We start from the raw sequence: 144,179 nt of genomic DNA, 5'->3' as shown, positions 1-144,179 counted from the left end.
CACCAGGATATCGCCTAACCAACGAACAAAAACACAAATCGACCACGTCCTCATCGACGATTCTTCTCGGACATACGGAACATCCGCACGTACCGCGGTGCGGACATCCACTCGGACCACTACCTGGTGGGTGCAAGCATGCACTCAAAACTGTCGATGACGTACCAACGACGACGGAGCCGGCTCCCACCGCCGTTCAACACCGAGCGGCTGCAGGACACGGCTGCGGCTCAGCATTACGTGCAGCAGCTGGAAGCGAGCCTGCCAACGGAGGAGGAACTCGGCGCTGCCTCGCTCAACGATGGATGGAGCAGAATTTGCTCGGCCAACGGCAGTGCCGCTGAAGCCGCGCTAGGTAGTACTGTCCGAGTTGGAAAGCAGCGCTGGTTCGACGAGGAGTGCCAGCGGCTACTTGACGAGAAGAAAGCAGCTTATGCGGTGAAGCTGAGAGCCGCAACTGATGAGAACGTGGCCAGATACAAACAAGCGCTGAAACAGCAGAGAACGGTCTTCAAGCTCAAGAAGCGCCAGCTGGAAGATCGCGCCGAAATGGAGTAGCTGTTCCGGCAGAACGAGACGCGAAAGTTCTACGAGAAGGTTAACCGGTCCCGCAAAGGCTATGCGCCGCAAGCCAACACTTGTCGGGACGCCGAGGGAAACCTTCTTATGGACAAAGGCGAGGTGTTGAACAGGTGGCAGCAGTTCTTCAACGAGCACCTCAACGGCGATGTAGCGCATGGAGACGGCTTTGAAACCCAACTTGGACCGCCCGCTGCTGACCAACAGTTCCCGGCCCCTGATCTGGAGACGGTGAAGAAGGAGATCAGGCAGCTGATGAACAACAGGGCCGCCGGTAAAGATCGGTTACCCGGTGAGCTCTTCAAATATGGAGGAGAGCAGTTGGCGAGGGCGATCCACTTGGTGATTTCTAAGATCTGGAGGGAGGAGAAACTACCAGAAGAATGGATGGATGGTGTCGTGTGTCCCATCTACAAAAAGGGTATAAGCTGGACTGCGGCAACTACCGCGGCATCACGTTTATCAACGCGGCCTATAAAATCCTCTCCTAGATCCTCTGCCGTCTGCTGACACCGTACGCACGGAGGTTAGTGGGCCCGTATCAAGCGGGGTTTACTGGCGCTCGGGCCATCACGGACCAAATTTTCTCGCTCCGGCAGATCCTCGAGAAATGCCGTGAGTACAACGTGCCCACACATCACATCTTCATCGATTTCAAGGCAGCTTACGATACAGTCGACCGCAAACAGCTATGGCAGATCATGCACGAGAACGGATTTCCGGACAAACTGACTCGGCTGATCAAGGCTACCTTGGATCGTGTGATGTGTCACGTGCGAGTGGCAGGGGAGTTAGCGGACCCCTTCCAATCGCATCAAGGGTTACGACAAGGTGACGGCTTATCCAATGCGCTGTTTAACATCGGACTTGAGGGAGTTGTGCGAAGAGCGGGCATAGATACGAGAGGCACGATTTGCAACAGGACAGTCCATCTTCTTGCTTATGCGGACGACATTGACATTATAGCGAGAGACCTAGAGACGGTGAAAAGGGTTTACACCGCCTTAAAGATGCAAGCAAGACGAATTGGATTGGCCATCAATACGACGAAAACAAAGTACATGAAAGGGAGGGGCTCAAAGGACGTTGACCCCCCAAGACTCACCCCTTTAGCTGTGGATGGCGATGTGCTGGAGGAGGTGAGCGAATTCGTGTACTTGGGATCGCTGGTAACGGCCGACAACGACACCAACTTAGAGATCCGGACTTGTATCCACTCCGCGAATCGCGCCTACTTTGGATTACGGAAAACCTTGACATCTGATCGAGTGCAACGCGCCACGAAGCTGACCCTAAACAAGACACTGATTAGACCGGTTGCCCTCTATGGCCATGAGACCTGGACGCTGCGGCAAGAGGACGAACGAGCCCTTGGAGTTTTCGAACGGAAGGTGCTGCGAACGATCTACGGTGGAGTACGTACAGCTCAGAACGAGTGGCGAAGGCGCATTAACCACGAACTGCACGCGCTGCTGGGAGAACCGATCATCGTCACACTGGCGAGAATCGGGAGGCTCAGGTGGGCCGGCCATGTCGCGAGGATGGACGAAGACCATCCTGTCAGGATGCTCTTTAACCGCGCGCGACCGGATGGCGGCACAGGCCGACGAGCAGGAGCACAGCGTGCACGATGGGGAAATCAGATCGAGGCGGACCTAAGAAAGATCTGCAACCTAGGAGACTGGCGAGCTGCAGCTCAGAACCGAGCAACATGGAACAACCTTCTTGATACAGCACGGGCACCGCGTATGGTGTTCTAAGCTGATTGGTATGGATGTATGCTTATCTCAGTCCCGGGTATTAGGTGGTGATAGCCCTCGCGCTGCTTCCAACAACCCGTTTCAGAATGACAGAGCTCCTTGCGGTCCAATTCCGAGGTCGCTGGGCATTGTTCGGCCCCGCCTAAACATAGAAGCTAAAGAGGTTTCGGGGAGGCCGGAATAAAACACGCGGTTTACTTAGCGGATAGAAAAATAGCGTGTAATCTCTTTGAACTTTGTCACAGACTGGTAGCGGAAGTGCAGCTGTCAAACAGCAGCAGCCCGCGTGTGCCCAGTGGGCTTGAGCGTCGTAGGGGCGAACAGAGTGCGGTGGTTGCCAACTTATCACCCCTGCTCAATCACAGCACGTCTCCTCCAATCCCAGCTTGGCGCGAAGATCCTTGAAGACAGCTGCCGGTAGACCTTTGGTCATGATGTCCGCTTGTTGCTCCGCCGAGCGCACGAACTTGATCTCGATCGTCCTCTGCTGCACCAGCTCCCGCAGGAAGTGGAACTTGGTGTCCACGTGCTTCAGGCGTTTGCAGTCTCGAGAATCCTCGGCAATCCTGATCGTGGACTGGTTGTCCTCGAACATCGGTACGGGACCGTCCACTGGCTTGCCCAGATCGTCCAGCACGCGTATCATCCACAGAGTGTGGCACGCCGCCGTGCAGAGTGCCGCGAGCTCCGCCTCCGTCGACGACAGAGACACCGTCTGCTGCTTCCTCGTCAACCAGCCGACAGTACATCCGAACAGCTTCACCACGCAGCCCGTGATCGAACGACGATCGGTAGTGTCGTTCACCCAGTCCGCGTCGCTGTACACTTCCAGCAGTGGAGGGTTCTCCACGGCCTTGTACACCAGACCGACGTCCAGTGTCCCCTTGATGTACCGCAGCATCCGCTTCAGATGGACCCAGTGTTCGTCCGTCGGACAAGACTGGAATTGACTGAAGTAGTTCACGGCCGCAGCGAGATCCGGTCTTGTTGTGAGGGACGCGTACGTCAGACAACCGACCAGCTCACGGTAGGGCTTCGACGTTCTCTGCTTCTCCTCTCCTTTCACCAGCCTCAGCCGGTGCTCCATCGGTGTCGAGATCGGCTTGCAGTCGTCCATCCGGAAACGCTTCAGGAGGCCATCGAAGTAGTCGCGCTGACTGATCTTCAGAACTCCTTTCAGCTTGTCACGTTTAAAACGCATTCCTAGGAACTGCTTGATCTCACCTTCGTCCGTCATCTCGAACTCCTCGGTTAGCTTCTGCTTGACCGCCTCCAGCACTTTCAACGACGTTCCGGCCAGGAGGATGTCGTCGACGTAAAGTACCAGGACTAGCTTCTTGTCTCCAGCTCCTCGGGTGTAGAGACACATGTCGTTGGCGCTCCGGACGAATCCGAGTTTGCTGATGAAGCCATGGAATCGGTCGTTCCACGCCCGGGACGCTTGCTTCAACCCGTAGATTGAACGGTTCAGCTTGCAGACCAGGCCATTCCCCTGCTGAAACTCTTCCGGCTGGGTCATGTAGATCTCTTCAGCTAACTCACCGTTCAGGAACGCGGTTTTCACGTCCATCTGGTGCACGAACATCCGATTCTCGTTGGCCAGCGCCAACACCGCCCGCAGCGTGTCCAACTTCGCCACCGGAGAGTAGGTCTCGGTGTAGTCAAACCCAGGCTTCTGCGTGAAGCCTCTGGCGACCAGTCTCGCCTTGAACCGGTCCGGTTTCTCAGCGTCACCCCGCTTCACCTTGAACACCCACTTGCAGGTAACGGTTTTGCGTCCTGCAGGCAACTTCACCAGCGTCCAGGCGTTGTTGCGCTTCATGGAGTTCATCTCGTCTTGCATCGCAGCTTTCCACTCGTGCCAATCGTCCCGCTTTTTCAGCTCAGGGACCGAACTCGGGATGTCCTCGATGAAGTTCATCGCGTTGAGTGCAAAACTGGCGTACTCAACCTCGAAATCCTTGTGCCAAGCGGGAGGGTTCTTCGGTCTTTGAGGTCGGCCGCTGCCATCAGCTTCCTCAGCTTCGGGTTCATCGGCAGCACTGCTGAACTCGTCTTCCGAAGTCTCGTCTCCATCGTCGGCACAGCTCGCGTCATCGACGCAGCTCTCTTCATCGGATTCAAGTGGCACAAACTGCGAGTCGGGTTGCGCTACCTGCTGCTGCTCCGCGACGGACTCCACGAAGTCCACGTCGCGCGCCGTGATGATCGTCCGTTTCTTGGGGTCCCAGACTCGATACCCGTTGTGTGAGTACCCGACGAGCGTTCCTTTCCACGCCTTGTCGTCCAGTTTTCGGCGCAACTCCTTCGGGACGTGGACGAACACATCGCTGCCAAAAACACGAATGTTCGATACGTCCGGCTTCTTGGACTCCCACAACTCGTACGGCGTTTTCTTCATCTCGAGAGCAGCGGTCGGGCTTCGGTTCGTCAGGTAGGCCGCCGTCAGCATGGCTTCCCCCCAGAACTTCTTGTCGACGCCAGCATCAGCAAGCATCGCCCGCGCCTTCTCGACTAGCGTCCGGTTCATGCGCTCGCTCAACGGGTTCATCTCCGGCGTGTAGGGGACAGTAGGCTCCATCCGGATCCCCTTTTTCTTGCAGAACCCCTCGAAACGCTTGTTCCGGTACTCGCCGCCGTTGTCGCACTTCAGCCGAGAGATCGGCCGCTCGAACTTCGCCGTCACCAAGGCCTCGTACTCCTCGAAACACTCCATGACCTCGTCCTTCGAGCGAATCAGGTACACCATCACGAAATGGGTCCAGTCGTCGATGAACGTCACAAAATATTTCATCCCGTCGAGTCCCTCCGGCGATACGGGACCACACACGTCGGTGTGTACCAATTCGAGCACTCGCGAAGATCGACGACCTTCACGCGGTGGGTGAGGCTTCCGCGTTTGCTTGCCGACAACGCACGATTCACACACGACGGTATCGTCAGTCCCGGCGGTACTGAGGTCGAGTCCGGATACCATTTCCTTCTGCACCAGACACTTGAGGCTTTGCTCGTTCAAATGTCCAAAACGACGGTGCCAGAGCACGAACCCCTTCCGCACGCGACCGCACGTCAACAACGAAGAATCGTCCGTACCGTGCCGAGCCAGAAAGTTCATTTCGTACAGCTTGTTCTGCACAGTAGCACACGCGACGATTTCGGAACCACTGTACACTGTCGCTTTCCCGTCTTCGAACACGACGCGCATCCCGGCTTGTTCAACGCGCAGCACCGAAAACAAATTGCAACGCAACTTCGGCACGTACAACGCGTCTTTGATCGTACAGTTCACTCTCTTACCGTCCACGACCGCAACCACCTTCACCGTGCCGGAGTGCTCCGCCTGGATCGTTTCACCGTCCTTGGCCACCGCGATCTCGATTGGCTTCTTCAGACGATGCAGCTCACAGAACAGCTCCTTGTCCCGCACTAGATGGTCCGTCGCACCGGAATCGATGAACCAGCGCGTCCGCGCCTGCTGGGGGTTCGCCTCGCTCACGAAGCAAACTTCCATCCGGTTGCTGCCGGAATCCGCCACGTTCGCCTTCGACTTCTTCTTGCTCTGCTGCGGCTTCTTCTTCTCGGGACAGTCGGCCACCCGGTGGCCCTCCTTGTTGCAGCCGAAACACTTTTGCTTCTTCTGCGGCTTCGCCACGTGAAACGCAGCATCGCTCTGGGACGGGGTGGGCGATTCGATGCCCTTCTTCGTCTCTTCGTCCAAGAGCCGGTTCTTGACGAAATCGAGCTTGAGGTCCTCCTGCGACATGGTTTCCAGCGCCGTCACAGCACCGGAGAACGCCGATCCCAACGAGATAAACAGGTGGCAAATCACGTCGATCTCCTCTAGCTTCGCGCCGGCGGACCGATACTCCCGGATCAACTTCTCGAACTGCAAGAAGTGCTGCTGCAGCTTTCCCCCATCGTAGCGCATCGTCACGATCTGCCGTTGGATCCGCATCCGGCTCGCGACGCTCTTCCGCGCGTGGATGTTGTGCAGCTTGTCCCAGATGTCCTTCGGGGACATGTCCTCCTCCAGGTGATCCATCTGCGCATCGCTGATCCGCGCCATCAACTGCGAACGGCAGTGACGGTCCTTCTTGATGCGCTTTTCCAGCAGCTTCATCCGGGCCGTCTTTTCCTCCGGCTTTTCTCCCGCTTTCTCCTTCAGTTCTGTCACGTCACGCACACTCGTCCGCACACACTCCAAGAGCTCGTGCTCCTCCAGGAATGCTAGCATGCGGAGCCGCCACGGGTTGAAGTTGGACTCGTCCAACATCGGCACCTGCACCGGAGCGGGTTTTGCGTCCGTCATGACGCCCGACGATTCCGCGCACTTTTCCGTTTGACCGAAACGCGACTTGGGCCCACAACCTAAAGAGGTTTCGGGGAGGCCGGAATAAAACACGCGGTTTACTTAGCGGATAGAAAAATAGCGTGTAATCTCTTTGAACTTTGTCACAGACTGGTAGCGGAAGTGCAGCTGTCAAACAGCAGCAGCCCGCGTGTGCCCAGTGGGCTTGAGCGTCGTAGGGGCGAACAGAGTGCGGTGGTTGCCAACTTATCAGAAGCAAGCATCTGAAGGAAACTCGATCTATATTTAGACTTCCAATTCCGTCAGGCAAGTCAGGGATCAGCGCGTATTTAATATGAGAAGATAACATATTTCTACACTACGGATCATTTCACTGCTAGAGATTATACCTTCTGATGGCCGACTGCTTAGTGTCCCTGACCACCAATCCAAAGTCGTGAGTTCGAATCCCACCTGATTCATTTTCGTTTTTTTGTTCATATTCAAAGTTCAAATTCCTGATTCCAAATTTCAAAGGTACCGACCGGGATTTGATCCCTGAGCCTTCTGCTTGTGAGGCAGAAGCCGTAACCATTAAGCCACGGAGCCGGTTTATATTTGACCAATATTTAACCTCCACTAAAAAAAATCGAACCAAATTTACCAGATTTCTAGCATTCTTTGAAATTACCTCAAATTCCGAGCTGGAAACCCAGAAATGACCGAAAGTAAATCTTTTCTTTGTAAAATTTGTCATGAAAATACAGCAACACATTGCCCGGATACGAATTTGAATATTGAGCAATTCCAGCTCAAATCAGGATTTTTTCTGGTACTTTTGTACCCGACCCTTTCCGATTTTAATGAAACTTTGTAGACATGTTATCCTAGGCCTATATAAGCCATTTTTGTGTATATGGAGCCAATAGTACTCGAAAATAACATTTGAGAAGGGCGTAAGGTATTTAAATATTTTTGTATTTTGTAATTTAAAAATTACTGTATTTCGAAGCCGTTGCGTCGTATCAAAAAGTGGTCAAAGACAAACTTGTAGGAAATTGGACGGGTTTTCTGAAAAAATACACTGAAACAAAAATACTCGCCACATCTATGAGATTTTTTGATTTTTATGTTTAAAAATAAAATTTAAAGGTGATGTCACGATTTTTTTTCGTTCAAAATTTTTGAGGGAATAGCCTAAAATGTTACCAAAAGACTGATGAAAAATGCAGTCTCTCCTAAAAAAATACAAAAATCATTTACTAAAACTGTTTTTTTGAAAAGTGGTCTAAACGTCAAAATATTTGAAAACCGGCAGTGGGAATCGATTCTGCAGACAATTTTACATAAAAGTCTCCATATAGACCATTTTCCTATCTCAAATCCTTGGGAAGATACAGCGGTTTTAAAAATAAAAATGTTGAAAAAACGTTTTTTTTTTGTGATTTTTGACAATTTCTATATGACAGACTTAGTTTTTCAGTCTCGAAAATATTTTTACCGGAAAGCTCGTCCAATTTCCCATAAGATTGTCTTTGACCACTTTTCAATTGGATGTATGGGCTTACAGATATAAGCTTTATTACATTGCTAATAACTGAAAATAGAATATTTTTTTCAGTGTGGTAGAAACCAGGATAGGATTGCTTACGTAAATATAAAAACGATATAAATCAAAAAGCTGTCAAAGGCAATCTTATGGGAAATTGGACGAGCTTTCCGGTAAAAATATTTTCGAGACTGAAAAACCAAGTCTGTCATATAGAAATTGTCAAAAATGATTTAACATGTAATGGTGTAATGTGGCAGAGGATTGAAAAAATAATTTTCTGAACCTATTGGGTAATAAACAGCTTATCAATTAAATAATCCATGTTTTGCATTGTTTAATGCTCAAATTCGTATCCGGGCAATGTGTTGCTGTATTTTCATGACAAATTTTACAAAGAAAAGATTTACTTTCTGTCGTTTCGGGGTTTCCAGCTCGGATTTTGAGATAATTTCAAAGAAAGCTAGAAATCTGGTAAATTTGGTTCGATTTTTTTTAGTGGAGGTCAAATATTGGTCAAATATATAGTTGGTTAGAGTCTCCAAGGCATATTCATAAGGAATTTGAGCAATACCAACATGAATGCACCGATTTTCTGTGACTTTTTTGAACTAATATCCCATAAAATCGAAAAATAATCTTCAAAAAAAAAGTTGCTCAAGACCCCCCGACAAAATATTTCGCCGGACCCCGCAAAATGTCGGGAAAGAGCCCTTCTTTCACGATGTCAAATATCAGACATACCGAATTTTTTATCTTTGAGGTCTCGAAAAAATACACCGTGATGATCTTGATTGGACATAACAGGAGCTGACGTTTTGCATTTGAATTTTCAATGGGATTTAACCCGTAAAAAGACATTTATTTTCTCAAAAATGACCACAAAGGCAACACAAAGGCGTTTATGTTCAACATCCTTGAGTTGTAGTCCAGATCTTTGCGCAAGTTTTGGTATGTTAAATATCAAAGTTTTGAGCACTGTGGCGATACTGACCTTCAAAGTTTGGCATTTTAAGTTGACCCCAAAGATCTGGCCTACACGCCACGCCAGTGATGTTGAAAGTAAAGGCATTGGTGGCCAAAATGCCTCAAAAATTTACATTTTAAAAAGAATGTTTTTTACGCTTTGAATCCCTTTGAAAATTCAAATGCAAAACGCCAGCTCCTAATATGTCCAACAAAGCTCATATTTGGGAATTGGGCTCAAAACGCTCACCGGAACAAGCCACTAAATGTCCACCAATAGGTAATTTTTATCATATTCTAATGAAAATAAATGTATCCGCGAGAATTCTGACTCGAGCCTCGACTCGATCTGGGCTCGATTGAGGCTCGAGCCAAAATTCTCACTGTGTATTTATGCCATGGTCTGATATGGTTTATTTCTCAAATTCCAGGTATTATTCTATTCTGCCAAACTTCTCTCTACTTATGTGCTATGGTAAGGATAATGTTATTAATTTATTTTTTCCAATTTATATGATAATTATCGTACACGATCGTGCTGTTTCAATTTAGTACCAATATTATTAAGTTTTATTATACATAGCGATAAAAATTACACGCTACGAATAAATCGTGTAATTTTCCGTCAAATAAGATGCACATATTGTACGATCAGTTCCTAACCGGACAATGACCGTGAGAAGATGCCAGAAAATCCAGCTGCCAACTAAATCCACAATAACTGGAGCGTCAAATAAGATTCAATGTTTTTTTTTATTATAAACTTATTTTTATTAGGTCCTCTTAGGTGCTACGACCAGGTTGGGACCGAGGATCGATCAATCAACACACATCAAATAGAACTCCTTACATCCCATACTTGGAGATCACGTAACCGACGAGGGTTACTTGGTCCAAACGGGTCTTGCCAGGTCTTAAACCTGCCGATGTACTCGGAGAAAATGCCCCACAGCTCAGCCGAACTGTAGAGCACCTCCCCGGCTTCCTCCTCCGTGGCTCCACCGTCTCGGGAGTCACCTTGACTGCTTCCTGCAAGTTAAGGGTCGAATTTCCGTCCGGAACTGCGCCCGGCTGCGGAGGGAACTTCGCCGACGAGAACACCGGAACTGCTGAACTCTACTTCGCCTCCGGATGAAGTCCGCACGCTTGGGGCAGCTGCGGTCCGTGGCTTCGTGGGCTCCAGAGCAGTTGGCACACCGCTTCGGCTTTGCTTCTTGGACTTTGCACTCGTCTGTCTTGTGGGGACCCCCACAGTTGTTGCACCTCCCCTTGAGGTGGCAGTTCCTGATCCCATGACCCAGCTGCAAGCAGTTCCTGCACTGGGTCACGTTCGGCCGCTTGTTCCGGTAGGCCTCCCACCGGATGGGAAATGCTGTCAAGAGCTTGATTTCACTCAGCTCCTTGAGGTTGGTGTACCCCTTGGGGAACGTAACAATGTTCGGGGTTTCCGCCGATGAGGCGAACTCTCCTTTTCTCTTGATGGCATGCACCTCTGAGATACACAGCATTTTGATCCCAAACGGAGTCAGCTTGTAACTTGGCTTGGTTGTGTACGACAACATTACACTCCTCAGCTTGCCGAAGCTCATATTTTTTACCACCAGAGGTGGCCACTGGCACCGGTGGGACGCTTCCTTTCCCGGCTGGGTTACCATTGTTGTTGTTGTTGTTATTCTCCACCAGCGGGCTAAACTTGTTATTGTTGAGGAGCTGTTCCTCGTTGCCATTTCTGACGTCGGCTCCGTCGTCACTTGTCTTCTTCCGCTTCCGCGTGCCGCCAACGGGAAGAAACTCGTCGTCGGAGGAGTCTTCCACCTCCATCCACAGACACTTTGCGCGCAGCAACAACAGAAGAAAAACGCGTCCACCACGTTGAGCTGTCAAAGGGAAGATTCAATGTTACGTCATTTGTAAAATTACACGATCCAAACGATCGTGGTCGTGTAAAATAACACGCAATGCAATGTAGGTTGAAAAAAACCTATTGGTAATGATAAACTCTTATTGGCTGAAATAAAACATTGTTGTTTTGAATTATTTTGATTATTTTTATTGCAGGTCATTATTCATTCGCACTCAAAACATTGTGTACATTGATTATCAGTTTAAATCCACTTGTATTGTCTATTCGATTTTTCACCAGAAACCTCGCTGCTTTGACGATAAAAAAAATATATCCTCTTCCGGCATTCAATTAGCATTTGTTCAGGTGTGTTGGACCGTGTGTCCGAGCGGGATATCTGTGATATTAAGCACTGGTTTATGATAACACGTTCACTTTAGTTTCAACTACTTTTTATTTAGTTTTGACTGACTGACACAAGCACAATCCCATGCACAAGACTATTGACTGCACAACACAAGAAGCTCTGACTATCGAGAAATTAAAAGTGAGAGTGTGTGCGTGCAACATGGAGTTAAACTTTTCGAAGTGCCATGGGAACCTTCACAGCAACTGCACAGAAAGTTTAACTCCATGTTGCACACACTCTCACTTTTAATTTCTCGATTGACTGCACAACACAAGAAGCAAGAAGCTCTGGTCGTTAAATACTTAGATCACTGAACTGTGATCTACCAGTGTCCTACGTCGCGGTCGAAAAATGTTATACAAAACATCAGGTGTCAAGCGTTACCGCTACCTGAATGTTTTGTATAACACAACGCGTGTGCTAGACCATTTACCGTTGTCGTGAACTTGACATTGTTCGTGACAAACAATAACTGTAGTCTATGTGTAGTAGGTAAGCGACTTAGGGTCGCTACACAGGTCACACTACTGGCTAATGACCAAGCTTCCCTGCACCGTGCGGTACACGCGGTTCACATGTACCTCGGTTTTGCTTTGCGCCTGCTTTGTTCGGTTTACACCCGTACCCGACTCTCTCGAGCCGAGGGTATTTTGGTTCAACGTACCAGCGCACCACGACAATCTCGGCTCGTCGCCTCGGTTGTTTGTCTGGCACTCACCCGAGGCATGAACCCAGCGTATGTACCAAGGTGCTTCACTCGGTACGAGCCGAGGTACGTGCCGTGGTGAAGGCCAACTCGCTGCATATTATCCGCGCACCACCAAACCGAAGTGCGCATCACAAAAACAAAAATGTAGCGTTAGCGTGTACATCAGCCTGTGGCGCAACAGCTTTGACAGGTTGCGCTCGTATTTTGATTTTTGTCTGCTTGCATAATACTCGCCCGCTCTCTACAGCGCCGACCGACCACTCAGCCAACTCAGCTTCCGAACAGTTTTTCCAACGGTGCACAAAAAAGGGGCTCCTGGATTAAGAAGGGTAAAATTAGATCTGGATCACCCACTCTGCTTGATCGCACACTTACGTTGCGTCCGTGTGGATCATAAGATCTATTTCATGTGTTTTCCTCATCACTTTGAATAGTTCAAGACAGTGGGACAAATTCATGAGCAAAACACTTGAAAAGCTTGAGCCAGCCAAATGAAAATAACATGTCAAAAAATACCAAAAAGTCAATCGCTCAAACACTTGGATTCGATAGTGGTTTGGATTGATGTTGAAACACAAACCAATTAGATCTATAATGTGGCTTTATTAAATCATTCATGTGTTTGGGCACTTGAATAAAAAGTGTGCCGTATTTTCAGTGCGGTTTTTGCTCCGCGGAAATTGGATCCGTTATCGGAGTGGATTTCTCGGGGGAGTCCTCGACGACCTACGAAGCGTTTCAGAGCTGCGAGAAAAGTCTCTGTACTCATATCTGAAACGATTTCCAAATGTACGGCTCGAGTGACCATAAAAACAAACACCGAGATGTAAGCTTTTACGATCTTGGGCTTGTATCGACCTTCCTTGACATATACTGGACCTGCGTAATCCACACCTGTGACCTCGAACGGCAGAGCTTGGTTGACACGATATGCAGGCAGATTTCCCACCAACTGACTTGCGACCTTCGGGCGAGCCTGAAAACACGTGACGCAACGATGAGTGATTCTGCGAACTGACGACCTTCCGTCGATCGGCCAAAATCTTGTCCTCGAAGCAGCGATCAGACTCTTGGGACCTGCATGCAAATTTTCTTCATGGTAAGCGCGAATCAAAAGGTCAACTACAGGGTGTTTCGGCAAAATATAAGGGTGTTTGGAGTGAAACAACAGCGAGGATTGCCGAAGCCGACCTCCAACTCTCAAGATACCGTCCTGGTAAAACAGGTGCAAACCTGCAATCTTCTTGCACGGTTCGTCATTCTGAACATGGTGGATTTCGTTATTGAGTGCTTCGTGCTGGACTATCTGTACGATCAGTACCAGCGAAGCGTGCAACTCAGGAATCGTTGGGTGGATCATGAACACTCGACAAGACGGATCTTTTTGACGACAATTTTGGATGAAACGCTGCACGTATGCCATCACACGCTGCAGCTTTCTGAACGAACTGAACTTGGTAAACACCGGAAGCTGGTTTTCATTGAACACAGGGGTTGCAATGATCGGATCAAGTTTCAACTCGGGGAGTTCATCATCGGGAATTTCCGGGGGGGATTTCCTCATCGTAAACTTCGATTCTCAGGAAGAATGGGCCTTCCCAGAACTCGGACTTTGACATGAGAGCCTCGGGAAGCATGCCTCTGGAAACAATATCGGCCGGGTTGTCCTTTGACCTGACATATTTCCAGATAAACCCTGCGGTGAGCTCAAGAATCTTGGCAACTCTGTTCCGGACGAACACATCGAGCTTCGCCAAGGACTTCTTAAGCCACGCGAGGACAACCTGACTGTCAGTCCAAAGTACGACTTGGGTTACCTTAAACTTGACAGTCTCGAGAACTCTAACCATCATGCGAGCCAACAGTTCACACGCTATCAACTCTTTGCGGTGAATGTTGAGATCTTTCTTGGGCGAACAAACTCTGGATTTGCTGCAGAGGAGGCGAAGTTGAGCTCTACCGTCAGACAAGATGCATCGGACGTAAATGTTTACACCGAAAGCAACAACGGAAGCGTCGGAAAATCCATGAAGCTCAATCGCGACAGTTGACGGGCTGATAACATAGCGTGGAATCCGAATTTCACTAACCTTGGGGAGGGCTCTACGGAAACACAACCACGACGCCAGAAGATCTCCTTCGACCTTGGCGTCCCATGGCAACTTAATCAACCACAACTTCTGCATGTAAAGCTTCGCAACAACAATCACGGGGGATAGAAATCCGATGGGATCGAACAACCTACCGATTTCGGAGAAAATACTTCGCTTGGTGAATTCGGTGACATCTTACGGAAGACGCACCACGAACATAAATTCGTCAGACTGGGGACACCATGTCAGACCCAGTGCCTTGTCGACCTCGTTTTCTTGATCGAGGCAAACAAGTTTCCCGCGATCAGTTTCGGGAACACTACTCAACACTTCCAATTCGAGCTCCATTTGTGGTCACGAAAACCTCCAGATTCGACAGTCGACAGTCGAGAACAGAACACTGATGAAGTCTGCAAGTAATAGACGAAATACGTATCTGTCAAGATATTAAAAATATATAGTGGAATTAAAAGGAACAACTCGTCTCTTTGTATTCATAATAACAATCATCACGAACCACATTGGCTGCTAGAGGAAACTCATCTCATTCATCCTGACACAACTGAACTAGACATCTGGTCGAGAGGAACGGGGCAGCTGCTGTACCGTAAGTTACCGTCTGTAACTCCAGCACGCGGACCGGCTTTGAAGAGTCACTTCTCCACAGAATTCGCTGGAACCTCGTCTGAGACGAGTCGATAAGCACTTGTCGATAATTTTTTTCAATATCGGCAGTGAATGCAATGGGGTGTTTACGAAATCTGAGGAGAATACTGAACAAATCACTTTGGACTGGATTTCCAACGCGGAGGACCTCGTTGAGCGACTTCGCCGTAGAACCTTGCTTGGCCGACGCGTCGAACACTACTCGCAGTTTCGTGGTCGAGCTCGTCGGCCTCAGGACGGCGTGGTGGGGCATGTAGTACCGATGCTGGTCTACATCTTTGGACTCATCGACCTCACGACAATGACCAAGGGTTTCATACTCATCAATGAACTTAGCATACTGCTGCTTCAGACTTGGTTCTCTGTTAAGACGGCGCTCCAACAGCAGGAACCGACGAAGAGCGAGCGAACGGTTGTCTGGCAACTGCACCGGACTTAGTATAACATCGATGTCATTAATTATTTAGAAACATAATATAGTTGTTAGAGATAAACTTTGATCTTTAAATTACTTTAATATCACATCATATGCGCCAATCCTTACCGCTCGGCGGCGCACAACCCTGTCACATCTTCTCGAAACGGCAATCTAACAACAAATTGACCTGACGGTAAACGACAATGCGTTTCCACGAACAACTTCTCACATTCATCAATATACACCCAATCGGCGGTCGCATGATTGTGATACATGGCGGCATGAAAGTATATCAGAATCTGCATGAAATCTGTCCTCATGCATTTTGATATAGGGTTATGACATTTTTGCCCGTTACCGACAATTATCGACATTACCGACGGCTGATTGATTGTATTGCAGAAAAGAATCTTGACAGAACGAGGATTGAACCATGAACTAGGTTGCTGAGCCGACACGCTACCACCGCGCCATGGACGCTTGATGAATTGAGAGGGACAGAGCGCGAACATAATGTTCTCTCTGGAGTGTTGCTCGGGGATGCGCCAGCATCAGGCCCGTATCCAGGATTCTTCAATGGGGGGTGTTTTCCCCAATAGGGCGTTAGGGGTGTATGTGTGTGGTAGGAAGGGCGTATACAGTCAACATAGGCGTTTATTTCAGTGCCATATGTTAACGCAGTTGACAAACCTTCCTTGGGCGCTGATTTTTGATACAAAATGATGAATTGTGGTGGAATTGGTTATGGCTAGTAAAAAAATAATTTAAAGTTTTTGTCCCTTGGCTAAAATTCAAACATTTTTTGCCAAAACGTGATATTTGCTTTATATATTGTAACAGTAATGTTAAAAAATAATCTAAACATCTAAACGCACATAAGAGCGTCTGGTGCTTGGTTCGTGGCATAATCGGATCTGGACAGAACTGAAGCTCACGGGTTAGCTAGTGCACAGTTATTTGTAATCAAAACTTTATTGCTCTTGGTTTCTGTCGGTTTATTGAACTGTACTGGACGGTAATTAGACGAGAAAACTGTATCTTTCTACATCTTGAGCTGTATTTCAGAACAGGACGGTTCTGTTCTGTCTGATCTGTTCTGTACTGTGTCTCGCGGAGCAATTGCCACTTCTAGAGGAGATTCTTGTGACCAAAGCTGGTAGTTCTAGCGGGAAATAAATACAAATGACTCTATTCAGCTGTAGTACACACACAATATTCAATTCCCTTAATCGTGAATTCTGTTCAAGAATGTTAGAACCGCGGAGGAATTTATTCATGAGTTTGGTGCATTTAAACTACTAACATGAATATATTTATTCGTGGTTCTCACATTCATGAACAATTTTCACGATTTCGGGAATTGATTTTTTTTTGTGTTCACAGATTGATCCCCCGAAACAAAATCAATTTTTAGAGGAAATCAACACAATTTGGTTATTACCGTTTTATGGATTTTTTTTTATTTTTCAAAAACGTCATAAGGTTATTGTTCGTATTTTAAGGAACAAGTTTGCCGAAGACAACATCGAGTTACATTTACATCGAGTTCGAGAAAATTTTTGACGATTTTGAAAAAAAAAACCAAATTTACGAATTCATAAACATAGAGTTACCGGATATGCTTACAAGATTTGTATCAGTGTTATTTATAACATTTTTCTCGCAATTTTTTTAATAATATTAAATTTTGGAAACTTATGATTGCAAAACGACTGGACAGGTGTATTGAACATGTTAAAACTGTGGCCTGTAATTTCATTTTTTTTAACTTTTTTATTTTTTTGCTCCCCTTGACTTTTGTCAGAGTCGAGGGACATAAACTTAAAAAAACAACGGCCTAAGTTAAAATAAAAATCGCAGGTGATACTTGGCACCATGAAAAGAGGTTTATTCTCAAAACTTTTCGAGGTTGAAATATTTCGTCGAGGAGTTTAATGCATCTTTTTATTTTGAAGATTGTTTTAATTATAAATGATAACTCTTCAGAAAAGTCGCTAAAAGTCGATGGATTTATTTACATATCAATCCAAAAAACATCTAAATCATTTGAAATTAAATCACATGTAAGTTGAAAAAAATGCTTGAAACAGTTTTCAATTGGGTACTAAAGCCCTTTGTCAATTTTTATGTACAACGGTAAAAAACACCATTAAAAACCATTTCTGATCACTTTTTTTCATTTTAATGCAAAAAATTTCTATGACAAGACAACATTTTTTCGATGGATCAACTATGGTTCCCTTGGAACGAGCTGTCAAGTAGGAGCTTTTCTGTCAAGAAGGACCGCGAGGTTCATTTTTCAAAATTGATTTAAAAATCCATTTTAAACTCTTTGTGGTCATACAAAGGGTCATTGTACTCAGAAAAATAAGCTTTATCGCTGCAAACAATAATATCAGCAATCTAAGCTTCATTTTAGGACCCAATTGCTTAAAATGCTCAATGCACCAATCGAAGATCTGTAGACATCATTCAATTCAGCGTCCAACGAAGCTGTCGGCCATCATTGCTAGTACCAACCACTAGTGTCTTCCTTTTCCTAAGTGTTTGAGTACGGCACGGAGCGACGGCGCCGGATTCCCATATTTACACTTAGAATTTTAGAGCGCCCGCCGCGGGATTCGAACCTGCAACCTCTGGATTGTGAGTCCAGTGCGCGGTCCGATTGATCCACATGGGCGGGACGCAATTCAGCGTCCAACTTCTTTTAATAATAACAGTCGAGTTTTGCTCTATTAATTTTTGTTTCAAAGACATGCTCAATAAAAAAAGAGGTTTTTTTGGAAAATTGACGAAAATCGCAAAACTTTGGGGCGGTGCCGTGTTTTAATAGATCAATAGCCCCACTAAATTTGAGCATAATTTGAAAAATTCGATTTCGAATTTATTGATTTTCGTTTACAGTTGAGGCTAAATGCCCCTAATTTTGAACACCAATAGAACGTTCTCAAACCTAATTTACCAACATTTTAGCTTTTTTTTTTAAATAAATTGATTGATTCGTCCGTACAGGTTTCCATAGAAACTTCGAAGCTGCCCATACAAAGGCTTAGGGGCATTTTACGCGGCACACCACTCGAAATCGATTTTGCTGAATTTGAATTGAGAATTGAAATTTTCTCTTGGCGTTAACTACCGTCAGTGGGGGTGACATTGGGTCTGGGGGGTGAGATTGGGTCAAAGTGATTTTTTACGGATTTTACCATTTCTCAGATTCTTTTCAATGAAACTGAATTCTGTTAAAAGGGTTGTGTAGGGGACATCTTAAGATGACTTCGCTGAAAAAAATTCGTTCCTAGAACATATCCTGTTATTTTGGCAGATGTCTAAAGTTGGGGTACGTTTTTGGCCAAAAATGACCTCTCGAAAAATCATTTTTCTAATATTTTTGTTAGAATCGCTCGAAAACTACCCAAGTGTTTGAAAATCTCCACTTCAAACATTGTAGCGTGTCAATACGATTCCCTCGAACAAGAAACGCTGTTGGATGACTTGTTTTTACCATATCTTTGTATTTCAGCATCATTTTAGTTTCATTTGACCCAATGTCACCCCCTCTAAGGGGTGAGATTGGGTCAATTTTCAAACAATTGGCATTTAAGGTAGTGTTCATCAAAATCGACCATATATTGGGAAAATGTTAGTAAACTATCTAAGAACATATCTGAGCAGTTCTCTAGGATTTCGGTCATTCGATTTTTTTTGTATTTTTTAATCCGACTGAAACTTTTTTGGTGCCTTCGGTATGCCCAAAGAAGCCATTTTGCATCATTAGTTTGTCCATATAATTTTCCATACAAATTCGGCAGCTGTCCATACAAAAATGATGTATGAAAATTCAAAAATCTGTATCTTTTGAAGGAATTTTTTGATCGATTTGGTGTCTTCGGCAAAGTTGTAGGTATGGATACGGACTACACTGGAAAAAAATAATACACGGTAAAAAAAATTTGGTGATTTTTTTATTTAACTTTTTATCACTAAAACTTGATTTACAAAAAACACTATTTTTAATTTTTTTTATTTTTTGATATGTTTTAGAAGGCACAAAATGCCAACTTTTCAGAAATTTCCAGGTTGTGCAAAAAATCACTGACCGAGTTATGAATTTTTTAATCAATACTGATTTTTTCAAAAAATCGAAATTTTGGTCGTAAAAATTTTTCAACTTCATTTTTCGATGTAAAATCAAATTTGCAATCAAAAAGTACTTTACTGAAATTTTGATAAAGTGCACCGTTTTCAAGTTATAGCCATATTTAAGTGACTTTTTTGAAAATAGTCGCAGTTTTTCATTTTTTTAAATTAGTGCACATGTTTGCCCAGTTTTGAAAAAAATATTTTTGAAAAGCTGAGAAAATTCTCTATATTTTGCTTATTTGGACTTTGTTGATACGACCTTTAGTTGCTGAGATATTGCAATGCAAAGGTTTAAAAACAGGAAAATTGATGTTTTCTAAGTTTCACCCAAACAACCCACCATTTTCTATCGTCAATATCTCAGCAACTAATGGTCCGATTTTCAATGTTAATATATGAAACATTTGTGAAATTTTCCGATCTCTTCGAAAAAAATATATAAAAATATATAAAAATAAAAAATATCACAAAGGCCAAACATTCAATATTACGCCCTTTTAAAATGTTTGTCTTGATTTGAAAATTCCAAAAATATTTTTTTCGAAAAGATCGGAAAATTTCACAATTGTTTCATATATTAACATTGAAAATCGGACCATTAGTTGCTGAGATATTGACGATAGAAAATGGTGGGTTGTTTGGGTGAAGCTTAGAAAACATCAATTTTCCTGTTTTTAAACCTTTGCATTGCAATATCTCAGCAACTAAAGGTCGTATCAACATAGTCCGAATAAGCAAAATATAGAGAATTTTCTCAGCTTTTCAAAATATTTTTTCAAAACTGGGCAAACATGTGCACTAATTTAAAAATGAAAAACTGCGACTATTTTCAAAAAGTCACTTAAATATGGCTATAACTTGAAAACGGTGCACTTTATCAAAATTTTAGTAAAGTACTTTTGATTGCAAATTTGATTTTACATCGAAAAATGAAGTTGAAAATTTTACGACCAAAATTTCGATTTTTGAAAAATCAGTATTGATTAAAAATTCATAACTCGGTCAGTGATTTTTGCACAACCTGGAAATTTCTGAAAAGTTGGCATTTTATGTCTTCTAAAACATATCAAAAATAAAAAAATTAAAAATAGTGTTTTTTGTAAATCAAGTTTTAGTGATAAAAGTTAAATAAAAAATCACCAAATTTTTTTACCGTGTATTATTTTTCCAGTGTAGTCCGTATCCATACCTACAACTTTGCCGAAGACACCAAATCGATCAAAAATTCCTTCAAAAGATACAGATTTTTGAATTTTCATACATCATTTTTGTATGGACAGCTGCCGAATTTGTATGGAAAATTATATGGACAAACTAATGATGCAAAATGGCTTCTTTGGGCATACCGAAGGCACCAAAAAAGTTTCAGCCGGATTAAAAAATACAAAAATTAAAATTGAAGAAAAAAGACCGATTTCGTAGAGAATTGCTCATCTACGTTAAAAGATTTTCGATGTTATTTAAATTGTTTTTGTTATTAAGAAATTTCGAGAGGTGTTTCGTTTTTTGACCCATAGTCACCCCCACTGACGGTATCTAAGTTTTTTTTTCAATAATTTTTGATAAGGGTGTTTCTAGTTAGAGTTTAGTTATTCTCTGGGCGTCAACGATAATAGTTTTTTCAAAATTATTCTATGAGGGTTTGTTTATTAAGAGTTAATTTTTGATTTGGGCGTCAGCGTTCAAAGTTTTTTATGAAGGCGTATTTAGTGAGAGTTGAATTTTTTTGCTTGGCGTCAACGATCAATGTCGTTTTTTAAATATTTTTATGAGGGCGTATTTAGTGAGAGTTGAATTTTTTTTCTTGGCGTCAGCGATCAATATCGTTTTTTAAATATTTTTATGAGGGCGTATTTAGTAAGAGTTGAGTTTTTTTATTGGCTTCAACGATCAAAGTTTTTTTTTAAATATTTTTATGAGGGCGTATTTAGTAAGAGCTGAATTTTTTTCTTGGCGTCAGCGATCAAAGTTTTTTTAAAATATTTTTATGAGGGCGTATTTAGTGAGAGTTGAGTTTTTTTTCTTGGCGTCAGCGATCAATGTCATTTTTTAAATATTTTTATGAGGGCGTATTTAGTGAGAGTTGAGTTTTTTTATTGGCTTCAACGATCAAAGTTTTTTTTTAAATATTTTTATGAGGGCGTATTTAGTAAGAGCTGAATTTTTTTCTTGGCGTCAGCGATCAAAGTTTTTTTTAAATATTTTTATGAGGGCGTATTTAGTGAGAGTTCAGTTATTTTCTTGGCTTCAACGATCAAAGTTTTTTTTTAAAATATTTTTTATGAGGGCGTATTTAGTGAGAGTTGAGTTTTTTTTCTTGGCGTCAGCGATCAATGTCATTTTTTAAATATTTTTATGAGGGCGTATTTAGTGAGAGTTGAGTTTTTTTATTGGCTTCAACGATCAAAGTTTCTTTTAAATATTTTTATGAGGGCGTATTTAGAAAGAGCTGATTTTTTTTCTTGGCGTCAGCGATCAAAGTTTTTTTTTTAATATTTTTATGAGGGCGTATTTAGTGAGAGTTGAATTTTTTGCTTGGCGTCAACGATCAATGTCGTTTTTTAAATATTTTTATGAGGGCGTATTTAGTGAGAGTTGAATTTTTTTTCTTGGCGTCAGCGATCAATATCGTTTTTTAAATATTTTTATGAGGGCGTATTTAGTAAGAGTTGAGTTTTTTTATTGGCTTCAACGATCAAAGTTTTTTTTAAATATTTTTATGAGGGCGTATTTATTAAGAGTTGAGTTTTTTTCTTGGCGTCAACGATCAATGTCGTTTTTTAAATATTTTTATGAGGGCGTATTTAGTAAGAGTTGAGTTTTTTTTTGGTTCAACGATCAAAGATTTTTTAAAATATTTTTATGAGGACGTATTTAGTAAGAGCTGGGTTTTTTTTCATGGCGTCAACGATCAAAGTTTTTTTTAAATATTTTTATGAGGGCGTATTTAGTAAGAGTTGAGTTTTTTTCTTGGCGTCAGCGATCAAAGTTTTTTTTAATATTTTTATGAGGGCGTATTTAGTGAGAGTTGATTTTTTTTTTCTTGGCGTCAACGATCAATGTCGTTTTTTAAATATTTTTATGAGGGCGTATTTAGTGAGAGTTGAATTTTTTTGCTTGGCGTCAACGATCAATGTCGTTTTTTAAATATTTTTATGAGGGCGTATTTAGTGAGATTTGATTTTTTTTGCTTAGCGTCAACGATCAATGTCGTTTTTTAAATATTTTTATGAGGGCGTATTTAGTAAGAGTTGAGTTATTTTCTTGGCTTCAACGATCAAAGTTTTTTTTTAAATATTTTTATGAGGGCGTATTTAAAGAGAGTTGAGTTTTTTTTCTTGGCGTCAACGATCAATGTCGATCTTTTAATATTTTTATGAGGGTGTGTTTAGTAAGAGTTGAGTTTTTTTTATTGGCTTCAACGATCAAAGTTTTTTTTTAAATATTTTTATGAGGGCGTATTTAGTAAGAGCTGATTTTTTTTTCTTGGCGTCAGCGATCAAAGTTTTTTTTTTAATATTTTTATGAGAGCGTATTTAGTGAGAGTTGAGTTTTTTTTTATTGGCTTCAACGATCAAAGTTTCTTTTAAATATTTTTATGAGGGCGTATTTAGAAAGAGCTGATTTTTTTTCTTGGCGTCAGCGATCAAAGTTTTTTTTATATTTTTATGAGGGCGTATTTAGTGAGAGTTGAATTTTTTTGCTTGGCGTCAACGATCAATGTCGTTTTTTAAATATTTTTATGAGGGCGTATTTAGAGAGAGTTGAGTTATTTTCTTGGCTTTAACGATCAAAGTTTTTTTTTAAATATTTTTATGAGGGCGTATTTAGTGAGAGTTGAGTTTTTTTTCTTGGCGTCAGCGATCAAAGTTTTTTTTAAAATATTTTTATGAGGGCATATTTAGTGAGAGTTGAATTTTTTTTCTTGGCGTCAACGATCAATGTCGTTTTTTAAATATTTTTATGAGGGCGTATTTAGTGAGAGTTGACTTATTTTCTTGGCTTCAACGATCAAAGTTTTTTTTTAATATTTTTTATGAGGGCGTATTTAGTGAGAGTTGAGTTTTTTTTCTTGGCGTCAGCGATCAATATCGTTTTTTAAATATTTTTATGAGGGCGTATTTAGTGAGAGCTGAGTTTTTTTTATTGGCTTCAACGATCAAAGTTTCTTTAAATATTTTTATGAGGGCGTTTTTAGAAAGAGCTGATTTTTTTTCTTGGCGTCAGCGATCAAAGTTTTTTTTTAATATTTTTATGAGGGCGTATTTAGCGAGAGTTGAATTTTTTTGCTTAGCGTCAACGATCAATGTCGTTTTTTAAATATTTTTATGAGGGCGTATTTAGTGAGAGTTGAGTTTTTTTTCTTGGCGTCAGCGATCAAAGTTTTTTTTAAATATTTTTATGAGGGCGTATTTAAAGAGAGTTGAGTTTTTTTTCTTGGCGTCAACGATCAATGTCGTTCTTTTAATATTTTTATGAGGGCGTGTTTAGTAAGAGTTGAGTTTTTTTTATTGGCTTCAACGATCAAAGTTTTTTTTAAATATTTTTATGAGGGCGTATCTAGTGAAAGTTGAGTTTTTCTATGGGAATTAGCGATCAAAGTCCTTTTTAAACATGTTTATGATGGCGTATCTAGTGATAGTGATGTTTTTCTTTAAGTGTTAGTTTTGTAGAAGGCTTCATCCATCTACATCACTTTTTTTTAATGTCTATAATTTTCTATGAGGGCGTATCTAGAGTCTAGATGTGGATGATCAAAAAAAATGGCGGCCCTTCGGGCCGTGTTTTTTTGGGGCGTTAGGGGTGTAAGCCATTTTTTCCATGGGGGGTGTTGAACACCCATAACACTCCCCTTAGATACGGCCCTGGCCAGCATTATATGTGTTGGTGAGAACTGCAGATCGCGGACATGTTTACACGCGGGCAAAATTGAGCTATGAGCTTGCTGCAAAAACTGTTATAAAATGTAACATTTTCTGTAGCAAATCAACTGTTGCAGATTTTGAGCTATATATTGTAACCGTTGGTCACAATCCTTAACGAATTCATGCTTCGCTTCAGTATTTTTATTACACATTCACCACACTTGACAGTTGGAAAGGGGTGAAGCGTGCCGCTGTAAGTGAAGCCGATGTCCATCTATTTCCCGATGGGGCAGCATGGCAGCGCCCATGCGACAGAGCGGGAAAATGGATGGGGAAATCCTGGACTTGGGATCAACAATAAAAGCGCCGATCTGGGGAGAATCGGCCTCTTTTAATCTACAGGCGTCCGAGTGGACAGTTCGCGCTCGTTGGAGTGAAGGTTGCCAATTGCCTTCACGCGGAAGTGCGGGACCAGGAGGTTCCATGAGCGCGCGTTCACCCGGATTGGTCGGCCTAGGCAGTGTAAGTCGCGTCGCGCTCTGCCTACGTCTAATCGTCGTAGGACCACCCCGTCGTCTGGCGCCTCCCCGCGCCATAACCGTAAAGGACGACAACCCTCAGGCCGCTGGCCTTCATCGTCAAGGAGGGACCCCTCTCGGCACGCTCGAATCGGTGGACTCCGGAGCGTGCCGATTCGTCAAGGAGGGAAGACGCCTGCCCGATCGAAGCCAGCAACGCCCGCTGGTCGTCCAGAACAACATCCGGCAAAGGAGTCCGGAGAAGAACCGCTGCACCGGCGACGAAGACCGGATCAAGCATCCTGTCGCAGACGCAACCGTCAGCCAGCAATCGACCCCCCCCCCCCCAGTGGGACCGACGCCGCAGAGTGGAGCTGGAGCTCCTCTGCCGGCCCGTAACATCGCCGGAGCGCGATCATCGGCTGAGCTTGTAACGGTACGTTAGCCCCCAACAACCCACACTAAACACACCCACACCCACACTTACAGAAACAATAATAAAGTGCTGCAAGTGAAAATTGAATCCGTCGTGTTTTTCTGTTCGATCCCCATCTCCCTTGAATCACCTAGTAGTTTGCCGACCCTGGGATTACCCAAGTCGAGTCTCGTGCTTACGCTGGCCAAGCCATTAGTTTCAATATTTCCTTTGGGTGTATGAGGGTGGGGGCGTTGGATCGGCAAGATCCTCGACCTCCCAAAACATGGAAATCGTTTGATTCAGCACATCCAACGAAGCGTTGTTCGCGATGTGTGAATGGTTCACAGAATTCTCAATTTCTCCGGAAAATAACCAGCCGAAATTAGTTTCGCGCAACTCTGGCAGACCGTCTGCCAGGTGCAGCTGTGCTGACTTAAGGGGTTACATACATGTAGAAAATCACAAAATTTCATATTACAGAAAATTTATTGAATCCACTAAAAAGATGATTTTCAATCACTCCTGAAAGTTTCATGATATATGATTAAACTAAGTTAGAGACGATTTTAAGCTCAACATTTTGCCGTGCGCAAAGCGGACTGTCAAACTTTCTGAGCGTTTTTCTCGAAACACCGAGTTGATTTACGGGTGCCACGATATCTCGAGATGGGATGGACCAAATTGGCTGAAATTCGGAGTGAAGACTCTGGAGACATGTCCCTTGTGCATGACGAAGCCCGATTTTGAAATCTTGCTTTTTAAAAAAATACAAAAATCAAAAACTGTTGATTTTTTATATGAAAAACATAAAAATATTTTTATCTTTTTTAACAAATAAGTTTTTCGAAAATCGGCCTTCGTCATGCACACAGGACCGGTTTAACGAGTCTCCACCAAAATTTTGAGCCGATTCGGTCAAGGCAGTGCTAAGATATCGTGGCACCCGTTTTTTGAAACTGCTATCTTCAAATAGCTATATCTCGGCAATGATACAACCAAATGTCTTCTAATTTGTTTTGATAATAGATAAAAATGAATATTTTAATGCCTTGAAAACAGATTATAAATAAAATTAATCGTGAGCTCACACCTCACCTTTGACTTTTTTTCGATTTACATGTATGTAACCTCTTAAGCAGGCTGAAAAACATGGGGCACCAATCAACATATCAATTCTCTCGGGGACATTGAACTCTGGATCCGCAAGTTGAATTCCTACCGGGATCGGCCAGGATGAAACATTAATCTTCGACCCGGGAATGATTTCAGTCACTTTTGGAACCACCAGACATGTGATACTGGCGGCGAAGGCCGAGTATCTCGAATGAACGGTAACCCTGACTTTTTTCCTAGCATACATCTTTGACCCACCTACACCAGCGATCGGAACGTACATCGACTCACGAGGGGCCTTCAACTTGTCGGCTATCCTCTTGGAGAGAAAGTTCACTTGCGAGCCACTATCAAGAAGCGCACGGCAAGGAACGGGATCTCCATCGTTCTCGATCATGACGAGAGCCGTCAGCAATATCACAGTTTTCAAACTCTGAGAATGGTTGGATGAACATGAAGAGTTGAGAGGGGTTTGCTGCTGCAGGTTCTGACTCAGTGTAGTGGACGGGGGAATGTTAGGAGATTGAGACTGGGGTGTTGTGGGGTTCATTACTTGGAGGCTTGGGGTTGGTCTTAAGCTTTGAGCTTTGGAGAAAGAGTCGTTATGGAGCAAGGTGTGATGATTCTTGTGGCAAGTCTGACATTTCAGGTTGCTGGAGCAACTAGAAAGTCGATGACCAGCTCGGAGGCAGTCAAAACATACCTTCAACTCACTAACTTTGGCATTGCGCTCCGGAACTGTCATCGCCAGCAACTGCGAACATTCAAAGTGACGGTGATCCGCCCCACAAACCAGACATGACTTGGCGACCTTTGCAGATGTGGCAGTATGGAATTTTGGGGTTGGTTTGGGGCAAAATGGCTTGGTGGCGCTTTGCTCCTTTGCTGAGCTCAAGACGCGCGAATTTTGGGAACGTTCAAGGACATGGCACTCGGTTTTCAGAAATTGCAATGTTTGGTTAAAGTCTGGGAACTCACCTTGTTTCTGCGTCCTTTCCCACTGCTGTCTAGTACTATCATCTAAGCACCTTACCACTAGCTTGTTAATGATAAGTCTTGACAGCCTGTCGACGATGAGTCCTTGGTGCTGCAATCCGACGACGTGGCGATCACAGGCTTTGGTGAGCGCCTGCAAGTCCTTGTGGCTTCCCTTGGTGATTGGCTTGAGCTGCAACAATCCATCGATGTGCGCCCAAGTAACCAATCAGCACTAAATAAAGTCACTGTTCAGCACTAACAGCGCATTTACACCTGCGGATAAAAGCTAAAATTTTTTGACATCTGCACTAAAAGCGCTTTTACAGCAGATTTGCAGCTGGTTTTGGACTTTATATTTCTATTTTACAGCTGGGCTCCTACTGTTGTTGTTCCACCCCTGCAAAATGTCAGTAAAAAAAATTGAGAGGCAAAAATATTGTGGTCTCTTTCCATCTCTCTCCCCTGCTCCTCTCAATTCTATTTTTGGGTTGTTTGCTACTTTGCCGACTCAGCTGACTGAGCGGGGAAGTTGAATTATTTGCTTGAACTCGCGGTGCCGATGTGATGCTGGATGTTGATGATGTTCGATGAATCCTGAGACCTTGTCCTCACGGCCATTCATGCAATTTGAACGGAACCCGTTCTGCGTTCGTTCTCATTCTTCTAAATGAACTGAACCCCCAGCGCAGGAGCCATTGGTTTGCGTTCCAAAAACAGAACGTCACTTTTTCGTGCCGTTCTCTTCAATGTTTGGAACGCGTTCTGTGAACCGCCCGTAGCCAGAGGCTCTCCATGGTGACTGTTTAACTTGAATTGACCTTCAGTCGATTGATTTCCACAGAGCTTGGTAGATCGGTGATAACATGCAAGTTCAGTGTTCAGAGGAAGCGAGTTTGAATCTCATTTATTTTTACATACAAGTTTTTTTTTTCTTTTGTGTGACGTTGGGTACCCACTTTTGGACGCCGATAGAAATGACATTTCATACAATTCAAGAAAAACCCAGCTGGGAAGGCTACACAGAAAAAAATATGTAAATTTACACAGCATGTAATTACTGTTTCTTGTGTAAACTCACTCAATGTAATGTTGAAATATGATGTAAAGAGTAAAAAGTCATGGAAATTACTCCAATGTAAATCTAAATCTAATGTAAATCATGAATCTAATGGAAACGTTGAGCATGGAAACTCAAATCTGATGAATTTCTACCAGTGTTCGGCTGCCTGTAAATTCCTATTTAATGTAAATCATATATCCAATGTATTTCTGCCAAACGTTGACTTCAAAACTACCCGAACTAAAAATAGTTATATTTGGTTCTCTTTCTATCGCTCTCATATTTCGCTGGCCCACTGCCTGTGTCTCGACCTGAGCAAGTTGATGATTTAGCCGCTCGTTCATAAAATGCGAAGATGGCTCAGTCGGCAGCGGGTAGCAGCAGTAACACCAAACATCCTACCCGTCGTCTGTTCGATTCCAGTTCAGCGTTATTCCACATGGCCGTCGACGAGAAAGCGTCCCCTACCTGTGGAACAACTTTTTAAAATCATAATTTCCTTTTGCTGCCCGCTTCACTCATTTTAAAATAGAACATAGGCCACACCCTTTTCCTACTGCAATCCAAGTCGAGCTTCTCATTTCCATTGGCCAATCAGAATTAGTTGATTTGAACTAATGTAAATTCCAAAAGTAATGTAAATTCCAAAACTAATGTAAATTTTCAAAACTAATGTAAATTTCCAATGAATATAATGTAAATTTCCAATGAATCTAATGTAAATATACATCATTTATCAAGATACCTTTTGGTACATGATAAATAATGTAAATTTACAGAAATATTTTTTTCTGTGTAGGGAGATCAAAATGATACGGGTCAAAGACAAAAATGTATCTGAATGCACCTCCAACTAAAAGGTAGTCGAAACCTTATTGTCATTGCAATTTAAAAACTTTTCCAAGTTGAAAAGCTTCAGGAAAAAAAGGGATTCGAACTAACTACCTCTGATTACTAAACCAAATTGATACCACTAAGCTGGCAGGGCTGACATGTAAAGCAGGGGTGACCAAAGTAAGGCCCGCGGGCCAAACGTGGCCCGCGAGGTCATTTTTTGTGGCCCGCGGACCCATTTTGGATGATCATGTAAAATGGCCCTTTAAGGTGAAGCCGTTGATCATTTTCAAAGATAATTGATCATCACTCTAAAATGCACTGTATTGAATTAAATTTTAGGAAATTCTGCACCAAAATGAATCAGCATGTGCCGGTTGTTGCCTTCTTGAAGCCACTGAAGGAACTTTCGATCTAAATCAAATGTGTTTCAAAATTTATATAATGTTGTGCTACAATCACTGGCGTCCTAGTTGGCAATCATTGATTAATGACGATTTCCATAACTTTGCAAGGATAATCGTTACCAAAAGGAATCAGCATGTGTAGGGCACTATTCTAAACAACTTGTAGAAGGAATTTCGTCAAAATATTGATAGGGACGCAAAATTTATATTATTGAACGAAAAATCATGGCAATGATGGAATTCTTCACGTTAAATGATTTTATAATTCCTGGAAATTAAGGTTACGTTTATGCCTATTTTAACACGTTCCGTAACTGGTTTAAATGTGGTTAAAAAGAGTAAATTATGTCAAAATTTTCATCAAACATTTATTGAAATTTTATTAAAATTGGGTACTAAAGCCCTACGTCAATTTTTATGTACAACGGTAAAAAACACGATCAAAAACCATTTCAAACAGCCGGACCCTAAGCTGACAGTTTTCGTGAGTTGCGCGTATTCACCGACAGATGGCCAGTGGGCCTCGTCGGATCCGCCCATTAATTACGCAACTCAAAATTTGCATGGGAAAATTTTTTTCGTGATGGCTTTCGCGGCACGCTCCTTTCAACTGTTCTAGACTAATATTTGGACGAGGCGTATCTTTAAACAAGTTTTTTACAAAAATGATTCCAAACTGCTTATTTTGTCGTTTTAAACCGAAACAAGGCAAACATTTTTTTTTATTAAAACTATTCGCCATTTTCAAAAATTTGTCTAGATAATATCAAAGGTCGCCATCTTAGGCCCACTGGGCCCACAAAAAGAGGTACGCTCAGTTTGTATGGGAGCTGTCAACATGCTCTCGGGCTGATTTCAAATCCCTTTTTTCAATTTTAATGCAAAAAAAAAAATGTCAAGACAACATTTTTTCGATGGATCAACTATGGTTCCCATGAAACGAGGTGTCAAGTAGGAACTTTTCTGTCAAGAAGGACCGCGAGGTTAAATTTTCCAAATTGATTTAAAAATCCATTTTAAACTCTTTGTGGTCGTACAAAGGGTCATTGTACTCAGAAAAATAAGCTTTATCGCTGTAAACAACAATATCAGCAATCTAAGCTTCATTTTAAGACCCAATTGGAGCAATAATTTTTGAAAAATCCTTAAGCAAAATTTTTAAAATAAAGATTGCACAAAATTTAAATCAAAATACACACTTTTACAAAGTTTGTGTCATCCCTTCTGAAATATATTTAAAAAATTAATTTAAAAAAATCAATTTAAATACAACTTTAAAAATAACATTATATTGGTGAAATCACGATTTCAACAATCGTGATTTCACCAATATATGAAAGATTTTTTGATTTTTATAAAAAAAATCCAATTGATTGGAGGCTTTTTTGTACAAAACTGTTTATTTTTTTTGTTTTCTAATATTTTGTTTTTAGTTTTTATTGATTTAAATTTAAAAATATTTTTTTTCTCATATGGCACGCAAGCTCATGTGAGCTTCAAATTTGGCCCGCCATTCAAAAACTTTGAGCACCCCTGATGTAAAGGGATGATTAGAAGTCAATTAAGTTTAGCTAGTCTACTTCGGTCTCATCAATGGAAAATGTTGAAGTTCAGAACTGGGTTCTCCATTCGTTTCAAAAAAGCCTACTGAACGAACGTTTCTTAGAGACGAGCGTTCGTTCTCGGAGCTGTTATTTTTCGTGTTGCTGTGTGAACTTGAACGAACGTAGAACCCGTTCAAAAGCATGACTGCTCACGGCCAAATGAGGTATGGAAGTCCAGGTTTGTTTTCAGAGCTACATAAGCAGTTTTGTTGTTAAGTTAAATGCACAAATCCTATGTAAAAGGAGCATATTCCAATCGACCATGCCACTAGGAACTTTCTCTATATTTTTCAAAACACATTTTTTTTGCGGATTCAGGATGAATTTATTATGATTTGAAAGCAATCATTCCACAGGCTCTCTTAACTTACTAAACCGTTTAATTTCATATTATTCACCGCACCGATCAGCCGTGTGTTGGAAGTTCCTCGGGAAATGCCCATGTTGGGCGTTCGAAGCCGGTTGTTGCTTTCGCGCAATGAAATCTCCGCATAAATTTGCCATTTTTCCTCCGTAACCGTAATTTCATGTCAGCTGGAGGTTACTGCAAAGGTCGTAGAAGTTTTTTTGACAAAGAACTTTGTCCTAAGGGCTCTATTCTGGTGAGGTGTCAATCCAGAAAAACGAAAAATGTCGCGCGTTACGAAAATGTTGCATGCTTGGTACTGAAGAAGAGGTCTGCGACGCAACAAGGCATTGTTGCGTCACCATTTCGAGCCAATATAAACCCCGCTCGATCAGCCCAAGGAAATCATTCTATCGCTGGACGCCGAGGAGTGAACAACAACCTGGACCTGGAAGCAGATGGCCTGGAGGCCCAGAAGCAATTGGCCGAAAAGCAGCTGGCCTGGAACAAGGAGCAGCCCAAGCGGAGACAGGCCAGCCGGAATATTCTGGCCACAAGACCCGGAGTGGCCAGAACCCTCAGGGGTGTTCCGATGGAAGGCCATACGAGACTGGACAATAGGGGTATCAAACTTCTTGGATTTTGATACTGGTGATGAAAATGGACATTTTGACAGTATTGGCAACAACCTGGAGTGGCCGGTGCCCTCAGGAGGTTCTCCCGGGAGGACATTAACAGAACCATACGATTTTGGGCAATATGGGTATCAAACTTCTTGGTTTTCAATACTGGTAATGAAAATGGCCATTTTGACAGTATTGGCCACAACCTGGAGTGGCCGGTGCCCTCAGGGAGGTTCTCCCGGAAGGACATTTACCGAACCATACGATTTTGGGCAATATTGGTATCAAAATTCATGTTTTTCAATACTGGTAATGAAAATGACCATTTTGACAGTAATGGCCACAACCTGGAGTGGCCGGTGCCCTCAGGGAGGTTCTCTCGGGAGGACATTTACCGAACCATACGATTTTTGGCAATATGGGTATCAAAATTCATGAGTTTTAATACTGGAAATGATAATGGCCATTTTGACAGTGTAGGCCACAACCTGGAGTGGCCGGTGCCCTCAGGGAGGTTCTCTCGGGAGGACATTTACCGAACCATACGATTTTTGGCAATATGGGTATCAAAATTCATGGGTTTTAATACTGGAAATGATAATGGCCATTTTGACAGTGTAGGCCACAACCTGGAGTGGCTGGTGCCCTCAGGGAGGTTCTCCCGGGAGGACATTTACCGAACCATATGATTTTGAGCAATTGTTCAAGGCTCAACTGCGATCGTTGACGATGACGATGGAATGAAAATCGTTGGCAAAAATGCTGCCTTCACGACTCCACGGCAAAACAAAACAGCCAATCAGAGAGCGGAAAGATTTTTTGCGTGGGTCAAAGCCCGCGCTTGCTTGTTCAAGGCCGATTGACCGTTGACACTTGCAAGCGAAAATTGTTAATATTCGTAAGTTTTTTTAAAATGAAAATTTTGGGGGAAGTATTTAAATTAAATTAAACGCCAAGCGTCAAAAGCTTTAAAAATGCACCAGAAGCAGTGCATGAATCATTTGAAACAATAACTCTTTCGTGAATTTTTCGTTGGCGCTGAAAAGCGCAATTTTGTTAAATTGCAGCAGAAGTTGATTCTTGTGGCCATCTTCTCGAGCGTCCATCCAAGCAGGCCTTGTTTTTCTCCTTCAACGTCGTTTTGGCAGCAATTTCACGCACACGCTGGCGTGTTTCTTCTTCTCGGAGCTCGCTCTTGATTTCCTCCAGTCGTTGATTTTTTTCCGCTGCTGCTGTTGCTGCTGCTGCTGCTACGATGTTGTCGGTTCGAACGATGACGATGGAATGAAAATCGTCAGCAAAAATGCTGCCTTCACGACTCCACGGCAAAACAAAACAGCCAATCAGAGAGCGGAAAGATTTTTTGCGTGGGTCAAAGCACGCGCTTGCTTGTTTTAAGGCCAACTGCGATCGTTTGACGTTTGACACTTGCTAGAGAAAATTGTTAATATTCGTAAGTTTTTTTTTAAATGAAAATTTAGTTTTTCTCCTTCAACGTCATCTTGGCAGCAATCTCACGCACACGCTGGCGTGTTTCTTCTTCTCGGAGCTCACTCTTGATTTCCTTCAGTCGTTGTTTTTTCCGCTGCTGCTTCTTCTGCTGCTGCTATGGTGTTGTCGGTTCGAACGATTACGATGGAATGAAAATCGTTGGCAAAAATGCTGCCTTCACGACTTCTTATCCCCACCACTGCATCAAAAAGCGAATGACGTAGGAATGGGATAACCGGCGCAAAGGGGCGGGGCATCCGTCACCATTCTAAGCCAATATAACCCCGCTCGGTCAACCCTGGGAAATCATTCTATCGTTGGACGCCGAGGAGTAAACAACAACCTGGACCTGGAAGCAGATGGCCTGGAGGCCCAGAAGCAGTTGGCCGAAAAGCAGCTAGCCCGGAGCTAGGAGCATACCAAGCGGAGGCAGGCCAGCCAGAATAATTGAGAGCCACCGGAATATTCTGGCCACAAGATCCGGAGTGGCCAGATTCCTCAGGGGTGTTCCGATGGAAGGCCATACGAGACTGGACAACATGGGTATCAAACTTCTTGGATTTTGATACTGGTGATGAAAATGGCCAATTTGACAATATTGGCTACAACCTGGAGTGGCCGGTGCCCTCAGGGAGGTTGTCCCGGGTGGACATTTAACGAACTAAACGATTTTGGGCAATATGGGTATCAAAATTCATGATTTTCAATACTGGTAATGCAAATGGCCATTTTGACAGTATTGGCCACAACCTGGAGTGGCCGGTGCCGGTCAGGGAGGTTCTCCCGGGAGGACATTTACCGAACCATACGATTTTGGGCAATATTGGTATCAAATTTCATGGTTTTTGATATTGGTAATGAAAATGGCAATTTAGAAAAAGTTAACCAAAAGCTGCAGTGGCCGGTGCCCTAAAGGACAGTTTTCCCGGGAAGACATCTATTGAACCAACGAGTTTTGGCAATATGGGTATCACAACTCATGGTTTACAATACTGGCCATTTCGAAAAAGGTGGCAACAATTTGGAGAGGCCGCTACCTGATGATTGTTCCGATTGGGGGACAAACATCGAATTATAGAGATATCATGGTTTTTTAATACGGAGCTTAAAGAAAAATTAAACGAAAATATAAATCCAATAATGTTTTGATTTTATCTGACGCATAATTCAACAAAATTGCTTAATTTTAAAAGCTTTTCTGCTAAGTTCTTTGTCATACTGGTCATGTGTAACATAACCACCTGCACCTTTTTTATCATCAATTTTTTTATCTGAATTTTTCTCCCCGCTCGATTTGTTTTGGTTTAATGGATGAGAGAGCAAGGAATATTTTTGAATCTGCTTGCTGGTGATCTCTCTTTTTCGCTCTTACACGGCAGCTCTATTCCAGCTATTATTAGAGCAGTTGTTTTACAGCTAATTTGCAATCACCGTAGCTGTTTTGTGACTGATTAGCTGGTGAATGCTGTTTAGCAGCTCATTTATGATTTCTTTTAGTGCTAGATGGTTACTTGGGCGTATCCACGATGACACGTTGGTTCTCGAACTGCTCACTGATCTCCTTCGAAACATGCTCGTAGTTGTTGTCTTGAATCATCTTCGCGGTGATCAACCCAGCTGCATCACCGACCAGGGCTTTGTCGAGGTGATGCAGCTTCATGGCGTCGGAATCGCGGGTGCGACCGACGAGGTCTTCGAACATGGCTTTGAACTTTGGCCAGTTCTCCGTCTGCCCGTCGAAGCTCGGTATCGGTGCTCGAAGAGGTTGTTGTTGCACGATCACTTGAGGCGCCACTCCGTTGGCACCGACTTGGATGAGGGCCTGTCCAGCGACCGGTTGGTTGAACAACTCCATCAGCTCTTCGACCAGCACCAGCGTTTCGGTGTGAAGCTGTTCAAACACGTCGAGCACATCATCTTGTTCCTCCTTCTTGTCGTTAGCAACCACTTCGATCACTTCACGATGGCGCAACACGTACTCCTGGTAGTGCGCTTTCAGCTTCTTCTCGTACACTTTCAGCGTCGCCTTGGTTATCCTCTGCGGGTTCTTCTTGGCTTCGTCAAGGGCACTCTTAATTCTCGTCACTTTTCCCTTGACCTGTCCCCGCTGATGAATCAGCGACTTCACTTCATCTGGATCCACGGGCTGCTTCTTTGGCGTGTGTATCACCATTTCGGCGCTCTCACTTCACTTCACTTGTGTCTCAAAGTTTGAGTTCACTTTGCAACCTTTTGCTTGTTGCAACTTTTTGTCCACGGCGTGGACGCACTTTGCCAAATTTTTGTCACACGAGTTTTTGGTTCGCAAAACACTTTGGCTGTGCTTCACTTTGGTCTCTTTAGACCCACTATTCGCTTTTTCCTCGCATCCGCTAAAGGCCACTTTCACACGTTCGGGTTGACGGACCACGTTGACTTCCGGTTGGCGACTCTCGTTGAACGTTTACACAAATCCGGTTTGAAGAACCATGAAGGAGCGCTAGCCCCGGCTCCAGGAGGGCTTTTTGACTGTCCAACCTTTCCACTGTGTTGCGGGGAATTTCGTGGCAGCTATCTTGTGGGCTTTCAACTTAACTCTTCGTTTTTGTCCTAGACGGACGGATTTGCCACTCAAGCGTTCACCAACGACACAACTTTGACTTGTGCAACACAGCTTCAAGGCGACAATCGGCGAGTGGACTGTATACACGACGACTCATTTCCTCCAGTGGACTTCTTTGGCCAGGATGCAAGAAAACAGCTTGTTTAACGATGTTAACTTCTATATTTACAAGCTTAAACTGACTTACGGACTAACAAATTCATTTGGTTTTTAAGCATAAAATTCCGGCCAATTTTGCCGAATCTTCTTTTCATTCTGAAACAAAAATATTCTTATTCTTTAATCTCCTCTCGGGTGCGCAATCCTTTTTCCCTAAACCATGTACACGCCAGGGCCGTATCCAGGATTTTTCAATGGGGAGTGTTTTCCCCCATAGGGCGTTAGGGGTGTATTCATGTGATAGGAAGGGCGTATACAGTCAACAAAGGCGTACCATACAAATTCATTTATTGTCTTCAGATTTCTTTGAAATAACCCAATCGTCTAAGCTGACGGAGTTTTTTTCGTTGTATAATTTGTCATGATAATACAGTAACATACCAACCAACAATTAATTAGTTTCAATGCTCAGTCATATTACAACAAAACATTTTAGAATCATTCACATTGCAGAGAACAGTTTGTAGAGCAAAAAAGGACGATATCGCACAAAAAACATTGATTTGTCCGTACAAGTTTCCATATAAATTTGACAGCTGCTCATACAAACTCAGTACCACGTTTTCGCGGTGACTGAAACGAAAATGAAGACTTCCTCCCCGGTGGGACCAGTTCGAGTTCCTGCCTACAATTTCTTCCGGCACTCTCTCCCCGCCGGACGCGGGCGTGGGTCGAAGGCCTGTGGAGGAGTGGGACTCTATGTACGCCATGGCCTCAAAGCAACAACAGTCATCAAATCTACCCACGACGTCGCATCTCCGATTGCTTCGAGGGTTGAGTATATGGTGGTCCAGATCAAGGTCAACGAGCTGAGTATTGGGGTAGCCGTGCTGTACAACCCGTCGTGTACAAATCCAAACTTCAGCCAGCACTACGAGAAGGTCCTGCTCGACATGCTGGATTTTGGCTTCGACAGGACGTACATAGTCGGAGACATCAACATCAATGTGGCGGCAGGCTCGCCGTCAGTGAATCTAACCGCCCTCCGCCGTATTCACACTGCCTTCAATCTCACAGTTCTCCACACCGGTCCTACTCGAATCACCGATACATCGTCAACCACGATTGACCTTTTGATTACGGATGGTCCCCAGCACATCAAAAAGGCGAAAGCAACGTCGGTCAGCAATATCTCCGATCACGAAGTCGTTTATCTGGTTGCCGACATTCGGGTGCACCACACGTGTCAACGGACGATTCGTGCTCGAAATTTTCGTAACATCGACCAGCTGCAGCTGCAAGCGGACTTCCAGGCCAAGGATCTTCGACGATTTTTTGGGTCGGCGGCCATAAACGAGAAGGCTACGGTGTTGAATTCGGAGCTGACCTCCTTGCTGGACGCGCACGCTCCTGAGCGAACCGTCACCATTCGAGACGAACGGACGCCGTGGATCACCCAGCAGATCAAAGAAGCCGTTGAGTTGAGAAATCTGGCTCTCAAGCTCTACACACGCAACCCGAACAGAACAAGAGGCGACGTCCAGTGGCTTGATTTCGAGCGCAAACGAGACCGCGCGAGCTCTTTAATCTTCGCAGCCAAGACGCGATATGCAGAGCTCAACTTTTCGCACGATCTCCCGGCAAAGAAACTGTGGTCGAATCTGAAGCGAGATGGTATCCACAACTCAACAAAGCAGTGCTCATCGTCAGCAGATATCAGCGCGGACGAGTTGAACAACTTCTTTTCGGACGGTCACCGTCGACTGGGGCCTGCTGCAACCCAACGAAACGCACCAAGAGCACATAATCACAGAACAGCGATTGATCACGGTGCAAATGGGTTCAGTTTTCGCCATACCAGCGTGGAGGAAATCTGCAGGAAGATCTTCGAGATCGACACGAACGCAACCGGAACAGATGGTATCCCTATCTCGTTCCTCAAGATGCTGTGCCCGTTCATTCTGCCAGTACTCTGCCATCTGTTCAACGCCATCATCGACTCTCGGACTTTCCCTGCGCTGTGGAAAACGGCGATCGTGACCCCCATCCCGAAAACGTCCAACCCAGCTCTGCCAAAAGACTACCGCCCTATCAGTGTTCTGCCTACCGTTTCCAAAGTGCTGGAAAAGATCCTGCTCAACCAGGTCACCGAACACTTGGATAACCCCAACAACCGCCTACTAGCGCGCAACCAATCCGGCTACAGAAAAGGCTACGGAACAACAACTGCTTTGGCAAAGGTCACCCACGACATATACGGCAACCTGGACGCGGGTCGCTGCACGGTTATGGTGCTGGTGGATTTTTCGATGGCCTTCAACTGCGTCGACCATCACCTGCTGGCAGTCAAACTCAACCGAGAATTTCAGTTCTCCGGGCCTGCTTGTGAGTTGGTTTCGTCGTTTCTGCGAGGAAGGAAGCAATCGGTCCGACACGGCAGTGTGCTATCTGCGGTGCGAGAGGTTACAGATGGAACTCCCCAGGGGTCCTGTCTAAGCGCACTTCTCTTCAGCCTTTATATTAACAGTTTGCCAGCCTCCCTCAAATGTAAGTACCAGCTCTACGCTGACGACTTGCAAATCTACATTTCGGGGGAAATCGCCGAAGTCGACCGACTGATCGCTGCGATCAACGTGGATTTGGCTACCATTGCAAGTTGGGCTTCACGAAACCACTTGCACCCGAATCCGAAAAAAACGCAAGCTATTATTTTTCGGCGAGCTGTTGAAGTGGTGCCCCGGACGAACATCTTGTTCTGTGGGAAAGTGGTGCCGATCGCAGACAAAGTCACCAACCTTGGGCTGGAAATGGACAGTTGGATGACCTGGGAGCATCAGGTAAACAGCGTCGTGCAAAAATCCTACAACACGCTGAGAACCTTCCGCCGTTTTGCTGGTGTGCTTTCGAGACCAACACGGCGCAAGCTGGTGCAGGCGGTAGTGGTGCCGATTTTCACTTACTGTGACATCGTGTACTATCACGGACTGTCGGTAGCGCTCAAGAACCAACTGCACCGGTGCTACAAGTCCGCAGTACGCTTCGTGTACAACCTGCGACGCCGTGACACTACAGCAGCAGATGTACGGCACACCATCCTCGGACACGACTTGCCTGCGAACTACCACTTCCGGACCTGCTGCTTTATGCGGCGGGGCTGTAACAACGATCTGCCGGAGTACATTCTGGATCACCTTGTCCACGGCCAGCAGCAACGAACGCGATCGCTGATTGTACCGCAGCACACGACGTCAAGTGGGAAAAGTGTGCTAATTGCTGGGATCTCAAGCTGGAACAATCCACCAACAGAAGTTAAGGTCAAACCAACTTTATCAGCATTCAAAAGTTCTTTGAGAAGTCAGTTACAAAACTAGTGTTAATTTGTTTCGTTTATTTTGGATCTAAAGTAATCATCACAACGTCCTTCCTTAACCTGATACTAAGTGTTATACTAACAGGCTATCGTTTCCAATAAAATACAAATTACAAATTAAAAAAAAATTGCTTATGGGTCGCTTCACGTGAAGCGGGGCACTCGAAATCGAAATTTGGCGGAGCTGTTTATACAATCTAAACATGCAAAAATATCGAATTTCATCAAAATCGGACTATCCGTTCGTTTTTAGCACCGTCCCAAAGTTTTACGATTTTTTTTAATTTTTCAAAAAACCTTAGTTTCTGTAACTTCAGGTTCAGCCGAGACCTTCATCTATGCACGGACTCTACAAAAACACCTCAAGGTCGGCACGCTTATCCACACTAACTTTGACGGATACAGGAAAACACTTAAGCTACTAAACGAAATACCACTTTATTTAACTTTTGTGCACACTTTATTGTGGGAGCACTTTTCTCCTACTAACTTTCCTCCTTCTCCTAACCTCAAAACTGTCCCACTTTCTTATTCTATCTGACCTTTTCTTCTGCTTCTTGGGGCCCCACCAGCTCGGCGTCGTCACCTCTGCTCCATCCACCAGCGATCTGGTTTCGACCGTCGGCTTCGGCCGCGGTCTCGAATCTGCATCCTGGTGCTTGGTAGCGGTTCTCGTCGCGCGTTGCGTGGACCCATCCGGTTGTCCTGGGCTCTTCCCGATGTGTTGACGGATCGGGACTTCGGCCGGTGTAGGCGATTGGCCGGAACATTGCCCGTAGTCGAGCGCCAGGACGTCGGTCACTACTTGGGGTTATTGGGTTCCACTTAGAGCGTCCAATTTCCCGGGGTTACCAAATTCCCGGGAAATCCCGGGAATTCCCGGGAAATTTTAAATTTATCGAAAATTGATCTTATCCTGCTTCAAAATTGTATAGAACAACAACTTTTATGTTCAAAATGAATATGGGGTCAATTAATGGCTTGACTGCTTTTGAATATCATACAACTTTATAAAACTATTGAATTTTTTTTAATTTTATATGCTGTCTTTCAACTTCTACCAAATCAATCATTTTTTTTTGAGAAGTATTATTTTTTAAATCAAGGGAAAATGTTTAAGAATAACGATGACTCATAAAGCAAAAAAACAAAAATCATGCAGAAATTATGTTTTTCATGGCAAATAACTTGTTCTAGACCGTAATGTTATCAACAAAACTTATTTTAACGATTTTTAGGCAAATTATGGCTTTTTATCAATTTCACCTGAAATTTATATGTATAATGTATATTGTTAAAAAGCTTATAAACTTAGTAAATTAAATTGCTAAATACAATTTTCAACGCCACTATTTTTCAAATACTAGCATAGCATAGCATAGCATTGGTGTCTACCCGTAGCTGCTACTTCGTTATTGACCAGGACCCCCAAACATTGCTCCGTGGACCACAGATGAAAAGTAGGAACCAATCATCACCCCTTCGCAATTTTCAAAGGTCCCTATCGTGCTGATCAATACCGACGCCGGCCACGACCAGTGGTAAGACACGGGGAAGTGGATGGGAATGTTAGCCGATACTTGAGTGATGGGACCGCCAAATCGACTGCGTCTCCGACAAAGTATCACATGAGTTTTGAGGGGTTAGTAAGATGGGTATGAGGTCAGGATTCACTGTGGTAGGTGATGCGACCATGAGCAATTTGTTTATCGGTTGAAATTTTAAAATCTTAGGCAGCCGGCTGCGGAAAGATACCTATCTAGGGATTTAAATATAGTATTAATTCGACCGCGATTCTCCAGAAATTCTCCGTCGGCGTGCCTTCCGATCAACGGTGATGTAGGAAGGGCTTCATTCATTAAAATTATTTTATATCATAAGCCTTAAAACATATCCGTCGACGTGCCTTCCGATCCTCGATGATATGGAAAGGACTTATTCCAGCAAAACGACTTGCTTGTCTCAAAAAACAAAAATCGGATCGTTTCTATCGAAAACTATATAAAGAGAACAAAAATAAAATACATCGGCCAACGAACGCGCGAACAAAAAATATATGAAAAAAGAAGAAGAAGAAATCCAATCACCCCATGTACACAAATAGCGACACAAAAGAGACGGAAAATAACACGAAAAAAAAAAAAATAGGACTGCGCGTCCACACAGGCACCGCACTACTGATGCCATTATTTAATTATAATGACCAATCACCCCATGCACTCGAACAGCGACACAAAAGAGACGAAAAATAACACGAAAAAACAGGACTGCGCGTCCACACAGGCACCGCACTACTGATGCCATTATTTAATTATAATGACCAATCATCCCATGCACTCGAACAGCGACACAAAAGAGACGGAAAATAACACGAAAAAACAGGACTGCGCGTCCACACAGGCACCGCACTACTGATGCCATTATTTAATTATAATGACCAATCATCCCATGCACTCGAACAGCGACACAAAAGAGACGGAAAATAACACGAAAAAACAGGACTGCGCGTCCACACAGGCACCGCACTACTGATGCCATTATTTAATTATAATGACCAATCATCCCATGCACTCGAACAGCGACACAAAAGAGACGGAAAATAACACGAAAAAACAGGACTGCGCGTCCACACAGGCACCGCACTACTGATGCCATTATTTAATTATAATGACCAATCATCCCATGCACTCGAACAGCGACACAAAAGAGACGGAAAATAACACGAAAAAACAGGACTGCGCGTCCACACAGGCACCGCACTACTGATGCCATTATTTAATTATAATGACCAATCATCCCATGCACTCGAACAGCGACACAAAAGAGACGGAAAATAACACGAAAAAACAGGACTGCGCGTCCACACAGGCACCGCACTACTGATGCCATTATTTAATTATAATGACCAATCACCCCATGCACTCGAACAGCGACACAAAAGAGACGGAAAATAACACGAAAAAACAGGACTGCGCGTCCACACAAGCACCGCACTACTGATGCCATTATTTAATTATACTGACCAATCACCCCATGCACTCGAACAGCGACACAAAAGAGACGGAAAATAACACGAAAAAACAGGACTGCGCGTCCACACAGGCACCGCACTACTGATGCCATTATTTAATTATAATGACCAATCACCCCATGCACTCGAACAGCGACACAAAAGAGACGGAAAATAACACGAAAAAACAGGACTGCGCGTCCACACAGGCACCGCACTACTGATGCCATTATTTAATTATACTGACCAATCACCCCATGCACTCGAACAGCGACACAAAAGAGACGGAAAATAACACGAAAAACAGGACTGCGCGTCCACACAGGCACCGCACTACTGATGCCATTATTTAATTATAATGACCAATCACCCCATGCACTCGAACAGCGACACAAAAGAGACGGAAAATAACACGAAAAAACAGGACTGCGCGTCCACACAAGCACCGCACTACTGATGCCATTATTTAATTATACTGACCAATCACCCCATGCACTCGAACAGCGACACAAAAGAGACGGAAAATAACACGAAAAAACAGGACTGCGCGTCCACACAGGCACCGCACTACTGATGCCATTATTTAATTATAATGACCAATCATCCCATGCACTCGAACAGCGACACAAAAGAGACGGAAAATAACACGAAAAAACAGGACTGCGCGTCCACACAGGCACCGCACTACTGATGCCATTATTTAATTATAATGACCAATCGCCCCATGCACTCGAACAGCGACACAAAAGAGACGGAAAATAACACGAAAAAACAGGACTGCGCGTCCACACAGGCACCGCACTACTGATGCCATTATTTAATTATAATGACCAATCACCCCATGCACTCGAACAGCGACACAAAAGAGACGGAAAATAACACGAAAAAACAGGACTGCGCGTCCACACAGGCACCGCACTACTGATGCCATTATTTAATTATACTGACCAATCACCCCATGCACTCGAACAGCGACACAAAAGAGACGGAAAATAACACGAAAAACAGGACTGCGCGTCCACACAGGCACCGCACTACTGATGCCATTATTTAATTATAATGACCAATCACCCCATGCACTCGAACAGCGACACAAAAGAGACGGAAAATAACACGAAAAAACAGGACTGCGCGTCCACACAAGCACCGCACTACTGATGCCATTATTTAATTATACTGACCAATCACCCCATGCACTCGAACAGCGACACAAAAGAGACGGAAAATAACACGAAAAAACAGGACTGCGCGTCCACACAGGCACCGCACTACTGATGCCATTATTTAATTATACTGACCAATCACCCCATGCACTCGAACAGCGACACAAAAGAGACGGAAAATAACACGAAAAAACAGGACTGCGCGTCCACACAGGCACCGCACTACTGATGCCATTATTTAATTATAATGACCAATCACCCCATGCACTCGAACAGCGACACAAAAGAGACGGAAAATAACACGAAAAAACAGGACTGCGCGTCCACACAAGCACCGCACTACTGATGCCATTATTTAATTATACTGACCAATCACCCCATGCACTCGAACAGCGACACAAAAGAGACGGAAAATAACACGAAAAAACAGGACTGCGCGTCCACACAGGCACCGCACTACTGATGCCATTATTTAATTATACTGACCAATCACCCCATGCACTCGAACAGCGACACAAAAGAGACGGAAAATAACACGAAAAAACAGGACTGCGCGTCCACACAGGCACCGCACTACTGATGCCATTATTTAATTATAATGACCAATCACCCCATGCACTCGAACAGCGACACAAAAGAGACGGAAAATAACACGAAAAACAGGACTGCGCGTCCACACAAGCACCGCACTACTGATGCCATTATTTAATTATACTGACCAATCACCCCATGCACTCGAACAGCGACACAAAAGAGACGGAAAATAACACGAAAAAACAGGACTGCGCGTCCACACAGGCACCGCACTACTGATGCCATTATTTAATTATAATGACCAATCATCCCATGCACTCGAACAGCGACACAAAAGAGACGGAAAATAACACGAAAAAACAGGACTGCGCGTCCACACAGGCACCGCACTACTGATGCCATTATTTAATTATAATGACCAATCGCCCCATGCACTCGAACAGCGACACAAAAGAGACGGAAAATAACACGAAAAAACAGGACTGCGCGTCCACACAGGCACCGCACTACTGATGCCATTATTTAATTATAATGACCAATCACCCCATGCACTCGAACAGCGACACAAAAGAGACGGAAAATAACACGAAAAACAGGACTGCGCGTCCACACAGGCACCGCACTACTGATGCCATTATTTAATTATACTGACCAATCACCCCATGCACTCGAACAGCGACACAAAAGAGACGGAAAATAACACGAAAAAACAGGACTGCGCGTCCACACAGGCACCGCACTACTGATGCCATTATTTAATTATAATGACCAATCACCCCATGCACTCGAACAGCGACACAAAAGAGACGGAAAATAACACGAAAAAACAGGACTGCGCGTCCACACAAGCACCGCACTACTGATGCCATTATTTAATTATACTGACCAATCACCCCATGCACTCGAACAGCGACACAAAAGAGACGGAAAATAACACGAAAAAACAGGACTGCGCGTCCACACAGGCACCTCACTACTGATGCCATTATTTAATTATAATGACCAATCATCCCATGCACTCGAACAGCGACACAAAAGAGACGGAAAATAACACGAAAAAACAGGACTGCGCGTCCACACAAGCACCGCACTACTGATGCCATTATTTAATTATACTGACCAATCACCCCATGCACTCGAACAGCGACACAAAAGAGACGGAAAATAACACGAAAAAACAGGACTGCGCGTCCACACAGGCACCGCACTACTGATGCCATTATTTAATTATACTGACCAATCACCCCATGCACTCGAACAGCGACACAAAAGAGACGGAAAATAACACGAAAAAACAGGACTGCGCGTCCACACAAGCACCGCACTACTGATGCCATTATTTAATTATACTGACCAATCACCCCATGCACTCGAACAGCGACACAAAAGAGACGGAAAATAACACGAAAAAACAGGACTGCGCGTCCACACAAGCACCGCACTACTCGCCACTATTTTTCAAATACTATTGAAAAACATTTTTTTCCTTCCAACAATAGTGCAGTGTGGCCTACCGCAGTACATGTTTTACAAAATAATAATCTTGATACAAGCCATACCAGTAGGAAAAAAAAATACAAAAAAGAATGAAATCCTATCATTTTCACCCCGTTTTACAATAAATTCTTATTAGTTCGATATACGCAGTAGAATAAAATAACTAAAATTAAGTTAGGTTCTCTCATTATTTTTTTTATAAATTTTCAAAAATTGGGACCAAGAAGTAAGGAAAATGTATACTTCCGCCTAAATTTCGGGAATTCCCGGGAAATTTACAAAGGAGAATGGGCAAATTTGGTCCAAGGATGTACACGAACGGGACCAACTTTTTTCGAATGATCTCGCCGAGACATGAAAAAAAGTCTTCTGGACCAACTCTCTAAACCCCGGGGTTCAAAAGTTACAAGTTGTTGAAGTTTGAGCATTTTGGATTAAAATGTACAAAAAAACGTATTTTTGCTATTTCTTAAATCATTCATAAAATCTCTGTTTCATTATAGATTTCGATTTTCTTTACTTCATTCGACGCGTATCAGCAAAAACTATGAGTTCTGATATGTCTTAGCATGATTGAAACATGATTTCTCTTGTTTTTATCCGTTTGAACCGTTTGTGCAAGAGGCATCCCATAGAAACAAGTCGAAACTTCAAGGTTTTGATACCGAATCCGACCCAAACTGCTTCAGTGAGTATGGAAGGCTTCAGTGCAATGTTGTAACAACTTATTGGGATGGTCTGAGTCATCCGAGAACTCCTTGGAGTTAAGACCTGTGATTCTACCGCCGTAACAAGCAAGATGTTGCCGGTTTTTGACCACGGATCATACCCGCATGGCTTCAGTGAGTATGGTAGACTGCTTTGTTAATGTGTTGGGATGTCTTTGGTCATCCTAGGACTCCCTGGAGTTTAGATATTTGGGTCACTGTAACAAGAAAAAGGTCGATGATTTTTAACCGCGCATCATAACCGCAAAGATTCAGTGAGTATGGCAGACTGTATTGCTGTTATGTTGGGATGTTCTGGACCATTCTAGGGAGTCCTTGTAACAGCCGTAGACCTACAGATCATAACTCCAGGGAGTCCTTGGATGACCCAGGACATCCTAACACATTAGCAAAGTAGTCTACCACACTCATTGAAGCTATGCGGGTATGTTCCGTTGTCAAAACTGGTCGACATTTTGCTTGTTACGGTAGTAGACCCACAGATCTTAACTCCAGGGAGTCCTAGGAGAACCCAGGACACTCCAACACATCAGCATAGTAGTCTACCATACTCACTGAAGCCATGCGGGTATGATCAGTGGTCAAAAACCGCCGACATCTTGCTTGTTACGGCGGTAGAATCACCGGTCTTAACTCCAAGCAGTTCTCGGATGACTCAGACCATCCCAATAAGTTGTTACAACATTGCACTGAAGCCTTCCATACTCACTGAAGCAGTTTGGGTCGGATCCGGTATCAAAACCTTGAAGTTTCGACTTGTTTCTATGGGATGCCTCTTGCACAAACGGTTCAAACGGATAAAAACAAGAGAAATCATGTTTCAATCATGCTAAGACATATCAGAACTCATAGTTTTTGCTGATACGCGTCGAATGAAGTAAAGAAAATCGAAATCTATAATGAAACAGAGATTTTATGAATAATACGTTTTTTTGTACATTTTAACCCAAAATGCTCAAACTTCAACAACTTATAACTTTTGAACCCCGGGGTTTAGAGAGTTGGTCCAGAAGACTTTTTTTCATGTCTCGGCGAGATCTTTCGAAAAAAGTTGGTCCCGTTCGTGTACATCCTTGGACCAGCTCCCATACAAATTTGCCCATTCTCCTTTCCCGGGAAACGGGAAATATTATTTATCGGGAAATCCCGGGAATTCCCGGGAATTTTTTTCCCGGGACGGGAAATTGGACGCTCTAGTTCCACTGGTCATCTCCGGGACATCCGGAATGAACCTTACACGGCGTCTTTTTCAGGGGGGTAGTATTTTTTGAGAAATAGCAAGAAAACTATCATATACATATGAAAGTGTGGAACATCCCCGTTCATTTGCGGGGCGAACGAAAATCTTTGGTCGGGAAAAATCAAAGTTATCCTCATTTGAAGTTTTTGTACTTTTTTCCTATGGGGCGAAATTTCGTCTATTTCAATTTAGTATTGTTATAAGTCTACATAGACATGATTTATGGTTCAATTCATATCATTTCTTATTGGAAATGATGCAAGGAACATTTTTCCTGAAGCACGCAAAGTGATTGAAAATTAGGGAAAAAAGTTATAAAGGTTTTATTTAAAATTTGGGAGATTTTCTGATAAAATTGCACACACCTTTCCCAAAAACCGCAATGTTTTTGATATTTATATCATTATTTTGATGAATTTTTTTGAGAAATGTTTCTGGGCCCATTGAGTATACAAATCACTACAGAAAAGTGTAATTGGTTGGGTTTATGTTCAACTGTAAGTAACTTTTATGAATTTAGGATTTCAACCGAATCAACATATTTTGGTGTGTTTTTGTTATAAAATGTACCGTTTCATTAGATTTTCACATTTGTATAAGTCTTATTAAAACTCACAAGAGATCTCGTACTTAATTTGAGGTCAGGTGATAATATTGTAAATCAAAATCAAATCAAACCATCCACATTAACGACCCCCGGGTCTTTTGTGGTCTCTATTGCAAGTTTCTGCTCGAAGGCTTGAATGGGGAGAGCACCCAAACCTCTTTCTACTCCAAGGAACCTTCCACCTCAGTGTTTGAAGGTCCAAAGGTCGTCATTTGGATTGCGAGTCCAACCGCCGCCAGCGATTCCACCGGAATAGGCTTGGTTTGGTGTGTTGTTTGTACACCTGGAATGACTTAACGGCCCAACAACCAAGGCCGGGACCGACATTTTACTTCCTCATCCGATGGAAAGTTGGAGCAGATGGGAATCGAACCCAGAATCATCCGCTTACAAAGCGGACAGCGTAACCATTCGGCCACGCACTGCCATTGTAAATAAAAAGATCAATTATTTGTGTGTTTTTTAGCAAAACAATTTAATTGTTGTATTGTTCGTTGTTTCAAATTTGAATGCCAGACTTGTTTAGTATGTTAAGCTTAATTATTTGAGACAAAAATTAATAGACTTACATACATTTAAACTTTTTAAATATTTTTACGCAATATTTCTGTTATTACCAATAATTGCAAGTTCAACTCTGTAGTTTCAATACAAATAATATAGCCCAAATGGAAATACAAATTAATTTGATAGTAATTAAATTATGATTGTATAGGCCCCCAAAACCAAAGCTAAAAACTCGATTCGCCACCTACATTCGAGTAGGAGAACTTCGGTACAAGGTTACGTTTACGTTTTTGAGCGATAAGTGCAAAGGGGAGTGAACACTATTTTAAGGTTTTTTAAAAGAAAATTGATCTTTTGGAATAAAATAAAGTTAACAGGAGGTAAGAAATAAAAAGTTCTATCGACTGACTTTTTGATTTTTTTGCTAAGTTGCCTTTTTCATTGAAATTTCTGTGATCCGGATTGAAAACGCGAGAATGAGGTTAGATTGCTAATTTTGAAAATCATTCCAATTATCATTTTTCAAGCAGAGCTTTGCTTTTATGGTAGAAGTGACTTTAACAAATTTTTGTCTACTTGAATAATCTACATTCTCAATTGATTAGTTAGATTTTGGTTGATCAAAACATTCCCTTATTTTGAATCAGATAATGAACAGGTTAAATCGGCCATCACAAAAATATTTTCGTTTATATCAATTAAGCTATTTATTTCTTACCCGAAAATGGCATAATTTGCTAGTAATGTCAATTTTATGATGAAATAAAACAATTTCAAATTTCAAATCAATTTACTCGCTGTAGGTTATAATGAAAACATCACCCCAAGTTTCAGCGCCCCCTACTGGGAGGTAATTTTGACGTTTGATTGCCTATTTACACTGCATGTCTCAATTAAATAAAAAAAATATCATGTTGACCATGTACTCACAAAAAAAAGTAAGTTTTTAATGTAAACGGTACATTTTATAACCAAAACACACAAAAATATGTTGATTCGGTTGAAATCCAAAATTCATAAATTGAGCATAAACCCAACCAATTACACTTTTCTGTAGTGATTTATATACTCAATGGGCCCAGAAACATTTCTCAAAAATTGATTAATTAATCAAAATAATGATCCGAATATCAAAAACATTGCGGTTTTGGGAAAGGGGTGTGCTTTAGGAAAAATGTTCCTTGCATCATTGCCCATAAGAAATTATATGATCTAAACCATAAATAATGCCCATGTAGACTTATAACAATACTAAATTGAAATTGACGAAATTTCGCCCCATAGGAAAAAAGTTCAAAAACTTCAAATGAGGATAACTTTGATTTTTCCCGACCAAAGATTTTCGTTCGCCCCGCAAATGAACGGGGATGTTCTACACTTTCATATGTATATGACAGTTTTCTTGCTATTTCTCAAAAAATACTACCACCCTGAAAAAGACGCCGTGCTTAAACAAAGGTTGAGGGGTCCTTTCAAAGGACACGGTAAGGTTAGGTTGGCACTGGGTTTACGGCTTTGGCAAGTTACCTGCTATCCGACTGACTCAGACACTGTCAGTCTGTTCGGTTACGGGTCTTCCGGGCAAATAGACCGAATCCCGGTTCTTGCCTTTGCAAGTCATCTCCGGTATTGCCGCCTACCAGGCATCTGTCATTCGCTGCTACCAATCGGCTACCAACGCCTGTAGTCTCGTTCTAGTGGGGTAGCAATCGTGGGGGTATGGAACTGGCTGCGTACTGCTAGGGTGTCTTGGCTTTTGTTTGCCCTAGCCAGTGGGAGTAGTGAAGCTCCGCCCAATAACTTAAGCTTTTTCCTGCATTTTAGCACATATATTTAACGCGAAACAAACAGAGCCACTGTAACGATTGGGTCAGGAACTGCCATCGGTTACATTTCAAATTGCCATATCTTGGAATATATAGGGCAAAAGTTGACTGCAGTTTTTAAAAGAAACGCTGAATTTAATGGCGTCTTCAGCTTTTTTTTTTTTTGAATAAAACATTGGTGCACTTTTCGCAATTGAATACTTTAGATGCATTTTTCTCAATACACATGCAGTTTAATTATAAATAAAACCAAAATAAAACATAATCATCATCTATTTAATTGTTGGGCAAGTCGAAATCTCTTGAGATATCGAATTTATAAACTAGCAGTAGCAAAATTTACCTACATCCATCCCAGCATCCATTTTTTTCAATTGTTATCAAAGTTTTTTTTTTTACTTTTTTGAAATATTTTTGAGTGTGAGTGAAAGTTGAATTTTTGTCATGGCGTCAGCGATACAAGTCTTTTTTAAATATTTTTCTGAGAGCGTATTTCGTGAAAGTTGAGTTTTTCTCTCGCCGTCAACGATCAAAGTTTTTGCCTTCCTCACCTTACTGAGGAAAGGTTATAAAATTACTCGAAATATGAGCTTCTAAATAAGACCTCCTAGACCCACCTTCATGTATACCTATCGACTCAGAATCAAATTCTAAGCAAATGTATGTGTGTGTGGTGGGATGTTGATCAAAAAATTGTCACTCGATTATCTCGAGACTGAAAATCTTACAATCCTATCAAAAGTTATAAGCACTTAAGTGTTATTTATGCAATTTTTGGGGGCCGGATCTCAGATATTTTGATGAAAACGTTGTCCGGATCTCTCATGCGACCTATCGTTGGATAGATCATCAAAAGACCTGTCCAATTCGTCCAAGACAATGAAGATCTGACAACCCTATCAAAAGTTATAAGCACTTAAGTGTTATTTATGCACTTGAAACTAATGGCTTGATCAGTTGTCAAGGAGGGCTAACTCATTCCATTTTTTCAGGGCAGAGACCATTTATTAAAAGGTAGTCGTAGACCTGAGCTACTGACTACTCATCATCTCAGGGTCGGCATTACTACTAAGCGATTCAAGAGAGACTCGGAAAGGAAATAAAAATCAAGAACCACACTTTTCTTATTTAAATCGTGTATTTTGTATTTCGTGTAAAAAGTGTGTATGTGTGTGTTTAGTGTAGCACTTCAGGGACAAACGTACCGTTTTACCAGCAGCAGCTTCTCCGGGGTTCCGCTCCTTGCATTGGCCGGTCACAGGAGCGTCCTCAACTGTGCCGCCGGAAGTCCCGTGGGGGGGGGGGGGGCGTCTTCGTTGCAGCCGAATAACGGTTGACGGCTGTTGTTGTTGCTGCGCTGGAAACCGCGAGGCAAGGTCGAGCGGGCGTTGCCGATCCTTCCTACGGCAGGCGTCTTCCCTCGTTGTCTTAATCGGCGGACCTGGCTTCCAACAATCCGGTCGCGCCGAGAGGGGGAATCTCCTTTGCGTTTATGGCGCCGCGCGCCAGAGATTGTCGTGGTCCTTGACGGGAAACGTAGCCAACGGCACTCTGCACTTACAGGGCTAGGTTGACCAAACCCGTACGGGGTCGAGTTCCGGAGCGGGAGAGTAACTTCCGCGGGAACTTCCTCCAGAAGGCCAAGACGTGTCCAGCACAAAGTTGCGGTACTGGCACCTGGATCCTCAACTACACCGCACGGACGCCTGATTCTTGTCCCGCTCGTGTGGATCAATCGGACCGCGCACTGGACTCACAATCCAGAGGTTGCTGGTTCGTGTTTTTGAACACGAAAAAATGAGTTTCCCTGTATATATCAAGGAAATAACCAGTTATATAGTTGATAACAGATATGTTAACGTATATTCAACAATTTTTATTGATTTTTGACAGACTTTCTTGCCAAATAGTCCAGATTACTATAGAGAATTTGCAGACACATGTCGCCACCTATGAACAAATAGCGTAAACCTATGATTTTTTGAAAAAATGTGTTTTTTCCTTCATAATCAACATTTTTATAAAACTTATGCCGGATTCGGATGAGAAAAATTATTTCCAACAATTTGGTGTACAACTTTCCAATATTTGTTTGATTTTTCTATGAGAAAACTGTAAATTTAGAAAAAGATAGTAATTTGGACTATTCGGCAAGAAAGTCTGTCAAAAATCAATAAAAATTGTTGAATATACATTAACACATCTGTTATCTACTATATAACTGTTTATTTCTTTGATATATACGGGGAAACTCATTTTTTCGTGTTTCAAAACATGTTTTTTAAAGAAAAAATTCACACATTTTTGCGCGCCCAAAAATTGATGTTCAATATTTTAAAGCAAATAATTTTTCTCGTCTTTTGCAACCAGTATTATTAAGATTGATGCAGGGAATCATGAGAATTAAGCGATTTTGTACATAAATCCAGCAGAAAGGAATACGATTTTTGGCAAGTAACCTCATTTTGGCGCCACCTACATTTGAAACACAGTCGCGCTGCAAAACCTCAATCTTTTTCTAAATTTACAGTTTTCTCATAGAAAAATCAAACAAATATTGGAAAGTTGTACACCAAATTGTTGGAAATAATTTTTCTCATCCGAATCCGGCATAAGTTTTATAAAAATGTTGATTATGATGGAAAAAACACATTTTTTCAAAAAAAAACATAGGTTTACGCTATTTGTTCATAGGTGGCGACATGTGTATTTTAGCTTTGCTGCAAATCCTCTATGGCGAGAGGATGAAGTAGATGAGGCAAATGATGGAGAGAAGAAAAGTGGAGCTCAGGACGAGGAAGGTTCGCAGAAGGAACCGGAAGCGGCTGTACTAGCGGAAGATGTCCAAAAGTCAGAAGATGCTGCCCCTAAGGAAGAGGCAAAATTTATGCAATCAGTTAGAATTTGGACGAATGTATTTTTGACTGTATTTTTTGTACGGTTAAGATTTGCAAAATAAATAACTAACTCTAGTTAGAAAATATTTTTCAATTTTCGTGTTGTCGCTTATCAAACAAATCAATGAAATTTTGTTTTACGTGGATTCCGTGTGGTCGCAATTGGTCATCAGCTGTTACAACTTGTCGCTGAATGCAGTTAACTTCCGAATCGAACGTTCTGTGGTGTTTGTTGTCTCAAAAGTTAGAAGAAGCGTTTTCATCAGGATGATCTACTGTACGTCACACGCCATGGCGGAAGGCAATTATTATTGAAATTGAATGTACAGTCATCCCACATATTCGGAACACCCACAAATTCGGAACACTGTTGTCGTAATTTGTCAATAGAATGCAAAATGCAACTTTTCTGCCGACCCTGCTATTTTTAGGGCCTTTATTTGGACACTCTCTTGCTATTTCACCAGTAAAAGGAATACTTTTTAAACAAAAATTGAATTGCTGCCTCCAAATTGCATGTTCCATGATTGTGGGATGTTATTGTGTCTCCCACAATTGTGGAACACCTGAATTTAACTGATATTTTCACAAAAAAGTTATCAGACCATTCATAAAACATTACTAAGCATGAGTTTTATTGGTTTCAGAGTGCAATGTTATTATTTTGTAAAAAAATATGTACTCCTGGAGAGAAAACAAAGTTTGTTTACATCGTAAGAAAAAAGTGTTCCGAATTTGTGGATTTCAAGGGTCAATGTTATTCTATGAAAACTTGATATAAAACGTAAAAACGTACAGCCGGTCTATACATCAATCGAAAGATCGCAAGAAAAGCTTTCACATGAAGGTAAAAGCAAATCATTATGTTCAATTATCGATTTTATATGATTTGTTGAACATTGGCCGATCTGTAAACTGTTCCGAATATGAGGGATGACTGTACCTAAAATGTTTTTTCGTTGAAAGTTAGCTGAGGGGGTCTCTTTTCGATATCTGTTACCTAGAAAATATTTCACCCAGGGATTTTCGATTTTTTGTCATTTTCAGTTTTTTTACTGCATAAATGGAGGCGCACGGTACTTTTGGTTACTTTGCGGTTGCACAGCACCTCCCAAATGCTTTTAATTGCAATGGATACTGATCAAAGGGGTCGTCCATAAAATATTTCACAATATGCAATGCTGTAGAGCAGTGATTCTCAACGGGGGTACCGGGCCTACTTGATTTACATGGTAGGGGACCAGCCTAGAAGAAGTTTGAGAATCGCTGCTGTAGAGCGAACAATTTTATTTATTTGAGCCATATTGGTTCGATTTCCATCTGCTCCAACCTTCCATCGGATGAGGAAGTAAAATGTCGGTCCCGGCCTTGGTTGTTAGGCCGTTAAGTCATTCCAGGTGTAGGAGTCGTCTCCATGCCATAAGTACAAACAACACACCAAACCAAGCCTACTCCGGTGGAATCGCTGGCGGCGTTTGGACTCGCAATCCAAAGGTCGTCAGTTCAAACACTGGGGTGGAAGGTTCCTTGGAGTAGAAAGAGGTTTGGGTACTCTCCCCATTCAAGCCTTCGGACTCCTAGGTTCGCGCAGAAACTTGTAATAGAGACCACAAAAGACCCGGGGGTCGTTAACGTGGATGGTTTGATTTTTTGATTTTCAAATGTTTTTGTCGTACCTCACGGCGTCTTTTTCAGGGGGGTAGTATTTTTTGAGAAATAGCAAAAAAAACTGTCATATACAAATGAAAGTGTGGAATATCCCCGTTCATTTGCGGGGCGAACGAAAATCTTTGGTCGGGAAAAATCAAAGTTATCCTCATTTGAAGTTTTTGAACTTTTTTCCTATGGGGCGAAATTTCGTCTATTTCAATTTAGTATTGTTATAAGATTACATGGGCATGATTTATGGTTCAGATCATATGATTTCTTATGGGAAATGATGCAAGGAACATTTTTCCTCAAGCACGCAAAGTGATTGAAAATAAGGGAAAAAAGTTATAAAGGTTTTATTGAAAATTTGGGAGATTTTCTGATAAAATTGCACACCCCTTTCCCAAAAACCACAATGTTTTTGATATTCAGATCATTATTTCGATGAATTCTTTTTTGAGAAATGTTTCTGGACCCATTGAGTATATAAATCACTACAGAAAAGTGTAATTGGTTGGGTTTATGCTCAACTGTATGTCACATTTATGAATTTTGGATTTTACCGAATCAACATATTTTTGTGTGTTTTGGTTATAAAATCATTTATGTTATTACCAATAATTGAAAGTTCATCTCTGTAGTTTCAATACAAATAATATAGCCCAAATGGAAATACAAATTAACAAAAGGCATAGAAATAGAAATCCTGTGAGCATGAGCATGAGCATGAGAGACCACCCATGGTTGTCCTTTTCCGTTGCTGAACAGGACCGTAATATCCTATCAATACAAATGACCATACGCTTAAACGATCTAATGGTGTTTCCCTTATCAACAGCATGTATGAATGCGTTGAAAAGATAAAACATCAAGATCATTAAAACTAGATCTGAAGCAAATAGGTAACAGTCATTGGCCACCAACGGCGCCCGCCATGTCAGTTTGTAGATCTCGGGGGATTGGGACGGGAATGTTAGTTAGCACAGGTTGCTACAAAGGGTGGGTTCTATACGATATCCACACCCCCACGTGTGCCGGAAAACTACTTCTACTTGGGATTTTGTTAGTGGGAAAGGGTAATGGCCAGGATTCATCATAGAGGATGATGATGCGACCCAATAATCAATAAATTTTGTTTAATGATGTGATGTATTATGCATTCTCAAGGCAAACAGTCGGAGGATGCGGATGAGATTATTCTCGGTTATTTGGTGTTGAGTTAAGCATAAATGATTCAATCTTAGACAGCCGGCTGTGGAAAGATAAAACCAAAGAAATACACACACAATCGGGGGGAAAACAAAGACGGCAACGAAAATCCGACGTGTTGACCGCGACGCGTACCGTTCAAATTCTCCAAAGCAACTCGGAATAGAAATAGAAACCCTGTGATTGTATTTACACTGCATGTCTCAATTAGATAAAAAAAAATTCATGTGGACCATGTACTCACAAAAAAAGTGGAAACTTAATGTAAACGGTACATTTTATAACCAAAACACACAAAAATATGTTGATTCGGTGAAATCCAAAATTCATAAATGTGACATAGAGTTGAGCATAAACCCAACCAATTACACTTTTCTTAAATTTTGATTTTTTCTGCTAATCGGTTGTGCTGAAATTAGTCGAGTTAGGCATATGCAACTCACTGTGTAAGGATACCAAGGGTACTGGAAATAGAAAATAAAATGAAAATTCAAACTTAAAATATATACAAAAAAGTTATTTGATGTTTGATAAACTTAACTCATAAAACAAACATAATACAAGGCATTGATTGAACTCAAAATTAAAAGAAAGTAAAAATGTAAAAAAAACAAATTAAGGTACAAAACGTGTCGGACTTTTCAAAGGGGGTAGCTAGCGTGACAATGTGTGGCGTAGGGGGGAGGGGGTTAATTTTTGCAGATTTTAGTGTGCCATACTTTATGGACGCCTCATAGTAAAAAAATGTTATTATCTTTGTTAAATAAATTAGGGGAATGAGGGAGGGGGGTTGTAAGGGTGGGTGGTGCCTTAAGTATTGTGAAATATTTCATGGACGGCCTCTTGATCAGTATCAATTAAAAGCATTTGGGAGGTGCTGTGCAACCGCAAAGTAACCAAAAGCACAGATAACAGATGTACATTTAGGCTCTTACTTGTGGGTAAACACTGTTGCACTAAAAAAATGCGTTGCATACAATCTTGTGACAAAGAAATTAGAGTGTGCAGGATACGCTTGGCAGCGCCACCGTCACGGCTGAGAATACTTGACTTAACAATGAAAAAGGCTCAAGAATTCCTAAAGAAAATAAATGTTAACCTCGTTTAAATAGAAAATTCCCTTCTGTATAATTCCAGTTGACTAAAAATAATGCAAAAATGCATAAACATTAACGAAAACCTAACAGAAATTTCATTTCAAAATGATTTTGCAAGCGACAACATAAAATAGTCCCTTTACACCTCGCTTTACACATGTTATGTCCGATTTCATTTTGTTTACCTTCTTTGGCGCTTAAAATTACAACCCTCTGATGAAGGACAGTTAGACACATGGCTGATATACAGCCTTGAGTTAGACATTGGTTTGATGTCGTTCGTACGGAATGTTTTAGGTAGTGATTAGATGGTCCAAAGTTCTGCTAATGTAGGCCATCATGATTTTGGAAGTGGCGCTATCTAGGCGGATGGTGCACACCCTAGCTCTTTTCAACGTATTTTGGTTTGAATTTTTACACATGTTTTTCAATGCTGTTTGTTCAATGATATACATCTGTTCTCTGTGCCAAAAGTACCGTGTGCCTCCATTTATACAGTTAAAAACTGAAAATGACAAAAAATCGAAAATCCCTCGGTGAAATCTTTTCTAGGTCACAGATATTGAAAAGGGACCCCCTCAGCTACCTTTCTACGAAAAAAAAAATGTTAGGTACATTCAATTTCAATAATAATTGCCTTCCGCCATGGCGTGCGGGGCACTGACACTCTTCGAGTACGGGCACATTGTCGGAGGTGAATGAGTAACGTGATGCTACATCACAGCTGAAGTTAAAATGACTACTGTTTTCACCCATACTGTGTAATCCCTGGTAACCAGCTGATGTCAGCAATGCAATGGGCAGGGCTTCAAATAATTTACCTGTGTGACAAATAACCAAACATGAACATGAACAAACTCTTCCCGCTTTTTGACCACACACCAGAGCAATGATGGTCCCGGAAAACTACAAATGGTGCACAAAAAAAATCCAGGAAGCCAACCAGGCTAATTGGGTCCTAAAATGAAGCTTTGATTGCTGTATACAGCTATAAAGCTTATTTTTCTGAGTACAATGACCCTTTGTACGACAACAAAGAGTTTAAAATGGATTTTTAAATCAATTTTGAAAAATAAACCTCGCGGTCCTTCTTGACAGAAAAGGTCCTACTTGACAGCTCTTTCCTGTAGTAAACTAAAACTCAAGCTAAAACTGGTAAACTTAAAATGTCGTCAAACGACCATTTTCTGCAAATTTACAAACCAGACTCAAGATCTGTCGTCCCCGACGAAAGTCTTACGACCCGACCGGTTCAAGCACACCCACACACGCTCAAGCGCCGCGCGTTTCCGAACCGACGTTTTGCCGACGTTCATCGGCTTCGCAACCATCGGTCTTTACCGCTCTCTTCAATTTCTCTCTCTTTCTTTTCCAACGCTTCACGTTGCGCAGACATACCCAACCCAGACGAAGCACTCACACTCAATCAGCCATACATGCGTTGCTGACCCTTTTCATGACACACGAGGTTGCACTCGCGTCGTGTGCGTCGTCGTAACAATCGAATTTCGACTCTAACATTTTAAACGGTCATAGTTTATATATATTACATATTATTCATTTGATAATTTAATCAATTAAGTTTATTTTTTTGCATCATTCCTTATCTTTGTCTTATTCTCTACATTTCCAAGGGGACCATAGTTGATCCATCGAAAAAATGTTGTCTTGTCAACTTTTTTTTGCATTAAAACAAAAAAAAGTGATCAGAAATGATTTTTAAGCGTGTTTTTTATCGCTGTGCATCAAAATTTACATAGGGCTTTAGGACCCTATTGAAGTGAAGATAGAATCTAAAATAAATAAAAAATTGGGAAAAGATATGTTGGACAGTTCAGTTTTCGAAGAAGTCTCGACAAGCTAATGAATAAATATAAAAACCTCTGAGAAATTGGAAGTCAATAGGATCACCCACACCCATCCTTGACGCCTCTAGGAATTTTTTGTTACACATTTCTGATAGTTGTGTTTTTCTTTTCTTTTTTTTTCTTTTCTTTAGCAAATCACAAGGTCAGCATATATTGTTGCAGCACAAACAGGAGCAACTCAATTTCAAGAATACCCAGAGATTGTCAAAAACACCAGCAAAGAAAATCAGCAGAAAAGATCTCTGAAATTCACAAAAAATCCTTCACTGATACACGAAAACGATGACATTTACCAAGGTGTTGTTGGGCGACCTGGTATTGATTTCCCAATATTAACGAAAATACCAATAACGAACTTCGACTGCGTGCAATATGGCAACGGATATTTTGCAGATTTGGACACAAAATGTCAGGTATATGGTTTATGTCTACAAACCCCATCCACCTTCTCCTCCCATTTTAGAAGAATTATACTGAAAAATCAGGAGGCAAACAATATTTTTTCCTCAAACCTTAAAATCAATTCGAATATCTCTTTGCTTTTTTTTTGACAAAGGACTTTGTCTTAAAGCTCTATCTGCGGTGTCAATGATTTTTTTTTTTCGAAAATGTAGCGTAACCGTCGCATGCCCTCGGCGTGACATTCTGTTTCTGTTGCGTGGCTGCCGTGCCAACTATTTAGGCTAAAAGTTAGCCTCTGGAGGATTTTGTGTCCATCAGACTTTTATCCGAGCTTTAAGCAAAGACGGACCTTACGTTGAGATTTTTTTACACACACACACACACACACACACACACACACACACACACACACACACACACACACACACACACACACACACACACACACACACACACACACACATATATATATATATATATATATATATATATATATATATATATATATATATATATATATATATATATATATATATATATATATATATATATATATATATATATATATATATATATACAGTAGCCTGTCCCATTTTGAGGTCATGTCGAGGAATTTCAGGTGCTCACTTCTTAAATGATAGATTATGATGTTAGGAACAATGTTTTCTTAGACAAGAAAAAATAATAAAATACTTCCTCGCACCCCCTAGTCAATTTACTAAAAAAAGTCACTTTTTTGAACAAATTTTTCAAAATCGCTTGGAATCAATACAAAAACTGCTTCGATCAGGTGTGTATTATCTTCAAACGATAGGTTTTGTCCATAGATTAAGATGCACTATCAATATTGGACCAAAATTTAAGTTTTTGGACTCTCCCAGGCGGATTTGTGTCGAAAAAATCGCATTTTTTCGAAACTTTTTTCAGAAATGTTCATTTAATTTAGGGTAGCCTATTTTTCCCAGTAAAACCAATACATGCAGCTTGTAGGAAATTTCATGGCGAACATTTTTCCCTCTGAGAAAATCCAATTTCGACACTCCAGAGCCGAGATATTTGAGTTTTAGTGAGGAAAAAAGTGGCAATTTTCAAAATTTCTCAAAATTCAGAAGCAAGGCCTACTAATTACACGATGTAGCAAACATATGTCTCAAAGGTCAGGGTATGCTTTTTTATAGTAATTTTGGCCGCTGAATCCGAATCTGAAATCAAATTTCGTGTAAACAGTGATGTTTTGGAGTTACACCCTTTTGGAATGTTATTTGCGTGTTTAAGAGGCAGTTTTTGTAAATATTGCTCGGTTTGTTCTAGAGGTCGTATCGAGGTGCTCCGATTTGGATGAAACTTTCAGCGTTTGTTTGTCTATACATGAGATGAACTCATGCCAAATATGAGCCTCTACGACAAAGGGAAGTGGGGTAAAAACGGGCATTGAAGTTTGAATTTTCCGACGATTTCGAATATGACAAAAGTTAGACTAAAAACAGCCGCTATGGGACAATAACTAACGTTGTAAAATGTATGTTCTAGAAAAATCGAAAAACTATGAGGAAAACTGCGATTGGCCAAAAAGTTATTACCGTAGGCTTATAGTCCATGAAATTCCCTAACTTTTGAACTAAAAGAGTATGGGTGTTGCTGGCTGTTGCAAAAAGATATTGAGGTTTAAAAAAACCATTTCTAACAGTAATTAGCAAAAGCTATGAGAAAATGTTAAACCAATCCTGGATGTCTATGGCTCATTCATTTTGAAGTGCTTCAAAAGACCTTTCGAATGCATCAAAGAGAGTTGGAATTGATGAAGTTTTACTAAAATGCGAGCAATTTTAAGATTTTTATGTTTTTGGACCTCGAACTTCAATGCCCGTTTTACCCCACTTCCCTTTGTCGTAGAGGCTCATATTTGGCATGAGTTCATCTCATGTATAGACAAACAAACGCTGAAAGTTTCATCCAAATCGGAGCACCTCGATACGACCTCTAGAACAAACCGAGCAATATTTACAAAAACTGCCTCTTAAACACGCAAATAACATTCCGAAAGGGTGTAGCTCCAAAACATCACTGTTTACACGAAATTTGATTTCAGATTCGGATTCAGCGGCCAAAATTACTATAAAAAGCATACCCTGACCTTTGAGACATATGCTTGCTACATCGTGTAATTAGTAGGCCTTGCTTCTGAATTTTGAGAAATTTTGAAAATTGCCTCTTTTTCCTTACTAAAACACAAATATCTCGGCTCTGGAGTGTCGAAATTGGATTTTCTCAGAGGGAAAAATGTTCGCCATGAAATTTCCTACAAGCTGCATGCATTGGTTTCACTGGGAAAAATAGGCTACCCTAAATTAAATGAACATTTCTGAAAAAGTTTTGAAAAATGCGATTTTTCGACACAAATCCGCCTGGGAGAGTCCAAAACTTAAATTTTGGTCCAATATTGATAGTGCATCTTAATCTATGGACAAAAACCTATCGTTTGAAGATAATACACACCTGATCGAAGCAGTTTTGTATTGATTCCAAGCGATTTTAGAAAATTAGTTCAAAAAAGAGACTTTTTTTAGTAAATCGACTAGGGGGTGCGAGAAAGTATTTTATTATTTTTTCTTGTCTAAGAAAACATTGTTCCTAACATCATAATCTATCATTTAAGAAGTGAGCACCTGAAATTCCTCGACATGACCTCAAAATGGGACAGGCTAATATACAGCAATTCCATTTGAAAAGAGCCTAAACCAAAAAAAAGTTCTCCGATCGGGCTCAAAATTTTTCTGGGGGTTCCTTGGCCAAAATAATTAGACCCGTATTTTTTTGTTTGGCCATTAGGGTGGCCTACATCGTGCTAGGGTGGTTCAAAAAATGGCAATTTTCGTCATTTTTCGCAAAAACCACTTTTTTCTAAAAATCATATCTCCGCGCCATTTCATCCGATTTTAGCTTCTTAGACGCAAAAGAAAGGTGATGAGTTTGGCTATTTGGGAAAAATAGTAAAAAGTTCCAAAAATCTAGCTTAACTATTGAAAAAGTCGTATGAAAACTTAAAATGGCGTTTTGACCGTGTCTGGACCAAAGAGCCTATGTCTGAAAATATTTTTATCGGATTCCTCGGAAAATTTCACATAACATATCAAAAAATTGGCGATGTCGAACCGTACGTTTTGGAGATACGATTTTTTGAAAATAAAAACTGCGTTTTTCGACGCGCCACGCGCAAAAACGGGAAAATGACGAAATCGGCAAAAAATCAACTTTTTTCACTAAAACTGCGATAACTTTAAAATTTCAGCGATGACCTATACATGTCTGGGTACCAAAATTTTCGTAATTGAGAGACTTTTGGTACCATAACTTTTGGTACCATAACATCTATAGGTCATCGCTGAAATTTTAAAGTTATCGCAGTTTTAGTGGAAAAAGTTGATTTTTTGCCGATTTCGTCATTTTCCCGTTTTTGCGCGTCGCGCGCAGTTTTTCAAAATCATATCTCGAAACGTACGGTTCGACATCGCCAATTTTTGATATGTTATGTGAAATCCGATAAAATCGAACTCTTTGGTCAGACACGGTCAAACGCCATTTTAAGTTTTCATACGACTTTTCAATAGTTAGAGATTTTGGAACTTTCACCTTTCTTTGCGTCTAAGACAGCTAAAATCGGATGAAATGGCGCGGAGATATGATTTTAGAAAAAGTGGTTTTAAAAATGACGAAAATTGCCATTTTTGAACCACCTAGCACGATGTAGGCCACCTAATGGCCAAACAAAAATACGGGTCTAATTATTTTGGCCAAGGAACCCCAGAAAATTTTGAGCCCGATCGGAGAACTTTTTTTTTGGTTTAGGCTCTTTTCAAATGGAATTGCTGTATATATATATATATATATATATATATATATTGCACGATGTAGGTCACCCAATGGCCAAACAAAAAAATACGGGTCCAATTATTTGGGCCAGGGAACCCCCAGAAAAATTTTGAGCCCGATCGGAGAACTTTTTTTTCGGTTTAGGCTCTTCTAAACCAAAAAAAAAGTTCTCCGATCGGGCTCAAAATTTTTCTGGGGGTTCCCTGGCCAAAATAATTGGACCCGTATTTTTTTGTTTGGCCATTAGGGTGACCTACATCGTGCAAGGGTGGTTCGAAAAATGGCAATTTTCGTAATTTTTCGCAAAAACCACTTTTTTTTCTAAAAATCATATATCCGCGCCAATTCATCCGATTTTAGCTGTCTTACACGCAAAAGAAAGGTGATGAGTTTGGCTATTTGGGAAAAATAGTAAGAAGTTCCAAAAATCTAGCTTAACTATTGAAAAGGTCGTATGAAAACTTCAAATCGCGTTTTGACCGTGTCTGGACCAAAGAGCCTATGTCTGAAAATATTTTTGTCGGATTCCTCGGAAAATTTCACATAACATTTTAAAAAATTGGCGATGTCGAACCGTACGTTTCCAAGATATGATTTTTTGAAAATAAAAACTGAGTTTTTCGACGCGCCACGCGCAAAAACAGGAAAATGACGAAATCGGCAAAAAATCAACTTTTTTCACTAAAACTGCGATAACTAGTGCGTCCATCCCGGGAATTCCCGGGACAAAAATCCCGGGATTTTTCCAAAACCGGGAATTCCCGAATCCCGGGAATTTTCATAATTTGTCCCGGGAATTCCCGAAATTGAAAAAAATCAAATTTTGGTCTGAAAATTCAAATTTTGTTGTAGAAATAGATGAACAGTAAAATACATAGTAATCGATACGAACTTTAAAGCATTAAAATTTGTATTCGGCATATATCAGCTTTAATTTGACTGATAAGGGAAAATTGATTATAATTTAGTCATATATCCGCAAAATGCCTGGCGCAATAAATATTTTCTATTTAATTTTACGTATTTTTGAAGACTATTTATCAAATTTATATTTATGATATTAAAATTGAAAATTATCATCATAAATTATTTTTCATCAAGCTCCGGATTTTGGGGCAAGTAACGAAATAAGACAGCTATTTAAGAAAAAAAATTGCAACGTGTTTTGAATAACTTTGGTTAAAACAGGAACAGACAAAAACTTTAGTACACCGATTTCCAAATGTATTGCTCTGAAATCTCCTGTACCTTTTCAGCCTGTATTCCTGATTTTCCCTAGTTGACGTTAGTAACTTAAAGAGAATTATTAAAATATGTTTTATATAAAATATGTCGGATAACTTCCGTCCTCCGCGAATTCTTGATGACAAGTGAAAAAACCAGCTCGATCGTGAAGACGTGTTCTTGTAAATACTGATCGGAATAAAAGTTTGTTGGTAGGAAAAGTGAATTCCAAAAGTGTTTTCGATCACCCGGAGAAAAATCCCTTATACAGTCCACCCGAAGATCTAGTTGGGAGATTTGGCCCCAACATTTGGCCCTTACGAGCCGGATAGACAGTGCCTATCGTTCCGGTAAGTTCGTCGGAATCGGAGAATTCCGGAGTGTCGCGAGGAGTGAAGTGTCCGGAAGTCGCTAATCTCGGAGGGCGTTTCACGTGGCCAAGAACAGCGTGAAAGTGACGCGGTTGTGTGGAGGTTCCAGCAACGCGCGAGACAGTGCACCGGATGAGGTCGGATTGGCCGGTAGTGCGAAGTGTGGACAGTGGTCGCGATTGGCCACCGTAGCAGAACATTGCGTGGACGGTAGCGTTGCTACTCGAGCAAAAAAAGTGAAAAAGTGTTCGGTGAAAAGAGCGTGGGCCGCCATCTTGAAAACGCCAGCAAGAGAGTGTTCGGCGAGAAGAGAGCGTGCGCCGCCTTCTTGGAATCCGAAGAGAAAAAGTGAAAAGTGAGCTGCATCCCGGCGGATGTGGCGTAGTTTCCTGGGGTTGAACACCGAGCCGAAAGAATCTATCGGTATTGCCACGTTAATAGTTACGGTTATTGTTTGACCGCTGCAGGAGAGCTGACTCGTCATCGATCTGGTGGAGTTCTGCTGTTTAAGAAGAGGTGTTAGCTGTAAATCGACAATTAGCAACATTATTTTTACACCACGTTGCTGCTGGATCTCTTGTTTCCTTGTGGACCTTTTCGGAGTGACCACTCTGACAGCTGCTGTAATGGTCACTCACTGAAATGAACTCTAACCATTCAATGATAACACGTTCAACCTCGGTGAACTCACTTATCAGCTTGGACGGCATTACTTTGAAAAGATCTCGCAGCGATCTTAACCAGGGCAGTGAGATGGGTGAAGTCACCGATTTGGCTGATCTGTGGTCCAAAATCCATGGAATGTTTTCGAGCTCTGCCACAATCATGGAAGAAAAATTCAACACTATCGAATCCAAAATTGACTCCTGCAAAACGGATCTCGAGGAGCGTATTGGTGGCATCGAGCTCAAGCTTGCCGAGTTGCGGAACGAGTGCCACTCGAGTGTTCAAAACATCGCTCAAACTGTGGACGTCTTGCGCCACGACCTGGATATTACTGCAGAGGGCATCAATCGACTTGGTAGATCTCAAGATATACTCATCTCTGGGGTTCCCTACATACAAAATGAAAATTTGCTCGGTCTGTTCAGGAATATGGCAAACACACTTGGTTACAAAGATAATCAACTCCCCATGGTCTCGCTCAGACGTATGGCTCGCGATCCTATCGCACCCGGAACGATGCCTCCAATCGTGTGCCAATTTGCCCTCGTTTGCCGTCGTTTTCGTGAAGGGACCTGGTGCTGCTGATGCCGTCGCGTGCCACACGCTGGACAAGCTGTTCCACCACGTCAAATAACCTTTCCTCAAAAGCGCTCTCTCTCCTTCCCCCACCTCCTTTGTTTCCCTTCCATGAGTTTATCCGTGAATCCCCACCCCTCCTGAAAGTGAATTTGTGAAAATAGTTCATCAATCAAACCTATCCTCGCTAAATCATTCATCCTGCCTCGATTTTCCCTTGAATCCGATCCCTTATTTCCCGTGAATCCATCCTTCCTGAAAGTCTGTTGCTGAATACTGCGGTTGCTGATCAAATTGTTGCTGATGATGTCTGCTGTTGTTGCTGATGACGTTTTGCTGCTGCTGCTGATGACGGTTGCTGATATCGCTGTTTTACGGATGCTGCTGTTGCTGGTGAGGTCGGCCGATGTTGTCGATGACTGTTGTTCCTGTCGGCGATGTCGTAAGCTACCGTTTTTGCGGTAGTGCTGGTACTACCGTGCTGGATGCAGAGGCGCTATCAATGGCCGTAACTTACTAAGATAGTTGTGTTTCTTTTTGTTTGATTGATTTAATCCTAGACGGCCCATATTTCAAGAAAAGTGAATTCAATAATTAGTTATAAGATATGCTTCTCAAATCCTAGTTGTAATTTTCGTGTGGTGGGTATGGCAGTTGGGTTTCCTCTGAAGTCAATTTGCAGTTGGTTCTACGATGTTGAATAGTGGATCCGTTCACAACACCCCTTCAAATTCATTCATTCCACGTGCGGTCATCAATGTCCTCGGCCAGCCTGGAATCCCAGCATCGCGGATCGTAGTCTGCAAGGCGAACGCTGAAAAGTACTACGGTGAGTAAAACAGCCTTAACAATGATATTATGGACGCAAAGTTGTCGGATGAGCAGAAGGACGAGAACACAGCACGATTCTTGGACTTCGAGCAGCTCTACGACGAGGTGCTGGAGAAGATCGTTGAGCTCACAGCACCACCGAATCGTGTCCAAGCGGTCGTCCCTGCCGGACAGGCTGGTCAGCAGGTGATTGTCCAGCAGACGCCGTTGCGTGCACCGATTCCAACGTTTGACGGCCAGTACGAGAACTGACCGAAGTTCAAGTCGATGTTCCTGGAGCTGATGAAGAACTCGCCAGACTCGGACGCCATCAAGCTGCACTACTTGGACAAGTCTCTGGTGGGTGCGGCGACGGGCATGATCGACACGAAGACGCTTCAGGACAACAACTATGCGCACGCGTGGGAGATCCTCGAGGACCGGTACGAGAACCAACGCCTGATCATCGACATCCACATCAACGGAATCTTGCAGCTAAAAAGGATGGCGAAGAAGTCGTCAAAGGAGCTGCGAGAGCTGTACGAGGAGTGTTCGAGACACGTTGAGAACTTACGGTACCACAAGCAGGAGCTGCTGGGTGTATCTGAGTTATTCGTCGTCAACATTCTGTCGTCTTGCTTGGATCGTGAGACTCGTGAGCAGTGGGAAGCTACCGTTAAGAAGGGTGAACTCCCGAAGTATGCGCAGACGATCGAATTCCTGAAGCAGCGGTGCGCCATCTTGGAACGGTGCGAGCTAGCTGCCCCTGCGTCGTCTGCTGCCCGGTCGGCAGTTCCCAAGGCGGTGCAGTCCTCGAAGCCATCGGCGAAGATCACTTCGGCAGCCGCGACATCCAACGAGGCGGAGTGCGATCTGTGTGACGGGTCTCACGCGAACTACAAGTGTGGCTCGTTCCGCGGCATGAGTGCAGCGGAGAGATGGGCTAAGGTGCGTGAAGCGAGGCTGTGCTATAACTGCTTGCGCAAGGGTCACCGAGCCGGACAGTATCCGTCGGACCGATCCTTCAAGTGCGGCGAGAAGCACCACAGCTTGTTGCACCAGGAGAAGAACCAGCAGCAAACCAAGCCGAAGCCAGAAGCGGCTCCGGTATCAGCGAAGGTGCCATCGGCAGTGTCATCCGCCAGCGTGAAGGCTGGTCCCAGTGGCACGGGTGCGCCGGAAGTGAACGACGAGAACGAGCAGCAGGCAAAGTCGTGTTTCAGCAGCGGAGCGCTGAAGTCACCGCAGCAGGTTCTGCTGCAGACAGCCATCATCAACGTGGCGGACAAGGCCGGCAGGTTCCATCCGTGCCGCACGTTTTATTGGATTCTGGTTCCCAGGCGCACATTTTGTCGGAGGCGATGGCTCGAACCCTCGGCCTTACCTTCGAAAGTGCAACATGACGGTCATTGGAGCCAACGCAGTGAAGACGCAAGCAAAGAAGGGAGTCAACTTTACCTTCTCGTCGAGGTACTGTCAGTTCCAAGACAACATCTCGTGCCTGATTTCGGACAAGCCCACGGGACGGATCCCGTCGGCAAGAATCGAGACAGCTGCTTGGCACATCCCGAGCGACGTGTTCCTGGCAGACCCGAAGTTCAGCGAGCCGCACGAGATCGACCTGGTCATGGCGTCGAACTACGTGTGGGACTTGCTGCGAACGGATCGAGTGAAACTGGCGTACGGTACCGTGACTCTGCGTGAAACTGATCTGGGCTGGATCGTGACCGGCGTGTACGACCCGTTCCAGCAGCTGAGTTGCCAAGTCGTCCACTCGAACATCACGCTGAAGGATCAGCTGAACAACGCCATCGAGAAGTTCTGGCTGGTCGAAGAACTTGCAGACAAGCAACTGCAAACCAACGAAGAACAGGAAGTGGAAGAGCACTTTCGCGGCACCCACGGCCGTGACGAAAGTGGCCGCTTCGTCGTCCAGTTGCCATTCAAGGACACGGTTCTTGAGCTGGGAGACAACCGAGTCCAGGCGTTGAGGAGATTCAACCTGCTGGAGTGCCGTCTGTCGCGCAACCCGGAACTCCGAGAACAGTACACGGCGTTCGTCGAAGAGTACGAGGCGCTGGGACACTGCAAGGAGATTTATGAGCAACAAGATCCACCAGAAGTTTGTAAGTACTACCTGCCGCACCACGCTGTGCTCAAACCGTCCAGTTCGTCCACGAAGCTGCGGGTGGTTTTCGACGCCAGCGCCAAGGCCGGCAAGTACTCCCTGAACGATGTGCTGAAGGTGGGATCGACCGTCCAGAACGACCTGTTCTCCATCGTTCTCCGGTTCCGTCGTCATCCGGTCGCATTCACCACCGACGTGGTGAAGATGTATCGGCAGGTGCGGGTGCATCCGAGCGATACGCCGTACCAACGAATCTTCTGGAGGAAGGACCCGAACGAGCGCTTGCGAGTGCTTGAGCTGAACACCGTGACCTACGGAACGGCGAGCGCCCCGTTCCTCGCGACGCGGTGTCTGGTGGAGCAGGCGGAGTCGGCGAAAGGCCGGTTCCCAGCAGCCGCCAAGATCGTGATCGAGGACATGTATGTCGACGACATGCTGTCCGGCGCCAGCAACGAGAAGGAAGCAGTGAAACTTGTGCTGGAAGTGAAGAAGATCATGGAAGAGGGAGGTTTCCCAGTGAAAAAGTGGTGCTCTAACTCAGAGCAAGTGTTGAAGTGTGTGCCTGAAGAAGATCGGGAGAAGCCGAAACCAATCGAAGAGTACAGTGCGAACGAAGCCATCAAGGCTCTGGGTGTCCTGTGGGACCCACACGAGGATGAGTTTCATTTTGTGAACTGTTTGGAAGAGTGCGACGACAAACCAGTCTCGAAGACGAAAGTGTTTTCGGACATCCTTAACCTGGCCATGGTCTTCGTTTCGTACATACACTTAAGGTACTTAAGGAAATGTATTTGGCTGCCAAAATTCGGAATCTTGACCGATTTTGGATGTCTTGGCCGCAAATGAAAGGTTAGAATGTCTACTTTGCGATTCCGACTGGCAGAACCGGTTTTGGGCGCTGTGGCCACCGGGAACCTGCTACAACCGAAAAAAGTCCTTTTTGAGGCCCCGACTTTGAGGACCTGTATCTCCGGAACGATAACACATAGCGGGTTGCTTCCAGTTGCATTTGACGGGTAATAACCTCAACTTTAAGCTCCCGTAGAGATGATTTGTCAAAAGTGGACACCGGTTCCGTTAACCCGGAACATCCGAAAAACATGATTTTTTCAGCTTTTGTTATAAAATCAACACATTAGTCAATTTTTTCAACCGGATTTTTTGTAAACATTACATTCCTATACTATATACTACCCCTGACTGTTTGGGATCGTTCCGGCCAACTGTGACCAATCCGGAACCGGTTCTAGGGTACCACCAAAACGGTTCCAATAATGGTATCGCTAGAAACCCGTCATGTTGCATATCAAACTTCATGAAATTGAAAATTATGACCATCTGAGGTCATGCCGATATCCTCTGACCCAACCTGGTCACTCCGGAACCAGTTACCGATGGCCACTGGGGGACACTTCCGGAGTATGCAGGAAAGCATATCATGCGACATATCAAACGTCATGAAATTAAAAATTATGGCCATCTGAGGTCATTCCGATATCTTCTGACTCGCCCTGGTCACGCCGGAACCGGTTACCGGTGGCCACTGGGGGACACTTCCGGAGTATGCAGGAAAGCATATCATGCGACATATCAAACGTCATGAAATTAAAAATTATGACCATCTGAGGTCATGCCGATATCCTCTGACCCAACATGGTCACTCCGGAACCGGTTACCGGTGGCCACTGGGGAACACTGCCGGAGTATGCAAAGAACCCTTCCATGCGACGTATCAAACTTCATGAAATTGAAAATTATGACCATCTGAGGTCATGCCAATATCCTATGACCCAACTTGGTCACGCTGGAACCGGTTACCGGAGGCCACTGGGGGACACTGCCGGAGTATGCAGGGAAGCATACCATGCGACATATCAAACTTCATGAAATTGAAAATTATGACCATCTGAGGTCATGCCGATATCCTCTGACCCAACCTGGTCACTCCGGAACCGGTTACCGGTGGCCACTGGGGAACACTGCCGGAGTATGCAAAGAACCCTACCATGCGACGTATCAAACTTCATGAAATATAAAATTATGACCATCTAAGGTCATGCCAATGTCCTATGACCCAACCTGGTCACGCCGGAATCGGTTACCGGTGGACACGGGGGGACACTTACGGAGTATGCAAGGAAGCATATCATGCGACATATCAAACTTCATGAAATATAAAATTATGACCATCTAAGGTCATGCCAATATCCTATGACCCAACCTGGTCACGTCGGAACCGGTTACCGGTGGCCACTGGGGGACACTTCCGGAGTATGCAGGGAAGCATATCATGCGACATATCAAACTTCATGAAATTGAAAATTATGACCATCTGAGGTCATGCCAATATCCTCTGACTCACTCTGGTCACGCCGGAACCGGTTAACGGTGGCCACTGGGGGACAATTCTGGAGTATGCAAGGAAGCATATCATGAGACATATCAAACCTCATGAAATTGCAAATTATGACCACCAAAGGTCTTGCCCACGTTTTTTAATCCAACCTGGCCACTGGGAGACAATTTGTGGTGGCGATGTCCTCCGGCCCATCCTAATTAATTTGGAACCGAAAATGGGTTGGGAATGGAGGAAATTTGTGAAACATGCAAAGAACCAAGTTTGAAGTTTCTTCTCGAACCTAAGATTTAAAAGGTTTTAATGAGGAGAGCACCAAATCCTTTTCATTTTCCAAAGAACCTTCCATCCCAGAGTTCGGACTGACGACCTTTGGATTGGGAGTCCAACCGCCGCCAGCGACTCCACCGGAGCAGGCTTGGTTTGGAGTGTTGATTGTAATTAAAGCAGGGAGAAAACTGGAATGATCAAATGACCGTACAACAACTGAGGCTGGAACCGACGTTCTACTTCCCCATCCGATAGAAGGCGTGATGACACATTACTCGTCACAAGAAATGTGGACGCAATCACACTAGCAGCTACACAACCGAGCCCGATTACCATTCCGGAACCATTTAATTGATGGTGGTTTTAATTTTCTGTAGTAGATAAATTTAGTTGAACCTTCCAAAATTACCTAACTTACAGACCCTCCGGAAGTGTCCCCAGTGGCAACCCGTATCCGGTTCCGGAGTGACCAAGTTGGGTCATAGGATATCGGCATGACCTTAGATGATGATAATTTTTAATTTCATGATGTTTGATACGTCGCATGATATGTTTCCTTGAATTCTCCGGAAGTGTCCCCCACTGGCACCGGTAACCGGTTACGAAGTGACCAGGTTGGGTCAGAGGATATCGGCATGACCTTAGATCAGTGGCCCTCAGCCAGCTGATCATCGCGGGCTTATTTGGAAATTTGCCCCAGAGTCGTAGGCAACATGTAAAATATAAATAAAAAATAAGTTGTAGAGTAGAATAGTTTGAAATTAAATTTTTGACAAACAACTTAATTTTTGACAACTTAGAAATTGTCACCAATTATACATAATCAATTGAAAAAAAATCAACATTCTTCATAAATTTTTCTCATGTTTTAAAATATAAATGTTGTACAATTCGACAATATTTCACTTTAAAAAAAAATATTTTTTTGTTATATTTATATTAGCTTTTTTTTGTTTATAATTATTTTCTTGGTTTTGCGAACACATTTGGTTTGATTGTTCCATTTAAGCTTTGAATGTTTTGAACATTTTTTCAATGATTTTTTGAGTGAATTTTGAAGAAACAGTAATAAGTTTTGAATTATCCGTATGTTATAGGAAAAAATCATATTTATTGAAATTTAGAAGTTTATTTTGGTTCGAAAAATTTGTATTATTGAACAAGATAAAAAAGTGTTTTTTCAATGATTTTGAAATTTTTTAAGATCTTTTCGTACGAAGTACAGTTTTCTCGTTTCATTTTGAATCAAAGATTCGGGCACAAAAAAATCAAAAATATAATCAAATTGAATTTTTATGTTCTGTCGATTTTTTAGGATAACAAAATTGAACCAAAAAATATTAGCTCGGAATTCATATTTTATAATTTCCTTATTCAATATTTCTAACAAGTTTTAGTCAGAAAGTGATCTGATGTTTAGAACTGTTTGATATTTATTTATTCTTAGTATTTTTAGCAACGTGATTCCCAGATAATACAAAGTTTTTGTCACACTATCACATTCATAATTTTATATTTTTAAAGGAATGAATGTTTCATATTCATTATTTCCAAATTTAGAAATTTAATCGCTTTATAAATTCTACAGGAAAATAAGGCACCACTAGTTTAATACTTCCCATGACCTTATAAATATTATAGAAATCAGAAATCAATTATGGTTATTTCGTCAAAAAAACATATTTTTTTTTTAAAGAAACTTAGTTCATGATTTCTCTAGCGAACTTCATATGAGAACGCAAAGTGGGCCGGATTCCAAAATAATTTCAAAACCATCCCGAAGGCCGTACAGAAGACCTCGGTTAGCCACATACGGCCCGCAGGCCGAATTTTGGTGACCACCGCCTTATATGGTTATAATTTTCAAATTCATGAAGTTTGATACGTCGCATGATATGCTTCTCTGCATACTCCGGAAGTGTCCCCCAGTGGCCTCCGGTTCCGGCGTGACCAGGTTGGGTCATAGGATATTGGCATGACCTTAGATGGTTATAATTTTCTATTTCATGAAGTTTGATATGTCGCATGATATGCTTCCTTGCATACTCCGTAAGTGTCCCCCCGTGTCCACCGGTAACTGGTTCCGGAGGGACCAGGTTGGGTCAGAGGATATTGGCATGACCTTAGATAGTCATAATTTTCTATTTCATGACGTTTGATACGTCGCATGGTAGGGTTCTTTGCATACTCCAGAAGTGTCAACCAGTGGCCACCGGTAACCGGTTCCGGAGTGACCAGGTTGGGTCATAGGATATTGGCATGACCTCAGATGGTCATAATTTTCAATTTCATGAAGTTTGATACGTCGCATGGTAGGGTTCTTTGCATACTCCGGAAGTGTCCCCCCATGTCCACCGGTAACCGGTTCCGGCGTGACCAGGTTGGGTCATAGGATATTGGCATGACCTTAGATAGTCATAATTTTCTTTTTCATGACGTTTGATACGTCGCATGGTAGGGTTCTTTGCATACTCCGGAAGTGTCAACCAGTGGCCACCGGTAACCGGTTCCGGAGTGACCAGGTTGGGTCATAGGATATTGGCATGACCTCAGATGGTCATAATTTTCAATTTCATGAAGTTTGATACGTCGCATGGTAGGGTTCTTTGCATACTCCGGAAGTGTCCCCCAGTGGCCACCGGTAACCGGTTCCGGCGTGACCAGGTTGGGTCATAGGATATTGGCATGTCCTTAGATGGTCATAATTTTCTATTTCATGAAGTTTGATACGTCGCATGGTAGGGTTCTTTGCATACTCCGGCAATGTTCCCCAGTGACCACCGGTAACCGGTTCCGGAGTGACCAGGTTGGGTCAGAGGATATCGGCATGACCTCAGATGGTCATAATTTTCAATTTCATGAAGTTTGATATGTCGCATGATATGCTTCCCTGCATACTCCGGAAGTGTCCCCCAGTGGCCACCGGTAACCGGTTCCGGAGTGACCAGGGTGAGTCAGAGGATATCGGAATGACTTCAGATGGTCATAATTTTCAATTTCATGAAGTTTGATATGCAACATGACGGGTTCCTAGCGATACCATTATTGGAACCGTTTTGGTGGTACCCTAGAACCGGTTCCGGATTGGCCACAGTTGGCCGGAACGATCCCAAACAGTCAGGGGTAGTATATAGTATAGGAATGTAATGATTTACAAAAAATCCGGTTGAAAAAATCATGTTTTTCGGATGTTCCGGGTTAACGGAACCGGTGTCCACTTTTGACAAATCATCTCTACGGGAGCTTAAAGTTGAGGTTATTACCCGTCAAATGCAACTGGAAGCAACCCGCTATGTGTTATCGTTCCGGAGATACAGGTCCTCAAAGTCGGGGCCTCAAAAAGGACTTTTTTCGGTTGTAGCAGGTTCCCGGTGGCCACATTGCCCAAAACCGGTTCTGCCAGTCGGAATCACAAAGTAGACATTCTAACCTTTCATTTGCGGCCAAGACATCCAAAATCGGTCAAGGTTCCGAATTTTGGCAGCCAAAAACATTTCTGGGTCATATAGACCCGAGTACCATAAGTGTGACTTTTTTCTGGGGGGCACTTCCGGTGGCCACCGGAAGTCCATTTTTGGCTCAAATGTGTGTCTTGGTAAGATGCACAAAGTCATAAAATTTCAGCTCTGTAAGTGCCAAAGGTCAAAAGTTACGATAACTTTTATCATGCTCTTGGGTCATATAGACCCGAAGACCATGCCCGGGTTAAAGTGTTTGACCCACTGGGCTTCGTAGCCCCAGTCATCGTGCTGGCCAAAGTGTTCATGCAGAAGTTGTGGGCCAGCAAGATGGACTGGGCTACCGAACTAAACGAAGAGCTTCTGTGTGAGTGGTTCGAGATTCGAGAGTCTCTAACAGCACTGAACGATATTCGTGTGCCGCGATGCGTCGTGGTGCCCAACACGGTTCTGCACGAGCTGCACGGGTTTGCTGACGCGTCGACCGTTGCCTACGGGGCCAACGTCTACCTGCGGTGCGTCCGCGGGAATGGGTCGGCCGAGGCCAACCTGTTGTGCGCGAAATCCCGAGTGGCTCCGCTGAAGAAGCTGTCCGTGCCGAACCTGGAGCTGTGTGCAGCGCTGTTGCTTGCGCGGCTCGTCGTGAAGGTCATCGAAACACTGGATCTGGAGCTGTCCGTCATCGAGCTGTATTCGGACAGCCAGATTGTGCTCGCATGGCTGAAGAAAGATCTGAATCTCCTGGAGACCTTCGTGCGCAACCGCGTCATCCAAATCCTCAACCTCACAGGTAAGTTCCGATGGAATTACGTGAGGTCAGCCGACAATCCGGCAGACATCGTCTTTCGAGGGATGAGTCCCAAACTCTTGAGTCGGTGTCCGAAGTGGTGGAAGGGGCTTCTACCGCTGACGAGCGCTGCCTACGTTCCTGAAGAACCCCCCGAACTCGAGGACGACGAGCTGCCAGGGCTGGTAGCCATCGTCTACAAAGTCACCGTCGTCGAGGAGATGCCGGTGTTCAAACGGTTCGGCGAGTTTCGGAAACTCCAGCGCGTGATCTGCTACGTGCGCAGATTCGTCCAGAACTGCAGGAACAAGAAGTCTGGACAACCAAGGACAACGTGCACCTACGTGACAGTTCCTGAAACGAGAGCGGCGTTTAAGTCCATCATCTGGTCGATTCAAATGGCAGCCTTACCAGATGAGTTTTATTTAGCGAAGACCGAACAAGCATCCAGCCAGCTCGCGAGCCTGGCACCAATCGTTGACGAGGACGGTCTGCTGAGAATCGGCGGACGTCTGGAACATTCGAGCCTCCCGTACGAGGCCAAGCATCCCGTGATCCTGCTTCGTCATCACGTGACTACGTTGCTGGTCCGAGCGCTGCATGTGGAGAACCTGCATGTCGGCCCCTCCGGACTCCTGGCCATCGTTCGACAGCAGTACTGGCCGCTGAAGGCGCGCAACGTAGTGCGCGACGTGACCCGCAAGTGCCTGCAGTGCTTCAAGGCCAACCCACGCAGGATTGAACAGTTCATGGAACAGCTTCCGGCGGAACGAGTGAACGTTGCCGCCCCCTTCGAGTACACCGGCGTGAACTACGCTGGACCTGTAACGGTGAAACAAGGCAAGTACAGACCCAAACTTACCAAAGCCTACATCGCCGTGTTCGTTTGTCTGGTCACCAAGAACATCCACCTGGAATTGGTGTCAGACTTGACAACCGAGGCCTTCTTGGCCGCCCTGGATCGCTTCGTCAACCGACGAGGCATGGTGCGCAAGATCTTTTCCGACAACGCGACAAATTTCGTCGGGGCGTCACGATCTTTGCGCGAAATGCACGAGCTCTTCAAGCAGGACCTCCTAAAGCGTGGAATCAAGGATTTGCTCGTGCCCAAAGCCATCGAGTGGAGCTTCATCCCGCCCAGGGCTCCCAACTTCGGCGGATTGTGGGAGGCGGGCGTAAAGAGCGTCAAGACACACCTGAAAAGAACGCTGCAGAACGCGGTGCTTACCTTCGAAGAATTTGCTACCATCTTGACGCACGTTGAAGCGGTCTTGAACTCTCGGCCGCTCTTCAGCTTGTCGGACAGCCCCGGAGATCCTCTTCCGATAACTCCGGCGCATCTTCAACTCGGCAGGCCGCTGCGTCCTGTCGCCAAGCCCTCCCGTAGCGGTGTCGCGGACAACCGTCTGAACCGCTGGGAGTACCTAGACAAGCTTCGTGAGTGCTTCTGGGGCCGCTGGTCCAGAGAGTACTTAACGAGTCTGCAGAATCGTGCGAAGTGGACCAAGAAATCGCACAACCTGCAGCCCGGAATGCTAGTCCTTCTCGTCGAAGACAACCTCCCGTCGCAGACCTGGAAGGTCGGCATCATCGTCGAGACTTACCCCGGAATGGACGCGCTGGTGCGTGTCGTGGACGTGAAGACCGGTTCTGGAGCGGTCTTCAAACGGTCGGTTTCCAAACTGGCACCCTTGCCGACCGTGGACAACGACCGTCTTCTGGAGCGTTTCGGTACTTCGGAGTAGCTTCGGAGAATGCAGCCGCGGGGGAGAATGTCGGATAACTTCCGTCCTCCGCGAATTCTTGATGACAAGTGAAAAAACCAGCTCGATCGGCAACACTGGTTGCTGCGATCGACACCCCAACGCGACACCCCTCGTCGCCGCCTGCGACGACGCAAGAAACGATCGAGAAGGTGGGAATTGGCGCGCAACGGATGCGCGCGCAAAGAAAGCAGAAGAAGGAGAGAGAGAGAGAGAGAGAGAGAGAGAGAGAGAGAGAGAGAGAGAGAGAGAAGTGGAAAATTTTCACTCCAGTTCGCGACGCGTGCAAGTGAAGACGTGTTCTTGTAAATACTGATCGGAATAAACGTTTTTTGGTAGGAAAAGTGAATTCCAAAAGTGTTTTCGATCACCCGGAGAAAAATCCCTTATACAGTCCACCCGAAGATCTAGTTGGGAGATTTGGCCCCAACAAAATAAAACATTCAAAATTTATCTAAAATTTTGCATTGACTGTTTTTTTTTAAGATATGAAGGACAATAGCATATAGGACCTTTTTTTCAAAAAAAAAAAAAACTCTTGTTTTGTTGTCGCTTCTCGTTTATGTAGATATTTTCAAAGAAATTTGTCTAGCTTTTCTAGTTGTGGCATATATTAAAATATACAGAAGAAATTTATTTATAAAACACTTATTTAATTTGAATGACATTGAAAATTTAAATTTGAACTTTTTTTAAATAAAAAAAAACAATTTTAATTTCTTTTAAGTTATTTAAAAATTGTCGTCCTTGTTTAGATTGAAGTGTAGATTGTCACCAATTATTATTATTGAGCTTGAAAACATATAAAATATTATGAAAACATACATTTTATGACTGCTTCAAAAATTTCCCGGGATCCCGGGAATTCCCGGGATTTCAAAAATATTTTCCCGTTTCCCGGGAAATTCAAAACCCGGGAAAATTGGACGCCCTAGCGATAACTTAAAAAAATCAGCGATGACCTATACATGCCTGGGTATTAAAATTTTCGTAATTGAAAGACGCAACTTTTGGTTTCCAGATATGTATAGGTCATCGCTGATTTTTTTAAGTAAGGATAAACGCATATATAAGTTTGACATTTCAGTCAAGGTTTCCCAAACTGAGGGGCTACATATTTCAGGGTGTAAAATCACATTAAATTGCTTAGAATGTGTGTGTGTGTGTGTGCAACCAACCAAACGGGACCACGCGGCCACTTCTTACAAATTGAGTTGTTTCCATGTATGTTTTTAGATCTACATTCTATACATGCAAATAACTCGCATAGGCATTTGGAAGGCCTGCCGAGCTTCGGAGACCCATTTCTACGCTGGCTAGCCGAGCGCGAGGCACTTCAGCTTTATCGTCAAGCCCCGCCCTGAAAAACGTTTGCACCAATCGGGTTCAAACGTTATTTAGAACTTCCGAACCCTTGTCAAATGGACAAGGACCCAGCGCGTATATAGTTTGATAGTAACAGTATTCCTAATTCCAGTTATCGCTCAACAAGCCGTGATGGCGTAGTGGTTAGCATTTTTGCTTATCAATCCAAAGGACGAGGGATTGAACCCCGTCACTGGCGACTTAGATTTTTTCGTTCATATTCAGAGTTTCAAGATTAATATTTCCTATACTTTCTCGTTGGGAACAGATGGGATTCGAACCCAGAACCATTCGCTTAGAAAGCGAACACCGTAACCAGTCAGCCACGACCGCTCACCAAAATAAATTGCATAGAATAATTCAATATTTATTTTACACCCAGGCCTTTACACGTAGCTGGATTACTACTTTTTTAGCTGTGTGACCACGTAGGAGCCTGTTCCTAGTCATTCCTGTGGCCGTGCTCTAGGTCGTGTAATTGTCTGGACTCCTGACTGTGTTTGTGTCCATGCGAAACGGAACAACCGGAACAAAATTTTAATTTTAAATGTCCCAGCGCCGACACCTGTTAAATAAGTTCATTTGGTTTATTTACCTTTTAGGTTAAGTTCCGAACTTTTCTCCTTTTATAGAAAAATATAAACATTGAGTGTGTGTTCCTCACATCTTACGTCAATGTACATCGGAGTAAGCGGGAAACACTCAATGTTTACATATTTTTTAAAGAACCCAATAAAAAATATCTATTTTTTATATATCCACAGGTCTTCCACATATGTGATGAGGGCAAAAAGATTTCATTCTTGTGTCCAAATGGTACAATATTTCGTCAACTGGATCTCATCTGTGACTGGTGGTTCAAAGTGGATTGTACAGCAGCGCTAAATCATTACGCTGAAAGTTCTGAAATGCTAACACAAGCCCAGCGCGCAAGAATCCAAAGCAAATATCCAATTCCTCAACCTATCAAGTCTCCTGAACAATTTTCATTAAACATTCAACGCAAGCACGCGTTATTAAATAATCCACTAGGCCCTAATTTAAATGCTCTTGCAATAAACCGACGAATGGACACAAGTGTGGACGAGTCTTTCGAAGCTATTGACCTTGAAGATATTACTTTCAAACGAAACAATGTCAGGAGAAGCGATGTTGGCACCAAAGAATCGTCTGAAGAATTGCAAGCCACTGATGAAACTGCGTCGTTCCTAACCGGCGACAGGAAACAACGGGGGTACAACTATCCACCACCGGAAAAACTTTTCAATCCCGAATTAAAGCCAGCCAAATTTGTTACTTTGAATGACCAGCCTAAAGAGACATCACCCAGGACACCGAAAAAGTTGGACAGTGACATTAGTAGAAAATCTGAAAGCAGAAATGCAATCCCTTCCAATGCGTTACCATTTGTCACCCGTACCACTACGCCTGTTCCAGTTCGGCAGTATACTTTGAAAGCCACCACCGTATCCACTGGCCGAGGCAGCACAACACATGAAACGAGTACGTTAAACCAAAAGTTCGAGCAGAAACCTTTTCTTGACCAGGGCCTAAAACAAAAGACATCTGTCTCTTCCACACCGAGTAGTATGAACTTCAATGTTTATACGACAGCGAGAAAACCGATAACTAAGTCAAAAGATAAGCCTTACTATACTCCTACAATACCAACAATCACCAACAAAGCACTTGCTGAACAAACTACTTCAGCGACATCAGCAGTGCCCTCGAGTGACGCAGCTGAGCACGCCATGGAGATGATGAAAACCTTGCAAAATCTAGATTTTCCGGAGCCTTTGCAGGATTTTCGAACCGGAATTGAAGTACCACCATCTTCTGGACCCAATGTATTGCACTCTTTGGCTCTATATTTTGCAAACGACTCTGGAAACACCTCTACAACTGCGGAAACACCAACTCAGATGAGAACTGAAGAATTCGCACCGAGGAACTATCACCATTCTGTGAGTTCCAGTTTATTAAGCCGAAGAACAATAGACAAATACATTCAGTTGTTTGGTGGACAGACAGCAAGACCTAACGTAGAAAGCTTTGAATATGAATCTCGCATTAATGATGAATCAGGGAACGACCTCGAAGGTCAGTACTCAAGACACCCATTGTTTGGTGAATTTGAATCCATTCAAGTTAGAGAGCTAGCTCAAGTGTTCACTCATGCGCTGTCAGCATACTTACAAGATCCTGATTCATTTAGACGAATATTGTCTGAAATAAGGCCAAAAGCTCCTTCAAAGATAATAATTTCAAATCATTTAGACAATCGTTTAACAAGGGATGATGACATAACTGTGGAAGAAGCCTCTTACCTAGCTGCACGTCTTCAAATAACTCCTGGTCCTGGTAACGTAATGATGGAGAATAAGGAGGTCCTTGAATATTCTGACGTAACATTACCATCAACAGTCAAAAGAGAAACAACAGCAGTTGGATTAGAGGTAACCACCGAAATGCCAAAAAATAAATCCCTTATTAAGGAAACCCCAGCGTCGCAATATATAACCAACAACTTAGAAAAAAGTGCTGCAGCCTATCGAGAGCGTCAAAAACAGAACTCCAGGACAAGCGTTGACTTCAAGAATGAACTTGCTCACGAAGTGAACGAAGAGCTGGGAACGCTGAAACCTCCACTGTTTAGAGCAGGACACATTGAAAATTTTGAAGAAAAATCAGAAAGTAACAATTTTGTACGTCATAATACCCCTATATACGCCACGCGTCCGGCAGAGCTTACAACAACATCCACTGAGGCTACTCCTACCGTTTACTTTGAGTTGCTTCCACCAAAAAATGAACTCAGCGATTTAGCGAATACAGATTTATTGCACGATCATGATGACTTACTTGAAGAAGATGAACAGCTACAAAGAGCTCAAAGCCAATCTCTTGTTGCAAGCCAAAATCAAGGATACGTCAACTTTAAAAAATCTCTGATGTCTAAAAGTAAAATTTCGGAAACAAATAAAGAGAGTTCTGATGTCAACAACAAACACCAAAGCAATAAGAAAGGGTACTATATAACGAAACAGATCCCACTAGAAAATAATGTGACAACTGAGGCTTCCTCATCGAAAACCACAATATCATATACTGTGTTCCTTGATCCTTTGACAATAAACGATGGTCTTATGAACTCAGACGAGGTCAAAGCAACTACAATATCAAATGCGAAAAAATATCTTCCCAGAAAGGAAACTAAAGCAACGAATTCCTATATTAAACCCACAACACCTTCGGAATATGATCCAAACACAACGACCGTTAAATCAATCAGAAGTCGCACTGGTAAAAGTAGAACAGTAACACAATCCAACAACGATGAATATAGCGAGAAAGAAGTGCTTGATACAATGCAGATGAAAGCAAACCAAATTTTTGGAAAACTTAATGACGAAGAGGCAGATCATCTAATGCACGTTATGAAGACCGCCGATACTAACAAATCGGTTCGACGACTTATTCTTTTGTTAATCCAAACGTGTGATGACAATTATTACAAAACAGCTGAAGAATCGAGAAAACTACTACTTAATGCGTTGATAAATATCGATAGCAAAGAAGATGATAGCAGCGAAGTTCGAATAGTATCGTCAAAATTCAGAAACACTGATGTTGGAAAATCAATAACAACCTTTTCCACTCCAATTGTGACTTATTCAAATAAGCCATTTGAGAGACTTACAGGTGTTACCGCTGGCTTGGAACTCGAAAGTAGGGGAGTACTTGAAACTACAACCACTGGCTACGAGGATACCAATTCAACCATCATGGATCTATCAATCGAAACATACACCAAATTCAATGAACTTCGATCAAACAGTGGCGAGACCGAAACGACAACACTGGCATTTAGTGAGCAGCCGGAGCTGTTTACAACTACAGATACTCCAACAACAACGATAGAACACGAAACAACAACCATTGCACCTACCCCAACTGAGATGCCATCAACGACCCCAGTTCAACCAGATGAAAGAGACTTGCAAGCCTTAAATGTTTCAACTAGTTCTAGGATCCCAAAACAATTAGGAAGCGCTTTTAATTACGTTGCTGAGTCTAGTATCAAAAATTCAAACCGTCATTCGGACACCAGAGCATTAGAGTTGCTTAGGTCATTGTACTCTTTAGCGTCACGATGGGGTTGATTTATATTGACTGATTAGTAAGGGATTGTCCAGAAATTACATGGCCAGCACCACTTCTCTTTGCGGGTTTCTTTCTTTTATTTCGTTCAAGTCTAGACTTGGTACATACATCTAGGTACCCAAAAACTCGTACACATTAGGATTTGAAAAATGGGAAGATCGCTGATTTGGCGGTGACTGTTAACGACAGTGTTGGATCTGTTTTGAACTCGATATCACTATTGAACAGCACTTTCCAACAAGTTCTTGTTGATAAACACCATGCATAAAGCGTCGGTTTATATTTCGTTGATCCAAATTTCACTGATCCGACTAGGATCAAAAACTTAAATCGACGTTAACGCCCACATCATTGTCCCATGTCATTTTCTGATGATTCTGACTTTTAAGCATTTTTAAGTTTACTCTAAGGCAGCGGTTCTCAACCTTTTTCGACCAATTCCCCCTTGGATTCACCCCCCCCACCCCCCTCCCCAGAATGGCTAAAATCCCTTCAGGGGGGGATTTTTCACTGGTTGAGAAACACTGCTTTAAGAAAAACACATAAAATCTAGTACTTTGTTCCGAAAATCATGAAAAACAACACCAAGACTGTTTGTTCCATCGTTACACTTCTACGCATAATTGTCCCACCGAGAACTTTCTATCGCGGGATCATAAATTTTACGAAGCATTGTGTCTTGTTTGTCTGTTGTATAGCAAGAGGATTACTAATAAAAGCAATTAAATGCTAACTGGGGCGATTGGGGACATATAGGGCTAATGTGGACCCACGGGACAATTATGCGTAGAAACACAAAAAACGTTCGAAAAATTTCAATCGCGTTTTGCTCAGTTGTTCTTTTTTGAACATGGGAAAATTATGCGTAGAACGGCAGGATACGTCACTAAGATCATTTTACTAGCAGAGTTTTTTTTCTGAAGAACATTTTTAACTCATTTCATTTTTATTTGAAATTTTCTCCAGTTTGGCCAAGTCAGTTATTAGCATTGTTGATTTTGTCCTGCACAGCTAAAAAAGTAGTAATCCAGCTGCGTGTAAAATACCTGGGTGTAAAATAAATATTGCATTATTTTTTGCAATTTTATGTGATTTTACACCCTGAAATATGTAGCCCATCAGTATGGGAAACGTACTTGACCGAAATGTCAAGCTCAAATATACGTTTATCCTTACAGCCTTCCGTTGGTCTGATGGCCGAGTGGGCTAAGGCGCCAGTCCTTACTGTTGGTGCTGGGTTTGAATCTCATCGATTGCAACTTTTTTTTTGTGTTTGCAAAAATTGTACATGCAGTGTGTAATATTAAGTGTTTATTTTGACGAAGGTGATGTGCATGCATTTGCATGCGATTTTACTATCGGATTTTTTGCTGTGTGTGCGGGAAGGAGTTTATTGAGAAAATACTTAAGTGGTATCTATCAACTTTCTAAAATAAGTTGATTGTTGATCGGCCATTAAGGGCATCGAAATCAAACCTACAACTTTAGCTACTTAACATTAATTTTTAGTGACACTTTGCAAGATCTTACCAGAATTGAATAATTTTGCAGATGTCAGTTCTAATAAATGACAGATTTTAACATCTCAAATGAATGAAATAGTGTACTGTCCATGTTCGCATAAATGTCCTATATGCAAAAACAGCAAGCTGAGAAAACGCATTTGAGCAAGTCTCTACCAAAACCGGAAATTGATTTTATTTGTATTTTGTGATTTGGCTCAAACTTTGTGGGGGCTTTCCCTATTACCAAATAAGCTATTTTGTGTCATTGGTTCACCCATACAATTTTGGCAGCTGTCCATTAGGGTGCCCAGAAAAAATGACCCCCTGCCCCACAAGCGGAAAACGCTTTTTTGGGCTATAGCAGCTGTGTAAATTTTGAGCGAAATTGGATGAGATTAACCCATTGATACCCGAGCCTAAAATTGGCGAAAAAAATGTTTTTCATACAAAAATGACTTTTTTAAATCGCTAATAACTTTTTAGGATCGAGTTTAACAGCTTTGGTATGTTCTACAAAGTTGTAGAGCATTAAATTTTCAATAAGAATCTCACTTTTGGGAATATTAGGATGGAAGTAGCGCACCGTGCAGACCAAACCGTAAGAAACTTGGGGTTTCGATACATTTTTTCGATTTTTTTCCATACAAACTTCATCTCCGAGTATCAATGGGTAAATGATGACTTTTATTGCTCATATTTGGCCCAGAGTCCTAAAATAGGTCAAGGAACAATATTCAGCTTGTGGAGCGAGGTTTTGGAAAAAAGTCCCATATTCTGGGCACCCTACTGTCCATACAAAAATGGTTTGTAAATATTCAAACAGCTGTAACTTTTTAGTGAATTTTCTGATCAATTTGGTGTCTTCGGCAAAGTTGTAGGTATTGTTGAGGATTATTGAGAATAAAATAAAAAGTGACATTTTCTGCAGCAAATCCACTGTTGCAGATTTTGAGATATATTTTTCCTTTGGGTGTTTAAAATGGCAGTTTAAGTGATAAGGCTAGTCTTAGTAATGGCCTAGGATTATGGACAAGCCAAAAAAGTTGGAATAGGTTCAGTAGTTTTGGTATATCTTGTGTCCTTGACTTGGGTGAACGATGTGGTGATGGTCGAAACACAAAGACAATATTTACACATTTAAACTACACAGAAAAAAATGATAGTAGTAGGAAATGATGACAGATTTTGTGTCAAAAAATTAAAAATTTTATCTCTGAAAATGATGAATTTTCATCAGTTTTTGATGAATATTTATCAGGTTCACATTTTTACACATTTTTTAAGTAATATTACACAAAAAAGAGGTAATATTCAACCATCCAAATTTTCAACCTTCCATTTTTTTTCTGCGTACCTAGGCTTTCTAGGCTTTCTAGGCCAAGTGAAAAAAATATAATTCAACTCAAAAATGACGAACTCCTCGTCACAGTGTCCTGATGCAAACAATGCTCGAGCTGCCCTAGTAACATTTTTAAACTTACAGGTTTTATCATGGTTCTGGAAACCCTCATACGGCCTCAATAGGCTTTTATGGCCTACTTAAAACCTAAAATGTTACCAGGGTGTAGCTGTCACAGCCATGCGAAGTATGTTGCTGACATATCGGGCAGTCAGTCAAAAAAAACAGCTAGAAGTCGCCTGACAAAAAACTTTTGCTAGAAAGAGATAGGAAACCTGATGCAAACAAACGTCCAGCTGTCATGTAAACATACTTTGAATGTATTGGTAAATTTATGACTAGAAAGCCTTATTTGTTTCACTAATTACAAGACGAAACAACAAGTTAAAATCGGTCGAGCCAAACGCGCTGGCTGCGCGCGATGGCGGCTGAGCTTGTTCTGGTTGATGTTCAGCCCTTGTGACATCGACTGCGCGGTAGCTTCACTACCACCAGTGAGTCGAGCTGACGAGGGACGTCCATATCTTGCGTATAGAGTTATCTACGTGCGCATGTATTGCGTGTACGTACACGAAAAAGATTGAGGTTAAATTTTGTACCCGCCAGCAAAACAAATGGGGTGCTAGTGTGCGTGAGCTCGGGCTTAGATAACTCTATGGATCATTCCATCTGAAGCCCACAGGAGGAACCACAAATCTTAGAAGGTTGGTCTTAGTCTCAATTTTGAAGGAAATTGGGCGCATTTCCGTGATCAAATTTTTAAATTAATTTATTATTTCTACCTGTATTGCGCAATTGAAAACATAAAACGGCCGTATCTCAAAACACCCCAACTTATTTTTTATTTAACTTCACCATCGTATTCCCCGGCCAATTTTACATAAGAATCACTTATCGACAGAAAGGAATATGCTTTGTTCCAGAGATATCGAATTTTAAAGTTTTGAATTTTTGGGATTACTTACATCAGCTTCATTCGCCGCATCTGCTAGAAACACACAGGCGGGTTGATCAATAACTGCTGCCTGGTCATTTATTGAAATAATAATTCATCATAAATTATGTTTGTCAAATTGGGCCAAAATTAACTGTATAACACTGTAGGTGTTAATGGACTGTATCGAAATTGGCCGGGTTCCGATGTCGGAACAGTGGCGCACGATGGAAGAAAGACTTTCCGGCGGATTAGGATCGCGCACGATTCAATGAAACACGTCGTTCTCTTTTCAAATCTCCTTCCTCACTGACGTTTATTGTTGTGTTTGTTTATGACCCACTGCAACGGCAAAAACTAGCACGCAACGACGCTAACGACGCTCGCGTTGACAGACCGGCCGCGCGCCGAGGGGTCGGCTGTAGGTATTCCGCAAACATTCTCCCCGCCATTGAGACAGCATCTCAATTTAGAAGCGGACAGATCTTCTGAGCCGAGCACAGGTACTCGAACATTCCTCGACGCAGCGTCACGTCCCGAACCAGCCCTGCTCGATCCGCATGAACTGCTACGACCCGGGCCAGTTCCCAGGCTGTTGGTGGTGTGCTGTTACTCTTAACCAGTTTCCCTGGCTTGATGTCCTCCTTGCTTGCGTCGCCGTCCTGGAACGGGTGCATGGTGGCGATTGCAATGGAACGCTTCTTGTTCTTCTTGTTCACCAGTCGCTTCGTAATTGATCCGTCTTGGTTCTGATGTGGCGTCGTGATTGTGGGAGTCCTCTCGTTGAGAACCACGATGTGAGTACTTATCCGACACGGATTCGTGATCTTACCCGCCATCATCCAACCGAAGATAGAACGCTGTGCCACGGGGATTCCTTGTTGATTCTGGATCTGCCCGGCTCGCAGGATGGACAAGAAGACATCTGCTCCGAGAATCACATCCATCTCGCTTGGACTGTTGAAGTTCGGATCCGCTAGTTCCAGCCCCTCCAGGAAGGGCAGATCTGCTACGCTGAAGCGCTGGTTTGGCAGGGTTGCCGTCAGCCTTCCCAACACGTAGGCTTGCGTGGTGAGCTTGGCTTCTCCGTTGAAACGCGAAGACATCACCAGCGTGACTGCGCCGGCCGTGTTGCCGACAACTTCCCCGTTTACTCCACATACTTCCAGAGAGACCTTCGTGCGCTTCAATCCAATGCGCTTGACACATGCCTCCGTGATCAAGGATGCTTGGAATCCACTGTCGACGAGGCATCGCACCTGGTGCAACTTGCCGTCCTTTTCCTGCAGGTTGACGACCACCATAGGCAACAGTGCTGCCGTCGACGGGCCGTGCTTGTTCGCCTTCGTTTGGGCTGCGTTCGCTGAGAACGACCAGACCTCTTCCGTCTCCTCCGGAAGTTGTGGACTTAAGTCGTGGTCCTTCTCTTCCGGTTCATAGTCTTGAAGCTGCTGCTGATAGCACAGCGTCGTGTGGTGCCGTTGGTTGCAATCGGGTTTGTGGCACGTTGACTTCGAAAGGCACTTGCTCGCTGTGTGAGACGGCTTAAGGCAGTTGAAGCACAGCTTTTGAGAAAGTACTAGTTCTCGCCGTCCATCCACGTCCATGGCCTTGAACTGCTCGCAGTGGTACGTCGGATGACCCTCGCTGCACTTCGCACAGCTCGCAACAGCGCTTGTGTGCAGAACATGCATCCCCTTCTTTGTCAAATCGGAGGCCGGTTTCTTGCTGAAGGCCAAACATGTTTCCAAAGCATCGCATCGCAAAAACTCCAAAAACGCGGCAAAAGTTGGGTTCTCGACGTTGATGATCGGTCCAGCTTCTCAAGCAGCAAATGAATGAGCCACGGGTCCCGTGACTCGTACTCCCTTCCCAGTGCCTTCAGCTGGCGAACGACGTCATCGGATGTTGCCACGAGTTTTTTCAACCCTTTCGAGCTCGTGACTTGTTGCTGGTCAACAAACTCCCGGACGAGGGCAAACACCGTGTATTTCTTCTTGTCGTAAAACGTCACGAGTGCATCCCACGCCTCGCGGTAGTTGTCCTCGTTAATCGAAAACGAGTCAACCTTCCCCTTCGCTTTCCCATCCAGGTATGAAAACAAGTACTGCATCTTAACCGAATCCCGCAGGTCGGTCCGGTTGTGGATCGTGCACTCGAAGAGGTCCTTGAATGAGCGCCAATGTTTACGCTCCCCGGTGAACTTTGGGATGTCGATCTGTGGAAGCTTGACGACGTTTTGTGGTACCGAGTTCGATACCTGGCTCCCCACCGCTAGCGCCAACGATTGCGGAGTCGCTTTCTGGCACTGCGCGAGAAGCATCTGTTGCTGCGATTCCAGGAGCGCCCTGACGGCGTCCCGCTAATCGTTGTCCTGCAGGTTTTCCGATCTGGCTTCTGGCTCCTCCACATGTTGGTCCAAGTACTCCGTGTAAAGGTCCTTGATCTGGAAGTACGCCTCCTCGAACAGGATTCGGTGGTTGAACACCGTGACCACCTCCTCCAGGTTCGGCGTGGACTCCTCGATCTCGGTCTGAATACCTTCAAAACACCGAGAGAGATCGGTCAACTTGTCCCGCCGTTCCGTCACTTCACCGAGGGACGGATTACGGGTTTTGATGGCTTGCGCGACGGACAATTCCCACTACACGTTCGCGAGGATGACGTCTCGCTTGTTGGTGAGGGACTTCAACCGCTCTGGATCCATATCCGTGCCGCAAAGGACCAATGTTAATGGACTGTATCGAAATTGGCCGGGTTCCGATTTCGAAACAGTGGCGCACGATGGAAGAAAGACTTTCCGGCGAATTAGGATCGCGTACGATTCAATGAAACACGTCGTTCTCTTTTCAAATCTCCTTCCTCACTGACGTTTATTGTTGTGTTTGTTTATGACCCACTGCAACGGCAAAAACTAGCACGCAACGACGCTAACGACGCTCGCGTTGACAGACCGGCCGCGCACCGAGGGGTCGGCCGTAGGTATTCCGCAAACAGTAGGAACAGCCTTGCCAAACTTGTTATCAACAGCCTTGCCAAATTTGAGCAGGATCGGAGAGGGTAGTTTTCACATTTGCACTTTTTTCGTGCACAGTTGAGATGGTTGCGATGGAATGACCCGTATGCAACAGTATAATATATGTAAACGTTTCCAAAGGCCGGTTCGCACTGCCTTAAGTTCTAACATTTGAGGGTTAGGAAATAAGGTTTTGCAAGGCATTATATGGCAACAAAGTGGACATTTTTTGCTTAAGGTGATTGGTTTGACAATGTCTGAGATATGTATGTACGTATAAATAATATGCATTTTTCCATTTTTATCATCAAAAATTGCAATTTTTGATAGAACATGCTATGCGAGTAATTTGGACATGGCTTGTGGGGTAATTTAGATTACCTGAAAGTCTACCTGTCAGGCAAAAACGTAGCTTGGTTGGTTGAGTTGTTAAAGGGATTTAGATAAATTTAAAGGGATTTAAAATGTCAAAACACTCAAAAAGAAATGGGAGCAATGAGAACTTTCACAAAACCCATTTTTTAATTTAAATTTTTGCAATGAAAATGGTTTTTTTTATCAAAATTTATCGAAATTAATGACATTTTTCCATCGAATATCATCTCCATTATTCTCTGGTGTCATCCACATTCACGCAGAAAAATAAGGCATATTTGAATCAACAAAAAGTTGTAACATGGTCACTCTATTCGTTTAGTTGTTTTTCATTTAGCTATAATAATTTAATATAAACAAGTCCAACTCAATCAAGGGTTTGTGTCGAAGCTAGCACATGGCAAGCTTTAGTAGAACAGTGCTACACCTCACTTCCTCACACCCCCGCCAATCCGTCCGATAAGCCAAATAGTCCTGGAGAAAGCACAACTTGCACCACCACGTATGGGAAGACTTGCTGGGTTAAACCTGCCGAGAGAACTTGCACGATCAAGCCCTCTCGGAAAGCCTGGAATGAATTAGAACAGGAAAGCCAGATGACAAATATGTAAGAGGGAACGAGATGCCTTCAGTAATATTCCCAAAATCTGTTCGGGTAAATTCGTTACTCGAAACTACGAAATTTCTCACGAAATTACGTACTTCCGTTCAACCTTTCCCTAATGACGCTTTCTGAGGAAAGTACAATTTATACTCGTCCACTTGGTCCTGAGTCGCGGAAGAGGCAGCAGCGCCGATCCAGTAATCTAGCCCCCCCGGTGTGTTTAGCGACGGTAACTCGAGTGAAACGAGTGATCTGTAGATTTGTGTAGTTAATCTTTGTTCTTTCCTGTAGTGTCCAACCTTAGCTTAGCTAGTAGTTTGTGCGGTCCGATTCTGTGTGCGAAGAGGAATAAAAAGGTAAAGTACCTAGTGTGTGTGTTGATGTGTGATGTGTGTTAATCGTCGCCATACAGCCGACGACGGCGTTCTGTTCTAGAGTCGGAACCAACCGCCTCCTACCAGCTCGTGCTCGCCACACCGCCACCAAAAGCCTTAGCCGCCCTGCTGACCCCGCGGTCTCAGCGATCGAGCCCCGGAAGGCCCAGTGGGATCCGGAAGGGAGACCACACGCTACACGTGGCTCCAGGGAGAGCCATCCATCGCGCCAGCCGTTCCTGTCCAGCCGCTGATCCAGATTCGCCGCAGGAGTTCACCAGACCGTAGACCCCGGTCCACGTGGTCACGCACCGTCCAGGTTCCCGAAGGAGGCGACCCGTCCACCAGGCCGGCCAGCCGGCCAAGCCCGATTTCAACCAGGCCGCCCTCTTAAGATCGCGCGCCTTTCATCTGCTCCAGAAGAATATCGCACCGCGCGGTGCACTAGCGACGCGTAAGCCAATCAACGAAACCGGTCGTACTCACCTATTACGTAAAAACCACATGCGTACGCACTCGTAGACGTCGTCCGAGTTGCCAAAAACACACACACACATTTTCTAAGGCTCGTTGCCCTTTCCCGAGCCTAGTTCCGTTGGTCACCGTTACACCTGTGACCTCCGGGCTAACGTAACTAAGCCCCAGAACAAATCCGCACACAGATAGTTAGTAGAGAGAGAGAGAGAGAGAACCAAGAAGAGAAGAGGAAATGAACACGTAGGACACTACAGACATGTAACTTAAACCAAGGTTAAAAATGTACAATTAAAAACCACATTTAGCATGCAATATATCTCGTTTTTCACCTCCCCCAAGACGTTGTTAGCGTAGTTATTTTGGTGAACGAAATGTCTCTCTCGCCAGATTAGTTGCACGGGTCTAGAGGTCCCTCGCTTCGCATTCGACGTCTCCACGTTTTTGTTACTGTTGTTTTACTCCAGGTGCAAGGCTGCTTGGGAATCTCAGCCTGGGGTCTTTTCCCGTCGCAGCGATTGCGGCTGGGCCTAGTCGGGCATAAACCAGGCAAGTCGGTCCTCTACGGAGGTGGCGCATAACCCGTTTGCTAATTAACAAACCCGTGGGACGGTTATCGGACGGATTCCTTCGTGGCTACGATTTGCGTACCACAAAGTTTTGTGTTGCCACAAAGAGACGAGTTGTTCCTTTTAATTCCGCTATATATTTTTAATATCTTGACAGATACGTATTTCGTCTACTACTTGCAGACTTCATCAGTGTTCTGTTCTCGACTGAAGGTTCATCGCTGGTGTATCCATATTTGTAGTTACTGTAGGTACTACCTCCTCGTTCTTCTTTTGTGCCTGTATAGGTAACAGCTTAAACAGCCACGTTGAGCCATTACCTGAATCCTTGTTGAGTAAACGTTTGTTGCCTGCCTTGAAGATTTCCAAACTTTCAGCGACAGCCAGCTTCGATGGGTTAGTGATGTGTCTTAAGATGACCGCGTCGCTAGTTGTGATGTTATGTTTTTCCTCGATGATGTGTTCGGTTATTGCTGACTTGAAATGGGGGACAAATCCTTTCCGTTTTTCCTCCATGGCAATTTTGACATATGTGTGTATATGTTCATCCAACCTGGTTTGCAGCAATCTCTTAGTTTGTCCAATGTAGCTCATATCACAGTGGCCGCAGGATACCTCGTAGATGCCGGGTTTGCCTAAAGTCGGTATGGGGTCTTTCGTTGAACCTAAGATGGATTCCAACTGGCTGTTTCTACTGCTGAACACTAAATCGATGCCAAATTTAGCCAGTTTTTGTCGTAATGGGCGTGTTATCCTGTAGTCGAATTCTACTGCTGCTCTTCGCAGTGGCTCTACTGATGGCGTAAGGGTTGTGAGTGAAGTTCTGTGCAGTTTTCTTTCCTTCTTATCGATGATTGCTTGGATAGTTGTTCTGCTGTAACCGTTGATTTCCGCTGTTTCAAATATGTACTCCAATTCTTTCTGTTTTCCTGCTTCGCTGAGGGGTAAAGTTGTCATCCTATGTATAAAATAATGATATGCTGCCATCTTATGTTGGAATGAATGGTTTGACGTGGCTGGGATTGTTCTTCTGGTGTTTGTTGGCTTCCTGTAGATCTCGAAAGAAAACGAAGATGGGGAACCTGGCTCTCTTAGGATCAGGATGTCTAAGAAAGGTAACTTTCCTTCGACTTCCATTTCGTAAGTGAACTTGATGCTCCTGCGTGCACTGTTTATGGTGTCCAGTACCGTTGTTAGTGAGTCCCTTTTGATGATGCAGAAGATGTCATCTACGTATCTCCACCAACGTTCTGGTAGTAGGTTTTTGGTTTGTAATTCGTGTTCCAAAGCTGCCATATAAACATCGCTCATGAACGGTGACAGTGGGTTACCCATCGATGCTCCCATCCTCTGTTGGTAGATGCAATCCCTGAACTGGAAGTAGCTCTGTTCCATGCATAATTTGACGAATGTTATATACTGGATCGTTTTTTGTCTCCATAGTTCTCCCTCGTATTGTGATTGCAGCCAATCCCGTAGAGTTCCTATTGCGTTTTTACTGGTATGCTTGGGAACAGTGCTGTTACGTCGAAGGAAACCATTATTTCATCCTCAGCTATCGGTCCCGACTCTAAGAGCTCCTTTGTGAACACCTGCGAACTGATGATCGAACGGCTCGGGAAGGGTTTCGGCATACTCTTGAATTCCTCGACAAGCCACTTTAGGTAGTGCTTTAATCCTTGGTAGAGTTGGGTTCGGTACTCTCAACGATTTTGCAGTTTTCCCAACCGATTTCAAAAGGCCTGCACATTCTTTGATGGTGTTCTCTACTTTTTTGACCATATCGATTAGCGTGTATCCTCGTTGTAGTGAATATTTTTCCTGTTTCCGAGTTTCTCAAGAAGTTCCTTGTCGTATTCGTCCCGGTCCATGTGTGGTCCATGGTGTTTTGTTGTTGTGTGGTCCATGGTGTTTTGTTGTTGCTTCTCGTATTAATTTAGATACCGTCATCCTGACGCTGTTGATTTGTGCTGGAAGGAGCGGGGGAGGTTTTGTCTGTTTTTCGTCGATGCTGTTAGCATTGATAACAGTTTCGATGTCGATAACAATGTTTTCCAGGTTTGGTTTTGATGATACCGCGTACTTAAGACCTTTGTTGAGTAAAGTTAACTGTTCTTCTGAAAAAGTTTCAGAAGAACGATTAACAACGAACTCTTCTAAGGGTTTAACTACTGGTTTCATTGTAGTTTTGTTGATTTGTAAATCAAGATTTTTGTTGAATCAACCCTATACGTCAAAACAACATTTTCAAAACAACAAAAGATATTTGTGGAAATGAGAAAATCAAGGTTTGTTTCAACGCAAAATCGGCGTTGATTATATTCAACACAAATTTTGTTGAATCAAACCTCGTACAGCCTGATTCTACAAAAAAACATTTCTGCGTGTTCTTTTAAAATATCCATACAGCCCTTGGCAGAAATGTTTGAAATGTTTTTGTGTTCAATGTTGTCGATTTAGAAAACAGTTACAGCGAAATCGAAAAAAACATGTTGACGATTTTGGAAACATTTCAATGTTTTTAATTTTAACAACATAGAGTAACCGGATTAGCTTAGACTGGTTGCAACGCGAAGTTTTATAATTGTTTCAAATTGCGAGCAGTTTTAAATTTTTAGAACTGGCGGAAATGGAACTAGAACACGGTGCTCGCAACGCGCTGATCTAAATTTTGTTTCAAAAAAAATGCTTTTAATTGTGTGCGTATCTAATCGTGAGCGCGATTAGACTGGTTGCAACGCGGCTCTACTTTGTTCTAGCTGTTTCATTTTTCAAATAGAACTGAAACAGACCACGCGCAACGCGGAGTTGCAGTTTTATTTTTCGAGCAGTATTTTGAAACCGGAATAAAACTGCTCGACGAGTTTGTTTCAAACGTGAGACGGTTTGGAACTGGAATAGAACTCAGTTTCAAAAAAAATCAGATATATAAAGATATCCACGTATTCTTACACACACACTATGATGCTGTGTTGATAATCATACGCACACAATGAAAAGCATTTTTTTGAAACAACATTTAGATCAGCGCGTTGCGAGCACCGTGTTTTAGTTTCATTTCCGCCAGTTCTAAAAATTTAAAACTGCTCGTAATTTGAAACAATTATAAAACTTCGCGCTGCAGACAGTCTTACAGGTTTCTATCCGTGTAGAACCTTATTTGAACACGTTTAAAATATTGTTATGAATAGTGAAATTTCGATGTACAGTATCGCTTACTGTACAATCTAGAGGTCGCCGGTTCGAATCCCACGATGGATACAAACTAAATCGGAAATGCGAATATCGGTGCCTACAACCCGTGCATTACTGCAAGCCAGATATGGATACACTCTAAAAAAGTCATCTGTTAAAAGAACTTGTTTGTTAATTCACGTAGAGGGTACCCAGTAGGATGCAAAAAAAAAAGTTTTTTGGTGACCATTCAGGGACTTGCTCCGGTGGGCATACTGAGCCAAAATCCCAAATATGAGCTTGATTGGACGTAACAGCATAGTAACCTGTGGGTCTCGTGGCGCAGGGGTAGCGGCTTCGGCTGCCGATCCCGATGATGCTATGAGACGCGGGTTCGATTCCCGCCTTATCCACTGAGCTTCTATCGGATGGTGAAGTAAAACGTCGGTCCCGGTTTCTCCTGTCTCGTCAGAGGCGCTGGAGCAGAAATCCCACGTTAGAGGAAGGCCATGCCCCGGGGGGCGTAGTGCCAATAGTTTCGTTTTTTTGCATAGTAACAGGTAACAGGAGCTGGCGCAGTTTTCCACCTTTAAGTGGTTGGTCCCTTCCTCGTATTCATAATGTGAATACACTACACAGCCTCAAAAAAGTGTATAATTAACACTTATATTTTACAAAACATCTGAGATCCGACCTCAAAAAAGTGTATTAAAACACTAAAGTACTTATAACTTTTGATAGGGTTGTCATTTAATTACCTATCCAACGATGGGTCGCATGATAGATCCGGACATCTTTTTCATCAAAATATTTGAGATCCGGTTTTTAACAAAGTGTAGCATTACGGGTTTTCTTACAAAAACCACCCTTTTTACAATCTTCCGAAGTTTAGCTAAAATCGTTTTTTAGCATAACTTTTGAAGTACTTTTCTAAACTTCATAATATTAACTAGGGTCTTGTGAGACCCAAAGACGGGTCGAATGAAATCAAAACGGTTCAAATCGGTTAAGCCCAGGGGGCGACATCTATATCTCACTACAGGCAGCTCGCCCGTAGCCAACACAAGCTGTCAACTTCGGCACTAGAACAAAAGGGAACTGTCAACTTCGGCGCCAGCACAAAAGAACAGCTGTTTATTACGGAACCAAAACAAAGCAACTGCGCACTGTAAAAAAAAGTACAAAAACTGCAGATATAAAATGGAAATAAAGTAATTATTGTTTTTATGTAAAATTTTACCGCAATGTAGGTTTAAAAGTTAGTGTATATTTGTGAGGTGATTTTTTTATAAAAAAAAAAAACTTGCGACCAATATTTCGTTTTTTCGAAAACATCAGTATAGATTCAAAAATTCATAACTCGGTCAAAGATTTTTTGCACAACCTGGAAATTTCTGAAAAGTTGGCATTTAATGTCAAAAAAAATAAAGTGTTTTTTTGCAAATCAAGTTTTAGTGACAAAAAGTTAAATAAAAAATCACAAAAAAAAATTTTTACCGTGTATTATATTTTTTCAGTGTAGACCTACAACTTTCAAAAAAAGACACCAAATCGATCAAAAAATTCCTTCAAAAGATACAGATTTTTGCATTTTCACATATCATTTTTGTATGGACAGCTGCCAAATTTGTATGGAAAGTTAATAAAGTTTCAGTCGGATTAAAAAATACAAAAAAAAATCGAATGACCGAAATCTGAGAGAACTGCTTTACTGTGTAATTTGACTTTTACTACAGTAATTCTTATAACAAAAATTGAATTATTAATAAAAGAAATATTTTTGTTTTCACTGTGCGCAGTTTGCGCGCGTTATCAATCTTAATCACCCAAGATGGCGGCCTTTAGCATCCCCCTGGTTACGTGGTGAATGCTTTGGTGGACAGTTCGAAATATTTCAAGAAAATTTACCGCGGTTAATCATAACTTTTCAGCAAAAAATCCTAAAAATATGGTGTCTTCGGGAAAGTTGTTCTAAATTAAATTAAGGTCCTACATCTGAGAATTGATAAAGATTGGACAACTATAGCGCCCTCCACAGGTTAAAAACTGAAACAGTTGCATTGCTCCATACATTAGAAAGCGATTAGAGGGAGGGGTTCCCATGGTCAGAATGAGCTCAATTTTGGAATTTTGCCTAGTGATGGGTTAATCTTTGATTTCAGGGGGTAGCCCCGAGAAAACCCGGATTTGGACAGAGATAACGATTTTAACAACCGCACTACTACACACTCAATCGCGAGTACCTTAGGTAGAAAGCCATAGAGTTATCTAAGCCCGAGCTCACGCACACTAGCACCCCATTTGTTTTGCTGGCGGGTACAAAATTTAACCTCAATCTTTTTCGTGTACGTACACGCAATACATGCGCACGTAGATAACTCTATGCCCAGATAGTATCAATCCGACTCTACATGGCACAGGTTTTCTATTCTGATTTGTTTCAAATTATTGTACGATCAGTTCCTAGCTGGACTCGGTCGCTGGAAACGACCGGCGACTCAACGACCGACGAAATAGGCGGCGGGCCAGATGCGGGCATAAAAATGTCAAAATCTCTCCCCCCCTCACTTCGTCTCACCATCCAGCTGCAGCTTTGTTGGCAAACAAACGGAGCACGCGGTCGCATGATGGCGGCATCGAGCCAGAATTAGGGGTGATCATGTGATTACAAATGAAAGTTTAAGAAAAATATTTTTTTCCGACCTAATAAAAAAATTGCGAGCATGTTTAAACAATTATTCCTGATGTCGGAAAAGTGATAAAAAAGCTAAATTTTAATCCATAATATTTCTATAAATTCTCGATTAAATTTTCAAAAGGCCCTATTTGCATAGGAAACCCATGAGGGATAGGTTGTTTTGAATATTTAATCTAGAATATTGAATTTTTTCACTCCAACTGGGAACCCCTAGGTCTATCCACGACCGTTTCCAATGACCGTGAGAAGATGCCAGAAAATTCAGCTACGAGCTAAATCCACAATATCATGTTAATGTGAAGACTATCGAAACAATTTTTTCGAGTAGGTAGGGTTAGATGCTTTAAACTTAAAAAGTAGTTTTAAAGAGTTAAAAAATGTGAATCACCCATTTTCAATTCCATTTAAAATGTGTTACCAGTTTTTCAGGGAGCCAAAGATGTATGAAAAGAGAACGCAAAATGAGAGAACGTCCCCATAATTTAGCCACGTAGTTTCTGGAATGAACCCTGATGCCATTTTTTCCCCTGTGCGATATTAAAGTGAGGATAACAATTAAAAACGCAAGAAGCGGATATGATACGTGCCATCTCTAACTCTTTTGCTTGCTTTAACATTTTCTTTTTTCAAAATTAACTCAAATAAAGCGCATGCATATCCTTTGAGTGACGGAAAATGATGAATAAACAAGAAGAAAATTATTGCGAAACGAAATCCTATTTTAACCTTAGTAAAATATTTTGTCTGTATTGAATCCCTCAAATCTGCTGAGAAATTTAGAGTGCTTTACACAACCGATCCCCATTTCAAAATGTAATTATCTAATTCTATTGCTAATTGGTTTCAAATCGAACGTAAGACAACTGTTAAACCCATTGTTCGACGATTTCCGAACAAGTGCTAAACCGTATTGTTCGATTCAAATTAACGAATAATTTCTATATCGCGAAGTTGAAAGTGAAACATCGAGTTCATTTTTTTGTCCAGCTGCTGTTAAGTCAACCATGATAGCTGAAAAAGTGTCACTCCATGTTACGCTCACATCTATCTTTTTTTGATTTCTCTTTTTTGAAACTTCAGAAAGATCTTATTTCCTTTTATAAGTACCGTCAGACGGAATGACTATGGGTAAAAAACGATACACCTCTCGTAATTTCGTAATAACGAAAACAATTTAAATATGTTCTTATGTTACTAACATTTTCCCAAAATATGGTGGAATTTTTTAAGTGCCAATGGTTTGAAAATTGACCCCATGTTACACCCCTTAGAGTATATGATACTAAAATTATAGATAGGTTCAAAACCCGTCATACAACAGTGTTTCTTGTTCGAGGGAATCGGATTGTACGATCAGTACCTAGCTGGACTCGGTCACTGGAAACGACCGGCGGCTCAGTGACCGACGAAATAGGCGGCGGGCCAGATGCGGGCATAAAAATGTCAAAATCTCTTCCCCCCTCACTTCGTCTCACCATCCAGCTGCAGCTATGTTGACAAACAAACGGAGCACACGGTCGCATGATGGCGGCATCGAGCCAGAATTAGGGGTGATCATGTGATTAAAAATGAAAGTTTTTTCAAGAAAAATAATATTTTTTCGACCGAATAAAAAAACTGCGAGCATGTTCAAACAATTATTCCTGATGTCGGAGAAGTGATAAAAAAAGCAAATTGTTAATCCATAATTTTTCTATAATTTTGATTTTGTTCACTCCAACTAGGAACCCCTAGGTCTATCCACGACCGTTTCCAATGACCGTGAGAAGATGCCAGAAAATCCAGCTGCGAGCTAAATCCACAATATTAATATGCCCCAATGTTTGAAGTAGAGATCTCGACTTTTTTTAAAAGGTCCTATAAGCTATTGTCTTTCACATGCTCATAGGCCGAATTAAAAAAACTCTAGAGATTTTCAAACATTTTGGTACTCTTCGAGCAATTTCAACAAATATATTCAAAAGTTGATTTTTCGAGAGGTTACTTTTGGCCAAAAACGTACCTCAACTTTAGACTGCTGCCACAGGATTTGTTCTAGGAACGAGATTTTTTCAGCTAAGTTATCTTAAGATGTCCCCTACACAACTCTGTTAAAAGAAAATCATCTTGACCCAATGTCACTCCCACTAACGGTATAGAAAACATAAATCTATTATTATATTAATTTTTTATACAAGCATTGTTTGATAAACATATAAACTACAAACCCCTTACGCACTTGCTGTTTATTAATCTACTCCTGCTTTTGTTTAAAATCAAATGAAATAGGTTGGTTGAAAAGGAATCAACTGAGTCGGGTGGAAAAGAATACAACTAGTTGTCAGTGTTAGCCACTTGCAAGCTATCAGTGAAAGCCGCCTTCATTTCCTCTTACTTTAATTTTTTGGATGGAGCAGTATTGTATTTGAATGAAAATAAATTTAATAAAGTTTTTCAAATTGTAAAAGTATTTTTGGACTCGGAGAGCGAGTTGTGGCGCTATAACCACGGCAAATAGTTGTAACTGTCGAGTTACCACCGGCTCACGAGCGCTACCGAGACTTTCTCATATAGCCTCAGGGTCGGCATGCTTGCGGTACTGAAACGCGGTAAGCTGGGAAATGCGTCGGAATCCAGAAAAAAATATCCACATGGGGGGATATGGAGGTTTTCAAATTCCAAAGGCGTGTCCACGTGGTTTATGCATCATTAATCATAGGGTGGTGATTAAATCACGTGAGCATCGCGATGATCAATCGCGCCGTAGCTACCGCCACGAACCTCATAGGTGGCCAACGGACTATGCTGACCCGGGACGCACGTACCATAGCATTATGGAAGACCCCGACTCTCCCGTCACAGTCGCGCCACCGCTCTGCAGCGACTTCACTTGTTCCGGCCATCCAAGTCGTCCCAGTCCTGTGTACGGTTCCAGAGAAGGGGCCTTCCAAATGCCAATCTCAGGCAAGTACCATTCCGTTTCACAAGACGGCTCTTTATCGGACCTTGAAACTCGTTCGACTTCTAGCAACGTCTGCACGACAGTGGTGTCACGGTTCGCTCACTCAAATCGTGGTTCAAACGATACGTCATGACGCTCAAGTGTGGTTTGCTCATGATTGCGAACCAAGCACGAGCGAACCACGATCCGAACGCCTGCCGTGGTTCGCATGAACCCTTGCTCTCTCATCGCGAATGAGAGTGAGAGGGACCATCAATTAGCGGTTCGCAAGAAGAGCTAAAAAACAGCACTCAGAGAAAAACATTTCATGATTTTGACAACAGAAGGCTACGGCAGACGGCTTAAGTGACTATGGAGGGCTACAGAGCATGGCTGCTACAACTCATTGGGATATCCTGGATCTTCCAATGACTCCCTGGATTTATTATCGGTGGGTCTACCGCCGTAACAAGCAAGAGGTCTGCGGTTTATGACTGCAGATCATACCCGCATAGCTCCAGTGAGTGTGGTAGATTTTTTTATATTATGCTGTTATGTCCTGGGTCAACAGAGGACTCCCTGGTTCCTTGAGGACCATCCACAAACGTGGACACTTTTTTGGAAATCTCAGCCCCCCCCCCCCCCCATCGTGGACAATTTCCATTCAAATTACATCTTTTTTCTATGGAACGTGGTTAATCGCCATAGCCCCCCCACCCCTCCCCACCCTCACCCTAAGGTGTCCACGTAGTTTATGGATGGTCCCTTGATAACAAATTAATAAATTTGAACAATTTTGTGGGAGTGAAGAATTAAAACAAATAAGTTTTTCTATCAGTGCCTACATTCTCCGTTGGCGAACCGTTCGCTGAACGCTCTCTTTACTCCGTTCAGAGAGGAGCGGCAAGCGAGCAGAGAAATGATGATCGAAATTTTGGTTCGCGAACCGTTCAAACCCGCCGCTCTGAGCGTTCGATAAGCGCTCACCCGATAAGTTCATCGATTGAGTGGTTATGATACGCTCATAAGCGAACCGTGACACCACTGCTGGACGACATGCGTGAACCGCGCCGACCGACCGAGTTGCAGCTACCGCACCGGACCTCCTCGGTGGCAATCCGACGAAGCGGTCCCTGGACGCACAACCGCACGTGAGCATCGCGATGATCAACCGAGCTGCAGCTACCGCCACGAACCTCATTGGTGGCCAACGGACTACGCTGACCCGGGACGCTCGTACCGTCGCATTATGGAAGACCCCGACTCTCCCTTCACAGTCGCGCCACCGCTCTGCAGCGACTTCACTTGTTCCGGACATCCAAGTCGTCCCGGCCCTGTGTACGGTTCCAGAGAAGGGGCCTTCTGTCGACGCTGCCGTTGATACGTTCTCATCTATAATGCGAGACCACATCGACCAGTTCGTACCCAAGGTCAGGAAGCGTGTCACCTATCACCTCCCGTGGCAAACTCCAGAGCTTCGCAACCTGAAGACACAGAAGAGCCTTTAAAGTCTCCTCCAGGTGCAGAACACTCTCTCTTCGAGATTATTACTTGAGCATCAATAGCAGATACCAACACCACAGAGTAACCCAGAGTACCCAGTCCGAAGAAATGTCATTGAATTTTTTGGCTCCATTAGGTTTGCTGGTAGCAGGCGTGCGATGTACCTGCGATGTACCACCAAGTTGAACCAAAAATCAAGAGGCAGTGCGAACTCTGTCTTACTCTGTGCCAACACGATTGAGCCGCAGTTGTATGGCAAGCTACCAACGAAGGAAGCAGCGTGAATTAAAGTCCAATCCCAAGAAATTTTGGAAATTCGTTGATGAGAATCGTAAGGAATCTGGACTACCGTCGTCCTTGCACCTGGCTGACGAGGAAACTGAGAGCACCGGAGATATCTGTAAGCTGTTTGCCAAAAAGTTTGCAAGTGTTTTTTCATGCGAACCTGTAATCGAAGACGAGACCCGATCTGCTGCCGACAACGTTCCTCGATGCGACCGCTCTCTTGCTTCGATAGAAATTGACGAAGACGCCATCTCAGCTGCGGTGACTAAGCTAAAGCACTCCAGCTCCCCAGGACCGGACGGGATCCCCTCGACACTGCTGAAACGTTGTTCATCTGTATTACTAGTGCCCCTCTTACACCTATTTCGCCTATCCCTCGCATCTGGAAAGTTCCCGCGCGCATGGAAGCAAGCCTTCATGTTCCCTGTCCACAAAAAAGGCGACCGCAGGAACATCGAGAATTACAGAGGTATATCGGCTCTGCGCGCTGCATCGAAGCTGTTCGAGCTGGTGGTGATTGATCCCATCTTCGCTCACTGCCGCCAGGAACTATCAAGCGACCAACATGGATTCAATCCGAAACGTTCCACAGCAAAAAAATCTACTTTGTTTTACTGAGTTTGTTATTGACAGTTTTGAAAATCGCTCGCAAAATGACGCGGTGTACACAGATCTGTCAGCTGCCTTTGATAAAATCAATCACAACATAGCAATCGCCAAGCTCGAGAAACTTGGATTCCGCGGTAGTTTGTTGACATGGTTTAGGCGACGACACGACAAGCCACTCGACTCCAAAAAGTGGGCACCAAATCGGCCTATCCCTCCGGTTCCTTTGGAACTGGAAACGTCAAACTGGATTTTCTTTGAAAAATGGTTCAGTTTGGCAGCTCTGTTGGAGCAGCTGGCTTTTGACATCGAGAAATGTCAATTCTGACAAAAATATCTTCAATGACGAAAATCCGGCAAGGTCAGCGACGCAAATTAAATTTTGTACGGCTAGTTTTGAGAAAAAAGCGAATCCGGAGAAGGACCTGGTCGTTGAGAACTGAGATGATGCCGCCGGGAGTCCACTCTTCGCGTCCTCCGGCACCGAAACCCTCTGAACAACCACCTACGATCCAGCTCGGAGCAGTTGAATTGAAATGGCCATCCACAGGAAACGAATTTTCTTCAGCAATTTGTGAACCTTTGAGCAAAAATATCACTTTTACGGTCAAGTTCCGGCCCAAGAGATCGCTTAGCCAACCAGACGCAGATTGGATCTGGCAGATTGTTGATAAGTTCCGGGAAAAGTGAATAAATTCGACATTCCGAGAAGTACATGGTGCCTAAGGACTGATGAACTGACGGCCCCGTCACACAGCCGGGTTTCCTTGTTGAATCGCTTCGAGGTCCTCTGGAATCTACTCTTCATGGAAAACAAGAAGTATGTGAAGTTAAGATTCAATTTAAACTCGGGTGGTCTCCGACGCACTTGAATCGCTTCAACAATAATGGGAGGGGTAGGGGGGATCGTTTGGTAATTGTAAAGAGAGGAGAAAAACCACTTCTGGAGCAACATTTGAAAGGGGCGGTACGACATTGCTCTTACGGCCTTTCGTTCCATTTAAACGCGTGTAATGAAAGGCCGTAAGAGCAATGTCGTACCACCCCTTTCAAATGTTGCTCCTGATTTGGTCACAGTGATTCTGCATCAGGGGGATGCTAAAGACCGCCATCTTGGGTGATTGAGATTGATAACGCGCGCAAACTGCGCACAGTGAAAACAAAAATATTTATTTTTTTAATAATTCAATTTTTGTTAGAAGAATTACTGTAGTAAAAGTCAAATTACACAGTAGTAAAGTTAAACGTTTTATGTGATAAAAGTACAACTTTAAATGAGGTTATCGGCCCGATGTGTGCTTAATAATCCCAACTTTAGCAGTTTATTTTGCAAATAAATTGATAAAAATCACCTCACAAATATACACTAACTATTAAACGTACATTGCGGTAAAATTTTACATTAAAAACAATAATTATTTTATTTCCATTTTTGCCTGCAGTTTTTGTACTTTTTTTTTACAGTGCGCAATTGCTTTGTTTTGGTTCCGTAACGAACAGCTGTTCTTTTGTGCTGGAGCCGAAGTTGACATTTCCCTTTTGTTCTGGTGCCGAAGTTGACAGCTTGTGTTGGCTACGGGCGAGCTGCCTGTAGTGAGATATAGATGTCGCCCCCCTGTTCTGCATGAGTCGTCGGTGGAAATGCCCGTAAAAAACCAGAAAACCAAACGAGGAGCTTTTATTTGTCAAACCGGTAGTTGATTTGTCCGTGACGGCCACTCCCAGTGGAAAAACTAAAATAGCAGATTACGAACGCGCCTCGACCAGCTTTGTAATCTTCTCATGCATTTCCAAACTCTTCGGATTGACGTACTGCTGCTGGCGTGCCTAAGAGTGCACCGTCCTGCCATGCTTCAAATCCCCCACCATGTTAATGGTCAGTCCGTTGACCATTCCGATTTCTTCCCTGATGGTGAAGATGTCCAGCAGGGCTTGCGTGTGATGTTCTCTGATTCCGTCGCCGACGTTGATCAGCGGCTTTCGGCAGTGGTGGGCTGCCTTCTACACCGCTCCCGGTTCTGGATGTCGTAGCACTCCCACGGCCGAGTAGCCGGCCATCACGAGGATGTTGTCCTCAAGGGTCTCGCTCTTCTTGAAGGAGGAGCTCGTTTCATCCATGAAAATTACGCGACCTCCGAGACATTGCAGTACCCCGCGACGCGGCAGCTGGTCCGCGTTCTGACCTCGTAGAAAACGGACGACATGATCTTCCAGCGCAGCAGGTCGTCCAACAGAGATCTTTCGTTATACGAGCTCGCATCGTTTGCGCAACGTTGAAGATCTCGTTGAACTACTTCTTGCTGAACATCGGAACGCTGAGCACGTGCTTGCCGGCCATGGTCCGTTCCTTCGGAGTGAGGCTAGCGGCCGGAAGGAGGACGTCCTTACCGTAGTTGCTGGTGGAGTCACAGCGGATGCGAGAAAGTGAAAAAGTTGGGTGGTTCTGAGGGGCTTCTCAACACCCCGTCTGTTTCTTGAGGTTTCTTGAGGTGCCATTCTCGCAAGTTTTGGCCGTAGCCCGGATTAGCGAGAACGACCCCGTCCACAAACGCGGTTTCACCGCGCAAAACTTAGCCTTTATGCCAGCGATCGAGAACCAGCGACCTTTGTAGGGCGGCGGGAACCCCGGGATGATCCACTTTTCGTTAAATTAATCTCGACGTAGGTGTTGGGTTGTTCCGGGAGGCTTAAGTAGAATCATTTCCAATCCTGGCGGAGGATTCTCCGACTCCTTCTCCTGCTTCGTGTGTGGCGCATGATCCGTAGCAAACACGTCCAGATTGTCCCACAGAACTTGCTGATCCTCAGGACAGCACAGAACCGGCCTAACCTCACCTTTTCCATGTCCAATCCGGTCAAGATCGAACATCACACATAATCTTGATCCTTTTCTCCTTCGCCACTTTAAAAATCATGATTTCCTCCTTCCGTGCCACGTGATCAACCAACGACGCCAGCAAGATCACCGCCGCCGTCGCTGTTCCCCATGAACGCAAAGTGCGCCCTCTTGGGCCAATTCGACAAATGCTTCTGCCACACGATCTTGTCCGTCAACTTCAACGTCGTGAACGTTTCATTCAAGTACATCTACGACGCGGCAGCCTGCGGTGCCAACTCCCCAATCGTACCACAATTTGTAGACGACGTTCCCACAAACACCGCGTAGTTACAACGAACCCCCTTCCGCGCCAACTCCTGAACCAGCTCGAACGCGGCACGATCAAGGATCGGCGATGTCGTGTTTGGCATCGCGCAGATCATAAATAGTAACCACCAGCAACTGTAGCAGCCGTCCCGGAATCAACGTCCTCCTTGTAGGTGGTGCCGGGTTCGCTCAGGTTACGTGGACGTCGGTTAAGCCGACCAGTTAGACCATGGCCCGTGAGGACATACAGTCGGTATGGGTCTTCATGACGGGGCCCTTCTGATACGGCTAATGACCTCCACCAGCAGCCTGGTGCACTTGATGTCCGTTACGAGGGGATCGAGTGGTCGACGGCCAATCTGAAATAGATAAGGAAGGTCTCGCATAGGTCCCCGAGCTTAGCGAATCTCCAGCGTGGACTAACCGAAGCGTCAGCAAGAGTGAGAAATACCTAGCGAGTGCTGGCTGCTGATTTCGCAGAAAGAAGCACGCTTAAAGTTACTGTCGGAATCGATGCGTGATGACGAACTGTTCGCCGGAATGGCTAGCAATAGGATCGCCTCCTGAATCGATTTTGATATAATTTCGAAATATATTAAAATAGAGTTTAACAAAAAACAATGTTCAGCCAAATTGATAAAAAATGGATTTTAGTGTTTGTAAACATTAATTTCCAAATGTAAATATTGCAGCTCGATCAGTGTTGCAAGTCGATTTTATTTTCTGGGAAAACCGAGGGGTCGCTCGATTTACCGTGACTTTGGTGGCTCACGGTGATTTCACGGGATTCACGGCGGGACCAATTTTTAATCAGATTTTTCCTTCGAGTGTCTTGTCGTGTCGTCGGTTTAGGTCATACCTGTCGGGACGCTCGCTGCGAGTGAAAATTGAGGACGCACTATCCGAAAGCTTTGACGCCACATCTGGAATAGGACAAGGCAGCCATCTCGGCTCGCTAGTGTTTTTGTTCTTTTTCAACGATGTCAACTTCACCAAATCTGGACCCGTCTTGCCTACGCAGACGATCTCAAGTTGTTCGCCAAGGTCGACTGCTTAGACGACGCCAAAGCCTTACAGCGTGAACTCGATAAATTCGCTGACTGGTGTGCGGTGAACCACATGGTTCTCAACCCAGGTAAATGCCAAGTGATCACGTTTAGCCGGAAACACATCACGATTCTCTTCGACTACCATCTGGGTGACACACTGGTTCAAAGAGTTGATCACATTAAGGATCTTGGTGTCATCCTGGACTCAAAACTGACATTCAAGCAACACATCTCCCTCATCACCGCATGACACGCCACTTTACAGACATCCACTGCCTTTTTTGCTTTTTTGCTCTATAGTTCGCTCCCCGCTGGAATACTGTTCCGCGGTCTGGACTCCGCACTACAACAACGCTGTTTACCGGCTCGAGAGTATCCAGAGAAGGTTCGTCCGCTACGCCCTGAAATCACTGCCCTGGAGAAATCCCCAGCAGCTTCCGCCATACGTAGACCGCTGTCAGCTCATGCATCTCGACTCACTTCAGCTGCGTCGTGACCTGGCCCGTGCATTGACTGCCTCAGATGTACTAACTGACAGAATTGACTGCCCCTCTCTTCGCGAAAAGATCACCGTAACAACACCTGCCCGCCAGCTACGCCATACGCCAATCGTGCAGATCCCTTTTCGACGTACAAACTACAGCGCCAATGGAGCTGTAGTCGGACTGAAGCGAGCCTTCAATAAAGTGTCCAATGTTTTTGATTTTAGTTTGTCCCGCGATGTTTTTATCAGTGTTGAGACGATTGTATTAGTTGGTAGTTTTAGTATTAGGTTCATTTGGGCAAAAAGTGCCTGTTGAGGAATAAATAAACAAATAAATAAATAAATAAATTACACACACTCTCACTTTTAATTTCTCGATGAATTTCTCTGCTGTGTTAGTGGTTGCTGCAGGTTGTAAAAAAATGGTGGAAGATCTTAGTAAACAGCTAAAGAAAGTTGAAAGTTGAAGTTGCAGCCGGCGGATTTTGATTACATTGGCCAGTAGCAAATCAAAAAGCTTGGAAAGTGCGGTTTTATCGATGACGAGATCCTGGGACGCGCCTTGCGTCGGACACTAGCAAGATTTCTTTGCAGCTGGTGGTGGCTTGTGACAGCGATGCCTTCAACAAGTCGACACCGGATGAAATAAAATTCTGTTGTCCACTCACGCTCGGATGCTGGAGTGATTAATCCGGCAAATGGTTCGACTAGCTGGCCACTTTAACGCTCGCTGGTTCAGGATCAGGGGTCAAGGAAGAGCAACCAGGAGGGAGTGTGTGAGGTGCTAGATTACCATAATGAGATAGACCCTTTGGAATGTCTTTCGGTGTAACGGTTGGGGCTGAACCACGGGCTGAACACACTGCGCATAACGCTTAGCCTAGCTGTCACTGGAGTAAACAGCCAAGCAGCGAGCAGTCCATTTCCGCCGTCGCAGTGTGCGGGTGCAACTCCCGTGTTGGGGATTCTCCCTGGTGGCCAGCGGGTCTCACATTTGGCGATCCTGCCGGATAATTATCAGGACCTAAGTGGAGAATTTGTAACCTGCGAAAAATCTTTGGAGAATCCCCAACATGCGAGGAGTGATTTTGTGTTTCAATTTAGCGTTGGAGGAAGTGGCGATTGTTGCGATTGTTTTGGTTTGGTAAGTTGCGGTGTGTTCGCTAGTGCCGAATGGAAGACAGGCCGATTATGTTCCGGCGGTTGTGTGGGTTGAGATCGGTTTAATTTTGAAGACCTAAAAAAGATTATGCTGTCTTGCTTGGACAGATTTGATTCAGAGAAGCAATACCGTATAAAGGCTAGTATGGAGATCGGAAGGAAAGGGGTCAAGAAACAGCTTTACGAACAGCAGAACAAAGGAGAGGGAGCGTTTTCTTAGGGCTTTTCTTCACCCTCTCTGGCTTGCTTTCACTGCCGCTCCTGCCCATTTGAAATTTTTCTTGACCGATTCCTTCCGAAGTGCATACACCGCTTAAGGATTTGTTGTTGCGTGTCGGCCGAGGGTCGCAAACACGGGTTGTTGCCAAGAGGGTTGCCAACAGGAGAAGAAACAGATTGTTCAAAATAAGAGGTTCGCCAGGTATGAGACGGATTTTGACGTAGTATGGGAGCACGGAATGAAAGAGCTGGCCTAGTAATGCGCCGGCAGGGAACGAATTCGATTGTTGGCCTGTAGAACGCGGGGTGTTATTTTTTTTTCGTGATGAGACGCCCGCAGAAGTACAATTTGTAGTTCTGCTCTGTTGCATGCAATGTCAGTGTCACTCGTTAGTACACCAGTGTCGTCGCCTACTTCGGTGCCGTCGACGCGTACTCGTCACTCGGGTGTGCACACGTGCAAAAAGGGAAGAGAGTGAGAATCTGGTCAGTTTAGATCGCGATACCGAGCGAGCGTGCGGCAGGTTAGCCTATGCCCGATTACAAATACGCTTTGCTGCCACCGGTTCGCGTGATCCGTGTACTCACACACGGTACGACTGATCATCCCGTTCAAACTAACACAAACATAAGCTCAATGGAAATAGGAACGCATTTACGAATTGCGAGGTTGGAGGTGGGACGGCACCTTTGAGCCGTCGGGAAGATAAGCCCATTGGAAATTGGAACGCATTTACGAATTGCGAGGTTGGAGGTGGGACGGCACCTTTGAGCCGTCGGGAAGATAAGCCCACTGGAAATTGGAACGCATTTACGAATTGCGAGGTTGGAGGTGAGACGGCACCTTTGAGACGTCGGGGGGAAAAGCCCACTGGAAATTGGAACGCATTTACGAATTGCGAGGTTGGAGGTGGGACGGCACCTTTGAGCCGTCGGAAAGATAAGCCCATTGGAAATTTTAACGCATTTACGAATTGCGAGGTTGGAGGTGGGACGGCACCTTTGAGCCGTCGGGAAGATAAGCCCACTGGAAATTGGAACGCATTTACGAATTGCGAGGTTGAAGGTGAGACGGCACCTTTAAGACGTCGGGAAGAAAAGCTCAATGGAAATAGGAACTGCGAGCTTGGAGGTGGGACGGTACCTTTGAGCCGTCGGGAAGATAAGCCCACTGGAAATTGGAACGCATTTACGAATTGCAAGGTTGGAGGTGAGACGGCACCTTTGAGACGTCGGGAAGAAAAGCTCAATGGAAATAGGAACGCATTTACGAATTGCGAGGTTGGAGGTGGGACGACACCTTTGAGCCGTCGGGAAGATAAGCCCACTGGAAATTGGAACGCATTTACGAATTGCAAGGTTGGAGGTGAGACGGCACCTTTGAGACGTCGGGAAGAAAAGCTCAATGGAAATAGGAACGGGGGTGGCATCTTGGAAATGTACGTGTATGAATCGAACTGGGACGATTGCTAGGAAATGTATGTTTACGAATCAGGCTGGTAGCGGACCGAGACGGCCGCATATAAATGTTCTTTTACGAATCGGACTGCAAGGAAAGTCCGTTTAGAAGTTTGACTGATTGTGGACGGGAAAATATCTGTTGACGAACTTTATGTGCGATTACAATTCGCACTTGGAAGGCCGCCGTGAAATTGGCCAATGTCCGATTCGTTTCGAGCTCATAAAATAATAATAATTTGGTAAACTTTATTTTTGAGCGTAAAAGACGCAAAAAAAATAGGAAATGAGTTTTGCTAAGGCCTAGATACATAGAACGGTTACCGCGTTTACAAGTTGCAAGTTGCGAAGTCGAACTAATGAATATTGTACGCTTCTCTCAAAGTACTCACCGCGCGGCATTTCTTACTGTGCCGTAGACATTGTTGCCAGCGATTTTCTGCATTTTTGGGGCAATAAAAAACATACCTGACAACAATACCAGGCGATTTGAAGAAGATCAACAAAAACAAAATGCGCAATATGGGATTTGACAGCGAGCATTTGATGAAAGTGCGGCGCGTCGTTTCGAGGCTGATATGCCGCGTGTCTTTTTCGGGAATACGCGCAATAGTAAAACCAACAATGAAAGCCGTTTTGAGATAGCTGCCGAAACTGAGTCGGCGGGGTTTTGGCTAACTGTGCAAAAAACAATAAATTGTACTCGGTGGTGGGTTGAATGCGTCAAGGTACCAAGGAACTGGCAATATGGCCACAAAGCCTTGAAGTTGCCACCAGCGTTGTTTTCATAATGTTTTTGTTTTCTATTGATCCGAATGAAATAGTTGAGTAACGATGGATGCCATGAGAAAATGGTGTCCTAGTACCAAGGTGAAAATTGATTGATAATTGAGTTTGTGATCATTTCGACTTTTTTTCAATGTAGGATGTATGAAGGCTTGGCTGCTGCAATTTTTTATCAAATAAATTATTCAATAAATCAGTAAATCTCCTTTGTGGTAGTTTTAAGAGAGGAAGGAGGATGTGAGGTGCTAGATTACCATAATGAGATAGACCCTTTGGAATGTCTTTCGGTGTAACGGTTGGGGCTGAACCACGGGCTGAACACACTGCGCATAACGCTTAGCCTAGCTGTCACTGGAGTAAACAGCCAAGCAGCGAGCAGTCCATTACCGCCGTCGCAGTGTGCGGGTGCAACTCCCGTGTTGGGGATTCTCCCTGGTGGCCAGCGGGTCTCACAGAGTGGACCATTATAATTATGAGACCATCAGGGTTGGTTACTTGAAATGGCCTTCAGTTCCGTTAGGTGGTGACTTTTTTGTAGATTTTATTGAATATAGACAAATAAAATAACTCAACTCTGTTGTTTCATTTATTTCAACAAGAATCGCATCAATTGTGGAACCGACGACGGTCGTCAGTGGAACCGTGTTGAGTTGGTAATTTCTTGAAGTGTCTGGAATAAAGATGCCAAGTTGCCGATCGCTAAGGACTTTGACGAACACGTGAACAAATACACAACATTCCGTTCCCGGGAAGAGTCCTCATCACCGTCAACCGGCGATTGAATTTCCACCGGGCTCATGGTAGTACCGGTGATGGAGGTCGTCACGGGACTAACGGAGGTCAAAGACTGAGCGGTGATGAGGGTGGCAACGGTAAGGACAACATCGGGGGAAACCACTTCTGATGGGTCTCGTTGAACATGCCCAGCTGTTTGGCGGCAGTGGTGACGAAGAAACCAGACCAAATAAATAGGACAATTTTTGCCGAAATATGTGGCCCGTGGGAAGAATTGGAATCGAGGATACGTTTCAGCAAACGCAGCATCCAGGTGTGTCTCAATGCGCCGCTTCCGGCTGGGCCAGCTTCGATATCGTCCCTAGTCCCACGCTGGCACTTATCTGCTCGACCTGCTTTTCGAGGACGCAAATTTTTGCGCCAACCACAACAACAAACACGCGCAGTGTCAAACTGTCAAATCAAATGTAATGTAAGGAGAGGTGGCGTTGTTTTGACCGTAAACAATCGTTAATGTATTTAATTCCTGCCGTTAATTAATTAAATAATTTAATTTCTTACTATTGTCGCGCCCCTCGGGTTGGATATTACCTCTTTTTTGAGAAATATCGCCTAAAAAATGTGTAAAAATTTGAACCGGATGCAAATTCATCATTTACATTTTTTTTTACACAAAACCTGTCACCATTTCCTGATGAAATTTACCATCATTTAATTCTGTGTAGCTCGCTCTTGTCGTATCGATTTCCTTGAAACTTCTTCTTTCTTCTTACTTTATCAAATCTTAGTTTTTTTTTAAATCTATATTTCAGTACCGTCAGTGGGGGTGATATTGGCTCTGGGGGGTGAGATTGGGTCAAAGTGATTTTTTACGGATTTCACCATTTCTCAGATTCTTCTCAATTAAACTGAATTCTGTTAAAAGGGTTGTGTAGGGGACATCTTAAGATGACTTCGCTGAAAAAATCTCGTTCCTAGAGCAAATCCTGTTATTTTGACAGCTGTCTAAAGTTGAGGTACGTTTTTGGCCAAAAATGACCTCTTGAAAAATCATTTTTCTAAAATTTTTGTTGGGATTGCTAAAAAACTACCCAAATGTTTGAAAATCTCCACTTCAAACATTGTAGCATGTCAATACGATTCCCTCGAACAAGAAACACTGTTGGATGACTTGTTTTTACCATATCGTTGTATTTGAGCATCATTTTAGTTTCATTTGACTCAATGTCACCTCCTGTAAGGGGTGAGATTGGGTCAATTTTCAAACTATTGGCATTTAAGGTAGTGTTCATCAAAATCCACCATATTTTGGGAAAATGTTAGTAGGGTAGAGTAGTCATCAATGAGACACGGGGAACAATGATAAAATGGCTCTCACAAGTCGTAGTTTCAACCAATCAGGCTCATATTTGGGGGAAAGGTATATCTACTGGATACACGTCTGCCATATTAGTGGCTTTGGTTATGGACGCTCCCTTGAAAAGTAATTCATAAATGTTTGATTCTGGGGTGTAAAAGTAAATTATGGACAAAAAAAAACTTTTTCATTCGTAGGCTGCCATTTACACCAAAACTAATATTTCTTAAAATTTCATTCAACGTTCTAAAGGGATTAAGTTGGGCTACAATGTCCTTTCATTAGATTTGGCCAAAATTTAGAATAAACTCAGAATCCAGGGCTGTCTCATTGTTCCCCACTCATTTCAGCCCATGGGCAACAATGAGACACTTTGATTTTTCTTCAATAAACTTTTCAAAATCGATGGAAATCTTTCAAAACATGAATTAAAGGTGATTTTTGGCATATTTATAGAGTTTAAACTTCATTTAACCAAAAATACAAAGTTATTTGGTATTAATATATGGATTTTACAAAATTGAAATACTTTTTAGTGTAACTTTTGTTATTAAAAGTTTCATGTTGGCAAAATTGCTCTAAAATGTTCAAGACAAATCACCTGCAATGGAACAATACAAAAACATGATGTTTTGCTAGAAAAATGTTGATTTTCGTAAAGTGTCTCATTGTTCCCCACCTGTCTCATTGTTCCTGCCAAGTGCGTCTACAATGAGACAGTTGAATAACTCTGGCTGTAGATGTCGGATCGATCTCATATTTTTGTCAATGTTAGAACACATTAAAAGAATGATAATGCAACTGAAAGCTCATTAAAACATGCTGATGAAAAAATCTGAAAAATCGTTGAAAGTTGAAAACCAAAAGTGTCTCATTGATGTCTACCCTACCCTAAACTATCTAAGAACAAATCTACGTTGGAAGATTTTCGATGTTATTTAAATTGGTTTTGTTATTAAGTAATTAAGAGAGGTGTATCGTTTTTTGACCCATAGTCACCCCCACTGACGGTAGTTTGAAAGGTGTCTTTGTACGTATGTATGTATGCGAGCGGAAAACGGTTTGTTGAGTTATTTCAAGCATCTGTACAAATTTTGAGCGAAATTGGTTGAGATTAACCCATTGATATCCGAGCCTAAAGTTGGTGAAAAAATGTTTTTCATGCAAAAATGACTTTTTTAAATCGCTAATAACTTTTCAGAATCGAGTTTTACAGCTTTTATTTGCTCTACAATGTTGTAGACCATTAAATTTTCAATGAGAATCTCACTTTTGAGAATATTTGGATGGAAGTAGCGCACCAAATCGCAAGAAAATTGGGTTTTCCATACATTTTTTCGATTTTTCTCAAACAGTATCGAGTATCAATGGGTAAATGTTGACCGATTTTGCTCATATTTGGCCCAAAGTCCTAAAATAGCTCATGGAGAGTCTCGTCGGGAGAGTAAAAGAAGAAAAAGTGATTTTGCAAGAAGTTAGCCAGTTTCGTCGTTGCTCTCTGTGTGGCAAGGCCTGCTTCGATCGTGTTTTGCCTGAGTTGTCGTTTGGCGCGAGCGAGGAAAAGAAGACAAGACACAGAGTAATCCAGAGGACGCAGTCCGAACAAATGTCACCGAATTTTGTGGCTGCGTTACGGTTGTTGTTGTTGGATTTTCCTAAAGGTAGCAGGCATTATATATTTTTTCAGGTGTTATGTTTTTGAACGGATATTTGAATTAAATTTAATAGCCTAAATTTAAAAAAAATTCCTGTCAAACTGACTTTCGTTTTGTTTAGCAAAAAAAAATTCGATGGGCCGATCGTGAAAAAATGGAAAGGTGTCCTGTTTTGGTGAAGGAGACCTCGAACTGACCTCGTCTCTGGGCTATCTGAAAGTCGGCTTGGAAGAAGTGTCCTGTTTTGCTGAAGGAGTTAATCCGCCAAGCTCGGAATGCGAAGAAATGTTTATGTGTTTTTTTTAATATATGTTTGAATAAATATATTATGGCAAATAAAACTGCTAGTGGCTATAAATTTAATTTATATAATGGAAATTGTTTCTTATTTCAAATTGTTGTGCGCAGGGCGAGGGAGGCACGAGTCCCAGCGTCTGGGATTGACGGAATAACGCGCACGCACAAAGAAAAGAATCATTTAAGATCTAACAAATTAAAACGTGTATTTAAAACGTGTAGCGAAGAAGACGCCATCTTGGAAGTTAGAAAACAAACACTGACAATCAGTATTATACATATTACACGAAGTGTGTTATCCTGGTTGAACTCAAAAGTCCCATGCAAATGTGTAAAAGCAAACTGGGAAATGTGTAATGCCAATTCTGAGTGTACGGGCGCACTGTTTTGTCGACCAAAAGAAAAAAAGCAAAAAAAGGTAAACAGAAAAATCACTTTTTTCGATATGAATTTTCAGCCAATATTGGGATGGAATCTACAAGAATATGATAGAATTTGCCATCAGCAACACAATTCACGTGTTTTTTCAAGAATTTATCGTTTAAATTGCGGAAAATTTGAAAATCAAAAACCCAAATAATGATTTGTTATGGGCTACCATTTGACAGCTAGTGCTTTTGTTGTGGGCTCTCATTTGACAACCGTTCTAATGTCGAGAATAAGAGAATACAGAGAATGAAACATAAACAATGACAATATATGACGTTGGACAGATGACGTTTCTCCATCTACGCGCTCACAGCATCACAAGTCAACAGCCTGGCAGTTGGTTGTGAGCCCTGCGGCACGTGAAGCATAAAAGTGAATTAGGGTAGCTTCACGCATTATCGCTGTCTGCAACATCTCCCCGCCAAGACCGGAGGCAGGGATCGGGCCTAGCAAATAACTCTTGCATCTAAGAAGAGTGATGAGGTGATCGACCAGCTGTGGTGATGGGGACCATTTCTACCGGTGATGATGATCGGCGCTACGGAGCTGGCGTTGTCCAACTTCCAGCGAGTTCTTGGCCGCAGTCTGGGTCGATGCGAAGGAGTTGTTCTTGGTGCGCTGCTTGTTCCAATGGCGACGAGAACTTGGAAAACACAAGGGAAAACAGCATAGATGAGTTGATCGTTGCAGAACAGGTTGGCGTGCTTCGGGACGCTGGCTGGGGAACAGCTGAAGTTCCGCAGATGGTGGCTGCTCACAGGCTTGTGCAGCTGACTTGAGACGTGAGGCAGTTCGATGGTTAAGCTTCCGGTGTTGATGACGTCATTGCAACCGTTCGTGGATGACGATGAAGTTCCGGAAGTTGTTGATGGTGATGCTAGCCCTGGGATGTCGGCATCCGGCCAGGGATCTTCGCATGCTTCGGTGACGTCAGATGTTGCGTCCGCTTCCACTTGAAGCTCCCGACGATCGTGCACCGTGTCCTCATCATCTTTTGTGTACACCTTCCTCCCCTTCTGCATTGGAAGCGCCTCCGTGCTGTGGTGCTTCGCGTCGAGCTGATCGACTGGGTGAACCGCGTTCACAGGGGAAGTGCTTGATTTGATGATGGCGTGCTGCTGAGCGAGAAGATGTTGACATTCTGCTTGCAGTCTGGCGTGATTTTCTGCAAAGTGGTCGTTGTAGTGGGCTTCCCATTCTGCCGAAAATCCAGCGATCGACGACATCAAACGGCAGTTTTCGTTTGTCTGCTGCAGCACTTGCAGAGCTGATGACAAACATTGCAGCATTACTGGGAGCGAATGTTGGCAGGGAAGAGGAGGAACGAACAGCGACGGCGGCCGTCTCGGAACAGCCGGGTTCTGATGGAGCTGGTCAGTCGGAGTTCCAAGTGCGTTGCGTGAGCACGGGAACCACTGAATGTCGGCATCAGGCTTGGCGAAACTGTTCTTCTCCATGGTGATCTTTCTCCCGCGCGTGGGTACCGGAAGTGTGAGGTTAGAACTGATTGAACGCTCACAAACCAGCCAAATCGAGGAAATCCTCGTCGCCACTTTTGTGTATGAGCGCGGAGGGTGGTCAGTAGGGTGGTCCAAATCCGGACTTTTTTGGGGCTACCCCCTGAAATCAAAGATTGACCCATCACTAGGCTAAATTCCAAATTTGAGCTCATTCTGACCAGGGGAACACCCCTCCCTCCAATCGCTTAAAGTTTGTATGGGAAAAATCGTTAAAATATATGGAGAAAAGCAACTGTTTTACTTTTTTACCTGTGTAAGGTGCCATAATTATCCGATTCTTTCCATTTCTCAAATGTAGAACCTTCATTAAATTTAGAACAACTTTCCTCGAGACACCATATTTTTAGGATTTTTTTCCCGCGAAGTTATTAGCGCCCAAAACTGCCCCTTTTTGCTCGGCCAGCTGTAAGGGGCTACCTAACAACGATGTTTATTTCCAATTCGTACACGCACGTGCTCTCTCTCAGGTTCAAACTCTCTCACAAGCTTGCTCGCCTGCCTGCCTGCCTGTTTACCTACGCGCGCGCGCTGTTTCTCTACTTGGACTTTTGTCGTCATCGTCGTTTTCGTTTGCTATCCGCTGCGCTGCGTTCTTGACATCAGGATTTTTTTTTTTTGAAAAGGTCCAATAAACCAAATTTTCAGTTTTTGCTTTTTGGGTGTTTTTTAATACCCCTGACTCAAGGTGGTTTCAAAAACACCCAAAAAGCAAAAACTGGAAATTTGGTTTATTGGACCTTTTCAAAAAAAAAAAAAAAACTCCAGACATGTTTATTATAATGTTGAACTAAAATACCAGGTTTGTTTTGAGATATAAAATTTAATGTAATATGTGATCAACAATAGATATCATATTATAAGAACGTGTGAGAGAGAATACAAATTTGATGAATTAGTTCATCCATGAATCGTCATCTGTTCTGATCGAAACCTAATTGCAAACGTTTAGGATTTTAATTTATCTGCTTTTGTTACAAGAAATACCATGCAGTTTTTTTAAATAAAAAATGAAGGAATTTTCTTTAGATTTTTTTAAAAACTGAATCCAAATGAGTATCTTAAAGGAAGGCCGCAACTGCAAGATCTGAAGGTAGTTAATGATTGTGCAGAAAGAGATGTTTCCTGAATCGAAAAAATTACAGGTAAACTGACAAAAAATGATAAACAGTTGCAATATTTGTTGCAGGTGGTCTAGGAACACAGAAAGAAATTTCCAGAAAGAAAAAATAATAATTTTAGAGAGAATGAATGAAAATTTGCAGCAATAATTGTAAAATTGCCTTGATTTGTTCTCATTCGTACTAAAGTATATTTTTGTAAAAGCAAACTACCTAAAGGAACAACATTTGTATTACCTGAAGATTTTTTTTAAATAATTGAATCATTATCATGTTTCTTTAGCATATACGAAAAACTGTGCGTAATTTTTGGAAAAGCAAACAAACCCTGTTCTTATGACATTTGCTTTAATTTTTTAATCGAGCCTAAGCTGTCTTTTCTTTAAACTTTTTTGTTCAGCAAAGTTTTTTTTTATTTTTGACATAATTTAAGAATGTATATGCTAAATATATCTCAAAACAATCCTGCTATTTAAGTTGAAAATTATAATAAACATGCCAGAAACGCAGCGCAGCGGATAGCAAACGAAAACGACGACGACGACAAAAGTCCAAGCAGAGAAACAGCGCGCGCTTGTAGGTAAACAGGCAGGCAGGCGAGCAAGCTAGTGAGAGAGTTTGAACCTGAGAGAGAGCACGTACATGTACGATGGAAATAAACATCGTTGTTAGGTAGCCCCTTACAGCTGGCCGCGCAAAAAGGGGCAGTTTTGGGCGCTAATAACTTCGCGGGAAAAAATCCTAAAAATATGGTGTCTTGGGGAAAGTTGTTCTAAATTTAATGAAGGTTCTACATTTGAGAAATGGAAAGAATCGGATAATTATGGCACCTTACACAGGTAAAAAAGTAAAACAGTTGCTTTTCTCCATATATTTTGACGATTTTTCCCATACAAACTTTAAGCGATTGGAGGGAGGGGTTCCCGTGGTCAGAATGAGCTCAAATTTGGAATTTAGCCTAGTGATGGGTCAATCTTTGATTTCAGGGGGTAGCCCCAAAAAAGTCCGGATTTGGACCACCCTAGTGGTCAGGATTGTCCCGGTATCAGAACCGGATTAGGCGCACAAGACACAATAAAAAGAAGTAGTTTAAGAACTAAAACGTGTATTTACTACGATAGGCGAAATGAGAATGAATCACGACACAAGAGCAGTGACAGATGGAAAGCATAACATTTATGCGCTGTTCTGCTTCACAGGGTGATAGCACGGACGAACGGACATGACACCACGAACAAATTTGACACATTTTTCTGAGGCAAAATTCAAATTTCAGCCGAATAAAAATACGTTAAAACCGCGATGAAACACTAGCGCCGTCTGTGCTCACGTTGGCGTACTATATTTGTTTTGATGTTATTCCACTTTCCGTCAAAATGTTGTCATGCTGCGGTGATTGAAAAATGTCTGTTCATTATCCGCTACCAATAGCTTCACATTGCGTGCAGTTCTTTTTGCGGTGAACGTTAGTTCTACATTTTGGATTGATATCAACAATACTATCTGGAGCAAATCATAAATATAAAAGTAAACAAAACAAGCAGGATGTGCAAAGTTTATGTTAAATCACGGACGAACGGACATGACACCACGAACAAATTTGACACATTTTTCTGAGGCAAAATTCAAATTTCAGCCGAATAAAAATACGTTAAAACCGCGATGAAACACTAGCGCCGTCTGTGCTCACGTTGGCGTACTATATTTGTTTTGATGTTATTCCACTTTCCGTCAAAATGTTGTCATGCTGCGGTGATTGAAAAATGTCTGTTCATTATCCGCTACCAATAGCTTCACATTGCGTGCAGTTCTTTTTGCGGTGAACGTTAGTTCTACATTTTGGATTGATATCAACAATACTATCTGGAGCAAATCATAAATATAAAAGTAAACAAAACAAGCAGGATGTGCAAAGTTTATGTTAAATTTAGTAAGTTTAGTTTATTTTGTTTAACAATTTTCTTGAATATTTGAATATTTCATCATTTTAAGGTCACGATGCAGCATCATGTTTTAAATTAGTTCCGAAACGAGTCTAGATTGTCTCGCAGAGGTGGATTGACAGTGGAGAGTGGAGCGTGAATTAAAGAATTGACTACCAAGATGAAGAGGGGGCGCAAGGTTGCCGAACGTTTGTTCCGTCACGTGAATCTGTTCTTGTAGGCGTTTTCATGAGGTTTGATTTGTTGAAATAAAACGCATTTTAGTTTAGATTTTCCAACATTTTTATTATTTGCTCAACAAATATGATGATTAAGCTTAACTTAAGGTAATCTTACAGCGGAAGGCACATTCGGGCAGCCTTTCCGTTTCGCTTAGACTGCTTATAATTCTCTTCAATCTTAACTTGCTTTAAAAGGCTTGAAAAAGTGTGTTAAAGATTTTATCGATTAGCAAATTGAAACAACGTTTGCACAAACCATCGCAAAACGATTTATAGTCGATGTACTCCTTCAGTCTTCCCTTAACTCCGTCGCGATTCTGGTACAAAAACTTGTGAAATTTCTGTTTAAAGGCAGTGAAGCACAGCAAGCTCAATGCGTACACGGTCCCGAATCGAAGCCCTCGGTCTGGTCGACCCCGATTCCGGAAATCTTCTTCCGCAAAATGAACCGAGCAGATTTTGCGGTTGATCAAGGCACGACCTCCCTGCGCTCTGTAGGTGTGTGATAGCTTTTCTAAGTCGCAAAACTCCACCCACTGCTGAGAAATGGCAGGATCCAGTGGAAATTTTATGAATGAAGCTCCATTCCGTTTCGCTTCAATAAAACACGTGTTGGAACACGTCGAAACCTCGCACTTCCGTCCCATTTTATTTGAATTTGCTACGACCACGGACGAACACGCAACGCAACACGCAAATCGACGACGAAACTCAGAAAGCAAACCGTCAAGTGGAGCAAACTGTCAAATTTTGTTTTGACATTTGCGCTCGCGTTCTGAAGGCAAGCCGAGGAAAAATAATAAAAAGAGGAAAAAGAAGACCAGCTTCAGAATCAAAATGCTGGTGTCATGTCCGTTCGTCCGTGGTTAAATTTAGTAAGTTTAGTTTATTTTGTTTAACAATTTTCTTGAATATTTGAATATTTCATCATTTTAAGGTCACGATGCAGCATCATGTTTTAAATTAGTTCCGAAACGAGTCTAGATTGTCTCGCAGAGGTGGATTGACAGTGGAGAGTGGAGCGTGAATTAAAGAATTGACTACCAAGATGAAGAGGGGGCGCAAGGTTGCCGAACGTTTGTTCCGTCACGTGAATCTGTTCTTGTAGGCGTTTTCATGAGGTTTGATTTGTTGAAATAAAACGCATTTTAGTTTAGATTTTCCAACATTTTTATTATTTGCTCAACAAATATGATGATTAAGCTTAACTTAAGGTAATCTTACAGCGGAAGGCACATTCGGGCAGCCTTTCCGTTTCGCTTAGACTGCTTATAATTCTCTTCAATCTTAACTTGCTTTAAAAAGGCTTGAAAAAGTGTGTTAAAGATTTTATCGATTAGCAAATTGAAACAACGTTTGCACAAACCATCGCAAAACGATTTATAGTCGATGTACTCCTTCAGTCTTCCCTTAACTCCGTCGCGATTCTGGTACAAAAACTTGTGAAATTTCTGTTTAAAGGCAGTGAAGCACAGCAAGCTCAATGCGTACACGGTCCCGAATCGAAGCCCTCGGTCTGGTCGACCCCGATTCCGGAAATCTTCTTCCGCAAAATGAACCGAGCAGATTTTGCGGTTGATCAAGGCACGACCTCCCTGCGCTCTGTAGGTGTGTGATAGCTTTTCTAAGTCGCAAAACTCCACCCACTGCTGAGAAATGGCAGGATCCAGTGGAAATTTTATGAATGAAGCTCCATTCCGTTTCGCTTCAATAAAACACGTGTTGGAACACGTCGAAACCTCGCACTTCCGTCCCATTTTATTTGAATTTGCTACGACCACGGACGAACACGCAACGCAACACGCAAATCGACGACGAAACTCAGAAAGCAAACCGTCAAGTGGAGCAAACTGTCAAATTTTGTTTTGACATTTGCGCTCGCGTTCTGAAGGCAAGCCGAGGAAAAATAATAAAAAGAGGAAAAAGAAGACCAGCTTCAGAATCAAAATGCTGGTGTCATGTCCGTTCGTCCGTGGTATTTCCATGTCGGTAGATCAACTACCTCCCTAGTATTATAATTGACTACCTATCGACTTAACTTCATTTTATCTCCTAGATTTAGTCATTGCGTTTACCTGTTGACGTACATAAGTTTTATTGTCTTATATCGCCAAACAGAGATGGTAAATATGGGAAAAAGGGCGTGTTGTGGTTCAGGCCACAACATCACTATCCCCATCGGAAAAGGTTTTTTATTATCTAAGAGATCTTTTTTTATCTTATCATTTAATGTTGTCAATAGTGCTACAATACTTTGAAACATATTGATGTGACATTTATAGATGTGTCGTCTGAATTTGTAGAAGTTTTGTTTTATGTAGATTGTTTTCATTTGTTTCATAAGTTTTCATGATGTTTTTGATTTTTTCTGAAATACGGTATTGTTTTGTTTGGTACATATTGTTTACAAAATTTACTTAAACTAATGTTAGTTGATGGAACCGATTACCCGTGGTTTACTCGGGATTAGTGGGATACAATAAAAGTAGTAAATCAGTGATAATTCTTATGGCTAAATAATAATATTTTTATGTTTACTGATTTTGAATGGATTCGTTTCATATTTTTGTTTACTGTGCTATTATTAATTTTACTTTTAATTTAATATGTTTTTTTTTCTAGACAGCAAAAATAATGTTTTACAATTGAAAGACGCGAAAATTATGCTAGTTACATTGATTACATTTCCTAAAATTTGAAAGATTTCAATAAAATATATTTGAAATGTGAAATGTGCAGGATGACTGTAGGCGTTGAAAATGTGTGAATACACTTTGTGATGATGGTGCTGAAGATGTCTTGATGTTGTTGTTTTGGAACCGTTTCGATTATTAACGATTTCGTTTTCGTGAATCTTTTGATGACGACCACGATCTCGACGACGATTAGATGAAGATGAAGATGAAGATGGCAAACAAATAGAATTGTTTGGTTCTGAAGATTTGAACGTGGGGGTCTCCTTCCCCCTACAAAAATAAGTTTTGTTTTATACAGATTTTACTTAACTACTTTGTTTTTATTTTACTTAACTACAAATGTATTTTACAAAATTTTAAAACTATGTTTCATGATAATCAAGATGTTTATTTGTGTGTTTATATGTGTGTTTTTAGTGTTAAGTGGTTGAGGTGGGTGCTCGCGTGCGGTTCGGTCTAGCTTGCTCGTTGCTCGTGTTAAGAGCTGGTTTTCAGGGTGAAAAACGTGAAAATTCGGTTTAAAATTGCTGTTACGTGACGTGCGGTGTGCTCTTTCGTGCGGTTCAGAGCAGTTTCGAATGGAATTCGTGAAAAACATGTGAAATCGAAGCGATTTAATTCCGGGAAAAAAATAATTTATGTGGACGGCCATGTTTTTCTTTTACACCAAGCTTGAGCATCTCCCGAGAGCTATCTTTCTGAGAGAGGGAGAGCCTCGTGGAGTAGTGTTGGTTCAGCCGGTTCAGCAAGATCTTGATTGTGTTCGTGTTGTGGGTTTGTGTGTGTGTGAGCTGTTTGGTTCGCCGATGACCAGCTTGTTCCACGCACGCATCTTGCAATGGTGTCGTGAGTGTGTGCAGTGTGGGGGGGGGTTTGAGGTGGGCAGGTTTGGTGGTGTGGCTGGCTTTCAGTGAAGGAGAGGTGTAGATTGACCAGAAGAGAGGCAGTTTCCCTATCAGTGCTTGTGTTGGTGGCTGGTATTTATTTTTGCGGAGGCGAGACTGATATGGCCAGGCTTGCCACAAAATACAGATTTTTCAGCACAGGCCCGAAACACAAACGAATTTTTTTTACAGTTAAAATAAATTTGAGCAGTTTTTGTTAAATTGGCCAAAAAGATAAACATTGTTAGCATCTTTTGACATGTTCAATTTTTGGTAAGAATATTATTCTTTAAAGTTATACTCGATTGAGTGTTTGATATGTGCCAAAAAAATCTGTATTTGTGGCAAGCCTGGATATGGCAGCCCTGTGACTGCAGCGCCTACTAAGCGGTGCTGGCGACGGTTCAACGCTCTTTCGTCGCCCGAAGAGGAGCAGGCGGCATTGATCGAGCGGAAAGGCGACTGCACAGCATGCTGTGACATGGGTGAGAGCGTTCTTTTTATGTTGTGTTTGATTAGTTTGAGTGTGTGCATTTTAGACAAAGCAAGTGTGTTTGAAGGATGTATTTGCATGAGTGTTTTTGCTCTCTCTCTCTCTCTCTCTCTCTCTCTCTCTCTCTCTCTCTCTCTCTCTCTCTCTCTCTCTCTCTTTCTCTTTTTGAAAAGAGATGCGAGCCGCTTTTGCGTTGCGGCGTTTACCGTTTGCTTTGTGAGAAAAATTTACCCTTGGTGTGTAAATAATGATTTTAGTAGTGTAATCGCTACTGACTCAATGGTGGCGAGACGCGTGGTCGGTGCATGAAGAGAGGATTTGTGGCCAGGCTGAGTGTATACGAGCGGGTTCTGTGGCCACTAGCAACAGGCAAGACTGAACAGAACGGTCAGAACGCACCAATACAGTCGAAGACGACGAGGAGCGTGCTGTGATAGTTGGTGATTCTGTTCCAAGCTGTCGGCATATTTGTGAGTGTCTTGAGAGTGCCTGAGAGAGTGAAATTCAAAATAGGGTGAAGAAGTTAGGGGAGGGTAGGATCGAGATAGTTTAAGAGAGAGAGAGAGAGAGAGAGAGGGAGAGAAGGATGTGTGACTTTAGTAGTGTGTTGAATGTATGGATGACGGATGCATGATAGTTAGCAAGGTACAGTGAAACCTCTTTTTACGCGGTGCGTTACGTTTTTCTAATTTGTCGATTTCTCTGGAACGACGCAACATTTTTGCAATCTTTTAAAGGCAATTTGTAGGGTTTGTTCAGATCTACAAAACGCCTTTTGAAGCTTGCAAAAATATTGTATGGTTTAAGAGAAATCTACGAAACAAAAAGCGTAACGCCACCGCGTAAAAACAAGTAAAAACAAGTTTCTCTGTAGCGTTCTTTTATTACGTAATGCAGTTGGGGGGAGGGTGTGGGGTCATTTCTACAGATTGTGTCATAATAAACCGATGTTTTTGTGATATGATATTTGTATTCAAAAGTATTTAGGTCAGAAAGTATTTCGGGTTTTACTGGTGTCATAGGTGGTATGTAAGCGTTTGTATGAATAAGTTCGTTTAATGTTTATAAACTTATTTTCCAGGTTTTTCGAATTGAGTCGATTTTTGTTGGAGGGGCAGCGCACACGCCTTGCAGGATTATTCGTGTGTCGGGCGTCATTTTTTTTTTCTAAAAAGCCCTTCCTATATCATCGTTGATCAGAAGGCACGGCGTCGGGTAAATTGTACATACATTTTAGATTTTCACGGTGCAAAAGACATTAGCATAGAATCGGTTTATTTTTCATAAGTCCTTCTTTTATCATCGCTGATCGGAAGGCACGCCGCCGGTTTAGTTCGTTTAAGTTATTGTTTAAATTTCATCACAATTGTTTACGCGATGTCCTCTTTTCTTTTCGTTCAAATTTGTTGATCGTAATAATTTATTCCAACTGGCAGTTTTAGTGTTAGCTCATCAAACTATCCATTTTATGAAAAGTAACGCGTCTTTAATTTACTTTTTTAAATTTACTTGCGTTGTCGTATGAATTGTAAAAATATACTGATAAGTCCAGCCCATAGCACTACTGCTCGGTTGGCACGCGTTCGATTAAAAAAACTTTTTAAATAATCAATTAATTATCTTTCCGCAGACGGCTGCCTAAGATGCAAAATTTTCAACCGATAAACAAAATGCTCATGGTCACATCACTGCCACTCGTGAATCCTGACCTCATACCCATCTACTAACCCCCTCAAAACTCATGTGATACTTTGTCGGAGAAGCAGTCGATTGGGCGGTCTCTATCACTCAAGTATCGGACTAACATTCCCATCCACTTCCCCGTGACTCTACCACTGGTCGTGGCCGGCGCCGGTATTGATCAGCATGATAGGGGCCTTTGAGAAGTTGCGAAGCGAGGAAAGATAGCACCCACTCATCTTCCACGGCTCGTGGATGTAACTTCTGGAGGTCCTGGTCAATAACGGAGTAGCAACTGCGGGTGGGCACCTATGCTTATGCTTATGCTTATGCTTATGCTTATATGTGTGTTTTTAGTGTTAAGTGTATTTTATAATTATGTTTTATGTTGAATTGTGTTAATAATGCATGTATTTGTGTAACTAACTATTTTTGAACTGTTTTTTTAATTCAATTGGTACAACTATAATAATTATATTTTCATGAATAATAACTGCACGGGACCGTGGTGTAGGGGTAAGCGTGATTGCCTCTCACCCAGTCGGCCTGGGTTCGATCCCAGAAGGTCCCGGTGGCAAATTTTGAGACGAGATTTGTCTGATCACGCCTTCCGTCGGATGGGGAAGTAAATGTTGGCCTCGGTCTAACCTACAGGTTAGGTCGATAGCTCAGTCCAGGTGTAGGAGTCGTCTCCCTGGGTCCTGTCCTGGTGGAGTCGCTGGTAGGCAGTTGGACTCACAATCCAAAGGTCGTCAGTTCGAATCCCGGGGTGGATGGAAGCTTAAGTGTAAAAAGAGGTTTGCAATTGCCTCAACAATCAAGCCTTCGGACACCTAGTTTCGAGTAGGAATCCCGTAATCGGGAACGCCAAGGCAATGCTGTAGAGCGAATAATTTGATTTTGATTTGATTTTGAATAATAACTGATTTTTCTCTTTTTATACATATTTCGTAACGTTTTTTTAAAAGGATCTATATATTCATAAGTATCTACGAAATTGTTTGATGTTCCTTTTTTTTAATACTTTCATTCAAGTCATGTTTATTGAGTATAAAGTCACAATTTATAATCTCAGTATTTTGTTATGAACTAACTTACTGATAAATAAGTAAAATGAGAGAAATTGTTGTATTAAAATACTTCAAACAAACTAGTTATGAACATTTCTGTTATGATGTTTGCTTCATGACAGCTGATTTTAAATTTTTAAAAGAAAAACTTTATTTTTTTTAATCGATCAATTAGTAAACCTATTTGAACAGATTTCAATGTATATTGTTAGTTTGAATACTTTTTTACTTTCATTATTACAGTGTGATAATAAAATTATTTCTTGTCTGATTTGAAAGTGGAAAATATTAATTAACTTTGTGTGAATTTTTGATTATTACATTACATTATGTTGCAGTGTTCTTAATAGAAATGTATTTAAAAGATGATGATTTTCAATATATGTTTTAAAATTAATATATAAAATTGATTTTTACAAACCAAATTAAATCAATCAAACTTAAATTATATCTACAATATCGATTGATTTAATTTGAAGTGTTAAAAGGTTGATTTCGATATCTTTGATATCTCGCCTGTTTTTTTCGACATACTATGATTTCAAATTAGGAAACTATTTTGCTATATTTTGAGTTATTTGTAATATTTGTATAATATATATAATGAATTGATTTACTTTTCGCTTTTTGCATTGCATATTCCTTTGTTCAATCTGTTATATGTTCTGAACCATTTATTTTTATTTTTTACGAATAATTTGTTTTGAAAATGATTTTGTATTTAGCAAAAATATTTGCTTTGGTTCATTTTTGTGTACGCTGAATGCTTTTCTTAGATTTTTGTTAGATAAAATTTTTATTATACTTTCGCTGAACTTATATTTAAATCAGATGTATTCTCCGGAAAAATATACATGATTTAAAATGCTTTGTTCTTACGATCAAGGTAGAGTAAATCTTTAACATTCATTGATAGTTGATATTGGCCAAATATCAACATAGGGCCGTGAAGTTATTTTTTTCAAATTGATTAAAAAATCAATTTTTAACGCTTTGCGATCGAAAAAAGCGATATTACACTCAGAAAAATAAGCTTTATCGTTCTGAACAATAATATAACAAATTTAAGCTTAATTTTATGACCCATTTGTTTTTTTTATGAGATGCTTGTAGGAAATTCAATTGCACTACACAGAAAAAAAAAATCATGGTAATATTACATCTGGGAAGGGGTACATCTTTTATGTCAGAAAAAAGGTGTAATTTTACCTCTGGAAATGTGTAATTTTACCACTTTTCTGGTGTAATGTCACTTTTTCAGTCTAAATTGAGGTAAAATTACATCATAAAAGAGGTAATATTCAACCTTCCAAAATTAAAGCTTCCAAATTTACATTATTTTTTTCTGTGTACTTCTTTGTTCAGGGGTGCAAAGTATTTCCTTATGTACTACATGTTAAATCCGACGAACTTCGTCTCGTATTTTTTTTTTCGTATTTTTTTTAGTTTCGTAAGATTTCGCTTAATTTATTTCAATATAGTTAAATTTAGATATTTTTAGTTGAACTTAGTTAAATTTAGTAAAATTATGTTAAATTGTGTTTAATTTAGTCAAATTTAATTATATTTAGTTAAACAAAGTTAAATTTTGTGAAATTCAGCTGAATTTCGTTAAATTTAATTAAATTTAGTTACATTTAGTTAAAATAAGTAAAATTTATTTAGATTCAGTAAACTTTAATCATGTTTCGTAAAACTTCGCATAATTTATTTCAATTTAGTTAACTCTGGCTTAATTAAGTTATATTAAGTTATATTAGGTTAAAATAAGTTAAATTTAGTTAAATTGAGTCATATTCAGATACATATAGTTATATTTAGTTAAATTAAGTTATATTTAGTTAAATTTATTAACATTTGAGCATGAGCATGAGCATGGTTGACTGCCAATGAGCTGCTACTCCGTTATTGACAGATCAGCTGAAGTTAAACAATGAATCAAAAATGATCAGTGGGAGCCAACCATCCGTTCACTGTTTAACCCCTGAAGACCCCGACTTTATTAGTCAATACCGGCGCCCTCCCAAGAAGCCTGCAGTTCAACAAAAGGGAGGAATGTTAGTCCGATAGTTGAAGTTGCAGACTCATCAAGCACATAGTTTTTCGCTATATACTTGTTGATACCGCTTGAGACCGTTGAATCCACAGCATCTCCTTCAAGCATCACGTGATTTTTTTTTTTGGTTAGTAGGATAAGGTATTGGCTTTTCGATGCCTCCCGAGCTACGATGCTATGGGGAGGACTTTCATAACAAACCCGTCGGCGAGCCTTCCGAGCAACGATGCTATGGGAAGGTCTTTCTAATTAGCACACCAAAACACTCGCGCACAGGTATTTGAATACTGAATAAATGTAATTTTTCATCACGATTACCCAGACGACATTGATGATATAAGAAGGACTTTTTTACAGTCATTTACAGTAACACTTAAACTTATTTTAATGCAACATTTCACACGACGTCGTGCCTTCCGATCAACGATGATGTAGGAAGGACTTGAGCAAGCCAATCAGGATGAAAAACGAAATAAAATTCTTTTCTTTTCACACACAATGCCACATAATTGACCGCGCGTCACCACCCAACAAATTGAACTGATTTTCTTCTGCTTGTGGGCAAGCCAACCAGGATGAAACACGAAATAAAATTCTTTTCTTTTCACACACAATGCCACATAATTGACCGCGCGTCACCACCCGACAAATTGAACTGATTTTCTTCTGCTTGTGGGCAAGCCAACCAGGATGAAACACGAAATAAAATTCTTTTCTTTTCACACACAATGCCACATAATTGACCGCGCGTCACCACCCAACAAATTGAACTGATTTTCTTCTGCTTGTGGGCAAGCCAACCAGGATGAAACACGAAATAAAATTCTTTTCTTTTCACACACAATGCCACATAATTGACCGCGCGTCACCACCCGACAAATTGAACTGATTTTCTTCTGCTTGTGGGCAAGCCAACCAGGATGAAACACGAAATAAAATTCTTTTCTTTTCACACACAATGCCACATAATTGACCGCGCGTCACCACCCAACTAATTGAACTGATTTTTTTTTGCTTGTGGGCAAGCCAACCAGGATGAAACACGAAATAAAATTCTTTTCTTTTCACACACAATGCCACATAATTGACCGCGCGTCACCACCCAACAAATTGAACTGATTTTCTTCTGCTTGTGGGCAAGCCAACCAGGATGAAACACGAAATAAAATTCTTTTCTTTTCACACACAATGCCACATAATTGACCGCGCGTCACCACCCGACAAATTGAACTGATTTTCTTCTGCTTGTGGGCAAGCCAACCAGGATGAAACACGAAATAAAATTCTTTTCTTTTCACACACAATGCCACATAATTGACCGCGCGTCACCACCCAACTAATTGAACTGATTTTTTTTTGCTTGTGGGCAAGCCAACCAGGATGAAACACGAAATAAAATTCTTTTCTTTTCACACACAATGCCACATAATTGACCGCGCGTCACCACCCAACAAATTGAACTGATTTTTTTCTGCTTGTGGGCAAGCCAACCAGGATGAAACACGAAATAAAATTCTTTTCTTTTCACACACAATGCCACATAATTGACCGCGCGTCACCACCCGACAAATTGAACTGATTTTCTTCTGCTTGTGGGCAAGCCAACCAGGATGAAACACGAAATAAAATTCTCTTCTTTTCACACACAATGCCACATAATGCCACATAATTGATTGCGCGTCACGACCCAACAAATTGAACTGATTTTCTTCTGCTTGTGGGCAAGCCAACCAGGATGAAACACGAAATAAAATTCTTTTCTTTTCACACACAATGCCACATAATTGACCGCGCGTCACCACCCAACAAATTGAACTGATTTTCTTCTGCTTGTGGGCAAGCCAACCAGGATGAAACACGAAATAAAATTCTTTTCTTTTCACACACAATGCCACATAATTGACCGCGCGTCACCACCCGACAAATTGAACTGATTTTCTTCTGCTTGTGGGCAAGCCAACCAGGATGAAACACGAAATAAAATTCTTTTCTTTTCACACACAATGCCACATAATTGACCGCGCGTCACCACCCAACTAATTGAACTGATTTTTTTTTGCTTGTGGGCAAGCCAACCAGGATGAAACACGAAATAAAATTCTTTTCTTTTCACACACAATGCCACATAATTGACCGCGCGTCACCACCCAACAAATTGAACTGATTTTTTTCTGCTTGTGGGCAAGCCAACCAGGATGAAACACGAAATAAAATTCTTTTCTTTTCACACACAATGCCACATAATTGACCGCGCGTCACCACCCGACAAATTGAACTGATTTTCTTCTGCTTGTGGGCAAGCCAACCAGGATGAAACACGAAATAAAATTCTTTTCTTTTCACACACAATGCCACATAATTGATCGCGCGTCACCACCCAACAAATTGAACTCAGTTAAATTTATTAACATTTGATGCAATTTAGTTGAATTTAGTAACATTTAATAAAAATAAGTTGGATTTAGTAACCATAAGTTAAATTTAGTTAAATTCAGTTGAAATAAATTTATTTTATTTAAATTTAGTTAAACTAATTAAAATTCAGTTAATTTCATTGAAATAAATTTAAATCTAGTTAAATTTATTAAAATTTTGTTGAATTTATTTAAATTAAGTTAAAATAATAAAATTGAGTTAAATTATATCAAATTTAATAAAGTTTAGTAAAATTTCGTTTAATTGTTTTCAATTTACATAAATTTTGCTTAATTTAGTTATTTTATGTTAAAATTAGTTTAATTCAGTTATATTTAGTTAAATGTAGTTAAATTTAGTTAAAATTTGGTAAATTTAGTTAAATAAAGTTAAAATAGGTAAAATTTATTAAAGTTTATCAAAATTTCGGTTAATTTATTTCAAATTAGATAAATTTAAATAGATTAAGCTTGATTTTGTTGAATTTGCTTAAATTTAGTTTACTTCACCTAAATTAAGTAAATTAATTTAAATAAAGTCGAATTAAATTAAATTAGGTTATATTGGATTAAATAGCATAGCACAGCATTGGTGTCTAGCCGTAGCTATTGACAATTGAGTTAAATTGAATTAAATTAAGATAAACTAAGTTAAAATTGGTAGAATCAAGTAAAATAAAGTCAAATTTAGTTAAATTATGTTAAATTTAACAAGATTGAGTTAAATTTGGCAGAATTTAAGTCAATTAAACTAAATTAAGGTAAATTTAGTTAAATTAAGATAAATTTAGCTTAAAAAATATAAAGTTTAGAAAAATTTCGTTAAATTTAGTTTAATTTGGCTAAATTTAGTTAAGTTTGGTTTAATTAAGTAAAATTTTGATAGATTAAGTAAAATTTATTTAGTTTCGCTTAATGGCCTATCTACAATCACTTAGCATCGAAAATTTCACTTAGCTTAGGAATTTGAATCAATGGAAATGAATCTGAGTTTCTACAATGGAAAAGTAATCAAATTAGAAACTGACGTTTGGTTTGGAAAATTTCAAAATCTACGGTAAGTTGAGATTCCATATCAAAGGTAAACAAACAACTGCATAGCAACGTATATCAGCCCAGCCAGTTTTCTAAGTTGATTGTGGATGACGAACGTAAGTTGCAGACTTTCCTAAGTAACTACTTTACTTAGATGTTCTAAGCTAAGTGATTGTAGATAGGCCATAATTTAGTAAAGTTTTACTAAATAAAGTAGTATTTAGCTTATTTAGCTGAATTCACTTTGGCTAAGTTAAGATAAAATTAGTAAAATAGAGTTTAATTACTTTCAATTCAGTCAAATTAAATTTAATTTAGTGAAATTAAGTAGAATTTAGTTAAATCCAGTTAAATTTACTTAAATTGAGTTATTTTTTTTAACTTAGCTAAATTTTGGTAAAATTTCGATGAATTTGGCTAATTTTAGTTAAATTTGGCTAAATTAAGTTAAATTGTGTTGAATTTTGTTATTTATTTGTTGAGTTTATTATTTTGACTAGTTAAATTTGGCAAAATTTAGTTATGCTTGGTTAATTTTTGTTTAATTTTGTTGAAGTGAATTATGTTTAATAAATTTCATTAATCTTTTAAAAATTGATTTAAATTGAGTAAAATTAAATTAAATTGGATTAAATTAAGATAAACTTAGTTGAAATTGGTAGAATCAAGTGGAAAAAGTTTAATTTCGTTACATTAAGTTATATTTAGTAAAAATGAGTCAAATTTTTAAGTCAATGCAATCAATTTGAGGTAAATTCAGTTAAATTTAGTAAAATTTAGTTGAAATATGTTTGGTTTGGATGTTAGTATTTTTGCATTTTCATATTTTTTTTATTTTTTGCATTTTTGTATTTTTGTATTTTTGTATTTTTGTATTTTTGTATTTTTGTATTTTTGTATTTTTGTATTTTTGTATTTTTGTATTTTTGTATTTTTGTATTTTTGTATTTTTGTATTTTTGTATTTTTGTATTTTTGTATTTTTGTATTTTTGTATTTTTGTATTTTTGTATTTTTGTATTTTTGTATTTTTGTATTTTTGTATTTTTGTATTTTTGTATTTTGTATTTTTGTATTTTTGTATTTTTGTATTTTTGTATTTTTGTATTTTTGTATTTTTGTATTTTTGTATTTTTGTATTTTTGTATTTTTGTATTTTTGTATTTTTGTATTTTTGTATTTTTGTATTTTTGTATTTTTGTATTTTTGTATTTTTGTATTTTGTATTTTTGTATTTTGTATTTTTGTATTTTGTATTTTGTATTTTTGTATTTTGTATTTTTGTATTTTGTATTTTTGTATTTTTGTATTTTTGTATTTTTGTATTTTTGTATTTTTGTTTTTTGTATTTTTGTATTTTGTATTTTTGTATTTTTGTATTTTGTATTTTTGTATTTTTGTATTTTTGTATTTTGTATTTTTGTATTTTTGTATTTTGTATTTTGTATTTTTGTATTTTTGTATTTTTGTATTTTTGTATTTTGTATTTTTGTATTTTATTTTTGTATTTTTGTATTTTTGTATTTTTGTATTTTTGTATTTTTGTATTTTTGTATTTTGTATTTTGTATTTTTGTATTTTGTATTTTTGTATTTTGTATTTTTGTATTTTTGTATTTTTGTATTTTTGTATTTTGTATTTTTGTATTTTTGTATTTTTGTATTTTTGTATTTTTGTATTTTTGTATTTTGTATTTTTGTATTTTTGTATTTTTGTATTTTTGTATTTTTGTATTTTTGTATTTTTGTATTTTTGTATTTTTGTATTTTTGTATTTTGTATTTTTGTATTTTTGTATTTTTGTATTTTTGTATTTTTGTATTTTTGTATTTTTGTATTTTGTATTTTTGTATTTTTGTATTTTTGTATTTTGTATTTTTGTATTTATTTTGTATTGTATTTTTTTGTATTTTGTATTTTTGTATTTTTGTATTTTTGTATTTTTGTATTTTTGTATTTTTGTATTTTTGTATTTTTGTATTTTTGTATTTTTGTATTTTTGTATTTTTGTATTTTTGTGTTTTTGTGTTTTTGTATTTTTGTATTTTTGTATTTTTGTATTTTTGTATTTTTGTATTTTTGTATTTTTGTATTTTTGTATTTTTGTATTTTTGTATTTTTGTATTTTTGTATTTTTGTATTTTTGTATTTTTGTATTTTTGTATTTTTGTATTTTTGTATTTTTGTATTTTTGTATTTTTGTATTTTTGTATTTTTGTATTTTGTATTTTTGTATTTTTGTATTTTTGTATTTTTGTATTTTTGTATTTTTGTATTTTTGTATTTTTGTATTTTTGTATTTTTGTATTTTTGTATTTTTGTATTTTTGTATTTTTGTATTTTTGTATTTTTGTATTTTTGTATTTTTGTATTTTTGTATTTTTGTATTTTTGTATTTTTGTATTTTTGTATTTTTGTATTTTTGTATTTTTGTATTTTTGTATTTTGTATTTTTGTATTTTTGTATTTTTGTATTTTTGTATTTTTGTATTTTTGTATTTTTGTATTTTTGTATTTTGTATTTTTGTATTTTTGTATTTTTGTATTTTTGTATTTTTGTATTTTTGTATTTTTGTATTTTTGTATTTTTGTATTTTTGTATTTTTGTATTTTTGTATTTTTGTATTTTTGTATTTTTGTATTTTTGTATTTTTGTATTTTTGTATTTTTGTATTTTTGTATTTTGTAAATTTGTAAATTTGTATTTTTGTGTTATTTTAGTAGTTTTGTACTACTTTTGAATTGTTTGTTTGTTGGTGTTTCTGTTTGTTTGAAGTTTGGTGTTTCTGTATCTTTGTATCCTAGTATTTTTGTGCTTCGTATTTAGCATTTTTGTTTTCTATATTCTAGTATTTTTATATTTTGCTTTGTATTTTTTTTTGTTTTTGAATATTTATGCAATTTTAGGCTGCTCTGTAAAGGGTGGGAGAAGTGAATTCACCTTAAAAAAAGAAGCAAAAAAATAAAACAAAAATGCGTAGCACTTAAAACAATTAGTTGGGGTTCCAGGTGAAAGAACTCTTGCCGAACAGACCCCGGCTTGTGAAGTCCCTGGGATTTGCTTGAGACGCAGCATCTGCTGCAGCGAGTTGGGCAGCTCGGCCGCGGTTGATCCGTCGGGGAACATTGAGTTGACAGTCAACGGCCCCAAGAATTTGTTTGCTTCGGCGTCCTGGACGAACTGCTGGACGGGCGGATTTGGCCGGAGCGCAATGGCCGGTATTTCAGCTTTTTGCGCAACAGCGCGTTCTGTGTAATGCTCTGGGTGTGGAACTGCAGCTCTTGCTGGGACGGAATTTCCGGGGACCATGGGCCACCATGTCGAACAGGCGCTTGAACATTCTTCTGGACCGTGGTTCTGCTGCTGGGGGAAGCTGAAGGCATCGTTGTTCGATAGGAACGCTTGGTTCGCCCCGGTCTACTTTTGTCCCCACCACGGCGGAACCACTTGCTGAAGCGCGATCCGGATTGGGCGCCATTGTTGCCGGTAGCTTGGTCAGTAGCGTGGTTCACGTTTCTATGAAAAAGACAAAAGTTGTTATTTTGTCTTGCATCAACCGGAATTTCGTTCTTTTATGTCCCCAGAAGCACTCCTGAAAATTTGAGCCCATTTGGTAAGGTCTAGGAGCTCCAGTTTTAATTTAAAATTTATATGGGATTTTGATTTATTTTCCATGGGAAACTATCTTTTTTTTACATTGTATTAGGATTTTTTTTTATAAATCGATGAAATGACTTGATTCTTATAGTAGGAGATAGGTTTTGAACTGGGGAACAACTTTGTAGAACATACCAACATGCTAGGAAGTGACCCTTTAAAGATACAGATACTTTTAGATAATGGCTTTTGAAGGGGCCAGCCACCATCTAAAAGTATCTGTATCTTTAAAGGGTCACTTCCTAGCATGTTGGTATGTTCTACAAAGTTGTTCCCAGTTCAAAACCTATCTCCTACTATAAGAATCAAGTCATTTCATCGATTTATAAAAAAATCCTAATACAATGTAAAAGATAGTTTCCCATGGAAAATAAATCAAAATCCCATATAAATTTCAAATTAAAACTGTAGCTCCTAGACCTTACCAAATGGGCTCAAATTTTCAGGAGTGCTTCTGGGGACATAAAAGAACGAAATTCCGGTTGATGCAAGACAAAATAACAACTTTTGTCTTTTTCATAGAAACGTGAACCACGCTATTGGTCAGGGCCACCGTGACCATTTTGGAAGTCGGAGATACCAGCGATGCGCCGCTTGGAAGAGGTGGCGGAAGAGGAAGCTGCTAAGTCGTCCCCAGTGGTTGTTTCAGAGGCTGGAGAAATAACAAACCTGTTGCCGGGAAATGAATCTTTCATGAGAATGTGTTATTTGATCAATTAAAACTATAATTTACCTTCAATTTCACGTAAAACGAAACTATTGGCACTACGCCCCCCGGGGCATGGCCTTCCTCTAACGTGGGATTTCTGCTCCAGCGCCTCTGACGAGACAGGAGAAACCGGGACCGACGTTTTACTTCACCATCCGATAGAAGCTCAGTGGATAAGGCGGGAATCGAACCCGCGTCTCATAGCATCATCGGGATCGGCAGCCGAAGCCGCTACCCCTGCGCCACGAGACCCACTTCAATTCACGTATTATTCGAATTAATCGGCAACGAAAAAGCACCAACCAACCAACAAAATTGAACACGTTTGACAAAAGCAACAACATTTTTTTTGACAGTTTGCGCGTTACGAAAGCTGAGGCAATGTGCGTGCTGGCAAGCGCAAATTATGTTGGTGTGAGTGTGCAACATAAAAATGGAAATTTTTAAGGTGCGTGTCTTGGTTAAGCGTCTTAACTGGCCCTGGCGAAGCCCGACAATCGCCCGCTGCCCCCCAAACGTTAGAGTGGGATGGACTGGCGCCTTAGCCCGATCGCAATCAGACAGATGAAGAATTAAAAGAATAAACGAATCTATGAGCTTGACATATCGGTTAAGTAGATTTCCCATAATGATGAGCTACATAGGGTATTTTAACCATTAGTGGACCCCCTAGTAGAGCCGAAACACATTTTTTACAACTTTTTAATATTTTAGGCACTTTTTCATAACCCTCTGTACAAAACAATGAAATCTGAAGTCTTTTGAACAATTTTGACTATTTGTTTCATCAGTTATTCTTTTTTGAGCAGAAAAATAGCCATTAGCCGGGTCCATAATCCGATTGTGGACCCGGGTCCACTATAGGCAAACTGTTATTTTTATACCAAATTTAAACGATTTTGGATGTTTTGATGCATGGTGTAGGTCTAATGATAGATATAACGAATAAAAGATGGATTTTGCTCACTTTTCATCATAAGAAAATATGTTTTGTTAACAAATTTGGCTTTAAACAACGGAAAAATCTAACAGACATTTAAACACATTTATTTCCGTAAAAGATCAGAGAAAACTTTTCAAAAACTACTGTAAAAATAAAAATAAATTTAAAAATGTTTTTTTGATTCAAATTTTTGAGCATGAGCATGAGCATGAGAGACCACCCATGGTTGTCCTTCTCCGTTGCTGAACAGGACCGTAATAACCTGTCAGCACAACCGATCATACGCTTCAACGATCTGGTGGTGTTTCTCTTATCAACAGCATGCATGAATGCGCTGAAAAGATAAAACATCAAGATCATCAAAACTAGAACTGCTGCAGAAAGGTAACAGTCGTTGGCCACCAACGGCGCCCGCCATGTCAGTTTGTAGATCTCGAGGGGATGGGACGGGAATGTTAGTTAGCACAGGCTGCTACCAAGGGTGGGTTCTATACGATATCCACACCCCCCGCGTGTGCCGGAAAACTACTTCTACTTGGGATTTTGTTAGTAGGGAAGGGTAATGGTCAGGATTCATCATAGAAGATGATGATGTGACCCAAATAATCGATAAGTTTTGTTTAATGGGGTGATGTATTATTCCCAAGGCAAGCAATCGGATGCTGCTGTTGAGACTATTCCCGTTTATTTGTGATTTATTTACGATTAGATGGATTATCTTAGGCAGCCGGCTGTGGAAAGATAAAACCACAAAAAATGTATTTAGCAGGTAAGATATTAAACTCCTCGTAAAGTGTTTAGTTCGAGTGGATCATAGACGATTTCAAGTTTTGAATAATTATAAGAATAGCGACCGATAACTGATGAGTTACGAAGCTACAAGAAGGGCTTGGGAATCGCGTAGGAGAAATACTACATCGCGTAAACGATTGTGATGAAATTAAAACAATAACTTAAACGAACTAAACCGGCGGCGTGCCTTCCGATCAACGATGATAAAAGAAGGACTTATGAAAATAAACCGATTCTATATAAATGTCTTTTGCACCGTGAAAATTTAATACATTATTTGAAAATTTATGCACAATTTACCCGACGCCGTGCCTTCTGATCAACGATGATATAGGAAGGGCTTTTAAAATCACAAAACAATTAATGTAATCTTAATTTAAGCACAAAAAAAAAATCACTGAAAGAAAAAAAAATGACGCCCGAAACACGAATAATCCTGCAAGGCGTGCGCGCTGCCCCACCAACAAAAATCGACTCAATTCGAAAAACCTGGAAAATAAATTGATAAACATTAAGCGAACTCATTCATACAAACGCTTACATACCACCTATGACACCAGTAAAACCCAAAATACTTTCTTACCTAAATACTTTTGAATACATTTAAGAAATATCATATCACAAAAACATCGTGTATTTTTCTTTTGAGTTAAATGATATTAGGTTTAGTTTTGAGAGCCAGGTGAAATTATTATTGTTTTGATATGATTAAAACGAGAATCATATTACTTCGAACTCGTATTCCGTCGACGACACTAAAAGTTCTTTCTTAGACAGCCGACTGTGGAAAGATTGAACCAAAAAGAAAATGGGATTTCTACAATATCAGATACAACTAAATACAACTTTAAGTTAAATGATTGGCGCATTTCCTGCTTATAAATGATTAGATATTGTATCGACAAATTCGGTCTCGCGATGCGTACAAATCAAAATATCAACTCCCGCATCTATGTTACATGATAAAAGAACGCGTTTACGCAGCAAAAATAAAAAAAGTTGATTTACCCTGATCCGCGGAACATACAGTGTACCAAAATCGAGAAAAAATAAATAAATAAATACGGAAGCTTATCGTGAACGTTCGTCCCTGTCTGTTCGTCTGGCAACACTGCAGAATTGTCTTCCTTTCGATCTCTTACAATCACTCTCTCAACCTCTCCATCTCACACACATTCAAACACTCAAGCACACTGACTCGCACAAAAAGAGCACAAAAGGAACGCACGAACCGATACTAAAGATTTGACCCCACCGCTGCTCGAGAGCCTCTACCGAGAAAAACACATTCCCTCATCCACGCTTCGTTGTTGCCCCCATCACCCGCCACGCAACTTGTCCGCCGAAAGAGCGCGTTTTCTACTCCCGTATGTGTCCGCTCTCTACTGGTGAAGTCACCAACACCGATGCAGGGTTATCGCCAAATGAGCACAAACACTCCTACTCCCTCTAGCAACACAACTCACGCACACTATTGGCATTCAAAATCATACACACACATTCAACAAAGAACGGACTCACCGGATTCAAGAAATATGACGGCTCCCGCTGATAACCTGAACACTTTCTCCTCTTCGTGGCCAGCATTTCGCCCGTCAGGGCACCAGCACATTCCATGCAGCTCCGCTTTCTCGGTTCTCCAAAAACCGAAGGAGACTGGAACGTGTCATCTTTGCACCAAAGTGAGCACTTCCGGGCCGGTTGTGCGGCAGCGACCACTCAATATAATGCCACCGGAAGGCCACCTAAACCGAAAGCAAGGTGCCCAGAACGACGCACACACACCACCCAAACACCGAGTGGCAGACTTGGGACGCACCAACACTGAATCTCCGTGCCACACACACATTAAAACTCTTCGCTTTTGCTGCCGTTTCAAACTCAAGTAGCCATCTTGAAGTCGTTCGGCAACCAAATTTATTTCCACGAAAATCTACTTTTCTTCCTGGGAAATTGGACAAACTCCAACTTATTTCCACACAAATAATACACTCGCGACGATTAAAACACTTTTTGCGGCAGTAACTTTTAAATTTCACCGAAAAAACGCATCCCAATTCGCGAACCGTTTTGGCCGACCTAACCACACCAACCTTGTTCTCCTTGATCATTTTTGATTCAAATTTTTCCATTTTTATTACATAAATGGTGGACCGAAACTAAACAATACAGTTGCTTTACAGTTGCTGATAAAACCACGCACGTTTATTTAAAAAAATGTTTTGTTATTGATTTATTATTATAAAATATCATTTCAAACTACTATTATGATGCTTCAGTTAAGTACAATTAACTATAGTTTCGATAAATTTTAAATTCTTACGGCTTCAGAATTGTTGGTACTTTTAACATGAAAAAAGCTATATTTAAACTCATAATTGAAAAAATATGCGTTTAGGTTGATTACAACAAGCATTTATTGTATGTTTAAGACAAACTTTTGCTTAAATACAACGTTTTCTTCATTTTTGAAGGTTAAATTTACAGGGGTCCACTTTTGGAAAAGTTTGGATTTTCGTTGTCCTATATTGGACCCCCCTAATTTTTGCTCGAAAATGAGCAGTTCTTCGCTTTATTTTAGTAAAGTTCTTAAACTTACATTATTTCGACTTGCTGAAGTTAAATGATCAGTCAAAAATGATTGGATAGTTAATTCAATAATAAAATATAAATGCTGTTTTGTTGTGAAAATGCTAGTGGCCATGGCTGATTTCAGATGTCGAACTCAAAACACTTATTTTGGTGAAAAGGACGATTCAATGTCAGTCAACATTGTTTTAAATGATGCTGAACATTCCAAATAAAAGATTTGTAGACAACAACACGCTTGAAATTGTGATTTTATTGAATTTTTCATCAAAAACGCTTCAGAGGGTCCACTATAGGAAAGGGGTCCACTAATGGTTAACGTACCCTATGTCAGGTCAGGGTGTAATATTTCATAAAATTTCATAAAATTATGCAAAATATATTTTACAACCAGGCTTTTTACACGCAGTCAGATTAATACTTTTTTTCTGTTTAAATTGCATGGTATCTTGTTTTCATTATTTCATTGAATTATCCTCCTTTTTGGACTCAATATTATACTGACGATGAATAACGTCTTACTTGAAGGTGCTGGGGTACCACTTCGCAGAAAACAGTGCTTCAAATTTCAAACGCTAATATTTCGGTCCAGACGAATCTAAAATGCACGTATTATGCATTCGGTTCAAAATTTGTCAATCTTCCTACAATCGCACAAATTTATGTCCAACATTGTTCCCTTCTCTCTGCTTTAACTGTTAAAACAATTCAGTTGGAATGCGTACAATTTCAAAGCGAAGTTGGCTTTAAACAAACACATAATTTAGTATCTAGTTATATCAGTGCTTTTACGTTTTGTATATTATAAAAGAAATAGCTCAATCCTAAGTCTCTGGCTTAAATAATTTTCCAATTTCTGCTTCTCCAAATTTGTCGACTGCAAATCGTGAAAAAGGTTTGATTCCGCTTACGAAGGCTCTGACTTAGCAGCTCTGCTGAAATTATTTTTAATCTTGTGCAATGTTTAAAAACAAATAATTAATTGAATAATTATGGATTTTTTTTTTTTGAAAGGTTCTATAAACCAAATTTTCATTTTTTGCTTTTTGGGTGTTTTTGAATACCCCTGACACAAGGCGGTTCTAAAAACATCCAAAAAGCCAAAATTGAAAATTTTGTTTATAGGACCTTTTAAAAAAACTCTAGAATTATTGAATTCCAACGATATAACTTAAGGTAAATCGGGAAAGCAGCGCCATATTGATACCACGACTAGCATTTTGGAAGCTCCTTTAAAGAAAAAACCGTAACTTAAACATGTTCTGTCTGTTGCAGACGCTAAATAGGTCGATAGCGAGCAACCTGTCGAGTTCAGACATTTATTGAAGTTGAACAAAACTTGTCCAAAAACTGGCGTT

At 41.8% G+C, this 144,179-nt stretch overlaps 3 protein-coding genes, 1 long non-coding RNA gene and 1 pseudogene across 4 annotated transcripts; 3 read left to right on the top strand and 2 right to left on the bottom strand.

The window, feature by feature from the left end:
- The first annotated feature begins 37,220 nt into the window (after positions 1–37,220).
- On the top strand, positions 37,221–66,748 carry LOC119766132. Its single transcript, XM_038250532.1, has 2 exons — positions 37,221–39,630; positions 66,597–66,748. The coding sequence occupies exons 1-2, from the start codon at positions 37,221–37,223 to the stop codon at positions 66,746–66,748; spliced, it is 2,562 nt and encodes an 853-aa protein (XP_038106460.1).
- A 1,040-nt stretch (positions 66,749–67,788) lies between these two features.
- Positions 67,789–78,244, top strand: LOC119766131. The gene is made up of 3 exons (XM_038250531.1): positions 67,789–68,794; positions 68,841–70,401; positions 75,940–78,244. Exons 1-3 carry the CDS (start codon positions 67,789–67,791, stop codon positions 78,242–78,244), a joined length of 4,872 nt encoding a protein of 1,623 aa, XP_038106459.1.
- A 27,729-nt stretch (positions 78,245–105,973) lies between these two features.
- On the bottom strand, positions 105,974–107,758 carry LOC6048034 (annotated as a pseudogene).
- Positions 107,759–121,485: 13,727 nt separating this feature from the next.
- LOC119767031 lies at positions 121,486–121,861 on the top strand. Its single transcript, XR_005277280.1, has 2 exons — positions 121,486–121,570; positions 121,633–121,861. It is a non-coding gene; the product is annotated as an uncharacterized LOC119767031 (long non-coding RNA).
- A 14,997-nt stretch (positions 121,862–136,858) lies between these two features.
- On the bottom strand, positions 136,859–139,236 carry LOC119767020. The gene is made up of 2 exons (XM_038254256.1): positions 138,336–139,236; positions 136,859–137,630 (listed from the first exon to the last, which is right to left on the bottom strand). Exons 1-2 carry the CDS (start codon positions 138,481–138,483, stop codon positions 137,269–137,271), a joined length of 510 nt encoding a protein of 169 aa, XP_038110184.1. The 5' UTR covers positions 138,484–139,236; the 3' UTR covers positions 136,859–137,268.
- Between the last annotated feature and the right edge of the window lie 4,943 nt (positions 139,237–144,179).

Source organism: Culex quinquefasciatus, chromosome 2 (genome assembly GCF_015732765.1).
Source record: "Culex quinquefasciatus strain JHB chromosome 2, VPISU_Cqui_1.0_pri_paternal, whole genome shotgun sequence".
Lineage (NCBI taxonomy): Eukaryota > Metazoa > Arthropoda > Insecta > Diptera > Culicidae > Culex > Culex quinquefasciatus.
This window is presented reverse-complemented; position numbering and strand designations above follow the sequence as displayed.

What these genes read in the sequence shown, in the direction of transcription:
- LOC119766132 (XM_038250532.1), top strand. Translation starts at nt 37,221, where the DNA reads ATGGTGGTCCAGATCAAGGTCAACGAGCTGAGTATTGGGGTAGCCGTG. An exon ending in ACCGCAGCACACGACGTCAA is followed by an intron (nt 39,631 to 66,596) that starts GTGGGAAAAGTG and finishes GGTCTCGCTCAG; the next exon opens with ACGTATGGCTCGCGATCCTA.
- LOC119767020 (XM_038254256.1), bottom strand. Translation starts at nt 138,483, where the DNA reads ATGAAAGATTCATTTCCCGGCAACAGGTTTGTTATTTCTCCAGCCTCT. An exon ending in CCAAAATGGTCACGGTGGCC is followed by an intron (nt 137,631 to 138,335) that starts CTGACCAATAGC and finishes TGAACCACGCTA; the next exon opens with CTGACCAAGCTACCGGCAAC.
- LOC119766131 (XM_038250531.1), top strand. Translation starts at nt 67,789, where the DNA reads ATGTTCCTGGAGCTGATGAAGAACTCGCCAGACTCGGACGCCATCAAG. An exon ending in CAACGTGGCGGACAAGGCCG is followed by an intron (nt 68,795 to 68,840) that starts GCAGGTTCCATC and finishes TCTGGTTCCCAG; the next exon opens with GCGCACATTTTGTCGGAGGC. An exon ending in GTTTCGTACATACACTTAAG is followed by an intron (nt 70,402 to 75,939) that starts GTACTTAAGGAA and finishes TGGGTCATATAG; the next exon opens with ACCCGAAGACCATGCCCGGG.